Raw genomic sequence first — 115,807 nt, 5'->3', positions numbered from 1 at the left:
GCATAAGCATCACTTTGTTTGGGAAGAAAACTTGATTACTGACCTTGTGTAACTTATGTCAAATGTAGTACCTCACAGAGATCGAGAAGATGGTTGGTTTGGAAAGAAAATAATGTGGGTAAATATAATGTACATTCAGCATACAGAGTTATTCAGAGGAATAGCGTGGAGCAACAAAATGTTGAGATCTTTGAGTCATTATGGAAGATTGATATTCCACTGAGAGTATCTTTTTTGCTATGGAGATTGTTCTTGGATAAATTATCTACAAAAGCTAATATGAAAAAGAAACATGTGTTGTTAGATTCTAACGATTAGCGGTGCCTGTTCTGCATCTCAGAGGAGGAAACAACAATTCATGTCTTCTTCTCTTGCAAGGTAGTGGATTATGCATGGAAAGTTATTTATTCTTGGGGCAATTATTCCACTGTTCTGCTTTTATCTTCTGAGGCAAATTTCCGGCAAAGCCCTTGGCCATATTGCAAAAAATTGTCTAACCGATTGCTGGTTGGATTATGTTCACTATGTGTATGTGTACCTTTTTGGGTACATCTATTGCTCTTCCTTTTACAATATATATATATATATATATATATATATATATATATATATATATATATATATATATATATATATATATATATATATACACACGATCGATAAAAAAGTATCAATAAGCAAAAGGGTTATTAATGTTGAACAATGATAATAATAATATCAATGAAGTGAGACAAAGTAAAAATGAGAGTCCTAAGAATTTTGGTGAAGACAAAAAAATGTGGAATTCTTTGAAGGAGAAAGGTTGGGACATTAAGTGATGAGATAGAATGCTCTTTTCCTCTTAACCTGCATGTCACATTAACCTTTATAAATCATATAAACTTTTATTTTTTTTTAAAAAGAAATTAATTGGTGGAGACAAAAATAGATTTTGTGGAAGCAAAGCTTTCCAAGTTTATTTTGATGATGTCAAAGACTCAAGTCAAAAATCAAGAGTCAAACAAGTTTCAAGAATCAAAGAGTCGTTCAATCAAGATTCAAGTGAAGTTTCAAGAGAAGACTCAAGATATACAAGAACTTCAAGAACCATTAAGATAAGTATAAAAAGATTTTTTTTCAAAATATTGAATAGCACAATTTTGATCAAGAGAATTTTTCAAAAAGAAAAATCTTTTACAAAAAAGTTTTACTCTCTGGTAACCGATTACTATAAGGCAATAATCGATTATCAGTAGCCAACATTCTTTTCAAACTGATTTACAAAACTATAATCGATTACCATAATCATGTAATCGATTATCAATGTTTTAAAATGTTAAATTTCAAATTTCAAGAGTCACAACTTGTGATAAAACATTTTCAAATCATTTCAAACTTGTGTAATCGATTACACAATGCTTGTAATCGATTATCAGTGATTCTAAACGTTTGATTTTTTAAATTTAAACATGAAGAGTCACATCTGTTGATGTGTAATCGATTACACTATGGTGGTAATCAATTACCAGTGACTTGTTTTGAAAAATAAATTATCAAAAGTCACAATTCTTAAAGTGACTTGTTTCTGAAGATTTTTTCAAAAGTCACAACTTTTAAAGTGACTAGTTTTCAAAAGAGTCACAACTTTTAAAAAGTGACTAGTTTTAAAGAAATTGCCAAGAGTCATAACTTTTAACTTGTTTTTTCAAGAGCCATCAAATGACTATAAATATGTGACCATGACATGGATTTTATAAAGAGAACTTTCAGATTTCTTTCATTCATTCAAAGCATTCTTCTAAGAGTTTTTTGTTCAATACTTTTTTTATTCAAGAAAAGTTCATTGGCCAAAAACTTGTGTTATTCTTTTTCTTCATTCCTTCTCCTTCTTGCCAAAAGATTCAAAGGACTAACTGTATGAGAATTCCTTTGATTCTTCCTCTTCCCTTTAAACAAAAGATTTCAAAAGACTAACCGTATGAGATATCTTTTGTTTCCCCTTACAAAGATTCAAGGGACTAACCGCCTAAGAATTCTTTGTCTTAACACATTGGAGGATACATCCTTTGTGGTACAAGTAGAGCGTACATCTACTTGGGTTGTAATACTGAGAACAAGAGATGGTACATCTTGTGGATCAGTTCAAGTGGAGCGTACATCCACTTGGTTGTTTAAAGAGAACAATGAAGGGTACATCCCTTGTGGATCTTTACTGGTAAAGGATTTTACAAGGTTATTGGAAATCTCAAGAACCAGTGGTTGCTTGGGGACTGAATGTAGGCACGGGTTGTTGCCGAACCAGTATAAAAACTTGTGTTTGTTTTCTTCTTCCCTACACTCTTTACTTTTCCGCTGTGTACTCCTTTATTTCCACTTTACTTTTGTCTAAGTTATTGTTTCTATTTTTTACTTTCTCATAACTTAATAGTAAAGCCTAATCGAATCTAGTAACATTAAGAAGGATAAATTTTTAATTAGTCAAGACACATTCATAATTAATTCAACCCTCCTTCTTAATTATTCCGAGATGACTTGATCCAACAAATTTAAGTAGTGAATGTTCTCATTGAATCAACCTTTAGTCAAGGAGATGATGTAAATGTGGATAAACTTAAATGGTATTTGATTTAAATGATAAAAATAGAGAAAATAAAAGTAAAATATTTTTTAAAATTAAAATAAAGTGTAAAAAACATGAATCTTACTAAAAAAAAGTATAAAAATCCTCTTTAATATTATTTTCATCCTCCCTTCCCAACACTTACGAAAGTTTCATGAATCTAAAGACTAATTTTCTTTGGATATTACTTACTCCATGTTTAAGGTTGTATTTTTTTTTTCTTCATTGGTAACAATGACTAAACTTGTATGCTGTCTTACACAACAATATTGCAAAAATGAGACACTACTTAATCACAATAATAAGATTTATGGTTTGCCTCCCATACATGTAGAATATATATGGTCTATAGATGTTATAAAAGAAATATGGTTTATAGAAAAAAGTGAGTTTATACATACGTGTGTATTAATATAATTATTTTAAAAATTAATAAATTTATCATTATATAATGTGATTGGATAATTGTATTGGTGTATAATTTTTTTTCTTAAATAAATAATACTATTAATTAATATGCACATATATGCAAGAGAAATAAAGCTGTAATAATAAATCCAGTGATATTTACCCATCGAGAGGGTAACACGGTAGGATACAGTGGGTAGTATCCACCCAATCTCGTACTCCAACTACAAAGCCCTCCTCTCTTTTCTGTTCTGTTGACGAACCATTCTTCTTTTTCTTCTTCTCTGTTTGCAACAAACTTGAGTGGTGCACTCGCATCAGTGCAGAGGCACCTGCAGAGTTGAGATTGTGCTCTTTCCAGATCTCGTAGATTCCGCACATGTCTCAGCCACTCGTGAAGAAGGACGATGACCGCGACGACGAAGGTGATTCTTTCGTTCTTCTGTTTTTTTTTTTTTTTTTCTCTTTGGCAATTCGATCTGCTATCTGCTGTGATTCTGCTCCGCGTTTAGCTCTTCCTTTATTGACACTGCTGGATCACTCTCCCTCACTTCCAGATCCAATGTTTAATTTCGCTTTCCAATTGCAAATGCCATAGGATTTGCACAGATCACAATGCTTGGATTGGATTTGAACTATAACTTACCTCTCTCATACATTGTCAGTTTATAAACTTTAATTGATACAGGCGTATAGTTTTTGCAATGCATATCATCAATTATGTGTGCAAATTGCAATTGCTTGTTTAAACAGGTCTATGGTGATGAGTTGATACTTGATGGATAATTTAGATTTTTTTTTATAAGTTTTTTTGGTCCCCAAGTCAGGCTGGTGAATTGTTGTTGTGATGAGTCCAGCTTGTATTATAAATGACTCAATGCTCATATTAATAAATGAATTCTGATTGTTTTGGTTAACAGCTGAGTATTCTCCCTTTTTGGGAATTGAAAAGGGAGCTGTTCTTCAGGAGGCCAGGGTTTTTAATGACCCACAGCTAGATGCTAGGAGATGTTCACAGGTTTTTCTTTTACCTTTTTATTTTTAATTGATCTTATGTTTTCATTGTGTTATTCAATGGTTGAATTTGACATTGCATTTGTTTGTGATCTTTTTCTTTTCCAGGTTATCACAAAACTTTTATACCTATTGAATCAGGGAGAGACATTTACAAAGGTCAAGAGGTTTTCCTTTGTCTTTTCTATTTCATAGAGATTTGTGGTTGTTTATAGAATGGCTTTGCAGAATTATGTTAGAGTTGTTATGAATCTCTTTTCAATAATTTGTTCTTGTTGTAATTTCATAGACCGAAGCCACAGAAGTTTTCTTTTCTGTGACTAAGCTTTTCCAGTCTCGAGATCTTGGGTTAAGGAGAATGGTCTACCTGATCATAAAGGAACTCTCCCCTTCTGCAGATGAGGTTACAAATTCTCATGACCAGTCAGATTCATGAATATGGTCTGTATATTACAAACAGAGATTCTGACTGTTCTATCTCTTTTACTTTACTTTTTTAACAGGTTATCATCGTTACAAGCTCTCTCATGAAGGACATGAATAGTAAGACTGATATGTACAGGGCTAATGCTATTCGTGTCCTTTGTCGTATCACAGATGGAACTCTCCTTACTCAAATTGAGCGATATCTGAAACAAGCTATTGTAGACAAGAATCCAGTCGTTGCAAGTGCAGCCCTGGTTAGCGGCATTCATATACTCCAGGTATTATTAAAATCTATTGGTAATTCCTTATCTCATATTCCACATGTGTTGCCTGCTTATTCTATGTCCCCCCTTATCAGACAAATCCTGAGATTGTAAAAAGGTGGAGCAATGAGGTTCAGGAAGCGGTTCAATCAAGGGCAGCTCTTGTGCAATTTCATGCCCTGGCATTGCTGCACCAGGTATGTTGCGTTGTGTGAATGGTTTGATGTTGTAGTTTCTTGGCAAGCTTATCAAATCACAATCCAAATCATGAATCGATTGGTTAATTTTTGAATCATGAATCATAAATTTATCGAATTCTAAGATTAAAAAAACATCAAAAATAGCTTTTAATATATCATATAAATGATAAATGATGTGTAATACTCAATGTAATAATTTTAAACTAAAAAATCGCCGTAAGTCTCACAAAACGAAATCACAACTCATACTCATACTTGAGTATGTGAAACCTTTAATTTAGAAGATAAAAAGAAAAGCAACGGAACAACCAAATATAGTGCATAAAGAGAGAGTGACAGTGTGAAACCCAATTTCAGAAGAATAAAAATAGATATCTGAATAATCAAGTAGTGTGTGTTAAAAGATGTACCTTCAGTTCCTTTTCATTTAACAGTCTTAGCTTATAAAACATTTCAATTTCTTTTATAAGTAGTAAAATTAAAGTAAAAAAAAAAATGAAAATCAATGAATTGTTGAACTGTGCGGTTCATATCGGTGATACAGAAGCATGCCAATTCATTCATGTATTTCAGATTCGTAGTTATCTGTGATTCATCACATCAATGAATGACTAGTCAAATATTGTGATTCAAATCATGAATTGTAAGATTCCAGTAATTATGTTTCTTGGTGTACTAAAACAAATATTCTACTAAAAAACCAAAAACTCTGTTGACCTCTCAGATCATTTAGTTAATCAGTGCTGCAATATAATTCATCAGCCACTGGGATAAGTGCACCTTTTGCATGGCCAATTTTATTTTTATCACATTTAAAATTCATTGAATATTCAGTATGAACTTGTCTTTTGTTACTCTGTTAAATCTGTTAGATATAAAAGTTTTTCACGCGACTTCAACCAAAAACTTAAGCTTTTGGGGTAGATAGTTCTTGACATGGTCTCAGAGCTTCTATGACCAAGTAGTCCAAAGTTTGGTCCTTATTGCCGCCAATTTTCTGAATAAAATTTTAATTGCAACACAACATAGGCGGGCTTCTGCATTGTTCACATTTTGAGCCCAAAGGGCTCTTGCATAAAGAGTGTATTAGATTCATTTTTGTTGGTATCTACTTGTATCATTTGCTCAAGACACCTGTGACTTTTTATTTTTAATTATGAATGTCATAAATTTTGTGTAATTTTTATCATTTTTGAGAATTTATATGTATATATAATAGATTATATAAACCGTATGAAAAATTTCAGAATAGTGGTCATCCCCTGATCTGCTGTCTTGCTATAGTGTTTTTTGGGTCATCTGCTACATGCTACTATCCGAGATTGATAGCTATGCTTTTTTATCTAAAGGATTTGACTTCTGTATAAGCTCATTAAGTAAGTGATTTTACAAAAAATAAATGAAAGACAACACTTCTTGAAATACAACTGCCGAAGTTGATATTGATTGTTTGGTTTCTTGTCCATCCTATGGTTTTATGCCATCTCCTGTGACTGAAACCTTTAGCAACTCCTATTCACACTCTTTGCTTCAATTACAACAGTATTTTCTAGTGGCTGCATTGTGAAAAGTTTTGCTATTACTTAGTTTTACAAAGGTTTATATGCTTTCAAGCTCTTGTGGTAAATACGTAGAAATTTGTCTGCATTAGTTGTGTATAATTGTCTTATGGAGTTACTGTTTGAGCATGATTATGATGGAAATTTGACATCACACAATTTTGATTTTACCTTCTGAGGATCCTACTTCTATTATGATAAAAATAAAATAAATTATAAAGAGTATTGACACTGACACATGGTGGCCTACAACATTGCAGATACGGCAGAATGACCGACTAGCTGTTAGCAAGCTGGTTACCAGCTTAACCAGGGGAAATGTTCGCTCTCCTTTGGCCCAATGCCTTTTGATCCGTTATACAAGTCAGGTGTGTTTTCCTTTTCTTAAGTAGCTCTCACTGAAACAGTATTTGTTTGCGTAATCTTTAGATAGCATAATATCTGCAGGTAATTCGGGAGTCAGGAAATAATACACAATCAGGGGACCGTCCCTTCTATGATTATCTTGAGAGTTGCCTTCGTCACAAGTCAGAGATGGTGATTTTTGAAGCTGCAAGGGCAATTACAGAGCTCAATGGAGTAACTAGCCGAGAATTAACACCGGCAATTACTGTTCTTCAGCTCTTCTTAAGTTCGTCCAAGCCAGTCTTGAGATTTGCTGCTGTCCGCACCTTGAACAAGGTTAACCTTTTTTAATTACTTAAATTGCAGTGAAAATACTTTTTCATGCTCTTGTAAAATTTGACAGAGGATATATGACAGCCTCCATTCTGAAGTGAGCATTTTGCTTTCTTACCTGCTAGAATTTTGGGGAAATTGATAGAGAATCATAAAATCTTTTCATTTTCCTTAATATAGTATTGTAGCTAATGTCATAAGATGTGTTGAACTTGATCCATACTTTTATTTATAATGGTTGAGTGTGGCTTTGAACCTTGCAGGTGGCAATGACACATCCGATGGCAGTCACTAACTGCAATATTGATATGGAAAGTTTACTCTCTGACCAGAACCGAAGCATTGCCACACTTGCCATTACTACTCTATTGAAGACAGGAAATGAATCAAGTGTGGACCGTCTTATGAAGCAGATTACAAATTTCATGTCTGATATTGCTGATGAGTTCAAAATTGTTGTTGTTGAAGCAATAAGATCATTGTGCTTGAAATTCCCTTTAAAATATAGATCTCTGTGAGTACAAGTCATTCTATAGGTTTCTTTCCCCCCAGAAGTTACATATTTCATTTGAATGTTTTTCCTAGATGAATGGTCTAAATTACTGGTTTCTTTTCTGTTATTATTTTCAGGATGAATTTCCTAAGTAACATTCTTAGGGAAGAAGGTGGCTTTGATTACAAGAAAGCAGTTGTAGATTCAATTGTGATTCTTATTAGAGATATCCCTGATGCTAAGGAAAGTGGGTTGCTTCACCTTTGTGAGTTTATTGAAGATTGTGAATTCACTTATTTGTCCACACAGGTAGTAATTTTGGTTTTGTCCTTTGCCATTTACTTTGTGTGCTTCTGGATTTTTATCTTTTGGTAATTTTTCTCTCTATCCCTTAGATACTGCACTTCCTGGGAGTTGAAGGACCAAAAACTTCTGACCCCAGCAAATATATTCGTTATATTTATAACAGAGTACATCTTGAGAATGCGACTGTTAGGGCTGGTGCTGTGAGCACATTGGCAAAGTTTGGTGCTGCTGTTGATGAATTAAAGGTGCTACTCCCCTCTGTTTATTAATTATTTTCTCTAAATTTCTCCTAGACTTTTATGTTTTTTAAGGGTGATATTTCGACTAATGTAAAATCTCCTAATTACACTTTGCAGCCCCGCATATTCATACTGCTAAGGCGGTGTCTTTTTGATAGTGATGATGAGGTGAATTTCTGTCATATCTTACAAGGCATCTCTAAACTTAATGTGCTTTATGAAATCATACAATTTGCAACTCTAGAAGTGTGTAAACTTTAAAGCTGTTACTTGCTTTGATTTATATCTGAATGATTTTGATTTCTTCACAGGTTCGTGACAGAGCAACGCTTTATCTGAACACACTTGGAGGTGATGGTTCAGTTGTTGAGACAGATAAAGATGTCAAAGATTTCCTCTTTGGGTCATTTGATATCCCACTTGTCAATCTGGAGACTAGTTTGAAAAACTACGTAAGTTCTCCTTATTTTATTTTCTTGCTTTTCATTGGTTAAGGTCTTATGGACATATTGCATGTTTTTAATGTGAATGCAGGAGCCTTCAGAAGAGGCTTTTGACATTGATTCAGTCCCCAGGGAGGTCAAGTCTCAACCTCTTGCAGAGAAGAAAGCCCCTGGTAAAAAGCCTACTGGTTTGGGTGCTCCTCCTAGTGGTCCCCCATCTACCGCAGATGCATATGAAAGGCTGCTTCTATCCATTCCTGAGTTTGCAAACTTTGGGAAGCTTTTTAAGGTTATTTGACTCAATTCTTGTTTCATAATTCTATAATTTATATCTTCTTTCCATATATACTGAAATATGTATTATGTATTCCGATGTTGCTTTTCTTACCAGTCTTCAGAACCTGTGGAGCTTACTGAAGCAGAGACAGAATATGCAGTTAATGTTGTTAAACACATTTTTGATCGGCATGTTGTGTTTCAATACAACTGCACAAACACGATACCAGAGCAATTATTGGAAGATGTAATGACTTGTATCAATACTTTGCAATTTCATACTATAATGCAACTCCAGGTCTTCTGTATAATTTTTCCCTCTATTCCAGGTTATTGTAATTGTGGATGCATCGGAAGCAGAAGAGTTCTCTGAAGTGTTCTCAAAGCCTCTCAGATCTCTTCCTTATGATTCGCCTGGGCAAACATTTGTGGGTTTTGAGAAGCCTGAGGGATTGTCAATTGCTGGAAAATTTTCTAACGTTCTGAAATTTATTGTTAAAGAGGTACTGGTCCCCTTTATCCTTGGGACGCATTGTGGTTTTTCTTTGTGCTAGCCCTAGACCCCGGTATATATCACAAAGCGTATATTTCAAGCATGGAGCTTATTTTATTTTTCTCTGGCAGGGAATTTTTGGAAAATAAAACAATAATATTTTTGTCGAAATCTAATCACTGCTTCATGTATTGGATATTGACCAGGTTGACCCAACCACTGGTGAGACAGAAGATGATGGCGTTGAAGATGAATACCAACTAGAGGATTTAGAGGTTGTCACCGCAGACTACATGTTGAAAGTGGGAGTGTCTAATTTCAGGAGTGCATGGGAAAGCATTGGCCCTGACTGTGAGCGAGTGGATGAATATGGTCTTGGCCCCAGGGAGAGTTTGGCTGAAGCTGTAAATACCGTCATTAATCTTCTTGGGATGCAGCCTTGTGAGGTAAGCTAATGATGTCAATAGCTGCTTTGGTAAATGTTTGTTAGGAGACCAGACCCATTATATTAAAATGGTTGAGTCATTTGTACAATTTTTACTGCAAAACAAGGTATTGTTTTGTTTATTAGATTCATTTTCTGCATGACTTATTTGAGAGCATAGACCAAAAGTTGACATTCTCTTTCCCCCGCACAAAATTGAGGTTTAATATTGCTCATGTGCTTTTGCAGTGGATGTATATAGACTTAGTCAACCTAATTCCTTTGAAAAATTTGAAGTTTAACTTTGTCACATTGCTAAACTCAAGCCACATAGACACAGCATGTAAAATGCTGTTGACATGTGCATGCACACATTCACATAGAGGTTCTCCGCTGACCTGAATTAGAAAATATTCTTAGGTGATTTGGTTTGGGAGTAAGATACCTACTCTTATGGCACACAGATCAAGCCCAAGTGTTGAGAGTTTGATATTAGTTACATATAGCAAATACGTTTGGTGCATATGAAAGATTTTAATGCTCTCACCCAGCCTAGTTCCTTTCAAAGATTTTGAAGTTAAGCTTTGTGACATTGCCAAAATCCAGGCACAAGGACGGTATGAATGCATGTAAATGCTATTGTATGTCCAGAGAACATAAAAAAAGATTATTAGGTGCTCAAAATTTTGTCATATCTGAATCTGATATTTTCTAGACGTTTAGCCTGTAATGGTGCCATTGAGCTGCAAGAGATTTCTCTATCTTCATAACATCCAAGAATTTTTCAAATGAAAAGAATAGAGAATCTTTAACCAGTGCCTGATCATTAGTAATTCAAGGCTATTTTCGGGGAAGCTGATATCATTCTTGTAATTTTTTTGTTCACTATTTGCAGGGAACTGAGGTAGTCCCGCCCAATTCAAGGTCACACACATGCTTGTTGTCAGGTGTATTCATAGGAAATGTGAAGGTTCTTGTGCGGTTGTCTTTTGGACTTGATGGTCCAAAGGATGTTGCGATGAAACTTTCTGTCAGATCCGAGGATGAAACTGTCAGCGATACAATCCATGAGATTGTGGCTAGTGGCTAGTGCACTCGATCAAGAAATGTTGACTCAACTCGGCCTTTCTTTTTGTTACTGAGATTGGAGTTTAGCAGCCTCATAGATAGCCGTGTGTAAAAAGTATTGCAAAACTGTACACTTCTTAATATATGCAATTTATTGGTCACCCATTTTGCATGCTTGTTAGACCGGCAACAATACTTTCCAGTATTACGTTGGGTGTGTTGGAGTAAACTTCAATGGTGATGATTATACTTTTCATTTATTTGTAGCAACTGTAATACGAATTTTGGGGATTTGCATATATTTGTTTTTTTTCAATGATTTGGATATTTGTTAAAAATAACAATTTTTAGTGCAAAAGATGTCACTATTTTGTGCTTTAAATCCTACGTTTTTCTGTATGATTGGGATGCACTATAGTTCAGTGGTGTAGATGTACGTGTGCTGCCCGCAAGAGCTTCACTGTAGATGTTTGGGACAGTTTATAATATAAAATTTCAGCTATTTTTTTATAGAAAATAAGTCGTTTCTAAAATAAGTTGGATGTCTGGAATTCTAAATTAAATTTAGAAAAAAAATTCTTTGAAAATTTGTAGCTTATAAGTATTTTCTAACAGTTTATTTTTCCTTTCAGATATTTTTATACTATTTTACTATATAAAAGGTGATTTTTTTGTTGCATCCAAATGAAATTAATTATTTTCGAGCCAATTTTCAACAAAATTATCCAAACAAAAATTGATTATAATTATAATCAATTATAAGAATAATCAAGTATACATATAATCAATTATTGAAATAATCTAATTTTCCCAGCCCAAACACATTCTTAAACACGATCAAGGTTATCCATTGCATGTTTCAATTTATATAACTAGTACAACTGCATGTATTTTCAAGATGTATATCTCATGTTGAACTTATAACTTATAAGCAAATACTACTACACCCAAATAAAAAGTAAAATAAAAGGCATACAGAATATTGTTTACAAAAGTTTCATCTTATATATGCATGGGGCCTCTTAATTTGCGATCTACATTTAACTCTGGCCACAACAGAAGCGAGTTTGAGTAGGTTTTGGCGGCTGCATTCAACGATAATTGAAGCAAAGGTAGCTACATTATGGATTTATAGAACAAAAATAGCATTTACTAACTCGTTCATTAAAACAGGTGTTAAAGAGGAAAATGAAAATTTTGATTTTATATAGTTCGGAACACTTTCAGGAAGCTCCATAGCTAATCAGTCCTTAGGTCTTTTAAGTAGTATAATATCATAGTTATAAGGAAATGGTATAGTTAGCGAAGTGGGTAGTACAATGGAAAAAGTAGTACTAGATCACACACATGGACAAACGGACATGAGCATAAACAAACTGATGCAATAGTTGCAAGGCTAAAATGAAGAGTTGTACGCAATTCGTCCCCTATTTGGCCTTTCCTTCAATGGCTTTAAGTTGTCCTCCTATGCCCTCCAAACGCCCATATCTGCAAGGGCCAAGTAGTTAGCAAATATATTCAGTGAACAAGAGCTATCTAAATTCAACAAACCACTTTTAGAAATCAACACATAACTCAGATAATACCGTATCCAGTAGAATCGGTGGCATCCACATTGACACTCTGGATACAATTGACATAACGCATAATGGTTATGTGAGGGTAGGATAATCCTAGAACAAAATGTTCTATTGGCATTACTAATTACTAATTAAGATACTTGTATGGCCGTGTTCACTTCTGGAAGTTACAAACACATTAAAATCGATATAGTGTCAGGCCCTTTACATTTCTAAAGGAATCATGTTTTGATGTTCCAACTCTCTGTTGTGCTTGTTAGATTTCTATAACCGTATAAGCAATCTGTCAACATGTAGCTTTATTCTGTGTGTGTGGGCGGGAGGTAATTCCTAATTATTTAAAGTTTAAACCATGGAGGAATTAAGGCTTATAAATTCAGTTGCTTCGATGTTATCTAGTGACTAATAAGACAAATATCAACCAAGTACAAGCTAATTTCAAAACCGGTAACCCAACCGTGTATCACATAACCTAAAGAGTTATTCAATGAGGGCAAAATGCTCACCTTTAAGTTTGTGTCCCAACTTCCTGTACACAAGGCACTTCCATCAGCTGACAAACCTAAACAGCTGATCCTGTCCTCATGAGAGTCTTGGAGAGATCCTATATTCAGTACCACCTGCAAAGAAGCAAACATATGTTCTGTTAAAAAACTAAGCCAACTTCAATCATAGTGCAACCAGAAAAAATGGAACCTGAAGTTGTTGTATGTTTCGCTAGAGCACCAAGTACCTTTGCCAATAAAGTGTCCCAGACATAGCAATCTCCATTTGTGTATCCAGCAAAGAGAAGTCTTCCTGAAGCGGAGAATGCAATGGAAGTCACAGGTGGGATCTCATTGTCACTGTGCTGCTGATAATAAACTTGAAGTTGGTGCCCAGTCCTAATGTCAAATAATCTGCAGGTTCCATCATCTGAACCAGTTCCAAATCTATTTCCATCAGGAAAGAATTTGACTGCATTAACATCTCCCTCATGCCCATGAAATGTCCGCACTGCTCGACTTGCCACGCGAGTATCCCACAATCGAGCAGTTGCATCACAAGAACCAGATACAAACATTCTCGAGTTGGATCCATTAATGGAGATACTGGGAGAGGACAAAGCGATAGTATATTTCTAAGAAAAGATTTATACTAACAAATAATATTGAAAAGAAACACGCGTTGATTACCAACCAGATTTCATAATTTATGTTTGTAGAAAGAAAGTTTTAAATTTATGCAGATGTTTTGCATTATGAAGCTAAAGTGGCCATTCTTTTGCAGATTAATTTTTTCAACAAATCAAAAGCAACAAGAGTAAGTTACTATCGCCTCCCTTTTATTTCGCATTAACTGCACATTTTTTATTTTTGGATAAGCTAAATTATTTGTTAAAAGCTAAGTGAGAGCATAAGAGATGCTCACTTAGCAGAACAGAACAAACTGAAGGTACAATGTGGATTCCCAACCTACCAAAATCCTACTCAAGTCTAAGTGCAAAAGCATCAGCTGCATAGATTGCTAGGAGTTGGAACAGAATGGGAGGGGAAATTTGTTAGCAACAAATACAGCAGTTAGTTCATTAAAGGGCATCAATTACACAAATAGGGGGAAGAAGGAGATGCAGACAATTAGCAAGTTCGTAAGAAAGGGAAAACCCTTGGAGGAGAATTCTTTCTCTTTGTTTCTGTTCAATTTCATTCAATCAACAGAGTTATTCATTGGGTTCCTAACACAGACATCCATTTATTATGAAAGCAGGCAAATACCTCCATTGAATTTACAGCAATGCTGAAACTAAATCCAATAAACTATTATGTCTAACAGATTGTTTAACTAATACATTATCATGAATGTCTCATGATTAAATCCTACCCTTTCCGAGACTTATATAACAAGAAAAAGGGACAAGAGGCATGATTAAACACTAAGAACATTCAAATCTGCTGCACCGCCAGATGAATGTATTCTTACCTTTTTTCCCTCAACTGAAAGGTTGAACAGTGTAGGAATAATATTTGACTATAAAACAAACTTCCTTGATCTGACAAATCTACTAGTCTTGCCAGCATTTTGGAGTTAGTTGTAAAGTTTTGTTTTGCAAATACAGTAAGTTCTTTTTGTAGGTTTGCATAATAGATGGGAGGTAGGCATAGTAACACAAAATACAAAGGAGGAGATAACAATTTACTCAAACAACAAACATTGGTTCAAACTAATTCAGCAAACAACTAACATACCTAAGTACATCTGCAGTATGTCCAGACTGAAACTCTCCTCCAAAGACAGATGTTTTAAGGCCAGTAGTAATATCCCATAAAACACATGTCTGATCACCAGAACCAGTAATTAAATGAGTATCTTCATCTGGAACATACTGACAAGAGGAAACATACCCCTTATGTCCACTAAGCATCCGGGAAACAGGTAGATTCCCATCCTTGTCAGTTGGCGAATTAAGATTGAAAATAGAACAAACACTGTCCAGACCACCACATGCAACAGACTGACCAGTTGGTGAAAAAGCACAGGTCATGACCCATGCACAAGGTAGCTTTATGGCATGAATTTTCTGCCTAGTTAGAGCATTCCACACTATTAATCGCCCATCTTGAGATGCACTAACAATCTGACTTTTTTCAGAAGTCCAATCCAATGAATACACCTGTAAATTTGAAATGAACCCCAAGTCAACCTAAAATATGCAACTTTGACGATTAGAAGAAATCTACAACGATTGCTAAAGTAGTATATCAAAAGCATGATGATTGCTTTGCCGCTGCTATGTAAGACAGAATAAGATGATCTCACAAGTTACGACTAGGGTGGACAAAAAGAAAGCTAGATATCACTTAAGATTTCAAACTGACCAATATTCATGACATTCAAGACATCATTCAGAACTGAAAACACAATGGCAAATGCAAAGGAGTCGTTTCACAAGTTATAGTACTAATTCCTGTTTGGATAAGCTTCTTCATAAACACTTATAGAAGAAGATAAGAAGGAAAAATGAATATCAGCTTCTCCCATAAGCTAATTTGTAGAAGCTCTCTCATTTTAACTTCTCCAGAAGCTAATTTTAAGTTATGCATAAGCTAGTTTTAGCTAATGGGATAAGTTTATTTAATTTCTTCTGCTTATTTTCTTCTCCTATGAAATTTTTTTATCTACACAGGACCTAAGTTTTTTTTAAAATTATTATTATTCATAGGAAGGAATGGAGGGCAGTGTCACAGGATTTATAATAACTCATGCATCCTGCTCAACCAACTGAGCTAGACCCCTTAATGGACCTAAGTTTTTGATTAGGTAATGCCATATTTCCATAATCATTTAACGACCTAAGAACGTATAAGTGATAAGCCTCAGCTATTGTGGTGCTCTTAACCAAGTTTAGAGACCAAAATTGAGAACAAGTAAGGCAAGCAAAACATGTCACAAAAAAGAGGGAACAAGGAAGGGTACCTTTCCCGTGTGACCCTGCAAGGTTCTACAGCAAACCAGATCCGTAGGTCCAAAGGTCACAGGCGTTCTACCCTGAGACCTTGCATACCCAGAAACTGAAACAACGACGACTTCAATCAGCAAGATCTAAGACCAATCATTAGCTATGCTACCTACTACTTCAACCTAAAAAATAATCCCAAAACAATAAAAGAAGAAAAAAGAGAGGTTATATATACTATCTGTGTCGAGCAACGAAAGGCGCTTCTGCTTTAAACGGTGTCTGAGATTGTTGACGGTGTCGGTGGCAGCAGAGTGACGCTCCTTGAGCTCCGTAACAGACATTTGGGCCCCGTAACGTAACAGATTATTATGGTATTATTATTAAGGAAGAAAGGAAGAGCATTGTGATTTGTGAGTGAGATGAATTAAAAGGTGAATGAATTGTGAGATGTTGTTCAAAGAGAGGAAGAAGAACTGAACAACACCAACAACAAGAAGAAGAACAAGTTAAGTTGTTTCTGACTTTCTGACGCTGCCATATGCGAATGCCAACTCTTCTACACACGGCCCCACTTTTCTCCATCTGTCTTTCTCACAATTTTCCACTTTAACTTCTCAAATCCTCTCATTTGATGCCCAAAGCCCATAAATATTCCAATTTCTCTAACTATGCTCCACAAGTGTATTTTTTTAAGGAGAAATTTAAAATTTTGAGAAATTTTAAATTTTAAGAATTTTAAATATTTTAATTTAAATTTTTTTATTTTTAAAATTTTGTGTTTGGATAAAAAAAGTTAAAATTATAAGAGTGAAAAAAATGAATGAAAAAAAAAAGATATGATTGGTATACTATTTATACATGTTCCTCTACGTTCTCATCAAAATTCCAGATTTTTAGTTGTTTAAAATTCTGTTTTAAAATTTCAAAATTTTAAATTCTTCGTAGAAAAACATTCAAACAATGAATTCTTGATTACAAAAACTTAAATTCTCTAATAAATTACTTTTCTCAATTAAAATTCTTTATCCAACCATACTCTAAATTCATTCCAGATCAAAGATATAAAATTTAATTTATAAAAATGTAAAAAGTAAAATAAATTTATTTTACTCATAACTTTCATCTATTAATATTAGAAAAACTACCTGCATGAATAAAAATATTATAAAATATGATTGACATGTGATATTATTAACTAAATTGCCTTAATATAAACTGAATCTATATATGTAAACATAACGATTAAAGTTATTAATAAATATGTTTCCAAATTTAATAAATTATTATTAACATTTTTTTCTTTAAAAATATAACTTAATGATAAATATATCTATTAAATATATAAATCTAGGAATATATTTATTAATAATTCTTTAATCCTTATCTCCACATGAGTATCAATTTCCTGCGTGTGTGTCACATGGGCATGACTTTAAATTTTGTTTTTTAATTTTTCAGAAACAACTTATCATCTCATATAATTTCAAATATCAAATTGACTATTTACTCCTCCCATAAAAAACTCTACTCTTGGACGAAGTCTTTTTTTTTTTTCTTTTCTCTTTTCATATTAATATAAACATAATACTTTTTCGATCCTCTTTTAATCATGATTTAAACCTTGATTGTTGATATTAGACTAGTCCTTACTTTCACTAAATCTAACCTCTTGATTTTACATTATTGTATTTACTAGCAGGACTTCAAACTTTAATTTGCCATAACCTTTTCTAACATTAACATTATAAATAATAATGAATTTTATAACCTTTTCTATAGTAAGAAATTATAGCTTGAAGAATTTAAATTATTATAAATCGTCCACTTTCTTGTGCGAATTTGAGCTGAATCTAATAAATTAAACCAATGTATTAATTCAATGACAGAAATTCATTAACTAAGCCTCATAAGACATGTACTAAGGATGAACTCCAATAAAAATGCAAAGTATTGAATCATGATTATAAAAACCGTTAGAGATAGTGATTTTGATAGTTATTCAACAAGACATTTCTCACATCATATCAAGTAAGAAATATTAAAATGATTAAATCAAGAATAACATACATAGACTTTTTAAGATGTAAGGTAAAGTCTCTTTTTTTTTTTTTGAATCCCTTAAATTTATATTTTGTATATTCTTATTGAGAGTTGAAATCATCATAAATACATCATCAAAGTCGTCATTTTACAAAAAATAAATAATTCCAATATTTCACTTACAAAAATTGGTGCCGGTCAAATATCAAAGAATAGCATGTTCAACTTGGTTCCAAGCCAGTGTTCTTATGAAACCAACTTAACCGAAAAAAAAACAGGAGGTTAGAGTGATATTTCTGTCGTTGACTTTTTTCCTTTTACCCTTTACCCTCCATCCTCCAATTCGAAACACAAATTTTTGTGATATACATGCAATTTTGCCACTTAAGCATGATTTTTCTTTAAAGAAAAATTACTGAATAAACTAAGACGCGAGAAAGGTGATATACTTTAACTTTAATTACCATTGCCTCGTCTCAACTCTCATTCTAAATGCCAAAAAATAAACCTACCGTTTTAGGAGCTGACCTTGGAATTGTCTCCTCCACATTAGTATATTTTATTTATTGTTTTCAACATCAGCAAAAGACAAAATTCCTTGGTGGACAATGAGCTTCATTATTGTTAGCTCAAAGTTTGACCATGTAAAATTTAAGCAATTAATTAAAGATGAAGTGAAGTGGTAGAAGAAGGTATACACATTTGCAAAAATAAAAAACATATTTCCATTGCCGGGAATCGAACCCGGGTCTCCTGGGTGAAAGCCAGATATCCTAACCGCTGGACGACAATGGAACCTAATACTTGACGTAATTAATATATAAACTTAAAGTTTTCAATACATAATTAATATATAGACTTAATTTCACTTTTAATTTTTGACCGTTATTTTCTTTTTTGAATTTTAAAATAATTAATTAACACGGTTAAAATTCCCAAATACTTTATTTCAAGAAAAAACACTAAAAAAACTCATCTTTCCCTGTTCATCTTCTTCTTCAACCACATCCGCAACACCACCAGATCTGAGATTCGTCCCAAAGGAACTCTATTCCTCAGTCCGAAGCATGTTAACCGAGCTCAACAATGGCACCGACAACAACCTCAACGAAATCAAAATGGGTAACAAAAAACAAAAAATTATCACAATAAAGATCTGCAAGTTAAAACCACTGCAAAAAATAAAAAAAATCAACGATCTGGTGGGAGCACGCGGTGGTCGTGGCTTCGCAAGCGATTGGGTTGCTGGCGGCGTACAGTGGTCATGGCGCGGTGCGGCGCGGCGATGGGAGGATGCACTACTATTGCACTTCTTTCTCCCTCTTTTTTCTTCTTCGCTATACCCTTTTTTCATGGGTATTATATGCTTCGCTAAACTTCTGTTTTAGTGTTGTGGGGTTTGATGTGTTGAGTAGGTGAGGATTAGCTGCGCGGGTCACTTCCACCATCCACCATGCTTAAGAATGAGGGTGTTGCTGCCTTCCATAATTGGATGTTGTTTATTTTTCTTCTGAATTTTTTAGTTTGATTATCAGGGATTTGGATATGAGTTGTGTATTTTTTACAAATTATAATTATTACAGTGGCACAGTTAAAAATCGTTATGATATTTAAATCATCTTTATAGTTGAATGATTTTTTATGAAAATATTATAACATATAATGAAGGTTTTTAACTATTTATATTAAATTAATTTTTTCAAAATTTAAATATTAACGAAAGACTAATGAAATAATCATAAAACATAATTGATCAAGAGACATTAATCCTGATATATATGTCTGCATGCAATATCTAACCAACTATTTTAATGTATGTTTTGCTTTGTTTGATAAAGATTGCTGCATTTTTATTTTAGCTTTTGTTTTCAGAGAAGCAACTTTAGGGGGAAAAAATCTTCCCATATAAGCTTTTAGAAGATGTGGTAGATTTAAATGATATTAGTATTGTAGTTTCCTTCAAAAAGAAAATATTGTCGTTGCTTTTAGGTAAACCAGCAAATGATCAAATATGCACTTTGATTCTGTTTCGCTTTTCTCCTTTTTCATTGTGTGATGTTTCCCTGGACTTTCGTAGCATTTACCTCCATGGAAGTTTCCCTTTAAACCTTTGAAAGAAAAATATTCCCTTGATAATACAAGGCTAACTAGAGGCAGAAAAAAGATCAAAAATCTTTGATTGCATTTTCAAAGGTGTTTGGTGATTAATAAAGTGTCAACTGTCAACTCTAAAATTGCTTGAGCGCGAGGATTTTGGACTTGGATTGTCAAGATGTTATTAATTTGTTAATCAGTCTATTAATGTAACTCCAGATTTTGTTTCTAGTGTTCTCGGAACAGATTGAATAATATTCACAATTCAAAAACAACAAAACAAAAATTAAGGGGATATTAAGTTTATACGAGTTTATAAAGGATCTTTTTATATGAATTTTATAAAGGATTTGATTTGCAGAGCAAAAAAAAGATAAAGAATGTGTTTTCAATATAAAAAACGAGATTATTAGTATATGTTTGGATTTTAATTTAGAATGCTCAAAAATAAAACTTTTACTTTCAAAGTAATATTTTTTTTCTCAAAAAAATATATTTTTTTCTTTTTTCGTTTTGTATATTAGTAATCAAAATTTTTCATTAAAATTCGCAAAAACACTTTCTCAACTTCTATCTAAACATAATTTTACTTTACTTTCTAAAATGAATTCGACACTTTAGAAGAGTAAGATAATTTACAACTTCCTTAAATTATTTCTAATATTGATATAATATAATCAAAATAAACTCTTTTTAATGTTTCCAATAAATTTCATTTCAGAGTTAACATAAAAATCCTCATGCGATCATAGATTATTGAATAAACAACACGTGTGTGCCCTTTTGTGCAGAGGCTGGAGAATGGCAGAAACAATACTATTCCACGCACAACATTATAGCCAAAGTCACACACCCATAGGAAACATTCCAGCACAATGACATTTGGTAAGAATAAGATGTAACCAGAGCATTTAATTGAATAAATAGGAGGTTTGGATCACAAGAGAATTGAAGGGAACACGACTGTGAATTGTGACGTTAAAAGTAGCTGATACCATGCACGAATGAACGTGGATTGGCATCCATTTACAATTGATTGATTCGTAAATAAAAGAGGGCATATGAGAGCCTTATCCCTTAATTTAATTCTAGTACAAATGATTTTTTTAGTTGACATCAAGTTGAAGCCTTTTCAGGTGCTCCTACTGGGATAAAAACAAGCATTGTAACCTACAAAGAGAAGGAAAATCAAGTTAGATAGCTAACAGAATAAAACCTGTAAGACAGGAATCTACATGTATACCAACGGTTAGAATCAAGTTGTGTGCATGGCATTTGTAAGTGGGTATATAAGATTATAAATTGCTTCATAGACAAAGATTTCTGAAAAAAAAGGGGGTGTTTAGAAATTAATTAAACTTACTTGGATTTTGGGTTGTAAGCATAGCTGTTTGAGAGAAATCACAGTTCTGTGGATTTCTGCCAACCTTCTGGTAGTAGAGATTCATAGCAAAGGCAGCATGAGATGTTACTGTGTTAGGTTCATAACAAGCACCTCATTGTTGAATTGGACCACAATCTACAACTTGGCTACCACAAATATAATCAATATTTGCCTGCAATTGAGCCTCGGCCACTTCTACTTTTGGGATGCACCATTGTGCTCCCGTTACAGGAGTAGTTGTTGGATTCTGTGGACAGACAAATTAAGGAAACTAGTTAGGGTATGTTTGAATTTCCGGATGAGAGGGTTCCAAAATTACATTTGAGAGTAAAATGAATTTTCTGTCATATTTGGTTATCCCTCAAAAGTAAGTTTGATGATAAACTTTTGCTTTAAAACTAAGTTTGAAAAAAGTAAAACTTGAGATACTTGAGTTTACAAACTTAAGTTGGTAAACTCTAACCCAAAGATGCACTTAGATGTTACTAAAAATCATTTGAACGAAGTTGTTTCTTAAATATCAACATATTACTATGCATGTGCCTTATCCATGAATAGTAGCAAATTAGCAATTTGTTCACCGTGTAGCTAAAGCTTGACATGTCTAGGCCAACATCATATGCCATGGTGAGATCAGTTTTGAAGAGACCAAATGGTCGCTCAGAAGCTGGACCTTGTTTCAAATCCTCATCATAGAGCGCAAAAATGAACGTGTCCACAGATTTCCCAGGCATCAAAGGAGTGCACCAATGATCTAAGGTGTGCAATGAGGTTCCCGTTAAAAGCCCTGGCATTTTCAACACTTGCTGTCCCCACGAGAGGGCCATCCTGTCTCACCAATCACAATCCCATTACCGCTCAAAGCAGCGTGCACAGCATCCACCCATATATGCTCAAGGAGATATAAGTTGAGTCAGATGATTAAGGGAGAAAATGTCGTAGGATCGATTATAATTACACCATGTTTAATTACTTCTAAATTGTGCTAGTTATACAAGTCATACGATGAGAATTGCAAACCATGTTATAGATATAGCTGCATCTGAGTTTAACATGAGATGATGAATTTTTTTTTAATTAAAGTCCATCTAAAATAGTTAGCATTAGGTTGCAAAAAGTTGTGAATGTAAGTAAGAGTAGTATTAGGAAGAACCACTATAATAACAGAAACAGAAAAGTGAGCAAAAGCATACAGAATAAAAAGATGTGTGACAACGTGAGTGGGAGCTCTCAACCTCTGTTTGTGGTATTATCAAAAGATCCGTCAAAAGGTCGAATGAAATGTGTTAGAAACTATATTTTACATAAATAATGGTTTAAATAAATATTTTTAGTTTGAATAAATAATGGTTTAAATAAATATTTTTAGTTTGACATTAACACAATTTAATAAAATTAATTAGTTTCTAAATAAGCGTAAAACTATTTTTTTTTCTTATAATAGAGATTGGAGGAGTAAAATATAACATTTTTTTTCATAATTAAAATATAATATTTTTAATTATTAACTATTGTTGTTCGCTGATTATAGTATTGGATTATTATAAATTTTTATTTAAAAAAAATTCTTATCTATATAATCCACATATTAAAATATTAATGATGAACAATAGTTAAAACACGTAACAAATCAATAATTAATGTTACTCTTTGTTCTCCACATTACACTGCCACCATTCGCGCCAGCGCCAACGCACACTCCTAAGTTCTAATTAGTATATTCTTTCAAGTTTCTAACACATTTTGTTACTAATGTAAAATATAGTTTATTCGACATAGTATTAATAGTTATTTATAAATTTTTTTATTTCACTTCTATCAATTTTTCTTCTTTTTCTCTCCCTTTCTTTTTATATTCTCTATCTTCTTTCCATCCATACCCGGATACCCCAAAAAAATAAGGAATTAATACGTTAAACACTTTCTTAACTATATGTATCACACCAAAATAATAAATAGTAATAATGATAAGTGAAAAATAATTAAGAAAAAAGGACAGACAGATGCAAGGCAAACGTTAAATTTGGAGTTTCTAAAAAGTAAAAATCACAGATGTCTTTAAATTGACGAGAGATTGTTGAGTATACCTGTATTAATTATTAGATATCCTTAGCGTTAATAGCATGCTATTCTGTACTTAAAATCAAAATTTTAAGTATAGGTATATATGGACATATTTATATAACTATTCCCTTTGAAAGTTACAGTAATTGAGGGTTTAAAATTATGAGCAAAATTTGTACGGTTATATATATATGCGCAGCATGCAAAATGTTAAAATTTAAAAAACTTAAAATTGTGTATATTTTTTAAAATTATAAATACTAGTAGTATTCAGGGGAACGTGAAACGGAGAAAATGTGAAATTCTGCAGACAGAATGACAAGGACTAGAAGCGGTGAGGACTTTATTTTCCAAAGGTGATAAAAAAAAGATATTTGGAATTGGTGAGTTTTCATTTTTTTTCGTTGGTTTCGCAGAAGTTATAACTTTTGGTCCCCAAAAGAAAAAATAAACAAAAGAAGATAAACTGTAATGTTCATAAAGACAATTTTCTTAGCAAATAACAAGAGTAAAAAGAGTCCTGAAATAAAAATAAGAAAAAAGTGCCAAGATACAGATACAAATATGTTTTAGCCGCATCTAAATAAGTGACATGGATCTTACGTTTTTAGTTTTAATATGTGAGAAGAATTTTCAAGCAACTTTTACGTTTAAATGTTAGAACAATAATTCACAGCTAGTTAACATCATAAAAACTAAATAACATGAATGAAGAATGGATTCTAAAAATATCTAAATCATAAAATATTTTAAGATTCATTAATTAATTATGTCAAAAAGTAATCCCTCAATACTCAATTATAAGCAAAATTAATTAATTTTTGTGCTAATTAAAATTTTTTAGTTAATAATAGTATCATTTAATTTTACTAATCACATAAAAAATAATTTTTTTACCTTCTTTGAAAATAGAAAAATAAAATTTTTCCCTAAAGTATCATTTAAATGGAACTTGATATAAAAAAATTTACCTCAGCAAAAACTTACTTATTTATTCATTTAATGAATAATAATATGAGCAAAAAAATATAGTGAGAAACTTACCTCAGCTAGCAAGTTGCTCGAATCAAAGGGAATAAGGGATGCTGAAAGCCACTTTATTCTTATTCCCCTGCTTACCAGTACAAATAATACATAATGTCATTACTCTATTTTAACTAAATAGTTTACAATATATAAGTTTTAAGCATGTATCATCAATGTAAAAATTGTTCATTAATACAAATTTATTTTTCATATAACTTTTTAAATAGTTATCATAAATACCAACAAATTTAAAATATAGGATATTTTATAATTAAATAATAGTGTAAAAAAGCTTTATGTTATAAATAGATGTATTATTTATTCTTATACTATATTGTATCCTATACAGTATCGCCATTTAATTATAACTATCTCATGAATACTAATGATGCATTCACTTTGACATTTTATAAATTAGCACATCGAATATTTGTAGATCTCTGTTAAAGCTATAATATTAAAATACGTCTCTTTCTTATTGTTCTAATTAAAGGTTTTGTTTTTGAATCTGCTGTAACCCTCCCCAGCTCAAAAAAAAAGAAAAAAAAAGAAACATTACTTCTTGAATTACAATTTATTTTTATTTTTATTTTTAATTAGATCGAATAATTATTGATAATTAAAAAAAAAACTCAACAATTAGATATAGGACCGAGTTTTTTGTTTTTCTTCTTCAATAAGTTTATAGTTCAATCAGACCATCTTATTCTTTAAGATTTAGACACAATGTTAATATTATAAATTCATAGCCACTGCTATCCAATGCCTGCATTTTCAATATAATCGAGAGGAAAACTCTAGCCATAGTGATAGTTAATTGTACTAAAATAAGGGAAAATAACAAACATGAGTATTGATATATTTTTAGCAACAAATATTGCTATCATAACACAGACAACGACTATATATGTGGTTCTGTTCTTCATGGAATCATAGAAATATGTTAGTTCTGGAGCAGCAGGTCACCGAATAACTAATTATCAGTCATACAAATATGTTATAACTAATTATGTCAGATTCTATAATTGTTTTTAATGTGGATCAGTTACATGGAGTCTTCCCCTCTCAGTCTCTCATTTTCTTTCCTTCTACTCCCCTTGGTTTTCGATCTCTACACTAATTACTTAGTATTAGGCTTGGAATTACGTTGAGCTGAATCAAATTAGGCTTAAATATCAAGCTCAACCCTAAAAAAATAAATAACTATGGTTCATTACGAAAGTGAACTCGTTCTCCCGATCGACTTGACTTAGCTGGTGAATATATATATATAATCCCACGCATCACACGCACGTCTTTACACAAATAGAGAGGAAGAATAGAAAATTCGTTAACAACAAGTGTAAGTATTGTACACTGAAAGTAGTCATTTCTTTTTATAAAACGTGGTATTTAATTTTATAAGTATTGTAAATAATATATTACACTAAACACTAAAATAAACTAAATATGCTGAAATATTAATTAATTTAAATTGTATAAAATTTAATAAAATTGATATATTTTGGATATTTTTTTTAATTTTATTGTTAAATCCATAAAACTACCATTTATGAAAATTTATTGTATGGTATAATAAGAATGAAAAGCTTAAATTTAGTTTGAATCTTAATTTACCTTTTGGTCCTATTTCTTATTTTAGAGTTTCTCTTTTCTGCAAAAAAGAAATCAGGTTAAACATAATTTCAAAAGAGTTCTCAAAAGTAAAAATAACTTGTCGAACAAAACTACAATAAAATAAAGATTAAAGGTAATTAAAGAACTTTGTACTTTTAATTAATACAAGAAAAGCTAAAAATAAAACAAGTCTAAACACCATCTTATTTATTTATCTTATCAACCCTATATCTTGTATTATAAATTATAGGATTCAGCTCCTCTAAAATCAACAATTCACTTTAAAAGGTAAAAGTAAATTATCTCAGTTGTTTGATGAGAATATCAATGGTTAATACTATGTACACATACATAATAAATCATAGATGTCTTCAAATATTGTCTTTTTTATGCAAAAAAATCATATTATGTACACATACATAATAAATTATAAATGGCTTAAAATATTATCCTTTAATTTTCTAATAATAACTAAGATGAAGATCACTTACTTTATTTATTCTTATTTTAGAAAAATCAAATCTTAAATTATAATTAAATTTCTCACACAAATATCTTCCTCAAGCTAAATAAATTTACGTAACCCTCCTTTTAAATATTTAACATAATTATATATTTAACACTTGAATTCAAAATCATTAATTAAAGTTAAATAATTCCACAAGTTGATTAACGAACTTGAGGATGCCAAATCTCTTATTATTTGAAAGTACATTTCACATTCTACTTTCTCAAATAGAAAAAGAAAAACTCTCAACATCAAAATACTTTCTTTTTTATTTTTATCTATATACATAATAATAGTCTTAACTGACTATTTATTTTCATTTAAAATAACCTTATAATATTATTTGAACTGTTTATTATAAATTTAATATATGTTACTAATTATATAAAATAAATATTTATCTTATATAATAGTCGTACTAAAATACTAATATATCTTAAATTATTGAATTGAGAGATATTCAGCCATGATTAGCTTTCAAGTTAGCCGAATTTTTTTTTCAGATAAATACTATAATTAAATTTGAGTTTTGTCATCATATTACATGTATAAGATATTGATCAACATCTCTTCAAGAGAGAGAGATTGACCAACATGTAAGCAGAAGCCAAAAAAGTCCACAACTCGTTTCATTTTCTCATTACAGACTGGGAGGACTAATCGATTCAAAAAACAGATACACAAATATCTTTCCGAATGCACCGAGTACATCATCATTGCTCTATCCTCAAATATGCAAAAGCACCAGAATCAAACCAGCATGTTCAGACAAATGTAAGGGTCCTCTGAAAGCTAAAAAAACCAATTGCATAATGCAACTTAGGACAAAAAGACGCTCAACCAGAAGCAAACTACTAAAAAAAATCGTATGGATGATTCCAATGGTTCAATAAACCCATGGAAAAATCACAAGCATAAGCAGCAAGTATACGGTAAACCTATATATGACTGTGTTTGTAAATGAATTAACGAAACAACATACTGAAGCCACTCCCACGGTATTCCAAAATGATTTAAAGATGAATAGAAACTCCAAATTGGCAATCAATTTAACCTCCAGAATGAGCAGCAGGTGTCGTTTCAAAGTGCCCATTCTTGAACAAATGAATGTATTGTTGTGGCAAAGAATGCTCCACCTGAAACAGAATTGGTTAAAATTTGGAATTTTTATCACTTGACTTGGTCCACTAATAATATCTAACCAAAGATCATGCATCCAATTTTACATTTTTAGGAATACTAAGCCAGTAAGCCACGTATAATTTTACAATGTTTTAAATAAGATTCTAAATATAGATGGATTTCATCCACTGCTGTATGAGACATGGAGATAAGAAAACACATTCAGATTGCACACGGTACTTAGGTGGGAAGCAAAACATCTTCTGAAAGTAGTCAATCCCGTGCTATTATGGTGGTCCTTTCTTATTTCTTCACACTTTACAGGTCTGCATTCCTTTTTTCTGTGTACCATTTCTGTTCTTATAGTGGGAAAAGGCTTCATTGTTGTGGTCTGTTCTTTCTACTTCCTTCATACCTCACAGTTCACATTCTCCTAATTTTTATCTAATGCATTCTGATTTTTTATATTAATTTCACCATCATCTTTCATTTTAACTTCATTCCTATGTTCCTCATTACTCCTAGATTGATGGTGATTGTGTGAATAAACTATGACCAATTATTTATCATGAATTTCTTTGATATTATTTTTTTGGAGTAAATATGTGGGGTATTGATTATTCAGTTTGTATTATAATATTTAACCAAGCAGAGATCCTACTTTCTGCTATCCCATAATAGCATTTTTGGGCTGGCCGCTACACTCTGTTACTCTAAGTTGTACTAAACAACATCAATGTCAATAGTGATAACAAAAACATACTCTAATATTCAATTTTCACTGGTTAAAATATCAAAATTATCTACAAGAAATTAGGGGGAAATAAGAGAAGGAAGGCTCTTTAAATGAATTTTTGTTTAGATGACGAGGAACCAAACTTTTCAGTATAAAAAAATAGAAAAGGAAGTAAGACCAAAAAAACATACCCAATCACCATCCGGATCAGCACCAGGAACCATTACATTGATCTCGCTTGACTTTGCTGTAGTTATGGATGCTTCTAAGGAGTCTTTACTCAGATATAGCTGGCAGCCAGAAGTGTTGTCCACTGAAATTGTAGGAGCTGCACCCTGTGATTAGTAAAAGCAAGCATGAGTTCAACAAAATCAGATTTGACATATCAAGTATTCATTGAGTATTAATATTAAACTTTTATCCTATGCATCTCACCAGTTATATCATTAGTAAGATCAGTAAAGCTATTAATATATTTCTTGGGCAGAATAATATCATATTCATCCCAACAGCATTGGAAGTTGTTGTGGAGTAAGGGGAAAAAATGGAGGATGGAGTCTAGGTACCTGGCATTGAACCTCAACCCCATTACTGTTTACAATCTCACATGCTGCAACAACATCCTACATTTTAAAGCAGAAATGAATTTGAATCTTAGTAAGAATTGATTTCATCATCTAATCTAGTATTATTAAATATCAAATTCTCATGTCTCACAAACCTTAAATACAACTCCCATCTTTGTGCATTTGTCAATAGTTATATTGTTGACCTTGCCTGCAAATTGTTTAGAAGTGATTTAGCCAATTGTAGCCTTTTGACCAAGTGAAAAGTTGGATGGCAAATAGGAGAAGAAAAGAAAGAACTACCTGAAATTTGCAAAACAGAGTTTTTGCATCCATAAATATATACAGACTGCTTTGAATCACAATCTTCAATCACCAAGTCTTTCTTCTCAATTTGATTCTCAACAACCCATCTGCAGTGGTAGAGATTAGGTTAGGGAGATGGAATAGTGAAATCACTGGCATTGACTTATATATATATAGTAACTGCAACTCAAACACACATATAAACATACTTGCGACCCATTTGAAGTTCAAATTTTGGAGGTCCTGCTTTAGAAAACACGCGTGAACTTGCCGGAGTTTCTTTTTCAATAGCACCAACAACTCCAGTTCTATCGGTGCGATTCTTAGTCTTCATATCATTCGTAACCTTTTTCAAACCTATTAGATAAAGTTTATAATTCATAAATGCTGAACATTTCCTGAACTGATTTATAAAGTTTATAATCAAGAACGTAAGAGTAAGAATAATCTACCTGAAGTGACATTTCCAGAACTGATTTGTTGAAAAACAGCAGACATCCCCTCTTTAGGCTTAGAAGATGAAGCCTGAGATGATTCAGAACTAAAGAGAGAAGCAGATGGAGGGGGAGGTGCAGCAGGAGCAGAAGCTTTTGATGGAGCAAATATTTTTCCTGTTGGACTCCAAACAGGGCCTAAAGGATGAAAGCTCTTGACATAATCTCTCAATCCAGGGAGATACAACTCTTTAAGAGCTTTGGCCCACTCAACATGATTTGGATCTTTGTTTCTGTACTCTACAAGCACCTAAGCATTATTACAATAAAAGTAAGGAAAATTCATTATCCTTTACTAATGAAATAGCAGGCAATATGAGATAGGGAAGTGCAACAAAAAGTCTAGGAGGCTAGTGCAAGATCAATACACAGCATTCCATATGTAAATGTTGATCCATTTAAAATCAAATTACTTAGCCTAAGCACATAAGCATTAAGGTTGTTAATCATAATTCATTTCCTTTCTCATCCATTAAGTTGATGGAACTCAATAAACCTATGCATTTTAAAAATGAAAAATGCAAGGATATACTACAAATTGATAAAATTATCAACGAAGATCACTTGTGGGGACTCCTTTATATTTTCCTCCTAAATGTGAAGGGGAGAGGACCATCATGAAAGTTATCCAAGAAAAATTAACAAGATTCTGGCAGGTGTCAAGAATACCTTGTTGCTGTAAAACTCAGCCATTTGCCAACTTTCTTCCACATGCGCAATTGGCATGCTCATACCTTGAAAAAACAGAAGAAACATAAGACACTGAATGATAAAGATTCATCCAATAAAAGAGTCATTCATCACTTACCACAATCCTTCCCTGTATATGCAATCCATGCTAAAGCCGAGAGACTATCAGCAGCAGCCTTTAAGTGATTAAAAAAATCAGATCTCCTTCCTTCTGTCAATTTGGTAGCTTTTGTGATCACTTCGTTCAATGGTTTCAGAAATTCAGACAACCCAGCAAGGTTAGGCTTCTGCACAAAGAAGGATGACAAGACATATTAACACAGCATTTACAAACACTAGGGAATAGTCCACAACAACAACAACAACGCCTTATCCCACTAGGTGGGGTCGGCTACATGGATCAACTTCCGCCATAATGTTCTATCAAGTACCATACTTCTATCCAAATCATTAAGTTCGAGATCCTTTTTGATAACCTCTCTTATAGTCTTTTTGGGTCTTCCTCTGCCTCGAATTGTTTGCCTTCTCTCCATCACACTAGGGAATAGTCCAAAAAAAATAAAACCTTAGAGCATGAGCAACTATATGTCCTCTCTTTTCTAACTAAATTTGATTTGTCTAAGCCATAAACAGTCTAGCCATTCTTTTATAGCAATCCAGACTAGTCCTACAAGGCAACATCATGCATTTTTCAAAAATTGATTATCACAACTGATTATCACAAGTTTTGAGACTCTAGAATTGATTCTCCTGGCTGAGAAAGTTCTGTTGCTTTCCTGATACTTGAAGCTGTGTCAATTAGTTTAACATAGATACCCCTAACATCAATTTCAGCAGCAGTGACATCAACATTTTACAATGCCCACACAATCCCAATTTTGAAATCAAAATTTCCAACATTGTTTCTCTTATCATTACTTTATTTTTTCTACAATTTAACACAAATAGACATGTTGTTCATCCATTAAGAGCAACACAAAATTAACGGCAAAATTACACAAGCATGAAAGAATAAAAGGATTACTTCCAAAAAGACAGCAACTTTAACTGCATAAAAAAACTATGCTCAGTTAGTCTATTTTGGATTCTACCTAGCAACTGACATGGCCATTTCTTTAACTCCTCTTTCATTCATCTGAGCAAGCAACTGATTCCCAATTTGGCTTCACAAGTTATGTTATATCCAAAACCAAAAACCAGCGATACATGGAACCTCCACCTTTTGTCAAAAACATGCATCGAATCCACACAATCCACAACAACAACCACAGATTTAAGTTTAAATACATATAAAAAATTCCGAAAAAAATAAATAAATAAATCAGACCAAGCATGCCATGCCACGACATTCTATTCAATCGGTAACAGACTCTATTCCAGAACCATTACCAAAGTAGCTAGTAGCCTAGTACACGCACTACAATATCATTACTATTTTTTTTTACACAGCAATATCATCATCATATTCATATGCAATGCAACAATTCAAATCCGTTAATCCCGCAGCAAAACGAACATTCCTCGCGACACGGAAACCGAGAATGGGAGCAATGACGAACCTGAGTCTGTCTGAGCTTAATCAGAAGCTCTTTCTGAACATTGAAAGCTTCCTGCACCAGTTTGGTGACATCCAAGACTTGACCACCGATAACCTCGGCAGCGCCGGAAACCCTACCGACGTACTGGTCGATCAGATCGGCGAAGGCGACGATGGAGGGATCGAGCGCCGCATCGGGAGCGTCGGCGCCGCCGGATTGTGTGGCGGAGGGGTGGAATCCGGCGGATAGCGACTCCAAGCGCGACACCGCAGATTCTAAGCGCTGTATGAGCTTCTCGTCCATGGCTAGAAGAAGAAATGAATGACACAGATCTGATACCAGATATGAGATGATGGAACCGTTAACCCTTTTAAAAAAGAAAAATGATAAAATAATGCGAAAAGAGAGGGGAATGAAATTAAAAGGAGGGAATTTATGGCCCCCACGTGTCATTTTCTTTAGCCCAATCTTTTTGAGATAAGTGATGAATAATCATAAACCGAAAAGGGTAATAACACTTTCTATTTCTATTAGTATAACTACTCATTGCTAATTATTAATTATTAATCTCAGGTGTCACTTTTAATTAATGGATGTGGTATATAATTTTGTAATTTTTAATAAATTTTAATTTGATAATTATATTGGAAAATATGTTGATAATACTCTTCTATTAAATAAGTATTAACATTTGATAACACGTTTTTTAATTTATCTTATTTAATACACTTTATTTTGGATTAAATTTTATTGAAAATCATAAAATTATGAGTGAGCTGAATAAGAAATAATAATCACAAAATTTATAATTCTTAAAGAATTTTAACTACTACTAATAAAAAAAAGTATGTTGATTAAAAAATACTCCTATCGTCCTATGTTACTAAAATTTCTTTCTCTTATAATGCATGTGCTCTATTAAGATTAGGCAATTGGGCTCTTGTACTGGGTGTGAGTAATTGACTTGAACATTAGAAGCTATCAATGTAAGTTTTTTTTTTCAACTTGACATTACGTGATTTTGGAAGAAAATGAAAGCATGCAAGTAAACACGAATCCTATGCACATTTTACGAACAAAAAAAAATAAAATGGATGAATAATATATTATCTATTATTAATATATACCACATCACAAAAAAAATAACATTTAAAAAATATATAATTAATTACAGTTCTGCTATTATCTTTTGATCTTGTGCTCCTAAACTGAAAAGAGTATGCATAAGAGAATGTTTGAATTTTCTTGACGTGGGTTATTAGTTTATTAATTGTGAATGTTTTCTTTGTGTAAACAAGAGGCTGATTGCTTCACTATTTTACTTGAGTTTTGAAGAACATGCTTAAAATTGTCAGTGAGCTGTTGAGTACAAATTGGGCTTGTAAAGTGGTAATGCCTGAGCTGGAGGCACTAATGTAGGTCTTGATCGGACAATGACAAATCATAAATGGGCTCTACGTTAGTAATTAAGCTACACAAATGAGAGTGTAATTTACTGTTAATTTAAATTAAAATGTCGTATGAATTTCACTCGTGTACTTCAAGAGTTTTTTTAAAAAATTATTTTCACTTTAGAAATGTCTTAATCACATGATGAAGTTCATTGGAAGTTATTTTAATTTGGAAACGAATCCTAACTTCTTGGTTACGAGATTAAGCTTTTCAAATTGCTCAATTGAAATATAACTTGCAAGTTACAATACTTGAAGTGGTCAAGTGGGTGTTTGATTTTGTCAGAAATGATTTGCAACACTTGAAATTAGACGAAGTAATTTCATTCCGTGTATTTTTAACTCATCTAAAGTGAAATTATAATAGATAGGGGTAGAAAAAATACAAAAGCAAACAATCACGAAATGAATGTGTTTACATTAGGTGTTCACTTGAGCATATTTTTATTTCTACTTAAGGAGCATATTTCTTCTTCTATCAAAATTCACAATATGTACGGATTAAATGACAAAGTACTTGTTTGGTTTTGCATTTTAACCTATGTTTGGTTACACGCTGATTATGTACGTTTATGCTAAATTTTCATGTCAAAAACACATAAGCTGTGCTTATAGGCTTATACCTAGCTTCAGCAGAGACACGTGAGGTGGCATGAGACAGAAAATCAAACACAACACATAAGTAAACAATAAGACATAACTCAAACTGAAGCTACAATTGTACGTGGCTTCTGTCTCATCTCTCTTATATGAAGTGGTTTAGGCAATGAGACGTGCATGAGGAACTTGAAAACAAGCACAAACTAAGATAAGTGTACTTTCTCTTTGATGGCGTTATGCAAATTATGTATTTCTAAGAGCCGTACTACAATATCACATTACAAACTAGTCATACTCGGTACTTGAAAGAAGATCAATACCTGCCCCGACAACTCATGCATTATGCAAGGGTAATAATTACTACGAACCAGAAACGCAATTCTTTTCCTCACATGAGCAACCTGCGACATGAATCATGCTAGCTGTGGCAGGGACACCGTGGAAGTTAAGGAATACCTCTGATTCGTAAATTGGGTTCAATATCAAACATAGCAGAGTCTCTCGTGTTGGAACTATCATAACATGTTGATATTTAAAAATAATTAAACAAGTCTCGTGTTTATGAGAAGAATCTTGAAGAAGTATGCAAGTTAATTAAAAATTGTTTTTAAGGCAGTGTGAGAATATAGGACTCGTGGCTGAAGGTTTAAATATGATAGATAATGGGGTTTTGCAAGATCTTGAACATGCCATCTTGGAGAATATTTGGTGGGAAGATTAATTCGCCAACAGGATGCTGTAATGATACCAACTTCCAAGCATGAAACAACGTAACCTTCAACATTTTTTTCTCAGGCCAATGGGGCACTATATTCGTTGTGAAGATGTGCAAAGTTTCACATTTTGTGTATTCTGTCAATGGGGGGCTGGAGAAATTAAGTAGTCCAAGACTACAACTTTTTCGTAGTTCCAATTAATCTTTATCCATTATGTGATATGTATTCAAGTAACCAAGTTTATAAATTTAAAAGAGAGAATAACAAAAAGAGAGAGAGCGAGCGAGAATAACACTGAACTGTGTTATATAGAAAAAATTAGTAGAGACCATGATTGGGACCGTGATATAGTCCAACCTCTTAATATTATTTTCAAATGGATTGAGGGATTGAATGCATGAGGAAACTGATACTCATATCCCTCCCAGACAATCAGAAAGTATAATCAATAACTGAATAAAGTATGTTTGAGTGAACATTCACAAAATTGATTTTAAATTAAATTAATTTTGAAATAAATAATTTATATTTAAATGTTCTTATCCTAAAAACAAGTTAATATAAAATTTTGAATCAAATACAAAGTTAACTAAAGTTGTTTCAACTAAAAATCAATTTTGAACCTATGTGATTTTCTACCTAAAATCATAATATTTCAGCCTGATTTTAAATGATCCTACATGAATACAAACATGCACTTAAGTTCCTTGAATGTATCCACAAGCAGACAAAAATTGACAAATAGTGAGGTGCGTATTTACAAGCCATGCTCTTCTCGGTTCCAAGATAATGCAATACAACAAAATGGTGTTGAAACCTGAAGGAAAAAGCTACAACGTATAAGATATGCACAGAGACTCAAAACTCGTTCATAACATCACGAAAATCCTTATACAAATAGATTGATCCCCAAAGTTGCATGACCAACATTACAAACAATTATCTCCATCTTGATTTTTCTACGGTTTCTGCATGCTTTGGTGGTGGATAAGGAACTTTAATGGAAACGTCCGCATGAGAAGGCACAGGATCTTTCTCTCTAACTGAACGTAGCTCCTGTTTAACAACTTAAAGTCAGTCATTTAAGGAAGATGAAATGGTATTTTGTGAGAAACTGAGAAGGAGTGGATGAAGTGTAGTACTTACAGAACGAAAGGGGAAATCATCTGTCTCAAGCATATGAATAATTTGACCCATCTTTGGTCGCTTTACGACATCCATGTCTATACAGCGCAGACAAATCAATAAAACTCTCTTCAAAGATCTTGGAGGGGGAGGAATCTCAATTAAAGGATCAACTAGCTCCTCACTGCGACGACTTGCTACCATTGCCTTAAACCAATCTACCAAATTCATCTGAGGCACATCAACAAAAACATAGTTAAGACTTCATGATGGTGTTTCTTATGGAATGAACTAATGAAAACATTGACAAAACCCAGAATCACCTCTCCAGGTGGTCTTGAATAATCAATGGGGCTTCTTCCTGTGATTATCTCCATGAGAAGAACTCCAAAGCTATATACATCACTGCGCTCATTAAGCATACCCGAGCTTGCATACTCAGGTGCAACGTATCTGCAGAAAAATAGTGGTAGGAAATCAGAAGATAATTATCATCCATAGAAGATGAAAAGTAGTAATGACATAGATACTTGAGAAAGAACAAATTACCCAAATGTTCCCATTACACGCGTAGTCACGTGTGTTTTCTCAGATCCTAAGAGCTTGGCTAGTCCAAAATCTGATACTTTGGCATTCCAGTTTTTATCCAAAAGAATGTTACTGGATTTTATATCCCGGTGCACAACTTTGGGTTCTAAACCTTCATGCAGATAGGCTAGCCTGTTTCATAATGTAGAAACATTAATTGTTGAGATAGAATCATTAAGATAACATAAACTGGAACAATCATGGATACAGTCTACAGAGCATGATAACATTAGTCAGAGAAAGACAAAGACATAGCACATAAACATCTCACTTGACGAGCATTATAAATATAAGAAAAATATTAACATCAACCTCTATGGTTGAATCTATGCATTAAAAATGGTATGCTTTTATTGAAAGAGAGAAGTTTTTCAATAAAAAAAATTATCATTTTTAAATACTTAAAACTAAATCAGTCCTAAACTGGTGTTAACAAAACAGTAAATATAATATAATACGAAATATAAATATAAATACAAATATATAATACATTTAGAGCAAATTGATGTGATCCTTTGCAGGGACAGGTATCCCAATAAATATAAGTAAATCACAGTAAAAGGAGAAAGGAAACTTAATGAACTACACACCCTTTTGCAGTCCCAATAGCAATTCTCATTCGAATATCCCATGTCAAGGGGCTAACTGGTCCTACATCACCATGCAGCCATTGTTCCAAGTTTCCGTTGTCAACATACTCATAAACAAGCATCCTGAATGAAAATAAAAGTGTCATTAAAAAAAAAATTACAGGAATTCTGAACTTTTATCGTCTGAAAAACATTTATGTCAAAAGAATAACGGCCATGTAAACAGAACAACCATACCTTCGAGCACCTTCTGCACAATATCCTACCAAACGAACCAAATTCTTATGCCTTACTTTTCCAATAGCTTCAACCTCCACCTTAAACTCCTTCTCAGCTTGACCCCTAGTTAATTATGTACAATAATGCGCATGAATTTTCAATAAGATGGGGATATGACAGAAAGGTTTTACACTAAATTAGCATACTAAAGATGCAGCAGCATTGCATTCTTGAGAGAAATTTAATTGAATCGAGAAACAAGCCTCTAGCACAATGTTGTTCGAATGGAGTAATTTATTATGGAAAAGTCAAATATTTAGATAGAGACAACTTTAATTTTAAGTGACAATGTTAAGAAATTGTTGAATGAATGGAGTAGTATGAAGTTGCCGTTAGTTCTCTATGAATTTGCATAGCACGTCACAAATCCCGAAACGCATAATGTGATTGGTTCATGTAACTTATACGAAGTCAAAGTAATTATTTTTCCCTGCTTAAATTAAAGTTTTTGGGGGATTAAGCTACTATCTTAAGTAAAGAAAAAGAACACAGTAATTATATAGGAACAACATAATAAATAAAGCAAAAAGTAAAAGTAGAGAGAAAAGTGGCATACTAACATTATTACCCAACCTAAAATAAAATAAAATAAAAATAATAAACAAAAGTAGAAGAGAAGCAAATGATCATTATTATAGAGGTTTAGAACGCCTAAATGATGAGGAATCATTATTAGTAGTATTTTTAAACTCTCTTAAATAACGTTAAAAAGTAAACAGTTGTTTCTCAAAAGCAAAATAATCCGCCACCAAACACGCATCACTTTTCTTGAGACAATTCAAAACAAACTCAATGCACATTTCCCCGGTAAAGGCTATGTTTGGATATTTTGCGAATTGAATTGCACATTTTTTAATTCTTAGGGGGGGAAAATGAAGAATGTGTTAGTATTTTAGAAATAAAAGTGTTTTTGAACTTCTCAAACTTGCATCCAAACATGTACTAATTCATTTAGATTAGAAACAAGTTTGAGGAAACAGGAGTGGGGTTGCAAAAAGTGCAGCTCATTCATAGGCATAGAAAACGAAGAAAGAAACAAGAGTTTCTCAAAACATTGTCGCCGTACATACATATTTTAAAATAAACAAATAGAATAAAATAACAAATCATCATCCCCAGACTCCAGTATAGGCATTGCTTTTTCACTTACAAAATCCCTAATCTAATAAAATTTATATAAGTAATATTTCCAAGTGTTGAATACTTACTCCTGAATATTTAAGTTCAGAGACTAATCGCAAAGATTCTTCAATTTTTGAAGAACTTCTGAACACGATTTATAATATATTAAGAACCATTTACAAATTTTTATTTATATTTTTACTTTAAGATTCAGTTAAAAGAATAAGTAATACTTCAAAATTGGAGTACTTTATGCCATATAAAAAAAAAAAAAAAAGTAATACTTTTGAGTTTTGAGGGATGAAATTAGAGGTTTATGCCAAAGGAATATATTTGCAGAAATAGAAGGGTGGTCCAAAATTGTTCCAGGAATCCTAGGAGAGTAAAAAATTCAAGAAGAAAAAAAGATGCTAATTAAGAAGTCAAATTGAGATATAAAAAAATTAAAGAGAATAGAGAAAGTTTGGATTGGAGTTTTGGAATGTGACATACTTGTTGTTGAGAAGATTCTTGACAGCCACGACGGAAGCATCGTGCAGAACACCTCTGTAGACAACGCCATAGCCTCCTTCCCCAATAACATTCCCTTCCGAGAACCCGCGCGTGGCGAGCTCCACTTCCCTAATACTGTACCAGCGGCCCCACCCTATATCAGGATCCTCCACCGACACTTGGTTGCTGCGCTGGTGGCCCCCACCACCAATTTCAACCTTGATCTCCGACTCCTTCTTCTTCGGATCATCACCGTCCACGTCAACGGCAATGGCCGTGGTGGCAGGGGTGAGATCCGAGGCCCTGACCATGGTGATCTCCTTCGAAACCAGAGGGATGCTACCTGAGCTGTGCTTGGTGGCCAGGTTCCGCTTCTTGCAGCTACGGCTACCTCGGAAGCAGAGGAAGAAGATCAGAAGCAGAATCACCAGCGAGAAGACGACTAGAATAGCTACTAAAGCAAGAAGCTTCAAACTCACACTTGGCCCTGACTCTGTCATTGCTGTGGGCATGTGATGACTACTTGTTTTTCTGTTAGAGGCTATGTTACTAACAGCGATTGCTTACTGGGATGACATGGTTGAAAAAATAGGACAAGTTATTATTATAGGCATTGAAAAGAAGGGGAACAGAGGCCAGCGTTGGCGTTGAGAAGAGTGGAAAGTGGGGTTTCAACGGATACACACAAACGAAAGTTGTTTTCTGGGATGGGACTGGGGCCATATTTACCAGAATGCCATTTGCTCTCTCTCTCTCTCTCTCTCTCTTTCACTGCCTCTGTCTGTGTGCTGGATCCTCTTACTTACGCTCACCAGAGATTGTGTTGGGTAATTAGGAGGCTTCATTATTACGTGATTTCAAATTAATTACTGTTATTATGACATACACACACGCTTTATTATTTTTTTAATTTGGCGTTTTATGAAACAACTTAATCATGTCAACAACTGCGAATTACTAGCTTATCTCTTGTATTAATAGTAGTAATTAATAATAGAATAGAATATTGTACAATCAACGTGATTTTAATGTATGAGTATTTAATTTAATACTTCTTCCCTTCCCATTCCTATTGATAATAGATAAAAAAAAAATAAACGAGAAAAAATAATATTTAAATTGTTAATTTGTTTTTTTCAAAAAGAATGTTTCATGGACTTGCGAGTTTCTTAAAGAGGTTACATGTCCTATTGATAATAAATAAAAAACAAGAAAAACATTGATAAAACAAATAGTATTTAAATTGTTAATTTGTTTTTTATTTTCAATACGAGTGTTTAATGGACTTGCAAGTTTCTTAAAGGGGTTAGATGACAAACCTAGAGAGAAAGAGATTCAAAGGGAGACAAACCAAGAGGTTGAAGTTGGAATTCAAGAGCTAACCCTATTACGTCTCCGTAATTTAATTTATTCCGTGCTTTAATATTTCGGACTTTGAATTGTAGCTAATGAACTACTTGCTTGGAGCATAATCACCCCCATTATTATCAATAGCTCGCAATTGGATTTATGTATGTGTCAAATTGACTAGATCGTGATTCCCCGTGAATGTGATTATCAAACGTAACCTAACTCACCACCAAACGATTTTTTAATTGGATGCAATATTCTCTTGCTTGACAATTAATTTCACCAACATATAATAAACTCCACCCCATCATGAAAATAAACACGAAATTTTCGGATTTTGCCCATTTAACTATTAGTGTAAGATTTTTTGTATGGTAATATGACATTTATAAGAATTAATGGATCTCGTTTTAAACATAAAAAATACTCAGGTTGTTGGAGTGTTATTAATCAATCCCATCAAAATTTAACGGATTGGGTTTGTCTAATTTTTCTTAGACATTTAATTCAATCTGATTATAAACGAATCTTGGTTAAGCAGATTTAAATATTTAAAAATGATTTTATATTTTGTAGAAATTAAATTTTTAGAACAATAATTTTTTTTACTTAGAATTTTGTGAATATATAATAACTAAATATACTCAAAATAAATTGAATTGTAATAATATTTGACTAATATAATTAATGATTTCAATAGTAATGTGTTATTTTTATTTTAGATAAAAATAAAATATTGATTAGCATAAAAAACATAAACAAAATCAAGATATGAATAAAAAAACATAAATTATTTTTTTAATAATTTAATAAAATATATGAGCTAAAAAATAATATTTATTTGTATTTAATAATTAATGTATATATAATAATAAAATTAATTATATGATTTGAGTTGGATTAAAAAAAAGTAAAACCAATTATTTAATTTAAATATGATCAGGTCTTAATGGAATTGAATCTCCAAATCCAAACACTTAAAAGACTTAATTTAATATTATTAGATTTAGTTGAACGAAACTCATAAATAGTCCTAAGTGTTGTACGTTTTTATCAGTTTTAATTGTGGGGGTGGAGGAGTTGCAAATTTAGACTATTTGAAGGAGTTATTTATTTTCTGAGAGATAAAAATAGTAATGAATAAATAGATGATATGATTGTAGATTGTATAGTGTATAGTACACTTGTAGTGCAACCAAGCTAGCTAAGGCAGCCGTGTAGGTTGGGCAAGCAATTGCGTGTGACTCCAAATGAGATATAATAGCTTTTAAGTACGTGAAATATAAGACACTGATGCTGATTATTCAATGTATTTTTAAAACAAATTAAAATTTTAAATGCCAAGATCTATACTAGTCACTAGTATATACAGTATCAATTCGTCTATTGAGATAAAACAAAATTATCCCTCGTCTACTAATTCAAGATGGATCAACTTTCTTATTTTCCGGTGTCTCTTTTATACGCAAAAACAACTTTTAAAAGAAAATGTGCTAAAAAAAATGAGATTTTAGCATTTCTCAATATAACACGTTTGAAAAAGTGATCCACTTCTTTCGTGTAAAAGCTTACATGAAATTTATTTTGAACCATTTAAAAAATCTAATAAAGTTAAAATGTTGTTTTATACTACTACTAAACAATTATAAATAGGAAAGATCAAATTAAATAAGTTACAGTAATTCTTGCTCTATTCAATGAAATATTTGTTATATTGAAAGTTCTTAATATAAAAAATGTTGATGAATTAATATAGAATTGTTTCAGTTTGATTAATGATATATTGAGTTTAGCTAGAATTTGAATATGCAATTGTTGTAAGTACTAAATGATACATATAATTTGCGAAAAAAAAAATGAAAGTTTCTCTCTTATAAATTATCTATTGCAATATAAAAAATTTCCAGTCCTCGTTAGGTGCTAGTTCGTTAAGTGTCAACAAGATTTTGTGTACATTGCATGAAATGTTCTCTAGTCTCAATATATATAAAAATTATCTGGCCATATGTCACGTGTTGACTGAACAGTACTATTATTAATATTTTTTTTTTTTACTCTTTCTCTTTCTGTTTTTTTTTACTGTGTGTTTTTGTTGTTTTTTTTTTACTGCATGCTAGTATATATAAAATCTTGTATTAATTCATGATGATTTCATACGAATTTAATATATATTAAAATTAACATAATATAAACGTGTATATATATTCTTTAGAGAAGATAATATATATTTAAAACATATAAAAAAGAAGAATCCTTTAATTATTTATATTCTTATTATGAATAGTTATTTAATTTTGATAAAATTTATCACAAACAACAAATGTGGTATTATGATAATAAAATCATATTTTTTTTTATAAAATTATTAATAATAAAAAAATTGATACTATAAGTCAATCACTTATCATTTAAGAGATAATTTAAATTCTTTTTAAAAAGTGAGTTCTAAATAAATTTGTCCGAAAGTACATGGTTGAATGTGTAATTTTTTCTAGAAAAATCTTAAACTATTATTTTTTATCATTAAATATTAGTTTATTAGTTTTTTTTTATAAATATAGTGAAAAATTTAGACTTATGAACCCTCATTTTTCCTTCACCATTAAGTTTGTATTTTCAACCACCAAATCAATCTTATGTTTTCTGTTAAGTTATTATTATTGACAGTAAAATTATTATTTTCTTGAATTTGCCTTTGAGGGTAAAATAAATAATTATAATTATGAATGAGAAAATAAATAGTTATTATTATATATATAATAAATTTTTTAAAAAATAGTAAACATGTACTAATAAACAATTTTAATTTTTTTAAAAAAAGTATATTAAAAAAACTGTGTTTTTATATAATAAAATTTTATTAGAAAATTTTTGTTTTTATTTTCTTAACCAATATGTTAAGAACATTGCTTGACAATCATCTATTTTTTTATCAATTATAACTACATTAATCAATTAAATGAATTAGTTAATTCATCACCTCATAGTTCAATTAATAGCATTTTAACTGTCGTGATTATGATTGCTTATGTTTCTCATGCATTAGTTAACCGTGATTATTACTTATATTTTACTCTTCAAAAAAATGCAGTTAGATCTAACAAACCTTAAGTAAATGTTGTCCTTTTCAGTTTTAATTTCACGGACAATTAAAATTGGAACCATGTATCATCGTTACAACTATAATTTGCAGCATTTTAGACACTTTATAGGAACATATGATTTAACTATTGACTTCGAATATTTTTCGAAGTTGACTATTGAGTGTGATCGGAGACGGTGACTGAATGAGAAGTTGAGAACAAGATTCTCGCAGTTGCCCACTGTGGCATATATGCACCCGCATCCCAGGGTAGGGGACAAATAAAATTTAAAATCAGTGATATATATATATATATATATATATATATATATATATATATATATATATATATATATATATATATAGTAACATGAATTTGAATTAAGAATGCTATTCTTTCTGTCCAAGCATATATATCTGGTTTTTCTCTGGTGCAATTTCCTTTTCTTTTTAAACAATTGAAAGAAATTCACCAAACAGAGAGATGTTTAAGTTACAAAACATGAACTAAAGACAATAACTAATCCGATATGCATTTTAAAGTTGTTATAATCTTAATATTAACGTTATAACATTTGAATGTTTTGACACATATGCCAAATGCAATGATTCACAGCTTCTTCAGTGCATCGTGCATGTTTTCACTGTGTTGTTTTCCGATTATGGCGCATGTCGAGTACCATGTGCCAAATTGCCAATATTGTGATGGAAATTATTATCATTTTGACTATAGAAAGTTGAAACAATACAATTACGGTCCACCCAAACACACTGGCCGATCGAGGAAAATTTGAAGAGGAGCAAACCAAAAATTACGGGTCAACAAGATGAGTTTCATTTTTCCCCCAAATGTCGCCAGTGAAGCACATGTTTAGTTTAGTTTACGATTGGTTATTTTTTAAAAGTTTTCTTAATAAGAAGCTACCAAAAAAAATACTTAATAAAAACCAAACCAATCCAAACTCGTAAATACACTCAAATGAAAATAAATTATCTATAGCCTGAGTACGGTTTCTCGTTTTCTTGTGCATATGTTTCATTTTTTTTTTCCTTAGCAATTAAGTTAGTTTGGGGAAAGTAAAAACAAAACCTTGATGCTTATGGTTCTTAGATGAGAAGAAAGCATGACACTGACAACCTAATGGAGATTGAAACCTCGCAATCATGCTATCTCCGATCATTTCCTTCTATATTTTGTTGAGACAATATCTTGCGAAGATCTCAATCTTTAATTATTATTTTTTATAGAAAATCTCAATCTTTAATAAGTCATTGCACAATAATTGAATTATCTGTTTGTATGCTATTATAAATATTACAGTAAATCACCTACGTTTGAAAATCTAACAACCAATAGAAAAAGAATGAAAAGGTCTAGTAAAATTTGAAGAGTTTGAATGAGATTGTTCAATAGATATTTTATACTAAAAGATTTGATGGAATCCAACAAACTCCTTCTTAAAAACAAATCATTAAAATTTATATATTTTTGAATAACAAAATACTTTTTTCATAAGTTATAAAAAATATTAATTGAATATCACTGAATTTTGTTATTTTTCTTAAAAAAATCTTAAAAGTGTTAAGTTGAATACCACAACATTTATTTATATTATTTAAAAAATTTAATTGGATACCACCATTTTTTATATATAAAAAGAGTCTTTTAAAATCCTTTGAAATTTTAATCCAATACACCCTTCTAAGTTTGCCTTAGGGATTAAAATAAATAAATATAAATTATTTTTTAAAGGATTAATGTTAAAAGAAACCCTACAAACATTAAAAAAATATAATTAGCACGAATTATGCCGAAAACTAAGATCATCAGTTATTAATACTTGTTTATGTTTTGTTAATTTTTTTTAAAACTAAATGGAAAATTATTCCCATTATGTATGAATATACAATAGAAATAAGTTTCCTTCAAACAGGCGAGAATTGAAAAAAATGATGAAGGGAAGGAGACGATTCATTAGAGCATGGTGGGGGAGACAGTTTGGTGAAGAATAAGCAAACCATGAATAAGGGAATGTGCTTGTGAAAGAAGAGAAAAGGAGACAAATGGAGAGAAGAGAGACGCAGAAAAAAGGGGGTGTCATGATTCATGAAAGGAGGTGTGTGATGAAGGATAGAGAAAAAGAAAGACAAATGAAGAGAAGAGAGAAGAAGAAAAGGAGGTGTGTGGTTTAGGAAAGAGAATAATGTGGGAATGGGGTGAGAAGCAAAATAAAAGAGAATGGGGGAAAGGGGTGTGAAGGAAGAAATAGAATAAGAATTTTTATAGAAACAAAAACAAAATTGGGAGTGAGAAAATAAGAATGCATCGTGTGAAAATCAGGGCCCAAATTAGAAAGCTACGAACAGATCCACCAAGAAAACTGCAATATTTATGTTGCTATTAATTCACCAAGTTAGTGTGGACGCCTGGAGAAAGAACAAGGGACCCACTATCTGGGATATCGTTTTCTAGTTTTAGACGTGGCAGCACGTGATTGTTCCATTTGTTTATTTATAGAAAACAAGTGATGATGAGACACCATCCAGTGGATAAGATTTTTCTGATAGATAAAAACAAAAGACAGGTCCATTTCATCTTGATGAATAAATATTCATTAACTTCATCCTCATCCTAACTCACTCCTTCAAATTTTACTTTTTATTTTAGAGTGCCATAGTCACCGTGTCTCTCAGCTCATCAACAACAAGGTACATTTTATTCTACTTATTTTCACCCAATTTCTTACTCGGGTCTTAATATAAAAAAAAACTAACTTATTTTATTTCATATTATTATCTTTAAAATATTTTTCATTTAAGTAAACTTTTAATTTCAATAATTCTTTGTTATTCTTAATACCAAATTTCAATAATTTGGAAGTTATAAATTCTAGCATGCATTTACGTTTTACACAAGGATTTTTTGCTTTTGAATTTTTGGGGATTAATATTATACTTTAAATTAAATATTGTACGCACAAAAAATTTAAAATTAAAACATTCTTAGTTTCTTACACATATTTTTAACAGATAAACTTAATCTTTGTAAGACGAGGACAATCAAAGTGCCTTAATATGATAACAATCAGGATTGGGAAAATAATATAAATAATTTAAGAGTTCAATTAATTCGAATCGAGCATAGTATATTTATTTTTCACTAATAACATTTAAACTTGATTTTTTATATATCTAAAATAGAGCAAATTCTTATTAGTTTTTTTTTATGAAGTAGTAAATTCTTAGTTAGTTAGTTAAATCAAATGATAAAGATAAAGATAATCCGTTTTTAGAAGAATGATAAAAACGAAGAAAGAAAAATCTAAGACTATTTGAAGAAAGAAACGCTTCTCTCTCGAGCGTGATCGTGATCCGTTCCCTTCCAATTTTACCAAAATATTAAAGAAAAAACAAAATATACTATTTCATTTCCGTCCCCTTTCATTCTAATACATTCCAATGTTTCCCAGTGCCGGCGTTCCCAAGAAGCGGCAACGCACCACCGCCGCCAACCGTTCCTCCTCCACAGTTGGCACCATCTCCTCCCTCTCCGACGTAACCCTAATCGAAATCTCCCAAAACCCTCGACCTTCCTCTCCCATGACCGACGACCGCCCCTCTCCCGCGGCGGAAGACGCTCTCCATTATAACGACGCTTCCACCGCCGACGTCGTCCTCCGCCTCTTCATCGACGCTCCCTCTCCGCTCGATTCCGTTTCCAACTCCGACCACCACGTCTACCTCCACTCCGACGTCCTCCGCCGCTCCAAATACTTCTCCGCGCTCCTCTCCGACCGGTGGATCGGCCACGTCGCGCCGGAGCTCTCGTCCTCCTCCTCCTGCAACCGCGACCGCGACCTCGACCTCTTCCGCCTCAACCTCGGTGTGGCTCCCACCGGCGGCTCGATCCAATCGCATCTCACCGTCCTGGAGCTTCTCTACACGAACGACTTCGCCGCGGCGGTGGACTGCGCGTCGACGGCGCTGGATCTGTTACCGGTGGCGCTGGAGCTCCTTTTCGAAGATTGCGTGCGCTGGTGCGTGGATTTCCTCGAGGCGGTGCCGTGGACGGAGGAGGAAGAGAAGCGAGTGGTGAGATTAATCCCTTTCCTTAGAGAGGAAGAGTCGAAGGAACTCGTGGCTAGGGTTTGGCCTTCGGGAGAGGACTCATGCGAAGCGATGCTGCAAGGATTGATTTCCTCGGCGATGAACAGTTACGGCAACACGGCGTTCGTGAAGGCTTTCGTAGGGAAGATTCTTCGGGATCTGTCGTCGAGGGAGACGGCGAAGAGAGTGTTAGAGAAGGCGTTCGCGATGAGCTTGAAGACGGTGAAGGAGTCGTTGGAGGATTACTCGAGTCCGGTGTTCAGAGGGGATCACAATGAGACGGAGGCTATTCAGAGGCTGAATCTGCATAAGGCTTCCACCAATGGGAAGCATCTTCTGTGGCTTGTGGAGAGGATGATTGAGCTTAGGGTTGCCGATGTCGCCGTCAGGGAATGGAGCGAGCAAGCTGGCTTCACTGCTGATTTGCAGAGGGCGTTTCGTGATGATGCGTGGAGGAACATTGTGCCTGGCCTTCCTGCTGTTATTCTCAGGTGTACGTGTAGGCTCGCCAACGCTGTCTCTGCTGGCACCATTCTCGCTTCTAGACAGGTAATGCTTCATCTTCATTTTGAAAACTGAACTTTATTATTGAACCCTCTGGAACTCTTTAGCTGATCCAAATTTATTAGGCTTGAGGCTGGAAGGAAGTCTGTGTACCCTCCCAAACACTATTTAGTATTTACTGCATGCATGTTTGCGTTTGAAATGAATTGAACTGCCTCTGCCTGATGCTATAATATGTAGCTTCTGTGTTTTTTTCTTCCTTTGGCGCGGAAAACACCAAAGCAAAACATGCTTAGCCGATGTAGAGTTCAGTCTTTGGCCGAGGAAGTTCTACAAGGTCAGGTGGCCACCAAGCTCGATTAGTAACAGACGACTATATTGGTAGTTGTCGTAAGCTTTGACGGTCGAGGGCTAAGGGGAAGGAAAGGATCACACTAAGACATCCCCCCCAACCCCCACACCACCCACACGATGACAAGTAAATGCTTGGTAGGCATGGCACAAACACTCGAAACTGCAGGGACCCGCTCATACCTGCCCCAATTTTGAAGGAAAAAATCCCTTTGTCTGGGTCCATGCTCAGGTTTTCCCTGTTTTCTCGAACTAGGATCGGGGATATTGATATACCCACCCCGAACCCGACCCGATAGCTTAAAATTATTAAATCACCCTTACTAAACAAAATACCTTATTGTATTGCCATTGGGTTTAGGGTTACTAAATCATATTACTGTAATACGCCTATCCCCCAATCTGCCCCAAGTCTCACTGTAGCAGCTGCTGCACTATCTCTCTGAGTGCATCACTCTCATTTCATTGTCAGTGCCACTGCTGGTCTCTCATCTCATTGTCTCTCTTGCCGCCATGCACTCTTTAGGTTATCACAAGGTCTCCAATGCATTCACTAGGGTCTGCATCTTTCACTGTGAATCTCATCCTTTCTCTAACTCAATCCCTCTGCATTCATCTCTTCCTTTACCTCATATTTCATTTTTTCCCCCATTCAGCACGATGAATGGTGTCTTTAGATGTCATACTCATAAATGTTGGCGTGGTGTGGTACATGCATTAAATTTGACCATCTTTTCTTTTTCTATACAAATTTATTCGTTGTTACATGGTTTATTGTATTAAGATGCACAAGTTGATCAATTCGGTAACCAGCATCTCCCCAGAGCAGTATCCTTTACTTTTCCTGTGTAAACAATCTTGATTCACTGTCCCAAGTTGTTGCTGATGTGAATATGCCGCAATCAGGGGGTGGATCAAGAATGGGGTGGTATGTGGAAACCCAATCCCATCCGAATGGGGTCAGGGTGTGGCATCAAATTTCAGTTCCATTGGGGATTGAGGGCATTTTGGTGTTGGGGAGTTGGGGGCAGGAAGGAAAACCCATCCCTGCCCTGCCCCGCCCTGCCCCATTGATGTTACAAACAATTTGCTTTCTTGAGTGTCATTCTCCATCAAAAATTAGAATTTCACTTTGGTAACTAGCACAGATCTTAAATGCCAACCTTTATTGGGTAAGTTAATGAGATGAAACTTTAATCAGAGAATTATTTTTAAGGAACTGCACTTAAGGTTTGTCCAAAATCCAAATACCGCAGCACCGTGCCTCTGCATTTGTTATTTTGAATAAAAGGTTTTAATTGCGATAATAAATTTGATGTTTCCTTTCCATTTAGATTGATTTTAATCACATTGCATATACCTTTTCCTCAGATATTCTTGTTAAATTTCCTAATATTACATGTTCTAATTTGATATGGTATTATATGGGTACCTTTTTCTAATTCTATTTGTCTATTTGAACGCCTTCATACCTATAATACTGCATATTCATGCCTTTTTCGTTGCTCTGTTCAGGTGAGAAGGAAGCTTGTAGAAGATTGGTTGCCGGTTTTGGTTGTATGCAAAGATAATGTTTCACCAATATCACCCAGCAACAAATCGTTGTATCTGGAACTGGAAGAAACATTCTTGCGAATCATCTCCACATTGCCTATGTCAGATGCTCAAGAATTGTTGCAGCAGTGCCTCAGCTTTTCAACCCGAAATGTTGAAGATTGTCCTCATTTGGTTACTGCATTCAACACCTGGTTCCGCCGAGCAGCCCGACCCCTCAAACCAGATTCTCTCTTTGATCAATGAGATGTCTGTTCGTTCTGTTGCGCCTTTCTTGGGTCGCATATTGTCAAATATTGTGCATATGTAAATACTATGTTCAGAAAGTTTAAGTTTAACATTGTACATATAAATCGAAACTAAGTCTTGTCTTCTAGGACAAACCAGCCAAAATACAGTCCTTGTCTTGAGGCCTATAATGGGTTCCTTGGAATGCAAGATTTTCAGTTCTAAGTTTTAGTTCGTCGTTGCATAATTTCCTGTGGGTGAAACGGTGCTTAAGAAATTTTTGGTCAAAATAAAGATACCAGCCTTGATTTGACCTGTTGCAAAAAAATAAATAAATAAATTCGTGACTTAAAATACAATTACAATGTTCCAAATTTACGAACTTAATATGGATTTGATATTTAACATAAAAATTAACTACATTCCAAAAATTTCTTAGCTGAATTATTATTATTATTGCAGAACTTATTTATGATTCAGGATATTCATAAAGGAATTGGCAGCGGTGTGTGGACTGTGGATGCAAGTCCTTATGAAGCTTATCAATTTCAGGCATCTCAGTCACACAGTCAGTTTAAGATATTTGAGTTTCCTCTTGACTTTTAATTTAGTGCCTTAATGGCAGATACTTTATTTATTTTCTTAGAGGATTTTAGTGTTGTTTTGTTTTGTTTATGGCGTAGCCCTTCCCTTCAACAAATAATAATATAAAGTATCCGAAAGTATTAGCGTAATTGATTAACAAGTAATATTTGACCTTGAAGTTTAAATTAAAGAAAGAGATAGAGAAAATATAATACTTGATTCAATGTTATATAATATTTAGTCCTGCATTTTTTAGCACTCCATTAACTTTATAGCTCAACAAAACAGAATGAAAGTTTTAATAACATGAGTTCATTTGGAAAAAAAAAAAAAAAAAACTCGAAGGCAAAAGTAGAATTCAGATGTCCAAAGCTAAATGGACGAGGGTTTTTTTTTCTTTGTTGGAATGCTCGAAGAAATTGTCAATAAAATGATATGTTTGGAGGTTTTATAGTTAACACATGAAGAAAATATGGTGACCTCTTAGATAGCCGATCCTAGGCAAAATATACGCATGCATACATCTTGTTTTTCTATCATTAGGGCCAAAATTTATAAAATAGGAAATCAAGGTAGTCATTTTTCTTTAGTTGGAACAATGTACTAAATTACACACATTCTTTTTTTTAATATTCTTTGCAAATACTCTTTGAAATCATGTTCAACTTTCATTTCAGAGACTCTCATTAGTCTTTATTTTTTAGGTCGAATTACTGTATTGAATTGATTTTCAATGCTTTGCTTGAAAATTTAAACAACAAAGTGAGGATTGCTATTTAATATTATCGTCAAAAATCTAGTTTAATATTTTGCACACCAACTAGAGTTTTGATCACATTAAAATTGAAGCTTTAACTTATCTCATACCTCAATTAAAATCCATAGCATTGCTAGTTCCAACAAAAAGAACTCACTAGTGATTTTGATTTAAGTCTCCACGAACATCAAATTTATGTCAGCTGCTTAAAATCATGACGGAAAGTCGCCTATTCGAAAAATTCCACCGTCAACCGTTTATTAAATAATACAAGGTTGGCACCGAGTTCACTTTTGAAGTATCATTAGCATCTAATTTTGAAGTACTACTACTGATGCTAATCACAATTTTGAAGTATCATTAACATCTAACTAATTACTTTGTGGCTCTGCCAAAGCATTCTTAAGATCCTTTCTTAGGCTGCACCTAATTTCATTCATATGTTTAACCTAGGAATACAATTATAACTCGGTCACATGCTGTTTTGAAACCCAATTCAACTTTCACAACAAAAAAAAAGTTCCCAACAACAGAAATCAGTTAGGAGATGAGGTTGAATGTTTGATCCGCATAGCCAATCAACATGCATGCCTACCGCATGAAGAGTGGTCACTTTTTTGCGTCAACCTCACTATGCTTAGATTGTAAGGTACCAACTAATTTGGCCCGGGAATAAGGAAAAGATCACAATTCCATGAAGTACCTTATACAACAAACCAGCCAGCCAGGCAGACCAGTAAACTCCTCTTGTACTTGCACCATTTAACCAATAAATGAATATGAAACACAATTGTCATAAAAGAAAATACATTTTTTTAATACCATAGATACATTTTGGGACTAGTTTCTTATTACTTTGTTGAAGGAGGATTATTACGATCAATAGGAAAGTCAAAACTAAACTAATCATGCTTTCACCAGTTCAACACCTTAATAAGTAGGGCAAATAATTCAAAAACTTCTTAGTTCTTGCTGTTTTACTTAAGAAGTTAAGATCATACCTCGCATAGAATGGCACTAAAAATAAACTATATTACATACAGCAAAAAAAAAAAACCCTCCACTCAGATGGACAAGATATTTAACCTGTTGTCTTTGGATCAAGACTCAAGAGGGAGATGGACAAAAATAAGGTTAGCTGTCTTTGGATTAAGAGGGAGATGAACAAAAAGCAGAGAGTTTTAAGCTTAAATAGAAGCCCCGATCAGAACAGCCGTCTTCTAAAGTGGCTAGTGGTGCCTTGGTAGGTTTTAACAAGCAGGCCAACTCCAATGCCAATGCCAAGACAAACACTAAGTCCAATACCAACACCGACCCTAACACCGGCATTGAACCATGAAAGTTCTCCATCTTCGCCATCGGCATATGCTGTTCCTGGGTAGAGGCTATTATAATCTTCATCTTCATGTTTGTCGTAAAGGTAATCTGGGGCCTGCAGGATTGGCATGTAAATATTAAGAATGATGGTCTATAATTTGTGAAAAAAAGGGTATGTAATGCTGATTAGCAAATTACAAGTGCTCAAGGGGGGGACCAAACTTAAATGAAGAACTGGACATTAATTGTATCCTTTTCTTGACAGCTAGCTATCCATAAAAAACAATACACAAGTGAACAAAATAATTTTAGGACAGAAAGTAAAACGTCGGACACAGATCAAAGGTTATTCAGTTGTACTTGTATCATAGTTATATTATGTATGTCCCATCTGCTAGTCTGAGAGGTCCCGATATCCATCAGATACAAATGCTTATGTCTGTTAAACAATCTCAATTTTCAAATGACTCAACTGCAAGTGCATTAAGGCAGTAAAAGCAAAGTCAGACATCGCAAAAACAGGCCTAAAAGGCATGAAGTTAACTCGACCGATGAACTGACATAGCAAAAGAGGATAATATAAGAAGCACACCAAAAACATTGCTGAACAAGCACTAATTACCTGCAAAGCATGGGCTGAAGAAATATCTTTCCCATTTTCACTGGCCTCATGCTCTGGAATTGCATCCAATACTCCCTTCTTTGTATGCTTTTTCTGAGAAAGCTGCAAGGTTTTTGTCAAGATAATTGGAGTACTCGAGAAGGAGCCGGCAATGTAGACCTCAATTGTTGGGAGACTTGAGTCTGGCAACAGCAATTGTTTCCCCTTAAAGAAGCTGGTGCCTGGAATTATATATGACTCACAGTTCATGTTCCACCTTTGTCCATTATAACTTGATTCCCCAACAACACCATTGGTATTACACAATTCTAAAGCACCGGAAAGCAGCAGAACATCTTTATCAAACACCTCGAACTTGACACTACCACTCATCCTTATGCTATCAGTGCTTACAAATGTCACTTCTTCTGATTTTCTATCTACCCTGTCTCTCTTGAGAAGGGTTGACATCCCATCAGAATATATACTAGTACGAACGCCATTAATTTCAAGAAGAGTGTCAGGATTCAAAGGAACATGATTCAGTGTAAGAGATCCAGGAGTGGAATCATCAAGCTCACACTTGCACACTCTTACATAAAACACCTTTATGTCCAGCCAAGGTAATGACCCCTTCAAGGAGGGTTGATAAGAATGCCTTGCAACAGAGTAACCATTCTCAGTTGGTCCATTTCCATTTGCCTTATAAGAATTCTCCATGGCCAGACCACACAGTCTAAGTCTCCTTTTCACTCAAACTCTTTCATTTCAATTGGACCAATAACTTGTGCCAACAAAACAGCAAGCACCGAAGCCAGAAGCAACGACTCGAATTCAATTCACAGAAGAAAATCTGGACATATGGGGGACAAAAAAAGGCAACCATTTATACATCAGCATGACAAAGGGGAAGGTGATTGAATCTAACATAAAGGACATAACTCCCTCACTAACCTTAGGCCTCATCTAGATTCGTAAATGAAACAAAATACAAAAATATAAAATTAGCAATCAAATACTAAAATGAAACAAGCCTAGTTCCACTTAAAAGAAGACGCAGAATCCAGTTGAGGAAGATACAGAAGATGGCACTCAATAAGATAAGATAACCGTAGAGAGAGAATGAATTCAGGAAACCAAAAGATAATAGATGAATCGAAGAAACAAAGAATAATAAAAATAATAATAATAATAAAGGTCCGAACCTGAAGAAAGAAGAGACAAAAAGAGGATAAGAGGGAGTGAAGGAGATAAATTTAGAAAGTCCTCGAATATATCAAAAGTCTGTGGCTAAATCTGCAGAAAAAGCCGTGTCTCTTTCTGTAATCCGATTGATACCCCCATTTTTCTTAATTGAACAGTAAATTACACCATACCGAAGACAATCCACCAATTTGCCGAAGAAAAACAAGAAATTTAAGTGTTTAAACACACACATGCAGTGAAGCAAATGGATCAAGCAACATAACTAATCACCGGAGAAAACAAAGAAAAAAAAACGCAAAGCAAAATGAATGAATCTGCTATGTAGAGAGTTTAAGACAAAATAGCCGGCTAAAAAAGACAGGAAGAGGACAAAAGCATCACTAGCAGGAACCATGCATTGATGCAAACACATCACCGAAACCGGAAACGCATTATTTATTTAACGCCCAACCCAACCACCACACCGCACTCACCACAAATATCTTCTACTTTGCCGAAAAGAAAAATAGAGGAAACAAAAGAAAGCTTTTTTGGCTCACACCCAGAATCGGTGCCAATCTATCAGAGCTGAGAGACCAGACCAAAGCAGGAACAACCCCAGATTCTGCAGAGAATCAAATGGGTTCTTCTCAGTTTATGGAATTGAGAAGTGTTGGATATTGTTATTTTAATGGAGGAAGTGGGGTCCATCTGTATGTGATATTCTCAAGATCTTATCCACAGAGAGAGAGAGAGAGAGAGAATGTATTAACCAATTATGGAGATTTAGGGGGTTGGTCTGTGAATTGTTGAATTGAAAAGGACGTAAAATGTGATCTGTTTCATAGGTTCGTTGGTTCGCTGGCATGCTCTCTCTCCCTGTCTTCGCTGTAGGGAGATGGATTGGAATGGGTGGATTTCTTGCCAAGTTAGAATTAGAAGCACACACTTGTTTTATTTATTTATTTTCATTTTCATTAAAGAGGTCCAAGTACGCTAAATTACAGACAGGTGTCCAGTGGAGATTTTTTCAAAGGAAATATGAAATCAATATATTGAGCTACACGCGGTGTCATTGACAAATAACAATTACAATATCTCAAAAGCTTCCACAAAGATCCAAATAATCTTCGGACAACACTTTAAAACAAAAAGTAGTAAAGTAATTTATTCGTTGGAGATCTAGACCTAACGGCTGCTTGCATAATTGGACCACGGTGAAGAATGAATTTATTCACTAAACGGATTTAGATTTAGGTGTAGTTACTCAAGCAAATTTATGGAGAAAACTGTACGTTCGGATAATTTAATCCCTCCTCATGCCTAGTATAATAAATAGTTTTTAATACAATGTTAACAGTTATGACCGCTAATTTAGCAAAATTAGTCAAAAGTAAATCATTTGTCAAACAAAAACACACAAAAAATTAATTTTATTTATGTTAAAATTTAAAACGTCAATAAATAAGAAGTTTAATCGATATCTTGCAAGTATGTACTTATAGTTTTAGCAATGTTTTGGAGTATTATTATCATATTTTCTCATTAAAGTAATAAAAATGAATATATGTGTCAACGAGTGTCACAGTGCAATACCAATTAAATTAATAGCTGACAATTAAATTAAATTAATAGCTGGCATTTGTCATCCATTTTCTTCAATTGTAGACTAGTGTACTGTGGCCAATGCCAAAAACTATTAACTTATGAGCTAAACATTAACCAACAGAAGAGGAGGCGTGTTTGACTTCAATTTACGTAAATTGGCAGTGGACGTTGCTGACAATATGTGGTAACGGATGCTAATTATAATGCGACCTATTTGCTCCTCTTGAATTTATTTTCTTCACTATTCCCTTATTAGAAAGTTCAAAGCTGGAAGGACAAATCTCTGACTCTAATAAATATCTACTAATTTGATATTTTTTAAATAAAAGAAATAGAATAGCTGATTAATAAAAAATATAAGCATTGGTTTTGTTCTTAACTTTATTTATAATCATCATACAACTCTTAATTTAAAAATAAAACATTTATCATCCATTTTCTTCAACTTCAAAACTTCTCTCAAAAAGTTTTTTTTTTTTAATTTGTTCTTACTTTAGTCCCAAGTCCTTACCATAATAAGCAGAATAGTGCATGTTCCGGTTGAAGTTAGCAAACTTAATTTTGGAATAGTTTTCATTTTGCAAATTAAATTTAAAAAAGAAACCTTAGTTTTGCTTTTATGAAAACTTAGTTTAAAAATAATATAAAATGTACTTTTAATCAAACATGTCACGCAATTAAATTTACTACCCAAATTGACTTTAGAACACCCCCAAACAAAAATCCAAACATGTTAGTCTCTCACCTAGCTAGAAAAACAAAAAAAGAAATGATCCAACCAAATTTTTGGTAATCCCCCACTTAATAGCATACAACTAATAAGAACTTGGGAGACATGTGGATGTGGGCAAAGGTCGACCCTACAATCTGCAATACCACCTCCCCCATCCTGCAACCCCATTCCCTTACCCTGGACCGAAAAACTGAAGGGAAAAAAAATGGGAGGGGGAATGCAATATTTACTCACTTAAAGCCTATCAGGAGGCTTAACCAATTGGATATTATAAAAAATAGTGTCAAATATCATTTTAAAAAATGTTACAGATAATCATTTCTGGACCAATGGGATTGGTGGGCACTTTTCTGAAAGCATAATTCAAAAGGAAAGCGAAATATAATTCATCAAATTTTAGAACCGTTGCCTTGTATCACAATCTTGTGATCAAATACGAGGTTTACATCATTAAAAGAATAATATTATTTTTCAGACTGGACTGTGATGCTCCAAGGTATGCCATAAAGGAAATAGACCAGGAGTAAGATGTGAACCAACATTAACTCTAATGCAACCCAACTAGGATTTGATATGACGGTATCCTTTAGTCTTTGACTCTTTGTCACCGAGGAACTGCAAAGTCTATAGGACAAATCAAGGAAAAATATGGATTACAATGGGCAGGAGGGAGTAAAAATAAGTTTCAAGGAATTTTCATTTTCCTCCCGGCAACATGATGAAGAAAGAAGTTTCAACCAGGGAAATATCAGGTGGGACACATCTGAATCAAGGGGAAAATGACCATAATACATTATGTCCTCACTCAGAAGCACAAACCATGGCACATGTTGACATCTTCAACTTTAAAATTTAAATCAACAAATTTAAAATGATCACGATATATTTTATTTAAATATTAGCAGTCCTAGACCAATTACTAGACAATTTTCCGTTCTCAAATTAGTTTCACTTCCAATTGTGGGCTAAATCGATGGTTGAATACAATGCCATTATACTTAAAGTAGCATGCATAAAAAGAGGAAAAAGTGGACAGAATATGACGTTTTAACAAGGATCCATCGAAAAATAGTGAGTAAATACACTTTTTTATCCCTAAAAGATTTACCTGAAACATCATTTTAAAATCCTTAAGGAAGCTTGCATCTTATTGTGAATCCTTCCAAATCCATTCAAGAAGATTTTGGGAAAGTGTAATTGGGAGCATGTTGGTCATCCATTCTCAGTCAATGAGGAAATCCAATTATACAAGTCTGCAGTTGGAGGGAATCATAGTGCAACTGACCACAATTTAAATGTTTGAAGATCTTTTCCCATCCTAGGGTGAGACAAAAGAAAAGTTACGATTCTCTCTTTTTCATTTTTTCTTTCATCTTGAATGGATCCAGCAGGCCTGTCACAATGTTTTTTTAAGTCCTATACAACAAAGTAAAAGTTGTCAGGATGTGCATAAAGAAGACAGGTAATTACCACACTGGGCACTCGTCTGATAGTATGATACCTACCACTAAGGAGGTATTTGGTATGTGCTTATTTTTACACCAGTATGTAAAATAACATGGAATCTTGAATCCCTACATTTACGATGTCAACCAATATTTTAGCTTAGGTTATTCTGATAGCAAAGAACTCCTTATTGCTAGTGCTAGGTGTTACCCTAAATGCTTTGAATAATCCTTATTTTCATACAAACATAGTAATTTTAAATTTCACAGAATCTTACACATGGTGTTGGAACTTGGAATGCAAACAACCCAAATGCTCCCCTGATCACTAAAGTTAAACTAGTACCAGAATTGACATCTTATTTTATGTACATGGAACTAGTTTTGTGGAGAAACACTAACGAGAAATTAATAATACTAGCCTGTATAATGGATTCTAACTATCCATTAGATTTCCTCTTGTATATTTTTAACTTTGTTAGAGGTAGGTAGGTGCAAGGAACATTGGAGCGAAACAAGTTTATAAATGCTAAAGAAGGAATTAATATGAAAAAAATAAAACAAAACTAAAATATTACATTGAGAGGGGTGGAATTGTTGCTAATTTCAAAGTTTTGGTCTCTTTATTTTAGTGCAACTCTAGCTTTTACTTCATTATATCAAAAAGACTAAGTCTCTCATCTTACATTATCACTTTACAAAAAGTTAATGTCAGAAACAGGTCTCTTAGCCATCTGGTAAACAAAGTTAATGTCTATCAGCACACCTTAAGGATAGAAGAATACATAACTTTGCTAACTAAACAAAATGGATCAACACAACAACCATCATAGAAACTTTTAAAAAGACTTTAATGGTTTAACCTAAGCATGGACAATAGTGGAAGAACATCTCATTGGGGTCTGAACATATAGACTGATCGAATGTAATACCTATTCTTTACTTCATGCGAACATTTGCAAGCCTATGAGTAGGGGTGGGAATAGGCTAGGCCGGCCTACAGGGGCCTACGACCTGGCCTACATAAAGCCTGGTCTGGCCTGACCTATTTAATTAAAAGGCTAGGCTCAGGCTTTTTAAAAGCCTATTAAATTAAATAGACCAGGCTTAGGCTTATTAAAAAGCCTTATAAGCCTGATAGGCCGACCTATATATATATATATATATATATATATTATTTTTTGGGTACAATTAATATTATTTTTTTTAAAACTAACAGATCTCATTCCTATAATTAAGTAAAACTTTAATGACAAGGTGTGAGTCATGTGTTCCTTTATATTTCTCATTGTTTTTATTAGTTTTCCTATTTCTGTTAACGGTTCCTTTTTCTATTCCTATTTGGTTTCCTTTTTTATATTACGTTCCTGTATTCTAGAGCAAATAAAAATCATATCCTATCATATCCTATTACATTCCTATACAAAAATCATATCATATCCTATTACGTTCCTATACAAAAATCATATCCTTTTTCTATCAGGTTTCCTTTTTTTTTAACTTTCCTATTACGTTCCTAAGCAAACAAAAATCATATCTTTTTCACTTCAAGCTTTTTGATAGAGGTAATTAACATTCTGTGTAGTCTACCGAGGTAATGCTCTAATTTTCTCTCATTTCCTTATAACGTTTTCTTTTCCTATTCCTTTTAACGTTTCCTTTTCCTATTACGTTTCTCTCTGTTGAAGTAAAATAGAGAACACAACAAACAAAAACTACATAGCAAACAAGAATCGTATCCTTTTCACTTCAAGCTTTGATAAAGGTAAAACTTCAAAATCTTGCCATTTTTTCTTTCATCTTGTTATTTTTTTTTTTTGTAAAAACAAATAGGAATATTGAAGATTTAATGTGAAGAAGACTTTTAAATAGGCTACCAGGTCAGGCCGAGCCAAAATAAAAGCCTTTGATAGACTATAGGCCAGGCTCAGGCCTCAAAAATTAATCGTAGGCTAGACTCAGGCCTTTTAAAGCCTGGCCTGACCTATTCCCACCCCTACCTATGAGCCTCATACGTACTAAACAGAATGGTGATTTAATTCCAACTCAGATTTCATTTCCTTTCTGCAAAACTTGATTTCCCACACAAAACTTGCTCTTATTATACGTTTGATATGCAGAATGGTGATTCCATAGAATGGGCAATCCCATGTTTGATAGCAAAAACATATTCCCTTGAAACTAGGAATCACCATAACTTGCAAAAGTGGTTGGAATGGTGATTCCAAATTCCGTGCAATGAGATTTAATTTCTTTTTCACTGACATTCATTTATTTTTTCAGAATTACAATTATTACATTCAACAATTCTCTTTCATAAAAAATACCAATTATATTATGTATCTGTCCTTCGCGAATTAAATCTATTTTAAATATCTAATTATTTTTTATTAAAAAAAAGAAGCAATTACGCAAGCATGCGTGTGTGTGTTCTAGAACATAATCATCATCCAAAAGATCATTGTTAATTGCGATTATTGCGCAAAAAGATAACTCAAAACGAGTAAAATAACAAGGAGAGAAGTAGTACCTCGAGAAAGCGAGCTCCAGCAGGTGGAATCGAAGGCGATATTGGAGGTGAGCCTAGCATTAGCGACAGCACTGTGAAGAGGCATCAACGAATCAACGCTTATCATAACCGACAAAACCCTATCAAACACGAAATCCACAAAGTTAAACCCAAAAACGCAATGCAGATCGATAAGAATAGTTCAAAGTAGAGAAGCTGAATCACACTGTACCTCGAAGCACGAGAGATGCACGATGCGGAAGACGAAGTGAACACAAACGGCGTGGTTGAGCTCTTGACGAAGCTTCTAGAACGATTACCGAAGGATCTCAAAGCCACCCTCACTGCGGAAGCCATTGTGATTGAACCCCCGCTCTCGCTAAACTGATAGTACTAAAACCCTACACTATAAAACTCACTAACTAACTAACTGTTATTTTGTTATTGGGCCGGCCCAACCCGGCTTATGTGGCCCAATTTAAGCGAACCTATCTATCTTATTCCAAGTTGTTTCTAAACGCTGCGTGTTGTGCTTTGCGGCGAAGCAATGGCGGAAGAAGCAATTCTGGGATTCTTAGAGAAGAACGACGAGATTAGAGACTCGGGTGAGTTCGCAGCTGAACGTGGCATTGAGCACAACGAGATCGTGAATGTGATAAAGAGCTTGCACGGGTTCAGATACGTTGACGCACAAGACATTAAGAGGGAAACGTGGGTCCTCACTGATGAGGGGGAAACGTATGCTACTGTTGGATCCCCTGAAGTTCAACTCTTTTTGGCTATACCGCAAGAGGGTATCTCTAAGGAAGAGCTTCAGGTTGTTTACATGTGTTAACTGCTACACGCACCCTTCTTTTACAACTTATTCATGTGTTGTGTTGTTGTTATTATTATTATTATTATTATTATAAATTTGATCGTTTTTTTGGTGGTTGTAGAAAAAGCTGGATCCTTCTCTCTTCAAGATAGGTTGTGCTCAGGCTGCGAAGAACAAATGGGTGGAGATGGGGAAACAGTTGATATCTAGAAAGGTACATGTTGGATTTTAGATTTTCAGTACTTTGGTTGAGGTGGCATTTTGTGTGTAAATTATAATGGAAATGATTTACAGAGTATTTTTAACTAGCTCGTTTTTCTTGCTGCAGGTCCAACATGTGGATGATAAGGTCAAAGATCTTCTTCTTCAAATACAACAGGGGCTGGTACGTGTACTAATAATTAATAATTAATATGAATGTTTTTGTCAGTAAACTTCTTGGGTACATTGAGAGGAAGCAATTTGAAGAAAAAACAGAGATTTTTTTTCTTTCTCGGGTGGGGGAGAGGGTTATCACTTATGTTCTATTCATTTAGGAAAAGTAGGAACTTTTATGAAAATTGAAGTGGTGAATTCTTGAGATATACCAAGCTATGTAAAATTATTAATTGGGTAGACAACAGGGTAGTCTCGTTAGTTGGTATCATCCATTTTTTAAATGGAGTGCTTTGGCTATTTGCACATGAGGTAGCACTTGAGTTTGAAATAATACTTGTGGGAAAATGGCAAGGTTTTATATAGATTATCAGACTCAACTCAAACTTATGAGACTGTTACAGGAAGTGGGAAGGGGGGATTTGATTTGAGATCTATGAGGTGTACCTGGATTCTACTACAAATTATGTGAAAGTGAAAACCATCCTTCATTTGTTTGGAGGGGTTATTGTTGTTGGCCTTTCCTCCTTTCTTATTTTTTTATGGGTTGCTTATCGTTTTCTGTCTCATTAGAAATTTTACCATATTGTTGTAAATGCAGAACATTGGTTCAGACGAAATCAAAGCACTCAAAGTGAGAAAGCTCATAATTCCACAGTAATAATAATTTATCTTGGTTGTGTTGAACAGTTTTTCAGATATACTGAATGTGCTATTATTGACTTGATTATTCTTTCATTATTGAAATTCGTTTTGGTATCTTGTGATTTAGGACGTGGAAGGGTTACTCATTGAAAAGGGGTCCTAATTATGCACCCAAAAGAAAGAAGGTTGTCACTGATCTGACTCGTGATAATTTTCAGAGGTATTTTTTGCATAAACTGAATGTGAATGGAATTATAACCTCTGTATAAAAGAAATTTCTTTGTGCACAACACCTTTTGTGGATTTGCATATCTTATGAACTTACTTTATTTTTTATGTTAGTGGTGAGTGGAAGGAACTAGAGTTCAAGGAGTACAATTATAGTGCTAAAGGTGCTCCTCTTGAGGGTGGCAATCTTCATCCGTTGCTGAAGGCAAGGACATATACCTTCCTCCTTTTTTCCCAAACCCCATTGTAGCAGTAAATAGCATTTGATTTTTAGATTAAATGAATATTAAAATTTTATATACTATTAGAACAAAGTGTGCATTTACATATTTAAATTCGCAGTTTGATATGAAGAGCTTTTAAGACACACCCCCTATTTATGTTAATTAAAGCATATTTAAATTGTTCATTTACCTGTGTTTATTTAATAGTACATTTATGTACCTTTGTGCATTATGATTTTAAGATGGTGCTTTTATTCATAAGAAATAATCTCTGCCTATGTCGTACTTTGTTGCCAAATTTTACATTGTCGATCCCTAGTCCTAAAAGATGAGGAAGATTGTGCTTGGCTGTTATCTGGCAACATAAACCTTTGTTAAATCTGTATGATGTAGACTGCCAATTTATTTATGTCATTCCAAAAAAAAATTGGTAGAGCACAATGACAAGTTTGATCAATTTAGCTGACCTCACCTAATGAGAGGAGGCATTTCTTATTAATAATGATGCTTCTATCCCTAAAAAAATTGACAATGCATCATGTGTTTAATACTTCTGAAATTTATCTACTTTCAGGTACGTGCTCAGCTGAAACAGATTTTCCTCTGCATGGGGTGAGTCTTATCTTTGCTATTTGGAATGATGATATCTTTGTGGTAAATATTCATTTCAAATTTCAAGTTTAACATTTTTTATGTTAATTTCTGGTGCTGCAGGTTTGAGGAGATGCCAACAAATAATTTCGTTGAGAGCAGGTTATTATTGTTTGGATCATGTTCCTTTTTGTCATCAAGTTCTCCATTCACATGTGGGTGTTCTTCCCAATAACGATTAACTTCCAATCCATTAAATGTGTTGCAAAATTTTAAATAAATATCCACATATCATCTTTTAATTGAAGATGTTGATGGCAATGATGTAAGTAACTTGATCTTATTTTTGTCTTGTCGTTTTTATATCAATGGCTTCCTAGTGTCTCTGATTGAGATTTAGATAGGTCATGTTGCTTTCCTGTCCTCTCAAAGATGTTAAATGATGTGTGGAATATATTTTCTTTCTAAGAAAAAGTTATAGCTTTGAATTTTTTTGTGAGTATTCATTGTCTTCTATAAGTTGTTTCATTGGGCCTTTGAATGATATTGAAGTAACTAATGGAACTATGTTCTTGTTATGATAGATAAATCCTCTTGGAAAGGTTCTTTCTGTAGTTGCTTGAGGCCTTGAAAAGAAACTGTTGTTCTAAATTCTGAACAATGCATTGCAACATCACAAATGAAGTGACATTTAAAAAATATATATTTTTTAAATCTCATATCATATATTTTCTTGCTTGTATGTGCTATTTAATTGGCAGCTTCTGGAACTTTGATGCCTTGTTCCAGCCCCAACAACACCCAGCCCGTGATTCACATGATACATTCTTTTTGGAAAGTTAGTAAAACCTTAATTTTCATCGTGCTAATCTTGTATTATATATTTGTATTCTGAGAACATGTGACACATATATCTGCAGCTCCTTCAACAACAAAGATATTGCCAGAGGACTATGTTCAGAGAGTGAAGCATGTTCATGAATCTGGTGGTTATGGGTCTAGAGGGTATGATCTTGAGTAAACTTAACACTTTAGCATAGGCTATTTACTATTGATAGATGGATGATTTCCAAAAAACATTCTGAAAAAGCCTTGCAATTTCTTTCTTGGTAGGTATGCATATGACTGGAAGAGAGAGGAAGCAAATAAAAACCTTCTGCGAACCCATACAACTGCTGTTTCCTCCAGGATGCTTTACCAATTAGCACAGGTATCTGTCTGAATTTGCTGGTATCATGTTCTTGTGGGTGCATACTATTACATGGTGTTTAGTGCCACTTAAGCCTACTAATATTCTTATTCTTCCTGATGATTTTTTATTGAAATTTCTATATAATGTATATTATTTATTTAGTTCAGCTGGACCAAGTTATGACACAGATAATATGCGATTGTGCTTTCAAAGTTATAGCTCTGAATTATAACTTAACATCATTCTTTATTTTCCCCTGCATTTGGATGTCTATGCAGAAACCATTTGCCCCCAAAAAATATTTCTCTATAGATCGTGTATTCAGAAATGAAGCAGTTGATCGGACACATCTTGCTGAGTTCCACCAAATAGAAGGTATGTGAGAGCTAACAAGTTACTGGCCCTGTGATTTTAATTCTTTTCAAATTGTTCATCTTGCAAATGAAAACAGTTCTTCCTTGATAGTCCTATTTCAAATCATATTAAATAAGGGGTGGGGGAATTACTGCAATAGAATACGTATGGTTATTCAGCTTCTGTTGTGGTTTGACCCACCAGATGTTTATTTTTCGCATCAAAATGTATCAATAAATTTTCTGGAATTTTGTGATTGTCACATTTTTATGTTTCAATTCAGGCCTTGTATGTGATCGAGGACTCACTCTCTGTGACTTAATAGGAATCCTACATGATTTCTTCTCACGCTTAGGTAATGTTCTCTTGTACTGAAAAAGATTTAAATGTTGAATGTAAGTTGGAGACTTCAAGGAATATGATCCACAGCCAAGTTATTAAGGACAGGCTTTAGTAGTATATGATTAATCTTTTATTGATTTTAACTAAAAGAAATGATTTCATTACCAAGTTCAGGCATGACCAAGCTGAAGTTCAAACCAGCTTACAATCCATACACTGAACCTAGCATGGAGATTTTTAGGTGAGTCTTTCTATAATGATTATCTACCATGTCCTGATGTTGATTATGGATATGCTGAGATTATGTCATATTACTTTAACAGTTATCATGAAGGCTTTAAAAAATGGGTAGAGATAGGAAACTCTGGCATGTTCAGACCTGAAATGTTGCAGCCGATGGGACTTCCTGAAGATGTCCAAGTTATTGCTTGGGGTCTTTCCCTTGAAAGGTTAGAAAAAAATCAGAACACTTTAATCATAACTGAGAATAAAATGAATTCACTTGTAAAATTTAAATTCTTGTTATAATCTTTCTGTACAAATCTAATGAAACTATAGATGGGTGGAAATTGGTTTTAACTTGTTATTTTATCTGGAAACAGGCCAACGATGATACTATACGGGATAGATAACATCAGAGATCTCTTTGGACACAAGGTATTTTTAGGGGATAACTATGAAGACGGACTCATCTCGATTTTGAACTGAATACCACCATCTGGTTATTTTGGTCCTTTATTGATGTGTTTTTTTCTCTGTTTTTAAAACATACCTTTGATATTTTTCTTGTTTTCCGCAGGTGGATCTTGGGCTTATAAAGAAAAATCCAGTATGTCGTCTTGGAATTGACTAAAATGATTCATGTTTGTTTCTTGTATTTCTTCTCATTTATAAATTATAATTTATTTTTGTCTCTAAGATCAAACACTACCTGTAGATTGTAAGTTCAGTTTCTATATGAAGAATTTTGATACGGGAGAAAAAAGCTACGCCCTTGTTATTTTGGATATGTTCTGAAAAAAATATTAATGGGAAGTTACCAAATTTCAATTTCTTGTGGTCTGGAAAATTTTATGTATCACATTACAAGGACAGGACGTATCATTGGCCTCAGCTATTTGCTATTTGCTGCCAAGCTTGCGAGTGATTTGTTTTCGTCTTTTATCAATTGAACACATCGTTGTTAACATTGGTATTTCAATGCGTCTGCTTTCTGCTTGGTTCTGTTAGTAGGCTACATTTTATTCCCAGAAGTGGGCAAGTTTCATATGGACGGGCATAGATCTAACAAGGGCATCACAATAATTGGTTCAAGAGCCTCAAAAGTTGACCAAATGAATATAACATGGATGACCAATTTATCATGATAACGACAATAGTAAAAAAAAAAAAAAAAAAACTTTACGCGGGAACAGTTCTTGAACATGCCTCAATCTATTTGGCTATTAAATAATTTGTTGGCAGTGGATCAAAGGCTCTACTGTACTGGGTATTTACTAATAATGCATCTTTTTTGCAAGGGAAAATGAGGAACTTCTCGTTTTCATAGTTAATCCATTAGATTCCTACAGAACTTAGAATAATCCATGATTACTAAAATAACTTTACTAACCGACAACTTAATTATATATGGATCAAAATTAAGATCTGAAGGATGTTTTTACAAGCTATCTTAAAGGTCAGCATAAATTTGTGATGCCTAGGGTATAATCTTACAACGTTGGGACCATGATCATCTGTAAATAATTTTATATACGGATCACGGTTTTTCATATAAAAAAAACGAGATGAAAATTGTGTCATCAAAGAGCTTGCTACAAAGTTGCTGGTTACAGAAATACCGGAGCTAGATTTAAATGGGTTTCAAATATCAATTTGAGCTTTGACCTTCTGAAGAAGGCTCAAGTTTAGCGTTCTTCCGGTAAAGAGGACCCAACTCTAGAATTTTGGAACACAAGCATATCAGATTACCGTGATTAACAAGGTCAGACAGATTATTCAGTTGCACAGCAATCAATTGTTCCCTTGCTCCTGTTAGGGAAATAAACCGAAGTCTCAAAAATCAGAGGAAAACCTAAGATCAAATGAAGAACAAAGCAGACATGTAACAAAAATTTATCACAATAAGTCAACATGTACATTACTTCATTTACAGTATGCATGAGCATATACCTCAAACCATCCTACTGAATAATTGCAAAGAGTACACTGGTCAGGTCTCCACAACTCCAACATAGTCCCTTCCAGTGGTAGTGTAATTGGCTCAGTCTGCAGCAATTTTATCTTTACAAGGGAGGCAGTGCAGCCAGTGCCAAATTGCAGGCGTTTTTTGTTTTTTAAGACATAAGAACTCCTTTTCCTCCACTAACTCATTAAGGTGTTTCTGCACCATACCAGCTGCTATTAAGTCATTTAGCACCTCCATCTTTGTGAAGAACAATTATGGTTCTATGACAATCACTTATCACAGCCACCAATTTTTTTTATGGCTGGGGTGTCGTAAAATCTCCAGTAATAACAGATTGGGGCTAAGTAGTATCCTCATTTGTGACAGCAGATTCAAATCTGAGGCGCTTTCTAATTATGCCCTTGACCATTTTGTTGAATTCTTCGTCAGTGCTAGTCAACATGATGTATCTTAGCTTAATATTAATCTGATTCTCCACTAGAACCTTATGTCTTGGGATAATTCGACCCTCAAGAGAATAGCTGAAAAACGTGATAATGGCAAGGGGCATGGATAATTGAAGACAGCCAAGCAATGGGATAAAAAATCATTAAGAATCAAACAAGGTTTTTGCAAAGGCCAGACCATTGTTTTCCACAAATAAATATACTTGGGACGAAGGACATCTGGATTGTATCTGAGCAGCATTGGGAAATCAGCAATCATCTCACCCAATTGCCGAAGACGTATGCCAAGACACAAAAAGTATTTTACATTTACGTCAAGCTTATGTGCTATATTGCATCCCAACAGCTCAGGTCCAAGAGCTACAACCTTGGCAATATCTTTCTCACTGACTCCAGCTTTGGTCATCAAGAAAATGACCTATACATACAAATATTCAAATTTCAGCAAAAGAGTCAATTGATGCCTCTAGATGAGCCAGTTTATTGACATATAATTATTGTGATTATTATGTCTATGCATCAATTACTTCTACATGAAGGACAACTTAGTAGCACTTGATGCATAAATTCCCATTCATAACTCATGCTTTCTGGGTGTGGTTTTAAGTGTATGAAGGTATGATGCCTCTAGATGGGTTGGTTGCTGATAAATATAATTTTATCACTGCACAAGATTATATTCAAATTGATATAATGCCCCAATCTTTTTTCTGTTATTCCTAAATTAATATGAAGACTCATTTCTTTTTCTTTTTCAGTTATTAACAAAAAGGACTATCATGGCAGCGGTAAGGCAGTGGAATTTGGAAAAACCACTTTATGGTGGCAACTTCCATAGTTGCATAAGAAAAGGACAAACCACTGGTCTAATCTTCTTGTTCAGACGTTAAGTGAGTAGAGGAGGAAACTTCACAAGCATGTTGTCAATTGCATCATTGCGAACCCCTATATCCTCAAAAAACCGCACCTTCACAATAAAATTGTCAGCATTACCTTCGGGAAACAATACAGTAATCATTGGGAATTTTATTTCTGAATCTACTACACTTCAAATCAAATACATAAGAAAACAATAACATCTAGATCTCATGAGCTGGAGGAATAAATAATGATAACAAAAATGAAGTACCACTAAAAAATTGTACCAGCTGCCACCTTAATTACTAGCATCACTCAACTGATAAAAGAAACAAATAAATCAGTGTTTGCATACCTTTGGCACAATAGTCATCTGCAAGTCAGCACAAAAGACCATTGGTTTAATGGTAAGCATTCTCCTCATACCATCTCAAGTGATCCCATAATAATACAAATACTTAACAAGAGGCTTCCATCGTTCATCAATGCTACACGCCATCAATTGTGGTCTAAATGCAATCAATCTGACAACATCCTTACTTTGAAGCCCAAATTCTTTTAAGTAATTAACCTGAAATTAAAACTGCAGCATCAGACATTATGTATATCCATATATCAAACAATATCAGCATACACATCAAAGTAAACTGTAGGACTTCAAATGTTTTGATTTGGATGATACTAAAACTGAATAAACTAGTGTATGAGAGAAGACAATGACGATATATTGAAAGATGACTGTATTACTGTACATTATGTGAAAATCTAGTGTACCTTTGCATTCATTTCTTCCATAGAATAGTAACCAAGAACTTTAGGAAAATCAAAAACCATTGTGCCAAAATCCTTCTCATTTAAGCCCATATCATGGTAGATCTGTGCACGAGTCTTCACTTCATCTAAGCTATAAGACAATAACTGAGGACAACGACTAATGACATATTCCATCCAATCCCTCCTGACTCCATTGGACTCCAAGTACAGAACAATCTCATCCAGCTCCGCATGGCTGCGCTGGAAAATATTATCTCCAGCATTCACCATTACAACACCGAGAAACTCTCCTTTCACATATACCGATTTCAACCACTCAACAAAACTCCTTACGGCCTCAAGGTTTCCTCTCGACATCAAAATAAGCTTTGCTATCCGAGGAAATGATATTGCATTGTGCTTCAACCATCTAGAGAATCGAAGACAGACAATCAAACACAAGCATTCGAAAATGAAATCATACATAGACAACACATTAAGAAACAAGTAACAACCAATGAGGATGGAGTTATAGGGTTGGTTTGGTGGTAAAAGGAGAAGAAAAGGAGGGAGGGAAAGGTCGTGAGTTTGATTCTCCCGCTAACAAAAAAAACTAAAAATTAACAATTAATATTTGCCAATAAAAAAAATGAGGATGATCATCCCCAAGGTTTTAAAAAACGGTCTGCAACTGCAAGTTATCAACAATTTTCCACAACATCCCCATTTGATTTCACACAAACAACATAACAAACAGCATACCAACAACTTGAAAAAGCAACAATCATAATAACCTCAGTCCATACCTAATAAGTGGCACAACTTTAGAGTCATCAATGACAATTTTGGCGCGTAAGTTGAAGGTGGAGTTTGAAAATTCGGGCAATCTTTTCAAGTTAGCAGCTTCAATCATGATGTAATCAATGAAACCGGATAACCTGGTAACCAAATTGGTAGTGTAAGTGATTCCAAACTTCCCCTTTCGCACGGCTTCTTTAAAAACCTCTTCAGTAACCTTCCTTCGAATCTCAAGAGCGCGCATTATCATCTCCTCTTCCTCCTCCTCGTTGTCTTTACCATCACTTGATTGAAACAGAGTGCGGAGAGGGGGCAGAGAAGAACCCACATCGGAGTCACTGGGAGATTGAGCGTAGATGGAGCCAGGGAACTGAGGGCTCCTTTTTCTGACGAGGGAAAGCTCCAAAACCTTGACTTTTTCTTCGTGGGGCATCGGGTCTTGAAGCTCGCTGGGTTTGGGAATGGGAATGGGGATGGGTGCCCCATCATCCTTGTGGGAGAGGTGGTGAAGAAGATATGCTGTGGATTTGGAATTGGGTTGGCGGAGAATGGAGTGATGCTCGTTTGGGTTTTGACAATTGAAAATGCTGCATGTTGTTGAATTGCGCAGGGGAACAGAGGAGCAAAGAAGGTAGAGGTTGTATTTTTGACATGAAATAAACATCTATTCTTTTTCTTGTTTACTCGTTAAGCGCTGAAGGCTGAAGGCGAAGAATGAAGATATATGGTGGTGGGAATTGGCAAAGATAAGAGTTTTAACAGTTGCCACTCTTCAGTTTCGACATTTTTCGTTAGAAGCACTGGTTAACGAAGAGCACGCACTTGCGATTTTGTTTGGATATACACTGAGGCGTTAAATGACGTCGAGTTAGGCTAATTTTTTCATCTATATCGGTTTCACTTTATTATTTTTTCTGTTTTTTTTGTATCGTTCTTTTTTCTCATCCAAAATAGGATCAACATATATCATTACTCAATCTATATATGATTATAGAACACATCTACGGAAAATTTTTCTAGGCGTTATTCTCTGATTGCTACTCTGAAAAGTTAAAAAAAAGAACACTTTGAAATAAGAAGACGCCTTTCTCTAATTCTGAAATCTTTGCTTTTGATTAATGATACATAGATATTTTTTATTTTATTAATATTCCATTAACAATTTGTCCTTAGTATTTATGTCGAACTCTCTCAGTTAATTTATTTTAATAGTGATGAAAAATTATCTTGTCTCTAATCTTGATATCTTGATAAGTAGAAATTCGTATTTAATTTCTGGTAAGGATTTGTATTGAGTTCTAACTTCTATGTCTTGACTCTTTATTGTGAGTAGAGATTATTCACTATTCACTTTGTACCCTCTTGCAGATATCAACTTTAACCTTTTGATTGTGTTGTTAGGAATTTTGACAGCATTCTATTGGGTGCTTAAGAAACACCACCTGCGAATCAGTACATAAATCGTTATATGTTCAAAGAGTCACCAGGACACATGTTAAGGTCGTCCTTCCCTAATGACTTAAATAAAGAAAACCTTGTTCTAATGTAAGATGTTATAGTCAAGAATTACGTCTAATTAACGGTTTATGTTTTTGGGAGGATGGCTCATTCATATCAAATTATCAATCTGTCATCAATAAATTGATATACAATAATGACAATTAAGCCTTTTTACACTACTTGCGGTCTGTTACATGAATAATATTTTTGGTGAGTGAAAGTACTCTCAATCATATCATAAGTTTATACATGTATTTGTCTTGTATACAATACAAATTATACAATGGTGTTTTTGTATAAATTTGTGAAGCTTGTAATTTCTCTGCTGAAAAAGGAGGTTATATTTTAATATCATTTGAAGTTATGGTTGAGTTTGAATTTTTTTGGCGAAAAATGTCAACTGTTAGTTAATTTTTGTTAAAAAAAAGAATTAAATATGCGATTTTTTTTATATATTTATTTTTAATCACTCAATCAATTTTGTATCTCTTTTGATTGAGTTTGTCTTGACTTATCAAGAAGTGTTTTAATCTATTAATTTGTGATAAACTTTGTTTACTTAAAACCAGATGCATCAATATCAGTTTGAGCCTGTGATATGTCCTGTTTCTGTGAAAGTGTTACTTGAGCTGGTGAATCCAGTGAGGCAGATGTGAAGCAATGGTTGGAGCAGTTGTTACCTTACATCAATCTTTATTACAAGGATCTTGTAACAAAAACAATGGATCTGTCTCTGATTGTTGATGAGGATTTCTTAGAGGAAGTGTGGGCAATTGCCCTTGTTGCCAGGTATTTCCTACATTCCAAACCTTCAAAAAGAACCCCTTGTGAGATATGTTCTCAAGGCTTTGGAAACCCCTTTCAAAGTGGTAGAGGAGTAGAAAGAGGGAGTAGTTTAAACCATACAGGCAATGCTAGCTGGATGTCTTCCATAATTCCATTCCTTAATCTTACTATAGTTTATTCTTCTTGGGAAATTCTTTAATAATTATAAACATAAAATAAAACATACGTAAATTAAGTACTAACCGGTTTGAACTTATTTTAATTATTTAATTAAATATTGCAGGCCATATTCACCAAAACAATGTTGCAGGCCAGAGTTCTCTTCTTCTATGTTCTCACATCGCAGTCACCAAATTCAGATTGGCAGTAAGCGTCGTGAACATACATTTCAAAAGATAAAATAAATAAAAATATCAAGATTAAGGTCCCACCGAGATTTGAACTCGGGTTACTGGATTCAGAGTCCAATGTCCTGACCACTAGACCATGGGACCTCATTATATATTTATTTTGTATAAAATATATATTTCATCTTATTTTTAAAACATCAATTATATATCTTCACAGATTCAATCGTGATACTAATCCTACCACGATTTAAAGATTAAGATTAAATCTTGCAAATAAAGTTTTGCTAAAAAATTGAAAGATTTTCATTGATCCACCTTTTATGTTTCCACTAGTAAAATAGAGAAATTATTTTTGAGAAACAAAAATTGACATCAAACAATTCATCCTTCGATTTTCTTTTAGAGTATTTTTAAGACGTATATTATATATGATAAAAGACTATATATTAGTTGAGAACAATGTACTAATTTTATTATTATTTATTTAAATTTTGAAATATGAAAACTAATATTTCTTTAATTACTTTGAATTTTTCTGATATTACCATTAATATTTATGATTTATTCATCCTTCTTAAAATTTTAATATTTAATTATAAAATTTAATGTTACTTTAAGTAATCTGATTTTTATATTATCATCAATGCTAATTATTTATTTATTTATTTTAATTTTCTCCTAATTATTATATATTTTTCTTATCATCATTATATTTTGTCCAATTAAATCTTCATCTCCTTCTGAATTTTTCAAATTCTCCCTTTTCTATACTTTTCGAATTTTCTCTTAGAAATATGCGAAAGCTAAGCTTCTATCATATTAAGACAGTCCTACTCTCTAACCATCAAGTAGGATACAAAATTATATATTTTTTAAAATATACTTCTTATTTTTTGGTTCTTGTATCTTTTTTAAAATTCCTGAAACATGTTTTTTTCCATGTTATAATATATACAATGAAAGTTGCTTACCTACATTGCTCATTAATAAAAATATTATTTTTGTGTCACATATTTTTGGGTTACTTAAAATTACTTAATGAGTTATTGAGCATTTGTATTAAAAATAAACAAATAATATAAAATGTTGAAGAAAAACAAATAATAGTTATGAGTTAAACAACTTGTTTATAACAATTTTCATTGAAGATAAAATTAATTAAATTTACTTAAATTGAAGTGAGAAGACGTGATTGGTATATATAAAAAGCATTAAAGAAGCTTCACACGCAAATTTTTTATCATTTGCTCCACACACACAATTTACAGTGATTAAAAAAATGACATATTTACTTGGATGAAAAAAGATATTTAAATCATTGTGATTTTGTTAAACTTATCCTATCCTAATGGAAATGTTTGGGTTTGATTGTTGTGGTGTAGGTGTACGTAAATGATGATATCCGATACCAAAGCATGGTAGTGTGAGGTGAAATCTAGTCTTGAATTGTGAATTTTTAGTTGTTAATGGCAGGTGATGCTGCTGGTTTGTTAAAGGTGACATCATGGGTTAGTTTAAGGTGAAAATTTGTAGAAAGAAAAAAAAATCATAATGATAATATCATAAAAATATTCAAATAGGTTAGGTCATATATTCAAATTAAGTTAAGTTTTTTTTTTATCAAAACATACCAAACCTTTAAAATTAAGTTGTCACATGCAAACAAAGCAAACTCAACTTTATAATTATGAAATAAGACAAATTTAAGCTTATCAAAGTTTGGCCTATTTTCAATAGGAACTCAACTTTCATATCAAATTTTGCAAAAAGCTTTATTTTATATCTAATATTTATATCATATTCAAATTTAAACATATTTTTTTTCTATTTTACAAATATGTTACTCTTTTATTTTATTTCCTAAAAATTATACTTTTTGTTTTTAGCCTCCAATGATATGGTATTATCAGTCTTGGTACTTTTTTATGACATAACATTTTATGATGTCATCATTTATTGATAAAATATTTGTGCATATATACAAGCCAATGTTAACCATGACAACAAACGTTGGCAACTTCTCACAACAATAATCAATGACATACTCATGCCAAAAAAAAAAATCTAAGAACGTTGGTAAAAGAAATAAATTATAAGGAAGAAAATAAAAGAGTAAGTAAACTTTAAGCACTATAAATATATTTAAGTTTTTATTTTTTAATAGATCTTTCCACCCTTTTGGTGTAATGGTGTTAACATTTTTGTGAATGGTTCACATCTTTTTTAGACTTTACTTTCTTCCATTCACCATTTTTTTTAAAAATTGTCTCTACTTATTTGATATGAAGAAAAAAAATATATAGCATTACAAAATGGTCCCATGGTCATGAACTAATTATAGTGCTTTGAAAATATTATTATTTGCTTGTGGTAACACACCAAGAAGCATAGCATCTGATACTTTTTTAATAAATTTCAATCAATAAAAAATATGCTATAGGAGTATCATTTTAGAATATTGACTTTTGTGAAAAATATACTATATAAAGTTTTTTATCAAATATTTTAAAAAGTATATATGAAAACCTTTTATTTAGAAAAGAAAAAATGAACTTTAAAATAATTAGAAAAATTATTGTTCAGTTTCTTTTGTTTTTTAAATTTTATTTTATTTTCTTTACCTGCATTTAAATACAATGTAAGTTTATGTGTAAGTATTGTTGCAATATTCTAAAATAAATTAATTCAACTATATGTTTATTTTATAGTGTTTAAATTTTATAAAATGGTCTGTTTATTCATAATATTGCAACAATACTTACACATAAACTTACATTATATTTAAATGCAGATAAACAACAACATAAAAAATGGAGATAAAGAAAATAAAATAAAATTTAAAAAACAAAAAGAAACTAAACAATAATTTTTCTAATTATTTCAAAGTTCATTTATTCTTTTCTAGATAAAAGGTTTTCATATAATTGAATTAATTTATTTTAGAATTATTATTAGTTTTTAAATTAAAAAAAATTATTGTATGGAAACATAGCCGCCGACAAGAGATATTTTTAATTTTAGTTAAATTGTTGGCATCTTGATTTTGATCTTTTTAGATTTTAATTATACCATTTATTCCTTTTAATTTTATAAATGAATGATTTTAGTCATTCTAATTGGTTATTATCAAATAATTATGATTAATTGAGTTATTAAGTTAATTATAAATTAATCAAAAATATTAATTATTTAAAAAATTAAATAAAAAGTTATTAATCCTATTTTTTATAACAATATATTCTTCCTCTAAATACATATTTTATCTTCAGCGTCACATAACTCCAATAATAATAATACTATATTATAATTAATAATTTTTTATTAAAAAATTTAAATTTAATGATTAATATTTTTTTATTTAATTTATAACTAATTTAAAATCTCCAATAATTGTAATTTTTAATTAATAATTTTTTAAAATAGATTAAAATCACAAATTTATAAAACTAAATAAACAAATTAGACAATTAAAAATCAACTGCACAGTAAATTATGGATTTGAAAACTAACGAAATCAAAATTACATTTTTGCTTTATTTTTTGGTTGAAAGCTGAGGAGGGGTAAAAACGTAATTGCAAGCACCAGATATTTTGATGGTAGGAGCGTCAGATATTTTGATCTGTCTCGGAAACTGCACGTTATCACGTGATGTTGGGTCCCACAATGACAATCTTTTACAGCACACGTCATGCTCATGCCTGCAACTTTTTTCCAATTTACACCTCTTTCTTTGTCTGGACCTGTAAATTAGCTGTATGGTTGCGAATGTGCGATTTCTCTATTTCCCATTTAGGATTTAGGATATTTAATATATTTTAAATTTTATAAAAATTAACGTTTATATTTTTATATTAATTAAAATCATGTAATTTTTAATTCCTACTTTAAAAATTATATAATTTTAGTTCTTTATCAAATAAAAAATAATTATTTTTCTTACACCAAAACTAAGCCATAAACTAAAAATGTGTCAAGATTTATAAAAACATTAAAAATTGAAACAAATTTCAAAATAGTTTAAAAGACTAAAATAAATTTTCTCCTTTTGTTTATTATCTTATTTTTCTTTTAGTTTTAACATAAAATCTTAATTTAATCTTTTACAAATACTTTTCAGTCAAACTTAGATTTTTTAAATAAATTATCAGTTTAATTTTTAAAAAAATAACGTTTGAAGGTGGTCGTTATTTAAAAAAATAATATTGACGAAAGTACTATTTCCTGTTTAAGTTTAATTTTCAATTTTATTCTTAAAATATTATAAATTTTAAGTTTCTATAAAATGAATAAATTTAATTTTGAGTCTTTATAATTTTTTTCATCACACTAAATATGACCAGATTCCTTTTTTGACAAAAAAATATGACCAGATTTCTAAAACAAGTGTATAAATAAATTTAGTAGATAAAGAGCTATGAAAGAAAAAAAAAAAACTTCTAAAATAATAGAGGAAATATTTCAATTTCAAGACTGAGAATGGAGGAGGGTAGAAGCGAAATTATACGTAGAACTTGTAACCAAGCACGGGTGTTAATTTAACCGTGGTTAACAAATCACCTGCTATAAAAGGATCCCGCGGGTATTCCCTTTTTCTTCGTGCTAATCTTATCTTATCCCTCTAATCACTCTAGCTGTTGCAAATTTCTACTATTTTTCAATGGCTTCTGCAGATGTTGAGTTCCGTTGCTTTGTTGGTGGGCTTGCTTGGGTCACCGGCAACGATGCCCTCGAGAAAGCCTTTTCAATCTACGGCGACATCGTTGAATCGAAGGTCCGTTTGATGCAGGCACCGCAACTGATCTCACACGATTCGGATTCGGATTTTTTCTCGATCCTCTTCTGATCTGTGATCTCTGATCTATTTGCGTTACTTGATCTATGATATGATACTTGTGTTACTATATGATTCTTTTATTACTCACGCCAATAGGTACGTTCATCTTCTTCCTTTCACCAAAGGCGAAGATCGATCGGTTTCTATTCGGTTCTGTCGTTAGTTTTCGTGTTTTTTCTTTTGCTTTGGATCTGATGCATCGTGTTTTTGTGTGCAGGTTATCAACGACCGTGAGACTGGAAGGTCCAGAGGATTCGGATTTGTGACCTTCGCCTCAGAGCAGTCAATGAAAGATGCGATCGCAGGAATGAACGGCCAGGACCTTGACGGCCGTAACATCACTGTCAACGAAGCTCAGACCCGCGCCAGCCGTGGTGGTGGTGGAGGCGGTGGTTTCGGAAGTGGTGGTGGATACAACCGCGGTAGCGGTGGATATGGTGGTGGTGGTGGCGGCGGCGGATACGGTGGTCGTCGTGAAGGTGGATACAACCGTAATGGTGGGGGTGGAGGTGGAGGATACGGCGGTGGTAGAGACCGTGGTTACGGTGGTGATGGTGGTTCTCGCTACTCTCGCGGTGGGGAAGGCGGTGGATCCGATGGAAACTGGAGAAATTAGGCATATGACCCTGTAAATTAGGGTTTATGATTAAGTTCAATTATTTTAAGGTGTTGTCTGTGTGTGGTTTAAGTTTCGGTATCTGTGTTGGTTTCGTTTCGTGTTCCTGTGGTTTTCGTTTTTGACCTACAATTCTAGTTGTGTTTATAGTCGATCGAATGAAATGATAGTAAGAAATTATCGCATCAAATTTCTATGGATTTTGCTATCTGTTTGCTGGACGTGGAAATCGAATTGGATTAATGGTGATGGTTCTTAGTTTACCGGATTCGGTAAATTGTATACTCAAAACGATAAAAATAACTAATTTATTTTTTAAAATTTGCATAAACAACCCTTTGGTACTAAAATTAATTTAGTTGATCTGCAGTCTGCACCAAAAAAAAAACAACATGGAGGGCAGAATAGAGGCATAAAAAGCACGTGATTCAACATGAGGGATTGTGAAATTCTTAATCTATGAAACATAAATCTAATTACCAATTATTTAAAGTTAAAGATTTGGTATGACAATTCTCTCAACTCTTAAAACATGGGGTTTTAAGGCAGAAATACAATTTTCTTCACCTTAATTAAAATTTTGCAATTTTAGTCTCTTCAGTTTTTAATAGAGTAATTTGTTCCTTCTTATTAGTAATTAAATATTTTAACGTGATAAATCCAGCAGACTTAACTAACTATCCGTCCGTTTAATCTATCTAATCTAAATGTACAAGGATTACAGTATTAATTTGTCATATTACTATTTTGATCTAAATTATTATTAATTTGTTATATTTAAAATGATGATATATTTTATTGTGATAGATTTTAGTTTAAAATAATAAAGTCAAATTTTTTATTTTAATTTATTCAGTTTTTTAACATTTTAAAATATGTTTTAAAATTAATATTTGGATTCACCGATCAGTTCTTATCGGTTACTACCCGTAGTCAACGTTAATGAATAACAAATATTCACATTTGAAATTGTTGTCCATAGGAATTAAAATTATAATTTTTTTAAAAGTGTGGATGAAATTTTTTAATTAAAAATGTGAGACTAAAATTTTAATTTTTCTAAAAGTATGAGAGAAAATGTCTTAAATAAAAATAAATTCAGACGAAAATTATATTTTAGTTAAAATTTTAATTATATTTTCATAGATGTTTTTTTTTCTTAATTTTTTATCTTTTTAATTTCAAATTAAATAATATTAGTTTTTATGTCTACCAAAAAAGTATTCATTTTAATATTTTTCATTTTTAATTCTAATTTAAAAATTATATCTTAAATTTGCTAATGTTACAATTTATTTTTTATTTTAATTTTACATGCAATTTATATATCAGTAATAATTTATTGTAAAATTTCATTTTAATATAATTATAGATTATTTCTTTATATTTTTTTGCTTAATGGGCGTTTTTAGCTATCATTCGTCAAAGATAACACTTCTAACTATTTTTCATCTACAAAAGTGTTTTTTTAATTTTTTTTTTCTTAGCGTTTAATCTTTGCGATTTTAATATTTTATTTTAGAAACAATGATTAATATTTAAAAACAGTATTGTTTCACAATACAAATTATTAATCATGAATATGAAATATAATTTATATGCTAAAAAAATACTTAACTACAAATTATAAATATATAAAATAAATATTTTTATGTACAATTCACAAGTTAAAAGACTACTTATATAATATTATCTTAGGTTCTGTTTATAAGAAATAAATTATACTTTACTTTAATTCTAATTATAAGAAACAATTATTATTTTTAAAACTTATTTAGGATTAAATTTTTTATATCATTTTTTCTTGTTAATTCTATTTATTAGATATTCATTCATTGGATTGATAGTATTGACATTAAATATGATTGTCACTTACAATATTAAACATAAGGTGATAGTTGGAATAAAACTTTAATTTATGACAATATTAATTAAAATAACTCATCGATTTTAATTTTTAAAAAATAACTAATTCAATTGATGATTTGACGTTTCTTATACCTAAGAAAATATATACTTATGCTTAACAAGGTCATATTGATATAATTTTAATAAATTAAAAAGTTCATAATAAACAAAATCTTACTCGTTAGTGCATCTCTAGTATTGAATATTAACACAATTGGATTTTTTAATAGCCTAATAAAGTATATTGTATTTGGATGAAGGATTTAAAATTTTTTAAGAAATTTAAATACACAATATTTCCATTGAATTGCCTATTTATGGTTTCTTTAGATCTACAATAACTAAATTGCACTACCATATACTTTAGGTTGTGAGCAAGGATATATAAAAACATATCTACTACTTCAATTGTCTTGTTCTTACTAATCCATCCCTCTCTTGTAAAATTTTACAAAGGTTAAAAAATGCACTTTTACTAAGCCTTAGTTGTTTAATGTAATATTTCTCTGTCCCTCTACTCTATAAATACGATTAAGGAAGCTAAATGTTCCTATTTCCAATTACAGGTTGGTTCCTTAACAAAATAATTATTATGATACCATGTCACTACATCAATAACTATATGAACAACACAAGTAACAACTAATAAGATTATATTCTTATACTCTTCTCTTTTACGTTTTTTTAAAGTAATTGCAGTGTCAACTATGATACGATCCATTTCTTTTCAATCCAAACTGTACGATAATGATATAAGATAATTTGTGTATATACTATTTTGAGATTTAAAACAAATATCTTCTTACAAAATACACATACCAATACTAACATTGCATGTGAATAAGTATGTCACATACTTTTGGAGACTAGACACAATTACAAAGGGAACTTCATAAAAAGCAATGCTATTATAATTAATTTTGGCATATTCAGTAAGATAGTGGAATGCAACTGATCACTTCAAATCCTTCATCTAAACACAAGGCAAGGAATGTAAAACATTCAATTGCATTTTCCACTATTATATTATAATTCTGGATAGATAGATCCAGCAATAGTATTCTATATTAAACAATCTAATGCTGTCATATGATAAAAAAAAATTAAAAGACAATAATAGTTTATGTTGGGGTGAAGGAACTTTTCAAATGCTAAAAAAATCTTTAAATAAAATATTGTCTCAATATTAGGAGTTTCAAAAATCAAAGTTAAGTCAAACAAGCTGTCAGCCAAAAGCAATATGTAAAACCAGATCCGAATTTTCTCATCTCACGAGAAGCTGTCAGCCAGAAGCAATATGCAAACTAAAGATGAGAATCATGTTTATCTCCCTTTGCCCTAAGTGCCATTCGGTGTCAATGACAAGTAAAGTTCTAGGAGACTAACCAACCAACCTATCTAAGCAATCATTGACTAGGTAAAGGCTTTTGAAAACTACAACACTGTAAAGTAAAAGGATGTAACATTTCAATAGCCAAATACACTGACCAAGTTTCAGAACTGTGGTTGACATATAACTATTAGTTATATTATAGTAGTATACACTAGAATCAAAATTTAAAACCCAGTTGTACCAACACGCAACTGGTTTCAAGATAAGATCATCTGACATAAAGGATTAATAACATATACCTCCCTTAAGGTTAGCACTAAATACACTTGCACCTTGCTTGTATGAACAACTACCTCCCTTATTTTATATATGATCCTTACTCATCAACACTCATTATTTTTAAAAAATTACACACATCTAGCTCACTTTTATTTACAGAGTATGGACTATACACACAATCCCCTTAAAATAACAAAGCATTGGAGGTTAGCGCAATTTTCTAAATAAGCAGAGTGCAAGTGGAACCCTTAAATAACAAATGCATAAATATAATATTTAACATTATTTTTCAATTTTAATATTTATATATTGATTTCACTATTAAAAATATTTAAAATGAATAATTTTATTTATATACATTTATTTTTCAAAAGATATTATATCACCATTATTACTTAAATGAACCAAAAATTACAATAAATTTTAATATATTTAATTTTTAAGATAAAATTAACTCAATTAAAAATATAATTAATTAAATTTTTCATTGATAATATAATTATGTTTAACATAATACTAAATATTTAAAAATTATTATTTTTATTTATATAAATAAATATAAAATTTTATATATATATATATATAATTTTAAAAAATTAAAGCCCGTGCGTTGCACTTGTTGAAAGTCTAGTTTAACTATAAAGCTTGAACAGTAGAAATAATCTTTGGACTTGTTGCGATCACTTCAAGTTATGTTTACAATCGCATAACTTCCAAGAGAATAGAGTACAGATGTGCAAAATTAGTCGTCAAAGTCTGCTCAAATTAAAGAGAATATTACTACAATTCTACAAACAAGCTTGCATTTTTTTTTTCCGCAATCAGAGTTGCCTATCATTGAAAGGAAGTTACCAAATTTTTAAGACTCATGAATAAACTAATGAAGTAAGCTCTTTTTTTTATTTTTTACAACAGACTCTGAAGTAAGCTCTTGAGAATGCTCAAATGCATAAATCCACAATGCAAGAACGAAAACAATGGACCCCTTCTTGTTGAAGACCAGAGGCAATTAGAAGTGGAACACTTAACTGAAATTTAGCGACAGAAAAGAAGGCAATCTCCACACTCCACTTAAAGATTAGTAATGCCAGAAACCAGCTGATAAAACACAACATGGCCAAACTTTTGTCTAACCCAAGCAAATCAACACAAATTACTCAGGAATTGACCATGTTTGAAATGGTAGGCTCCTTGCACAAAATAAAAGTAATTGAAAGTCCAATTGCTCAAACTATCACTAGCCAATAGAGATGCATTTCATAAATCAGAACTTAACATTTAATACAGTAGGATGCTAAAATGAAAGGCTCTATGTAACGAACATGCTCAAAATCCAAAACCCCAAGACTTAAGGAAGAGTAAAATCAAAGTTCCACAAACTAAACTAGGGAAATGTTTGGCAACAAGGTGAGCCTAAATAACAAAACCTGGCACCTAGAATCTAAACCCACTCGGCATAAAAAGTACATAGGTAAAGACTTGAGAGAATAGACACAACTTCACCAAGCTGAAAGCCTGAAAATGAAATCAACAAGCAAACCAGAAAAGTTCCAAGATTGAAGCCGAAATATTAAATATTTATCCTCACTGTAAGAGATTCCGAATACACAATCTCGATCTGTTCAATGCATTATATAAAGTTACAGAACCAGAATTTAAACATAAATAATAACTAAAATAGCTAGAAACAAAAAAAATGTGTTCAAAGTTACAAGTCGACGAATCCATTTAGCTCAACAATTACAACAATATCGATTCTTAAGAGCAAATTATTCACACAACCTTCCATTTGCTGAACAGTTCACTAATTAAATTTTTTTAATTAGTGAAGTTGTTTTCTCATCATTGGCATTTTTTTTCCTTCCCCCCAATCGTTTTTGGATGACAATACTTGCTCATGTTGTATTTTCAAATGAAAAATCTGATTTTAATTTTTGTTTTTTGTTTAAAATATATGATATATCCTTTTTATTGCAGATATTGTATTAGGACAAAGTTTTTTTCTTTTTCATCAATTTTTTTTGTACATTTTACTTTTGTGATTTTGAAAGCTTGCAAGTGTCTGATTATTATTTATTTGTGCTTTTGTATCCGGAGATTAGATCCTGTGATCTGCAGTGCACTGGTACTAAGGCTCTGTGAAGACATAATATCATGAGTTGCCTAATGAATAATGTGCAAAAAAGAGTTTTGGGCACCGCTTTGCAGATCTGACTTTCACATGTTCGGATTTTGTTTTATTTTTTTAATAGTTATTAAAGTTATAAATTTAAGTTTGTGTTTGAAAAATCATAAACTTTTTGGGCCTCCAAAAATGTACTAACTCATATTTTGACCCAAATTCTTGTGTTTTTTTACACCCAATAAATTTTTTCTACATTTAACATATTTTAAAAATTTTCAACTTTATCATTTTTTACTTGTTCTTCAATTCTTTCTTTTCTCTTTTTCGTATAGCCTATGGATTGATTATCCGATTGATAATTCGTAAGACACTGCTCATTTGAAATTTTTGTCACCACGACCGTTGATATTCTCTTTCTCTTTTGTGAAACTGGTGTTGGTATTGTTCGTGGTGTGTGTTCCTGTCATGGCTCCTCTCTAGTTTCTCTTCCGGGAGTTTCCTCTCCTCTGTCGTCGTGAGTAGCACTGCATTGTCATTGGTAAGTTTTTTTCTTCTTTCGTTTACTTCATACGGATTGACAATCCGTATCCGTATACGTTCAATACACAAAAAAAAAAATACAGACAACAGAACTCACAACGGCTCACTAAGGCGATAGGGAAATGAAGACAGACACCGCTGATGAGCACACATGAATTGATGAAGACAACCACAGATTGAAGAGAAGAAGATGAAAGAATTTGAGAGAAAAAATGAAAAAACGCGTGAATGAATGGTGCAGACAGACAATTTCTCAATTAATCTGTATTTGACATTTAAGTGTCAATGAAGAAGAGGTAAAATTGATTTTTCACTCAAAACGTTGGGTGTAAAAAAATGGTGTTGGGTGGAGGAAGAAAATCCCCAAATTCTTTATACCAACCTGCCCAACATGGCAACATGTGATCCATTCAACCTCCTGATGAAACGGTAAGCCTGAAAGATTGACTTTTTCAGTTAAATAGCCGAATGTGTAGGTAGTACTTGTAACCAGTTTAACACAGGTCAACAATTCACCTGCTATAAAGCAATTCCTTGGGGGGTTTAGTTTTTCAGCGTGCAATTTTTATCCCTATTTGGATTTTATTTTATACTGTTATGTTATCCATGGCTTCTGCATATGTTGAGTACCGTTGCTTTGTTGGTGGGCTCGCTTGGGCCACAGACGATCATGCCTTGGAGAAAGCCTTCTCTCACTACGGCAACATCGTTGAATCGAAGGTCCGTTTGTTGCAGCCATCGCACACGATCCCGTTCTGATCTCTGATCTTTTTCCGTTACTTGATCTATGATACTTCTTCTTCTTCTTCTTATATAATTCTCTTTTATTACTCACGCCAATAGGTACGTTCATCTTCATCTCTTTACCAAAGGCGAAGATCGATCGGTTTCTATTCGGTTCTGGATTTGGTTTTCGTGCTGTTTTGCTTTCGATTTCAATTTGATGAACCGTTCGTGTTTTTACGTGCAGATTATCAACGATCGTGAGACCGGAAGGTCCAGGGGATTTGGATTTGTTACCTTCGCCTCGGAGAATTCAATGAAGGATGCGATCGAAGGGATGAACGGTCAGAACCTTGACGGACGTAACATAACTGTGAACGAAGCTCAGTCCCGCGGCAGCCGCGGTGGATACGGTGGTCGTCGTGAAGGTGGATATAACCGTGGTGGTGGAGGCTATGGAGGGGGTGGTTATGGTGGTGACAGAGATTGTGGTTACGGTGACGGTGGTTCACGCTACTCTCGTGGTGGCGATGTCAATGGAAGCCGGAGAAACTAGAGCTGGATGAACAAGATTAGGGTTTATGATTAAGTTCAGTAATTTTAGGTGTTGTGTGGTTTGGGTGTCTGTCTTTCTATCTCTTTGTGTACAATCGATTGAATGAAATGATAATCGGAGAAGTATTAAACAGATTTTCATTTGTACGATCTACGATGGACGAAGAAAATATTCTGATTGCATTTTTAATGGAGAATGGCTATTAGTTTACCTGTTTCGGTAAGCTGGATATGAAAAAAGTTGTCATTAACTTGCAATTGTCAAGAACTTTACTAGTAATTGTTAATTTTGTCAATAAATTAAATTGGATTAAAAATGTTTACAGGCAATATGTTAAAGAAAATATATTGAAATTTTCGAGTTGAAAAATACGAGAATTTAATAACTTACGCGTTTGATTGAGAACATAACTCACGTCAATTTATGTGACAAACGTGGAAGTCTGAAAACACACAATTACAGGCGACGTTCTAATTTTGAATGTTATAAATTGTTCATTTAGTTAAAATGTACTATAGAAAAGAATAAAAAAGTATTGTTTCTTAAGTGAAAAATTCATAATCTTTTTAGCAAAAATTCCTGTTAAAATAATATAATTAATACTTTAATCTGACAATTCTTATCTAATTAAAATTATAATGAATAAATATTTTTAAATATTATGATTGTTTTAGATAATTCTAAATAGTTTTTCTTACTAGATAGTGAATATAATCTCTTAATTTGTATCTTATTGTTATTTTTAGTTCTTAAAATTAAAAAATAAAAACTTAAATAAGTTTTTTTTAAAAATCATTGAAGTCTTTGATATTTTTTTTCATTTTGATCCTAGAATTTAATTATTATCTCATATTAAATAGTAAAATTAAAAAATAATTTAAAGAATTATCTATTTAAAATTTTATGAGATTTAAAAAGTAAAAGAACAAACTAATATGATAATAAAATATAAATTCAGGCACTGAATTTAATCATTTATTATAATTTTTTTCTCACCTATTTATCCTTCCAATAAACTTATGCTAGTCTATGCAGTGGCAAAAAGTAATAAATGTTAGAAAAAGAAAAAGAAAAAGTACGATGTGTCTGTGTCAGTTGTGAGTGGTGACAGGAAGAAGATGGCTCTTTCAGTGGCGCCCCCCTCATGCATGCACGACACGTAACAACTCCTTCTGAAAAAACGCCAATAATAGTGGTGCACGTCACGTCAGGTTATCCATTACAGTACCACCGAAAAAATAATAGTACTCCATAAGAGAAAATATTCCCCCCTGTAAAGTCGCTACTAATTTAACCCTGGTTAAGGTCCAACTTGCACGCGGTAACCCTGATTAACAATTCACTTGCTATAAGACTATCACTTGGGGCATGTCAATCTTATTCCTATCCTCTTTTCCAAATTTCCATGGCTTCTGCGGATGTTGAATACCGATGCTTTGTTGGTGGGCTCGCTTGGGCCACTGACAACTACGATCTGGAGAAAGCCTTCTCTCAGTACGGTGACGTCGTTGAATCGAAGGTCCGCATCGCATATGATCTGACACAATTCGGATCCGGAATTTCTCCATCCCGTTCTGATCTGTGATCTCTGATCTATTTGCGTTACTTGTTCTATGATATGATACTTGTGTTACTATATGATTCTTTTATTACTCACGCCAATAGGTACGTTCATCTTCATCTTTTTGCCAAAGAAGAAGATCGATCGGTTTCTATTCGGTTCTGGTTTTTGTTTTCGTGCTGTTTTGCTTTTCATTTCAATTTGATGAACCGTTTGTGGTTTTATGTGTAGATTATCAACGATCGTGAGACTGGAAGATCCAGGGGATTTGGATTTGTTACCTTCGCCTCCGAGGATTCAATGAGGGATGCGATCGAAGGGATGAACGGTCAGAACCTTGATGGACGCAACATCACTGTGAACGAAGCTCAGTCCCGCGGAAGCCGCGGTGGAGGCGGTGGCGGTTACGGAAGTGGCGGTGGATACAACCGCAGTGGTGGTGCTGGAGGATACGGTGGCCGTCGGGAAGGTGCATATAACCGTAACGGTGGTGGTTATGGCGGTGACAGAGACCATCGTTACGGACCTTACGGGGACGGTGGATCACGCTACTCTCGTGGTGGTGGTGATGGAAGCTGGAGAAATTAGGGCTTAATGTTGTAGATTAGTGTTTATTGCTATGTTTGTGTTCCGTAATTTTAGGTGTTACGGTTTGGTAATTTGTCTTGGTTTGGGGCTCCTGGATACGGTTTTTTACCTATATATCTCTGGTTGTGTAGAATCGAATAAATGAAAAGATTGCCAGAAATTAGGGTACTACTATAGTGCTATCACATTTCAACAGATTTTTATTTGGAAAATATTTTAATTGCACCAATGCCGTTTGCTTATTGGTTCTGATAAGCTATATATTTGCAGCTTAATTAAGTAATTTTTTTGTAAGCGTTTTAATTAATTAAATTTAATTATTAATTCAACAATTTATGTTTTAAATTTGATCATGGTTAATAGTTTTGTAGACGGGAGGTTGTTAAACACTTTACACTTCTTTGACAATTAACTCAAATTTCATTTGGAAAGCTTTAAAAAAAGTTATTTTGGCAAGAAAGATATAAATTAGATTCTGACATGATATTTATTTATGTGATAATATCTTCTTGTTTGCGGGGAGGACAACATCTTCTTGTACCCTTGTAATAAATGTTTGCGGAGAGAATCTTTTTGGCAGAATTTCCCTTCATAAATGAACATTTCTAATAAAGCCACACAATAATCAAACAGTAACAATAATTACATCCAGCCATCAACCAGAAAAAATAAGTTTTCTTGGTAAGAAATCAATCAACATATACGCAAGGTTAAAGAAATTTTCTCCACACACTCCCATTCCTCAAAGCCACGAAATTTCTGAAGAAAACAAGAATAGAAGCTTGTCTCCAGGTTCCTTTGATGGTGCAGGTCTGGTGGCTTTGATGGAAGTAATTGATAATCAAGGTCGATCTTGAGATTTGGCCCCTTTTATATAAAAAAATAATAATGTAAGTTTATTAAAAACAATATGTTTTGTTCATTAAACGAATAATTAGGTTTAATAAACCTCAAAATAATATATCACATTTTTTATTTAATTTATTTCTATGTTATCATTTATTATTTAATTTGTTTTTTTAAAAAATTACATAATATTTATTTATAAGATAAATATGATAATGAGATGAGTTGGTGATATATCTTATCTACGGTGGATTTATATTTTTTAAATTTGATCTTCATCTTGAGGAATTTATCACATTTTTTATACTTTAATTTTCTTATATATATAATTTAATTTAATTATATATTTTATCTCTTGAAGAAAATGTTTTAGTTTAATCATTATTGTTTATCATCGATAAAATATAATTTCATATTAAAAATATATATTTTTGTTCTTTATTAATATACCAACATTTAGTTTTATTCATTTATAATTTTATTTTTATCTGTGTTTCTTATTTTGTTTTAAAAAAATAAATATGTCATCATAAATCAATTACATACTTATGTATCACAATAAGTTAAAAATTAATTCAATATGAATTTATGAAGGTAATATATAAAAAAATAAATTAATAATCAACATAAATACTTTTTAGTCGCATGTCACATCTTAATTTAAACAAACAAAGATATAAAAAATTAATTTAGTTATACAAAAATAATATAAAATTATTAAATTATTTTTTTATAAAAAAATTGAGCTTCTTTTAGTGTTGAATCTTATGTTATCACATCTCCAAAGAAACCTAAAGTCAACTCTTTGGATAATGATGAATTGTGGTGTAAGGTATTTGATGGACCTTCATTGCTATAGGGAGCTTCACAAATGGATCCATAATGTTGAGTAAAAAAAAAATACATTGCTAATTTAATTAAATATAATGCAAATGGACCCACTCTACAATAAGTGAGTTGACAACTCTTTGAAATGGGGCCTACCAAGTTATAGCTCTCCAATGGAAAAAAAAATCATACAAAATTCCTACCATTGTTTTTGTCAAAAAAAAAACTCTCATTAAAATTACTCTTATGAGATTGGATGATGAGGTCATGAATGATGTCATAATTGATAAAGAAAAAAGAAAGAAAGAAATGACTCATCACCTTGGTCATTGGACAAATGTTGTCTTTGTCATGCAAGGTGACAACTGTCTCTTGTCATGTCAGGTGTAAATGATCACATGGATTCCATTATTATCGTCTTTGTGAAAAAAGATTGACCGAGGATTGTTTCACGCGTTATCGTCTTTTGAGTTTGTATAATATTAAAAAAAAAATTTTGTTATCAATAAATTTATTTTAAATGAAACTTTTCAATGTGATTCACAGAGTTATAAAAGATAGTATGATATTTTTTCTTACAACGTTCTCAATGTGATTCATAGTATAAATAATTTTTGTGTTGAAAATTGAGTAACTATCAATTTGGGCCTAAACAAAAATTTCACATGGGTCCAAGTTTGAGCCCAATATTTATAATGACCTAATTTTGAACCATGATTCATTTAGCTGTAACCCTAGTCTAGGTCAAACACACGCGCCGTAACCCTGGTTAAAATTTCAGCAGCTATAAAACAATCGCTTGGGGTTTCCGTCTTCTTCGTGCCAGTCTTACCCCTCTTAATACCAATTTTCTAGGGTTTATACAATTTTCGATGGCTTCTTCAGATGTTGAGTACCGTTGCTTTGTCGGTGGGCTCGCTTGGGCCACTGACGACCAAGCTCTCGAGAGAGCCTTCTCTCAGTACGGCGAAATCGTTGAAACGAAGGTCTGTTTGTTGCAGGCATCACATCTGATCTCACACGATTCGGATTCGGAATTTTCTCGATCCCTTTCTGATCTGTGATCTCTGATCTGTTTGCGTTACTTGATCTTATGATACTTGTGTTACTATATGATTCTTTTATTACTCTCACGCCAATAGGTACGTTCATCTTCTTCCTTTCACCAAAGGCGAAGATCGATCGGTTACTATTCGGTTCTGGTTTTTTGTTTTCGTGCTGTTTTTGTTTCAGATCTGATGGTTTTTCGTGTTTTATGTTCAGATTATCAACGATCGTGAGACTGGAAGATCCAGGGGTTTTGGATTTGTGACCTTCGCCTCGGAGCAGTCCATGAAAGACGCCATCGAAGGGATGAACGGCCAAAACCTTGACGGCCGTAACATCACTGTTAACGAAGCTCAGTCCCGTGGTGGCGGTGGCGGCGGAGGCGGTGGAGGTGGTGGATATGGTGGTGGTCGCGGTGGTGGATATGGTGGTGGTGGTCGCGGTGGTGGAGGGGGATACAACCGTAGCGGTGGCGGTGGAGGCTATGGCGGCGGCGGTGGATATGGCGGTGGCGGTGGCGGTGGCTATGGCGGTGGCAGAGACCGTGGTTATGGTGGTGGTGGTGACCGTGGTTACTCTCGTGGTGGTGACGGTGGTGATGGAGGCTGGAGAAACTAGGGCTTGATGTCGTTGATTAGGGTTTATGATTATGCTCAGTAATTTTAGTTGTGTTTGAGTTTGAGTATCTTTATGGTTTTGTGTCACCGTGGTTCTTGTTTTTGACCAATATATCTGGTTGTTTATAGTCGATTTAATGAAATGATAATCAGAAATTGGAGTATCGAAGTTCTAATGATTTTTACTATTTGTGCGCTGGATGTGGAAAATCTTCTGTTTCACGAATGCGTGTCTTGTTATTCTTCTTCAGAACACAACAGGCTAAGCAGCCTTCAAAACAATAAAGGAACTTAATTAACAAAACCTCGACGGAAATTTACCTACAGTTTTTGCCTGTGAAAGATAAAACCACAATTTTCACGCCCAATGTTCTCAAAGGATTGGGGTCTCAAGTGTGCAGATTGGTGAGAAAAATAGATACAACGAGCATTTTTTGTTCTGAGAACATGAAATGGTATTCATCCTTTAAGTCCGTGTGTGTGTTTATCTCTGTTCAGACAGTCAGACCTATGAATTCATGAAACATGTCCAGAAACATGTCCATCCTCTTGACTTGGTTTTAATTTGATGGAAAGCCTGCTGATATCGAGATGAACATTATTAAAAGTCCAATTGTTTCTACAGAACTAATTGCAATCCTACGAGATCGCAAGCACCATGTCATGGCTTACTATATTATTTGAAGAAAAAAAATCATAGGCTCAGTGCTTTTCGACAAATAGAGCATTGTTGATTGTTAAGTCAATCGTGTTTTGGGTATAGGGTGGTCTCATAACATTTGTAGGCAGGATTATTCTAGCAAATTTTCAAAGTACTTTATAATCCGAATTTTGCCTGATTGCTTTGTTGTTCCACAGAAGATACACATAATTGTATTTCCATGAACTCCTAAATAGTTCTCAAGGTAGGCAAGGTAAAAGCGATACCATTTTTGATTGATATCCCTATCAAAAACTTTATTTCTTATTTTAAAGGGAATTCTTTATAACTAATGATTTGCGGTATAGTATTTATTATTGTAATTTGTATAGAATCAATTCTAAATTGACAAATTGATCTCTAAAATTATAAAGCATAAGTTTTTGGAATTGTATCTATAATTAGAATTTTTTTGAGTGTGACAGAATCTATGAGGAGAGATAATCCAGAGAGCTTTGAAAACATTTAACTTTTGACCGGTAGTTTGACTAGTCATACTCACAGACATTTGTCTGTTTTCGTGAAGTTCAGCATTTTCCAAAGAAAAGTGAACAAACACATGGTTGGGATTTCAACCTAAAGTTTGTAAAAGGGTTGGTTGCAAAGGTTGGCCATGTGCTTTTTCATTCAGGATTTAAATTGCATTTGAGGGCAGCAATAAGAAGCTTTAGTACTTTCTGTAGCAGCTTGTTGCCTTTTCATACGCTTAACAGGAGAAAGATATCGATGCTTCAACAAATTGGCACTAATAGATTATATACTCTCATATCAGCACAATGCTCAGCTTTATGCATTAAATTTCCAACAAAACTCTACTTTTGCAAGCAAGTTAATTATTAAGGAAGCTAAAAGCCTAAAACCAAACTAAAATAATTTGGATTGCTTTTTATTTTTTAATCACTTGGAACAGATCATGTGCTGATTTTATGCACAATATGTTTCAATGAAGCAACACTCAAATCATATTAAAACTTCGCTTTAACTATATTATAATGAATTCTATAATAATGATCCAATGCAACGGTTATAACAAGTAGTAATAAAGGTTGCAGTAGACACTATACTGATAACCAAGTAACTCTGCCTTCCACACTGCATTGTTACACTTGAACCCACTCCCAAACGCAATCTGCCACATACGGTTTTCCTTCTTAACCTTACACTTTGCCTCAATGTAAGCCAACTCATACCAAATTGAGCCAGAGGAAGTGTTCCGAAATCTGTGCAGAGCCATTCTAGAAGCCTCGATCCACGTCACCTGGCAGAAGCTGCAGGTTCTTCCCAACCTCACAAGTCACTGTCTTGCTACCAGCAGGAATGCAAAACTGATCAAAAGCAAGCTTGAAATTTGGGACCAAAAATAGTTTATTGGCCAATAAACTATAAAGGAAGAGAAGCTTCTCCCTCATGGGAAGCCCAAGGGGACCCAAAGTTGTGATGTTGGTATTGCACCTGCTGAACACACTTGAATGATTTGTCATCTGCACCTTTGTGTGTCCTCACAACATGAACAAGCTCGAATACAATGGTGGCGTCAAAATGATGCAGATGACAGACATTTTGGATGCTTGAATCATGATGATGATGATGATGCCAATGAATGGAATAATCAAACACAGTGGAAACAGGTTGGTGATCAAGTAATTAATGGTAACCCATTTTTTCACGTAATTGAGATTCATCGTATTGGTCACTTTAGAAAAAACTGTTTTTGCATGAGGGTAATTGCTGGTATGTGAATGAATGAATTGTGATGATGCCTCTGCATCTAGCACAGGTTTTATATAGGGAAGGAAAAAGGTGCATGGCGCCAAAGAATATATAGGTAGGTAACTCAACGTGACTGGCTTCAACTTCTTCACTTTATAATAACTGCATGTCACAAACTAATTAAGTGCTAAAGTTAACTGTGTCATGTGTTTGGGGCTGAGTTTTTCCTACTTTAATATTGATCATGGCACACATGAATCAGCAATTGACTCGGACATACAAGCCCTTAGTTTCAGAACAGAGCAAGACAAACTTTTCCTGGTTCCTCCTCATTGCATTGGTGGCTGAACTTGAATATTTGCAACTCCCAACAAGGCCAAACAAACAATGGGGTGTGTATATATATATATATATATATATATATATATCAACATGGGATTCATGTTAATTTCTCTTAATTTGGGTGTCAACAACCGTGGCGTAAGTGTTGCTATCAATTAACCTGAGCATAAGTGCTCCTATCAACCTGAAGCATGTTGGCATGGGCGTTTTTCTGTTTCCAAAGCACCTTAATTTGAGCAACATATGATCCTTGGTCTTTGAAGCACGCAATTGACAATGATGAATTATCTAACAACAGAACAAATGTACAACCTTAAGACGCATGATTAACAAGCAGCAAGGTATACCAACAAACTTGAATGGCTTTTTCAAGATAAACAGATAAATACATAAAACAAGAGTAAGCCAGATTTATGGTTCTAATCTTTATTTTTTTTCATTTTTCATTTTAAAAATTAGAAAAATTATAAAGAAAGTATGTCTTAAAAAAAGATTTCGATACTTAAGATTGAATCTAAAAAAAAGGGTCATGATTTGTTCTTTGTTACTTAGCCCCTACTTATATAGAAGGGTCTATTGACATAATTCTTAAGAATTTAAAAATTAATTAAGATGGAAAAAAAAAGTGTTTATACACTGGTATGCATTTGTTGTCACGCCAAAATCATTTTCATATAAAAGTATATTCAACCTATTAATTTGATTAACAAAAAAGTAAAGGGTATTTTGCACAAAAAGTTATTTAAATAGACATAGAGGCAAATTGAGAGATAAAATAGACAATCCTATTTTTACTTTATACTTGTAATTTATCAGATATTATTACTTACATTTAGTCATGTCTAATTTGAGTTAAATTTTAAATTATGACATACTTTAACGAATTATATATATATATATATATATAATATCTGATTCAAATAACCAATGAATTTAATTAGAATATATAAATTGTTTAAAGGTTTCTTTACACCGTCACACAATCATGAATTATTATATAATTAAATTATTATTTTTGACAATAATTATTTTAAAAGTAAGTTGTTTTTTGATTTATTGACAGTATAAAAATTCTTATACTAATAATCTACCAAAACTGAACCCATAATTTATTTTCCCAATTTTATTGTAAATTTCCAAAGTCTTATTTCTTTAATTTATTTCGACTTAAAAAATAATATCCTCCATTTTACTCTTTCATTTCTTGAAAAAATAGTTTTACAATTACTTAATATTATTATTATTATTTTATCTTCTATATTTTTAAAATTGAATTAATTTTTAAAATAATTGTGCAATGCACAAAGTTTTTCTGATAACAAATATTATATAAAATATACTCTTGGTGACTGAGGAGAAATAATGAAAAAACATCATACTTGATTTTAAAAACATCGTGTTTCTATATAATATAAATTAATCTAATAAATAAGACTAGAGAGCAGAAGGGAATATCTCATAAAGATGGTTTAAAAAGATCAACAAACTTATAGGGTGATTAGGATCCACAAATTAATTTGGGCTGGGCTCCTTTCAAATTCAAAATGTTCAGTTTGATCTTCGAGGTATATGGTTGTAACTTGTAAGCCTAATCCCTCGTATTTAAAATGTAAGGAAAAAAAAAACTAGAGGTAATTCATACTGACAAAGAATATTAATTAATTATTTATTTTTCTTAATTTTATTTTGAAAACAAACTTTATTTCTTAAGCTAATTTTAATGCTAAATGATGTAAGATTTCAGTTTTATGAAAACTTGTTTTAAATGGAAGTATTATTTTTCTATTTTAAGGTCATGTGATTAATATCAAGAGAATCAATGAGTCACTAAAAATAAAATATGTGTGTTAGTTTTGATATGCCTGTTAGTTTTGCATATCATTGCATGTCTTGTTTTATTTTTTTTTGTCCTTAATTAATCACGACTCACGAGCATTCCTTTGAGTATATTTGCTATATCTTTAGCAACTAGCTAGACTAGACAAGGATAACTTTTGCTTATAAATACTGGTTTATTTTGGTCCTTAAAACAAATTTCTGCCTAAAACTCGTAATTTGCAAGAGTTTAAGGTTATGAAAACGGAAAGAAACTCAGATTCAGGTTGAAGCCATCTACAATCTTGAACAAGAAAAAATGGTTCACGTGAAGATGGGATAGAGTTGCGTTCGTTTGATTTGTACGAGGGAATATTAATGGACTGGGTACTATTGTACTAAGCTGCAAAATCAAACCACTTTTCACTTTTTTCTTTTTATTTTGTTTCTGATAAATATTACAAATTCTGAAGCAGCTTCTTTAATAGGATAAAGTAACCCGTTTATAACATCTCGTTAATCTCAGCATGGGAGAAATTATTTTATGATTCGAGATTACATAATATTTGCATGTGACACGTTATTAATTATCTTTTCTTAAATTAAAAAAAAAAGATTAGGTATATATGAAAATTGGTCTAGACCATGTAATAACTTTTCTGGTGTTTACTGCTAACCTAATACTATAGGCAAGTCTACCTCTTTTTTTTTACTTAAATTTTAATGTGCGTTTTCACCCAAGACATTTGTTAATCCTTTTTAAAGGGTGTGGAGAGAGGTTGGATGGGGAGAATATCCTTATCCTGGTTAATTAAGAACCTGATACTGTTTCTAGAATAGGATAATTCATTGAAAATTTGAAACAATCTAAATTACAATGGCAGGAAATAGAACAGAGACACACAAGATAGAGAGAGACAGCGGGGAGGATATTTCTGCAGATTCAAGGAACACCACATAAATGCTGCCAATAGCTCAGGATAACATAAACGTTGCTTCCATCAATTCAGTTTAAGATACTTCAGAAGCCTGGCACAACCAAATAATTAATTAAAATAAAATCAAACATGCGTTTATATGAAAATATCAAACTAACAATAACAGCAAATTGTGACAAAAATGTGTACTAGAGAAGACGTTTGGCATGACTGAGCCAATTTGTTGTCACAAAATGATCACGTGATTTATCCAAGTGAGAGGGACTTATCCGTCTGATTGTGATAGAAGTTTTAGGTCCTTGTTTTTGTTCTGGTCATTAGGCTAGAATAAGTTAGTTTTTGTTTATGGTAAGTGATTCATTAGGTCCCAGTTAAGATCATATGTTTTGTCATGCTCCGGATCATTTGGATTGCTATTGCAATGTGACATAATATTCTCCAGCTAAAGAAAAGCAACATTATTGCTACAGAATCTTGAGTTATAACTTTCAACTAATACTGAAAGACTGTTGAAATTTTTGAACTTCCATGCATAGTCAATATATTCCTCTTATGCAGTGCAACAAGATTCTTGTTACATGACTTCAATCAGTGTAATTAACAGTCTTTGCCACAAATTCAAAAAATAGTTTGACATAAAGAAAGGTTTTAAGTGAAAGCAGTTATACCAAATTTTGCCTTTGCTAAGCTGTCAAATTGAACAGGTGACTAAATAATTGAGTGTAGAATTTTGAAACTGAAATTTGTGGCGCATAACAAGTAATTTTTATGTCGTATTGGTGCAAGAAAATGGTGCTTCGGGAACAAAGTTAAGTGACGTGTAAAAACATTCAAAAATTGAAAATAGGTGTCAATGGTTTTAGTTAGAGTAATGATACATAAACATCTCACTATTTTATACACTCCTCTAACACCTTTTACTTCTCTTTGTGTCTCTTTTCCTATCATATTATAATCTCTATCATACCTATATTTTTCTCCCTCTCTTTAGGTGTCAAATAGCATATTAGGTGTTCATGTAATATTTTTCTTTAGTTATTGGTCTCTTCTTTTTCTTCCTATCTAGTGACCCAGTTGCAGGGCAATGCTACCGAAGTCATCAGCTGCAGCTCCTTTTTTTACATTAGGATTAATTGTTTTGCATCAAATATGGTTTTGCAACTATATTGTAATAATCTTTATCTGTGTGATGGACTACAACGTAAGTCAACCCCCTCTATCTCACATTTTGTAAAAAATGACAGAATGGAAGAATGCATGCATGAGATGTATTAGAATTTAGAAGAAAGGTAGTTAGTTAATGGTATTGGTATAATATTTAGTGTATTAAAAAAGATGGAAATAGAGTTATTGTTAGGATGCATTAATTACCTCTCTTCTTCATCAACATTGGTGCTGCTTCCTGTGGACTTGTACTTGGGAAGAGGAACACGGCCAGACTCTATGTGTCTGAGATCCTCCAAGAGGATTTCATAGTGTCTCTTAACTTCATCTGCAGATTTTCCACCTACTGCTTTGGCTACATTCTGCCAGCGCTCAGGGGTATCCTTGTCATATTTTGCAAGTGCTTTTTCAAACAGCTTGTTCTGTTTTGGCGTCCAAGAGGAGTCAGAAGCCTTTTGTTTGCTGAGAGAGCTTGAGGCCATGAATGATTGATAAAAAATGATAATTTAGGTTCTTCTCTTCTCTCAACTAAGAGCCTAAGAGGGATTGTAATGTTGCACTTTGCTAGCTAGAACTAGAAAAGGAAGAGAAAGATTAATGATAAGGGGAAAAAAGAACAAGGAGTGTTTTATTTCTTAAATTGAAGGGAAAGGTTGTGTAAGAATATGCAAGTGAAGCTATGCTTATATATTGCTCAGGGTAGTGGGTTGTAGCTAATTAGGGAATCTGAATTGCCAAAAGTTGGAAGGTCTTGTGACCACGAAATGAAGTAGTACGAGAAGATTTTATTAGCCAAAGCTTACATTCAGAGAGGGGAATCAGTTTAAAATAACGAATCTGGTTCCAAAAAAAGATTTGATTAGAAGCTTGATAGTAGCATATTTTCATATTTTTTGAAGCTTATTAATGCTTAGGAATTTTCCAAAGTTTTCTTCTATTAGTTTTCGTGTTTTGTATATATTCATTAATCAACTTGTTAGGATCAAAATGATTGAAATCAGGTGCGTGTCAGGTACATAAAGGCTGATTAGAGATATGGGGGAACGAATAATCTTGTTATATTTAAAGCTTGACATTGATTGATTTAAGCATCAAATAAGGAATAATTAAGGAGGACCATTCGTAAAAAATAAAGTACAATAAAATCTTAAATATCGGAAATTAAGCTACATAGGACTAAGACAAGAAAAGAATCATATGACAGAAGGCAATGAGATTATTAACATTCACAAAACGACCTGTTTCAAAACTTGAGCCTCAATTTTTGTTTAACTGGTGTTGCTCACAATATCACACATGGAGAAAGTATATTAGTATGTGTATGGCAAGTATTTCTTAGAAGAAATTAATATAACAGAATCAAAGTATATTTTGATTGGTCAATTCACTAGCTGAACTGTCATGCAAATTTAATCTTCATTTTACTTTAATGGGTGCATCTAATTGAAAGCGATGTAACATATAACATTGCTAAATTTATCAAAACTTGAAGTTCCCAAATTAGGTTAGCCGGGGTGAACATTATGGAATCCTTTCTGTCATTTAGTGTTTGTTTGGATTGCATGAACTTGTTGATCTCTTGCTGGTCAGTGAGCGTTTGCATTTATGTCGTTTATATTGTTTTGATAGTAATTATAAAAATCATTTTTGGACGTGTAACTAAAGAAGGGGTGTTTGGTTTAGTATGATTGGTTTAAATAGTGTTTTTGTAAAATATACGCCAAAACATAATTGTCTAGAAGAACAACATTTGAAACATAGAACGTTGAGTGGTTAAACTTTATGAATTTTTTTGACTTTTCTGTTTAGTGTACATGAATCTCCAACAATAATATATGTTTTGGTATTGGCGATATGACAAGTACGGGTCCTTTATCTCAACTGTAAATTTAAATCAGCAAAGTTTGAAATTCCCGCCACGATTTCATTGTAATCCTTAAAATTACAAGAGAGTGAAAAAAAACTGGGCATGAATTGTACTGAATAACAACACTTGGATGAATAATTAGAGAAATTTTATAATAAAATAGATTTATTTTGACTAAAACCAATTTTGTAAAATTTGATTTTAGTTAAAAAGTAAATAAATTTATATTTGGATACTTTTATTTATTTAAAAGCAAGTTTGCTATAAAATTTGGGGTAAATTTTTTGAGCTAATGCAAAAGCTACTTTTAATTACTTCTAGTCAAACTGATTTTTGAAGCAAAATTAATTTTATCTAGTTATAACCAAACATTTATAATTTTATAAAATCAAATTTGATTGCAACCAAAATCAATTCTCATTATTCCCACTATGAAATCTAACATACTCTTGCAACATGCTTGGATACATGGTGGAGTGGCAAAAATTGCATAAAAAACATGAAAAAGTATAAGTGATACAATGTAGAAAGATAATTAATTTGCTTTTTATGCACTCCCACTCCAAAGACACACTTAAAAGTTAAAACCTTAGAGATCAGATGATCCTTTATCTCAATTCTCAACTATCAGTTCCCCACTCTCCCAAATGCATGACAAGAAGTAAGCCAAAGTGGCAGCAAAAAACTTAATTTTAACTTGGCAATTCATGTCAGTGTGCATCAAAGTAAACTTGATTGGATGAAGCTCTTTGGTATTCCATCCAAGTTAGACTCAAATTTTTGGCATGAGAGATAAGTGTTCATCAGGTATCTTAAAAAGTCGTGGTCATCACTCATCACTGACGTAATCTGTAAGACTGAGAAGAATCTGGCAAGAGGGGGTGAAAGAGTTAAATATTTTATTATATATATTGAGTTCTGTTTTGTGATATATTTGGAATTGGGTTTCCCAATCTTTGCTCAGAGCAACATTCCAAAAGGGTTGTATCTGGCTACCAGAAACCCGTACTATGATATCACCATATCACATTGTTTGTTTCTCCATGTTTTAACAGGTCCTACTGTTTTTATCTTTTCTCTCTGGTTAGTGGTTGGGTACTTGAAGGATCGTGTGCCAGCTGATTGGTGGAACAGTGAAGTACCATTTTCATTAGTCCATCACAAAGATAAGCTGATAGGCTAGCTAGCTCTTTCACTTTGTTTTTCATTATAAATCACATTCTGCGAATAACCTATATATATTCATTAATCATTAATCAATAGAGTTAATGTAGTAATATGAAGAGCAATTGTGCAGTACGTCGTTTCCTATTGCCGTGATGTTAGCCATGATTTGTTCAAGTCTTATGTACGGTTAGATGCAAAATCATTCATATCTCTTCAACCTTTTGGATTAATTGATTCATGACTTGAATTCATGCACATGGCATATTAAATAAGATTGTGTGGTCACTTCTAAGAAAAAAATTCAATTGAATAGTGTATCTTAGTCCCATTTATTTCTTTCAAAACAAAAAAAAAATCATTCTTTAAAATATGATTATATTTTTAAATGTTAAGAGAAAAATAAAAGCAAAGCAAGAGATAAAACAAAAAAGACGACCTGATCTGGCCTTGGGAATGATATTCTACTGATATCAATACATGTAAGTATAGAAATATTCAGGTTTTACCTTTCCTCAGCAACAACTGATATAACAATATTTATAGTATCAATAATTAATACAAGGGGAAGTGGATGTTTAACAATTATATATTGTAATTGATTCCTTCGAAGTTATTACAATACATTCAATTTCACCTTCCTTTTGAGTACAAATAAAATGGAAGCAAAAAAATAGAGATAAAAAATTAGAAAAGAAAATGGAAGCAAAAAAATAGAGATAAAAAATTAGAAAAGAAAGAAGTTATGTTCATAGAACTCATTAGAAATACACATATATTTCTCAAATTGGCATGAAATGAGAGAGAAATTATACATTTTTTCATTTTTTAATTTCCTAAAAAATCAAATATTTTTTTAACATATTTTATTTTTAAAATAATAAAAATTTTACATCTAAGAAAAATAATGAAGTAAAAGGTTAAATTTTTAATTAATATAATAATATTTTCATATAATTTGTTTATTTTTTTATTCTTCTTTTCACTCATCCAAATAGTAGAATTTTCTTTTACTTATCTTTATGCATTAAAACAACATTTTTATTACTATATTTCTCTTCTTGTTTATATTATAAATATTTTTTATTATTTCTTGACTTCTTATTTTGTCCATCTCTAATTCACTCCTAATAAAAAAAATATATAATATTGACTCTGCAGTCTGCAATGCATAATGTGGAGTAAATCATTTGTTGACGTTCAAATTGTTGGGTCGGGTAGGCAAAAAATACTGAAAAAAAAAAAAAAAAACTCCAGTGTGTAAAACACATGCAAGAGAAATATGGATTCAATGGACTAGTAAGAAATCATACAGTAGCTTTCAGAACACCTAGAGCTGAGTCATTAGGTCTGTGTTTTGCTCTTGCTTTGTCTATTTGTTTTCAACATGAAACTTATTCATCATATAGCAATCATGTGTGATTAAGTTATGTAAATTGCTATTGTATCGGAATATGGGGAGAGTTTTCTCTCATTTTTATATATTTTATATTAGTCAAATGTGATATGATTAGTAGATGCAAGATTTTTACACATACATTCATGCAAGATTAGATATATTATCTTAAAATTTAAGAATTGTCTCGCACTTATGTGAGAAAATTACATGTAAATATTTTTATTTTATATATTTTGTCTCATCTAATTTTGTATATTAATTTAAACCTCTTATTTTTAATTTTTGACACATCTTTATATGTAATATATATATTTAAATAGACTATCCCCTCCTTCGAATCTTGATTCTTGAATCCGCCAGTGTCACTGGTACACTTGGGATCTCCAACAATGTAAGAAATTCTCTATATTTTTTTTATTAATTCAAAAAATAATAAGGTTTCCTCTTTCCTGTTCTTAGCCATAGCACGAGTGCACGACCAGAAAGTACTTCAGAAAGATACCATTCTGCCTATGGTTCATGGTTAAGAGTTGTCCACATTTTTGCAAAGGCAATTAGAGTTTTAGTCTTTAAGCAAACATCGATTCAAACACAAGTTGATGATGTAGCTAGATAATTTACTCTTTTTAATTCTGAAGGAGTGAAAAGGGTTGATTCACTCAACCTTTTCTTTTTTCGTGTTTTCTAAATCCTCTAATCATCGCCACCTCACCTGGCACTTTTTGTGACATAAACGTTGGAAAAGTTCTATTCATGAATTATTAATCTTTCCCTTTAATGGAACTATATAATACGGTGGAGTGGTCCTGACTCTCAAGGTCTAAAATTTGTATAATATGTAGGTTAAGTGAATCGTGAGTGTGTACATTACTCACCAAAAACTAAGGTCCCAGATTCTTGGGGGGTATTAATTATTAAACGTCACAAAAAGGGACTTAGTAATTCACCACTCATACCTGATCCCTGCAATCTCTTGCAAAATTTTCAAAGAGAATCTTAAAGAGATATATAGAGTAAATGCAAAGTAGAGACAATGTTCTTTATACCAAGAGGGCGTAATGGTGATAAGTAGATAAAGGTTCCAATTTTGGGAACCAACCAATTAGAATCATATATATCGACTCACATAGCTCTTGCTTAATAGGTGAAAAATATTTTTCTATGCTAAAAGGGTAGTGGGAAAAGAGGAGCGAGGGAGGTAGTTGTCAAATAAAAAGGTATATAAAGGTGTGTAGGCGTTGATAATGTATTTGGGGCTCAAATTGATTCCTCAAGATATGGTGCTTTTCCACAAGATGCGAGGGTTGAGACATGAAAGTTCAGTCATGCCACTTCATTTGGATGCAAGCACTAGGTGTTGACATTTCAATGCAAGGGCCGGGACTAACGCTACAGTAAAAACTAAAAAGCTCACTATCTTTCCTTTTTTAAAAATATATATATATGATAATGTTTTTTTTTACCTAGATTAAGAAAATTAATTATTCTAAAATAATATATTTATTAGGGACCAATTTTACTAAAACATTTTACTCTATTTTTTAATTTTTATAAATATATTATTAAGTATTTCAAGACAATATTATTTGTTAGGGAGTAAAATTGGAATATAATTTTAATAATCTATTCAAATCTTAAAACATCAATCAATATGATTTTTTTGGTCAATTTGAAATGGGAGGAGGGATATTTTATTTTTTTGTTTTGTTTTGAAAGAAGGATAATTATATTAAATCAAACAGGATCAAAGAGTCCATACATGTAAGACTCTGATCAACTGCGGACAAACAAAAGATCTTGATGTCCTGATTTGTTAATGAACAACTTGATTGTCTTATATATCTGCTCACAAACTGAGCATAACAGTTTTGAAAACAAGATAATTTAGCAACACATCTCCTAATAATGTCTCCACCTTCGTTATTCCTGAACTTTCTTGCAGTGATGGTGTCCACGAGATACTTGCTATGCTGCTGTGATCTCCAGATGATAACCAGTTCAAGGCAAGATGGAGAGTGCTCTGGGCTCTATCTAGCTTCTGCTTCCAAAGGAGATGGGATACCATCGAAACAAGATGGAGAGGAGGGATATTTTTAAGAGATTAATTTAACAATAGTTTTTTAGAAAAAAATTCTTATTATCTCTTTAAGCTATAATTTTATCTTTATTTTTAAATTAAATTTTAATATTTTAAAGATGAATTATCAATAATTTAAAGTAATTTTGTATCATAATATAGATTATTTATTATAAATCTAAAAGCTAATTTATATTTTCAAAAATATTTATTTATTATAAATTATAGTTATATAAATTAAATATTTATTTTGTGTATTGCTGAAACTAAAATACTATAATAGTAGTACTAGTTAATAAAATTGGTATTTAAGGATACTACCAAGTCTAGTCGTGAACTGGTGGATCTTCAAAGAGTAGTATCAAGAAGTCAACTTTAACCAAACCATTATGACAAGTACACTTTCATAATAGGATCCAATGATTTTGTTTGGCCTAATATCGAAAAAAAAGAAGAAAAAAAAAGGTTTTGTTTAGCCCCAATGTAGAAATACTCTCATGCATGAAAAGGATCTCAGTTGCAGCTTGTTTTGTTTTAGTGGGACAAGCATGGGTTCCATTCTTGAGTTGAACTAAGATCTGTCTCAAACCTATCTAAAATGGGCTTTTACTTTAACTTCTTTAGTCCATTAACAACTTTTCTACCACACAATTGTGGCAATTACTTCCTGCACCTCCGTAAATTTTAATTTTTCTTACAAAATCCCGAAACTACCTTTCAGCACATAATATAACTATTATTTAGTTGTTTTTTGGAATAATACAGAATGCTTAAAAATTGTGAAAATTAATTTTTGATAATTATTAATTAAGCAATTCAAAAAACAATATTTTAGTACTAACTGTTGGAGTACAAGGATGAGATGAAGCTCTATATCGAGTAGAAGTGAAAAGGTTGAATATAAGTGAGGAAAAGATCCATAAACATAAGCATTAAGATTTTGGATTAAAGTGTGGTATTAAGTTCTCTTATGTGGTTGCTCATGGCTCATATATTCAATCTTTTTTAAGGTTTTTTTTTTTTTTCTGCTTCACGTAGCTAAGCCATTAAATTAATTAGTGGGAGTAACTTGAAACGTATAGACTCACCAAAGCTCAATTTCTTGACATTCCTCCTAATTTATCAGCTCCTTTGGTTTTGATTTGTCAATAGTAGTGTTACATACAAAGATTATAAAATAACCTTATTAATGTTTCAGAGACAATGAATGATGAACAATAAAGTTGAGTTATCAACAATAAAACACAATTGAAAATATTGAAATTGAAGATAAGATTTTTCTGCTAAAACAACATGAACTTTGAAACTGAGATATTAGTGTAATAAGCAATGATTTAGAGTTTATATTTTATAAATCCTGATCTTCGACTAAGCATATTTTAAATTAATTATAAATTATTTAATATATTATGGGTATTCACAATTTAGATTATGTTGGGTTTGACTAAATTCCTTATCTAACTTGATAAAAAAAAATTGAGTTGGCCTTATGTAAATTTTTTTTACATACCCGATCCAATAGAATCTGATCATAAATAAGTTTGGTTGATCAAATCTCAATATTTAAAAATTATTTTTTATTTTAAAAAATTAAATGTTTTTAGAATATTAATTGATGTTCGTCTAAAGTTTTGTAAGTATATAATGACTAAATGTCTTTAAAAGAGATCAAATTATGATAATATTTGATTAAAAAATTAATGATTTCAATATTAATATGATATTTTATTTTATATAAAAATAAAGTATTATATTAGCATGAGAAAACATAGATAAAATCAAGAAAGAGATAAAAATAACAACTTAAAAAAGAAATAAAAATCATGGGTGATTTAATTTAATAAATTATGTAAACTAAAAATTCATGTATTTTATATTTAATAATTAATTTATATATAATAATAAATTTAATTATATGATATGGGATGAGTCGAGTTGGATTTGATTAAAAAGAATAAAAGCTATTACTTAACCAACATATGATCAAGTCTTAATTGGGTTGGATCAAATTTGATCTAGACACTTAAAAAATTCAATTCAATATAATTGTGTTGGATTGGATCACGGATTGACTTAGATCTATAGACACTCCTAATTTATATGAATATTTTAAATTTAAATAAAATTTATAAATAAAAATGAATAGTAATTTTTTTCATTATTAATAGTTAATATTTTATTTTTATTAAAAATGAATAAATCAAATATATAAAATTTAATATTAAATTATGAAAATAAATCATTTGAATCAGGGTACATCATCTTTATTAAGAATTAAGAATTAAAGACGTCAATTTTAAAAGAATATAAAACTGTCTAATTTAATATACAAAAAAATGCAATCCATAATGTTGCATCTTAAGATAATTTAAGTTAGAATTTCCTTATTTGAACATAAAAATTGATATTATGTATAATGCTATATACAATTATCTCTATTTCTTATTTATTTATTTATGCGTACGCTCTAAAATAAAAGGAGGACATCATTTCGTTGTCATTGTTCACGAAACATTTACCTTTAAGTTATCGTTTTCTGAAATGCTCTAGGTAATGTTTTTATACGTCTTTGTATTACTTCAATTTAAACTCAAAATAGTAGTTTATAATAATATAAAGGAATTGGGAGCGTTCCTTTAAAAAAAAATATTCTTCAAAACGAAACAAACAATAGGACAGAGATAGAGTGACCCCTGCAAGAAGTATCTGATTATTGCACTAGTTCAGTCTGCTGCAATACTGGGCAAATGGAAGATGTCAAAGTAGAAATCTAGTCATGTTAGATTCACTTTGATGCCTAGCTTAGCTAATAGCTAGTGTGAACCAGAGAGGATGGGAGATAGGATATATACCTTTCTATGCCTTAATCATTTCATGCTCCTCAAAAAATTCATTAAAGCCTTCTGGACTCTGATATCCAATGTACACATGACCTTTCCATCGTCTTTTCTAACAATCACTTCAAAAATGAATAAGCATCTAATATCTAATATTGAGAACAATTCCAACATTGGGAGTGGTGTACAGACCCTATCTATCTATTCCCATATGTTACAATATTAATATACTTGATAAAATTAAATGTTCAACACCAAAGTACAGCTGGCCCTCGGAAAATCATATTGCCTTTGCTTACAGCTAACCAGGCGTAATCATATTATTGAATGACTTTATTTATTCCCCCACCATCTTTTACTCTCAAGTACACATATTTCAATAGTTCCTTCCCACATCCTCAATAATGTGTCCTAGAGGGTTCTCGGCAGCAGAATTCTACATAACCTTAAAAATTTTGGGGGGTACTACTATTGTGTCATGAACGTGAATTTTGCATTTTCAATTTCAATTTATCATATCAATCCAAGTCATCATTTAATTGTAACTCAAGGGGAGGATGTCGTTTCTCTTACACGGTAACACCTACACTGTGTGGACCCCACACACACACATACACATATATATGGATATCGATCATATCACTGATTTATTTATTTATCTATCCTTGGCTCTGAGGACTATCAACTTAATTACTTGTTGTCGTCCAATTACTCAAGGTACATAGTTGAGACAACGGTTTTGGAAGGGAAATGGAACATTACATGTGTGTTTGTTGGAGATGGGGTCCAATAGAAGGAAGGGAGTTGCGATCTAACAACAGCAAAAGTAAAAAAAATTGAGGAAATCGATTAATGAATGACTTGAAGGGAGACATGCTTAACAATCATAAGTCAATTAACCATTCGGGTTTGATTATGATGGCTGGCCAGCTTACATGTGCATCTTCGTGACGTTTTCGATAGGGGGTGATTGGTCTCAGCATGATGTTCTTTTTCAAACATTAGAATATGGAACAAAAAGAAGTTCGATAAAGTAGCTCGCTCGATCACTTCGAACTGCTACTTGTCCATTTATTTAATCCACACGGAACATTTGCTAACATAGTAGATAACAATAATATATAACAACAATAACTGGTCATCATTTATGTTAGTGCATTTATATTGAGAGAAACAAAGTCTCATATAGCTTGGAACCTATTAACATATCCCTTTAGTAGGTAGACTAGGGGTTTTGAGAGAAACAAACGCATAATGAGTTGGTTCGCATATAAAAACTAGTCGAAATACAACGAAACGGGCAAAGTTTTGTGCCTACAAGAGATGGGAACAAGCCCATATGCCATGTTAATTTAATGTAGCAAAGATACTGTATACACATCCTTGAGATCTCATGGTCCCTCCAGTCCCAGTCACAATTGTTGCTATTTGGTCCATTATCTTCTCAAGAGTCCCTCCCTCATTTTCCTGACTAAAAAACTCTATCTTTTCAAACATATGGCATACTCCTCGGACTTTCATGTCTTTGTTCTCAATGATTCATCCAAAACCTTCATGTGGTATTGTCTCTATTCCTCCATTCATATATCCGTATATTTCTCCAGTTGTGTTCTCAAGCTATATGGGTTTCCTTCTTCCATGTATCTGATTTTGGAAGCATTAATACATTAAAGTAGTATATATATGATAAGAGTGTCACTCTAGAATATGTGAATTTGAAAGAGGTTGATATGAGAAATGTCATTGTTAATTAATATGGAAACATCTTTTGAGATAATAAAAAATTGGGATATGAGTGTCTTTTTCAAGGTTCCACGTATCAACTAAGCCACTTTAAGTGATGTTAATTAACTGGGAGGTCAACTCCCTGGCTAGCTAGAATAATTGGAATCTAAGGATGAATTATGCATTCTATGATAAAAGCCAAAGCAATTTCTTTATTGCAAGTCGATATACCAATGCATCTTAGAGATGTTAAGATTTGAATAATGAAGATATACTATATGCAAAGGCAAAACTGAAAATATCTGACGGTCGTCAAATCTTGTCACCATCATGCCTTGAACTGTTAATGTATATGTTCTGAAACTGTTTATTTATTGAATCCAGCATGCATTCATTATACACAAAGCTTAATTTACTGCTTTGCAGTGACCCTTTTCAGTTTGGTTCAGCCTCCTCCCTCAGATAGCAGACATTGTGCCAGGTATATCACGTTGAAGCTGCAGCAACACTGCTATAGCAATTGATTGTTTGGGATTTCTCCACTTGAAAATTGTAAATTGAATTAGTCTCTAAAATAGTTATAACATAGGAATGCCCAATTAGCATTACAGTTAAAAAGACTATCGAAAGGGACAACAATATAACTAAGTTGTCGGAACTTGGCTTGGTGATTCGGCTAGGATCTGCATTCAGCACATTGAACAGTTTAAATGTGGTCCAATACTGAACCTCGTTGAAACATTTTTGCCAGTATTCTACCAACAGATTCTCTGATATACTATTTATTAGTAGAATAAATTTGTATAAATTTGCTAAATAATAAATGAAACTCGTTAAATAAAAATGAGACAAGTTATTGAATAGTAGGTGTTACTAAAATTTTATTCAATATATTGTTGAAAAAAGTGTACTAAAAAATGTGTGTGTGAGGATATATCTATGAAATGACATGGTGAATCCATGTAGCGTCCTTATAGGATTATGCCCTGCAGGTGGAACTGAACTCCTGGACAGAACTAGATTTATAAGGTACCATAACAAATCCAATGGGCCCTGTTGAAGCACAGGTTGATGATCTTTCTTGCAGAGTAATTCAAATGTTAGTTAATTCTATTAGCCAGGTAGTTAATTCTGTTAGAGTTCTTAGCGAGAGATGTATCTGTTTTTGTTTTATTATTCATAGGAATCAAACTGTATATTTATAATAATCTTGCATATTATTTAACCTGAGTTAGACCTTTTTATAGTGGATTGTTGCATATATGACAGAGTTGGGGGGAAGGGGTGTATGAATGACTTCGAATTGCAAGGCATGACATGAGGTGGTGGTTAAGAGTGTCAATTGATGCGACAGGAGTTTCTTCCCTACATTTAATTTTTTTGTAATTATGTTTCTTTGGGCTTAGGCCCCTTTGAATAAAAAAGAAGAAGAAGAAGCACTTGGTGGATGGCAGTTTACTACTTTATAATTATTCGACAAGTTAGGCATTTTTAATTTGCATGCACCAACTTGGGAAGAGGGTAATGAAATAATTATGGTCACAAGCCATATCAGTTCACATTATCCACATTTAAGTTATAGCATCAATGAGATAAGAGAAATTTTAGTAATATACTTTTTGACAAACTTTTTGTATATTATTTTTATTGGTTAATATTTATTAAAGTTTAAAAAATTATGAGTAAAATTCATTAAATAAGAAATAAAATCCACAAAAATTTAATTATAATTTATAATAATTTCAGTCAATAATAAAGAGTCTAATAAAAAAATGTTACATGCTGTGTTGCTATCATTTCTTTCTCGTGAGATAATTACCATATTTGTCCATATCAGTCCAAATTTTCAAAAATAATTTCAACTTGATTATATCTGCACAAATATACTTTGATTATTTTATATAATTTTTAAGCACATTTGTAAAAACATTTTATGAGTTAATTGGTGGAACCTTTATATATTTTAATGCAACATAAATTTTCACATGTGTATTAATTTTTATATGAATCAATTAGTAAAAATGGTAAGGACAATATCAGGGTAGTGTATATGAATTTTGGGACCCTAGGCACCATTTTTAAAGAGACTTAATATTACATAAATATATTAACTTTCTACTTTTTTAATTTTAAAATTATTTATTAAAATTTTATAATCTAGTAATTCTATTATTTTATTCTCAATAGATACAATAACTAATTCATTCAATTTTATCTTATAATATTATCAATTTTAGATAAGAGTTAAATAATTTCAAAAAAAATCATTTAATTAATTTTTTTGCCGTGGTAACAATGGTTACAGGTGAAAAAAGTTTTCAAGTCTATAAGAAATTATTTTAAACATTATTGTTACTATTTATACATTTACTTGCATGTGAAACAAAATGGCACGCACAAAATCACAACATTAAACACAGACAATAGGAAGATAAATTAGGTTAGTTTTTTTATTCTATCATTTTTTATTAATGAATAACTTTCATCATGTAAAAAATTAAATTGATATTGGATATTTTTAACAATATAAATAAATTAACAAAATTTCCAATATAACTTTTTATGTATGAAAAAGTTTATTATCTAATTATATATAAAACAAACAATTAAAAAATTTGAAACCTGCAGCCACCTAGATGGCCTAACCTTGTACACGGTCTAGACAATAACGGTCAAATTTAAATTTACACGCAAGGCAGCAACACCAACACAGAAAGCTTTAAAAATATCTATGAATCCAAAACTGACTGTTGTACAAGTTACTTTTGGTGAAATTATGGTTTTTTAATTGGTGGGTGTTTTTATATATTCCATGTGTAATGGGTCAAAAGGAAAAAAAGATGGAAATATATAATAGAATGGCTTCCAAACGCGTGTGAGATATATTGTGTTCGAATGCTTTGCTATCACAAAGAAAGATACCTTTCCATCATTTTCATTGCTCCTACTAGCTGGGGACACTGATTGTGCCTACTTCAACTTCTCACATCAGAAATAAATAAAGGGATTGAGACCCTCTTCACCATGCATAACACATTATGTATGTCTTAATTTAATTAACTCCCTTCTAGTCTCCACTGGTAATTAAATTGGACTCCAAATAAGCATACCTGTTATCTTATTTTCTTTTTAATTATGACTTACAAGTCTTATTACACTTCTATTTTGAGTATAGTATAATGGGGTGAAATGAAAGCTAAAAATAAGCAATTCCAGTAATTAAGGAAATCATGCTATACATAATAGATAGGACTATCAATATTTAAACATTATATGCAGTAAAAAAATTAAACATTATCTTAAATATCTAACTAAATTGAGTCGAGATGAGTAAAACAACTATGAGAACTAAAGTTTTTCTTTTAATTTTTTTATTACAAATGTGATTGAAACTCAAAAACCTTAATTAAACTAAAACAATCTCCCGTTCATTAGTCTATGTGCTTGGTGGTCCACGTGATGTACATACATAAAGGTGACAAAAATTAACGAAGCAAAAAGTTTAATTCTATCCTTAAAATATTTCATAATTTTCTTTTATTGCAAACTAAAAGGAGGACTCAAGACGCACGAGTTTGGAATTGAGGAAGAGTCAATTTTTTTTCATTTTTATTACTGATTTATTTATTCAGTGGAGATAATAAAATTATAACTTCCAAGTCAAGGATATTATTTTCACTCACGCAGATGAGATATTACTCTTTTTTTTTATATAAGGCTTGAAATTTAGTTAATTAACCTTTAATTATCGTCATTGAATAAATACAATGACACTGACACAAGTGATGATTTTATAATAGTTTTTGCAATTCATTTAAATCCATCTAATAATGTAAACATTTCATCTAAAAAATGAAGATATTTTATGAAAATAACGTGTAACTATTCTATATACTTATTGAATTAAATGCTTATGATAGAAGTTATTATATTATATTTTTTATCAAATAAAAACTTAATTAAAGTAATTTACCAAACGCACTTTAAAGAACTTGCTGGTTTTATTACAAGGTCCCAATGTCCAACCATTTCAGATGTCAAGCTAGAAACACTTTAACTAATAAATTTGAATTACTTACACAATCTTAAATCCATAACTTTTAATTTTTTTTCTTATATAAAATTGAATTATGGTTCGTATCATTGTCAGATATTTATGATAAAAAGTAAGATCAAGTCATTTTAATGAGTAGAGAGGGATTGTTTGGTGAAGGCGTTGAGCATGTTTGTGCATTAAATAAGAGAAGGAAGCCCATAGCACCCATCTGTATGATGATTATTTCAAGCTTGCAAGTGGACTAATGGAGTACTAAAACATAAAAATACTTATTTTTTTTCATCTAAAAAATAAAAAGATATTTTAAAAAAATTAAATTATTGTATATTTAATAGGGAGGAGGGGCCTGCATGCAAGAACTAGGATTCCCTGTACATTGGATCTGCTGCTCTCTTCCATTGCTTCCTCCCTCAATTATTAATTTGATTCGTATAGTATATACATACATATCAGCTGGATAAGATAAGAAGCTATCCTTTCCAATTATTTTCCCAATATATTAGCAGGTGCCAGGTGAGACATTTTATGAATATTTTTAAATATGCGTGAGCCATGAAAGGGGCAAAAACAATAAAAGATGCATATAGAGATACTTATTATTCTACAGTAGAAAACGAAATGAGTAGAAAAACAACTTCTACATTAATATACCTCAAACTGTCATGCTGTATTGTTATATTGTTGCATGAAATTACACAACTTAAGGCAGTGATATCTTCATCATTTGCATAACAACTTCTTACACTAAAATACTAATGAATTGTAGTTAAACTAAAATTTTAAGTTAAAATAAAAGTAGAATTATGCAAAATTTTAGAGATTAATGATGAATGACATTTTGAGGGGAAAAAAGCGGGAGAAAGAATCAGTCCAAGAATAAAGCAATTAAAATTTAACCTTAGGCCCATCAATAAAAAAAATATTTTTTTTATTAATTTTTATAAAGTAAAAAACCAATAAGGCCTCATATCTAGACAAAAAGTTTATGTATGTTGGCAAAAAAAGACCTATTTTATATATAATAATCTCATTTAAAGTAAAATATTTTTAAAAAAAATTATTTTAGGTTACACTGTCATGCATGAAGAATATGGCATTTGCCAAATTGACTATAAAGTTTAGACAGGGTGTAAGGTACTACTACATGCCTTGATGATAAATGCACTCAGTCTATAGTGTGTACAGAGAGTTAGTCAAAGAGAATATAGGATGGAAAGCACTTGAGAAACCAAAAAGAAAGACTCACTAGAAAAACAGAGGGAGGGGGGGACATAGTTTTTGTGTTGATGTATACCACAAAGAAAGTGATAGAGGAAATGAGATCGAGAAAGGAGGGCCCATTTTGCCTTTAGCTATGGTATTGGGTCATTTTGAAGTGTATATATGCAACTGGGTAGATAGGAAGAGGGGACCTAGAGAGAGATAGAGTTGAAAGTGACTTGAACTAAAAATAAAGTTAGAGAGAGAGAGAGATTGGGAAGTCTAGTGAGGGCCCATTTTGGTGATAATGGAAGTTGCCTTCATCCTCTCTGGACTTGTTCCTACCAATCTCAAAATTATATATATTTGGTCACCTTTTACCTTCCGATATTGCTTCAAGCTTCAAATCGCAGCACAATTTTGCAAGCAAAGCATGATTTAGACAACAGTGTTAATGTCAAGTGGCTGCTGCATCGTGGAAATTATGACACTCTTGCTAAGCCTTGTCCTAATACTTGGGATTTTACCCAACAACAAAATTGTATCATTAAGATTGCATCAACATATTATTATAGCATAAGGTGTGGTTTCTTGACTGCTTAATTTGTCCCATTACAATAACTAATTAATATCCCTGATAAGTCACTAAAACCAAAAAATCTGTTTTGTTTAGCAACTAAGTAGAAGGTCAATTATGTTATGTAGACAGGCTATTCTTTGTAACCTTGTTAATCCATCAATCCCTTTCTTTAAAGTCTAACCTCAAATGTATATGTAGACTTCGTGGTTGCTTAATCAAACATGAGTAACTTGTTGGAATAGACCTTTATATTCATAATTCAACATTAGTATGTCCTAGAACTTTCTCATCTGTTGGAATGAAAAACAAGCACATCATTTAGGTGTTTCTATAGCTAATTTCACTTGAGTTATGCTATTCATATAATAATTTTTGTAATATTATTTTTCTCAATCACATCAATTATTTTATCAT

At 32.4% G+C, this 115,807-nt stretch overlaps 13 protein-coding genes, 2 non-coding genes and 2 pseudogenes across 21 annotated transcripts; 7 read left to right on the top strand and 10 right to left on the bottom strand.

Moving 5' to 3' along the window:
- Window positions 1-3,188: 3,188 nt before the first annotated feature.
- LOC100791801 (coatomer subunit gamma-2) lies at window positions 3,189-11,247 on the top strand. Its single transcript, XM_003537824.5, has 18 exons — window positions 3,189-3,432; window positions 3,928-4,025; window positions 4,130-4,180; window positions 4,311-4,424; window positions 4,525-4,725; window positions 4,806-4,907; window positions 6,730-6,837; window positions 6,917-7,150; window positions 7,411-7,661; window positions 7,778-7,949; window positions 8,036-8,191; window positions 8,303-8,353; window positions 8,497-8,637; window positions 8,720-8,917; window positions 9,020-9,151; window positions 9,234-9,407; window positions 9,604-9,843; window positions 10,717-11,247. The coding sequence occupies exons 1-18, from the start codon at window positions 3,387-3,389 to the stop codon at window positions 10,909-10,911; spliced, it is 2,664 nt and encodes an 887-aa protein (XP_003537872.1). The 5' UTR covers window positions 3,189-3,386; the 3' UTR covers window positions 10,912-11,247.
- Window positions 11,248-12,065: 818 nt separating this feature from the next.
- Window positions 12,066-16,491, bottom strand: LOC100794776 (guanine nucleotide-binding protein subunit beta-1). Its single transcript, XM_003537830.4, has 6 exons — window positions 16,141-16,491; window positions 15,923-16,017; window positions 14,695-15,119; window positions 13,203-13,560; window positions 12,976-13,089; window positions 12,066-12,377 (listed from the first exon to the last, which is right to left on the bottom strand). The coding sequence occupies exons 1-6, from the start codon at window positions 16,244-16,246 to the stop codon at window positions 12,342-12,344; spliced, it is 1,134 nt and encodes a 377-aa protein (XP_003537878.1). The 5' UTR covers window positions 16,247-16,491; the 3' UTR covers window positions 12,066-12,341.
- Window positions 16,492-18,668: 2,177 nt separating this feature from the next.
- Window positions 18,669-18,740, bottom strand: TRNAE-UUC (transfer RNA glutamic acid (anticodon UUC)). Its single transcript has one exon. It is a non-coding gene; the product is annotated as a tRNA-Glu (tRNA).
- A 2,431-nt stretch (window positions 18,741-21,171) lies between these two features.
- On the bottom strand, window positions 21,172-24,871 carry LOC106795020 (glucan endo-1,3-beta-glucosidase 7-like; annotated as a pseudogene).
- A 2,381-nt stretch (window positions 24,872-27,252) lies between these two features.
- On the bottom strand, window positions 27,253-32,478 carry LOC100793194 (cyclase-associated protein 1). Its single transcript, XM_003537827.5, has 10 exons — window positions 32,112-32,478; window positions 30,671-30,839; window positions 30,532-30,596; window positions 29,821-30,112; window positions 29,578-29,725; window positions 29,366-29,475; window positions 29,218-29,273; window positions 29,063-29,119; window positions 28,688-28,831; window positions 27,253-27,774 (listed from the first exon to the last, which is right to left on the bottom strand). The coding sequence occupies exons 1-10, from the start codon at window positions 32,391-32,393 to the stop codon at window positions 27,688-27,690; spliced, it is 1,410 nt and encodes a 469-aa protein (XP_003537875.1). The 5' UTR covers window positions 32,394-32,478; the 3' UTR covers window positions 27,253-27,687.
- Window positions 32,479-35,538: 3,060 nt separating this feature from the next.
- LOC100305442 (protein kinase family protein) lies at window positions 35,539-39,861 on the bottom strand. Its single transcript, NM_001349645.1, has 7 exons — window positions 39,054-39,861; window positions 37,398-37,502; window positions 37,161-37,283; window positions 36,532-36,702; window positions 36,306-36,435; window positions 36,004-36,213; window positions 35,539-35,913 (listed from the first exon to the last, which is right to left on the bottom strand). Exons 1-7 carry the CDS (start codon window positions 39,563-39,565, stop codon window positions 35,797-35,799), a joined length of 1,368 nt encoding a protein of 455 aa, NP_001336574.1. The 5' UTR covers window positions 39,566-39,861; the 3' UTR covers window positions 35,539-35,796.
- A 6,914-nt stretch (window positions 39,862-46,775) lies between these two features.
- Window positions 46,776-50,460, top strand: LOC100793732 (BTB/POZ domain-containing protein At3g05675). The gene is made up of 2 exons (XM_003537828.5): window positions 46,776-48,141; window positions 49,963-50,460. The coding sequence occupies exons 1-2, from the start codon at window positions 46,945-46,947 to the stop codon at window positions 50,245-50,247; spliced, it is 1,482 nt and encodes a 493-aa protein (XP_003537876.1). The 5' UTR covers window positions 46,776-46,944; the 3' UTR covers window positions 50,248-50,460.
- A 1,921-nt stretch (window positions 50,461-52,381) lies between these two features.
- Window positions 52,382-55,600, bottom strand: LOC100796176 (uncharacterized). 4 transcript variants are annotated; one of them, NM_001255013.2, is made up of 4 exons: window positions 55,169-55,333; window positions 54,695-54,785; window positions 53,511-54,342; window positions 52,382-53,003 (listed from the first exon to the last, which is right to left on the bottom strand). In NM_001255013.2, exons 3-4 carry the CDS (start codon window positions 54,207-54,209, stop codon window positions 52,776-52,778), a joined length of 927 nt encoding a protein of 308 aa, NP_001241942.2. In that variant the 5' UTR covers window positions 54,210-54,342; window positions 54,695-54,785; window positions 55,169-55,333; the 3' UTR covers window positions 52,382-52,775. The 4 variants fall into 4 exon arrangements, with proteins under 4 accessions (NP_001241942.2, NP_001349123.1, XP_006590321.1 ...); NM_001362194.1 differs by lacking the exon at window positions 54,695-54,785; XM_006590258.4 differs by having other exon boundaries at window positions 52,510-53,003; window positions 54,695-55,600.
- A 1,777-nt stretch (window positions 55,601-57,377) lies between these two features.
- Window positions 57,378-61,338, bottom strand: LOC100500527 (uncharacterized). Of its 4 annotated transcripts, XR_416708.4 has the most exons (4): window positions 61,202-61,338; window positions 60,991-61,109; window positions 58,124-58,431; window positions 57,442-57,639 (listed from the first exon to the last, which is right to left on the bottom strand). XR_416708.4 is itself a non-coding variant. In XM_006590834.4 (3 exons), exons 1-3 carry the CDS (start codon window positions 61,324-61,326, stop codon window positions 57,620-57,622), a joined length of 264 nt encoding a protein of 87 aa, XP_006590897.1. In that variant the 5' UTR covers window positions 61,327-61,338; the 3' UTR covers window positions 57,378-57,619. The 4 variants fall into 4 exon arrangements, 3 of the variants coding, with proteins under 3 accessions (XP_006590897.1, XP_003537884.1, XP_014619481.1); XM_006590834.4 differs by lacking the exon at window positions 58,124-58,431 and having other exon boundaries at window positions 57,378-57,639; XM_003537836.5 differs by lacking the exon at window positions 57,442-57,639 and having other exon boundaries at window positions 58,008-58,431.
- Window positions 61,339-61,352: 14 nt separating this feature from the next.
- LOC100792325 (phenylalanine--tRNA ligase alpha subunit, cytoplasmic) lies at window positions 61,353-66,787 on the top strand. Its single transcript, XM_003537825.4, has 17 exons — window positions 61,353-61,786; window positions 61,908-62,000; window positions 62,115-62,171; window positions 62,763-62,818; window positions 62,934-63,026; window positions 63,149-63,239; window positions 63,833-63,870; window positions 63,973-64,011; window positions 64,611-64,687; window positions 64,770-64,854; window positions 64,963-65,059; window positions 65,320-65,416; window positions 65,679-65,750; window positions 65,912-65,978; window positions 66,061-66,186; window positions 66,340-66,394; window positions 66,537-66,787. Exons 1-17 carry the CDS (start codon window positions 61,517-61,519, stop codon window positions 66,588-66,590), a joined length of 1,467 nt encoding a protein of 488 aa, XP_003537873.1. The 5' UTR covers window positions 61,353-61,516; the 3' UTR covers window positions 66,591-66,787.
- A 365-nt stretch (window positions 66,788-67,152) lies between these two features.
- Window positions 67,153-71,950, bottom strand: LOC100797076 (transcription termination factor MTERF2, chloroplastic-like; annotated as a pseudogene).
- A 1,538-nt stretch (window positions 71,951-73,488) lies between these two features.
- On the bottom strand, window positions 73,489-73,560 carry TRNAQ-CUG (transfer RNA glutamine (anticodon CUG)). Its single transcript has one exon. It is a non-coding gene; the product is annotated as a tRNA-Gln (tRNA).
- Window positions 73,561-78,004: 4,444 nt separating this feature from the next.
- LOC100796704 (RNA recognition motif-containing protein) lies at window positions 78,005-79,067 on the top strand. Its single transcript, NM_001354923.1, has 2 exons — window positions 78,005-78,188; window positions 78,469-79,067. The coding sequence occupies exons 1-2, from the start codon at window positions 78,075-78,077 to the stop codon at window positions 78,865-78,867; spliced, it is 513 nt and encodes a 170-aa protein (NP_001341852.1). The 5' UTR covers window positions 78,005-78,074; the 3' UTR covers window positions 78,868-79,067.
- A 6,435-nt stretch (window positions 79,068-85,502) lies between these two features.
- Window positions 85,503-86,463, top strand: LOC112998378 (glycine-rich RNA-binding protein GRP1A-like). The gene is made up of 2 exons (XM_026124392.2): window positions 85,503-85,772; window positions 86,023-86,463. Exons 1-2 carry the CDS (start codon window positions 85,650-85,652, stop codon window positions 86,329-86,331), a joined length of 432 nt encoding a protein of 143 aa, XP_025980177.1. The 5' UTR covers window positions 85,503-85,649; the 3' UTR covers window positions 86,332-86,463.
- A 1,247-nt stretch (window positions 86,464-87,710) lies between these two features.
- LOC100305467 (putative glycine-rich RNA binding protein) lies at window positions 87,711-88,761 on the top strand. The gene is made up of 2 exons (NM_001248872.3): window positions 87,711-87,850; window positions 88,124-88,761. The coding sequence occupies exons 1-2, from the start codon at window positions 87,737-87,739 to the stop codon at window positions 88,478-88,480; spliced, it is 471 nt and encodes a 156-aa protein (NP_001235801.2). The 5' UTR covers window positions 87,711-87,736; the 3' UTR covers window positions 88,481-88,761.
- A 2,195-nt stretch (window positions 88,762-90,956) lies between these two features.
- LOC100796543 (glycine-rich RNA-binding protein GRP1A) lies at window positions 90,957-91,982 on the top strand. Its single transcript, XM_006590833.4, has 2 exons — window positions 90,957-91,140; window positions 91,418-91,982. The coding sequence occupies exons 1-2, from the start codon at window positions 91,027-91,029 to the stop codon at window positions 91,817-91,819; spliced, it is 516 nt and encodes a 171-aa protein (XP_006590896.1). The 5' UTR covers window positions 90,957-91,026; the 3' UTR covers window positions 91,820-91,982.
- Window positions 91,983-97,182: 5,200 nt separating this feature from the next.
- On the bottom strand, window positions 97,183-99,326 carry LOC100798314 (protein RADIALIS-like 4). The gene is made up of 2 exons (XM_003537837.5): window positions 98,695-99,326; window positions 97,183-97,414 (listed from the first exon to the last, which is right to left on the bottom strand). The coding sequence occupies exons 1-2, from the start codon at window positions 98,967-98,969 to the stop codon at window positions 97,387-97,389; spliced, it is 303 nt and encodes a 100-aa protein (XP_003537885.2). The 5' UTR covers window positions 98,970-99,326; the 3' UTR covers window positions 97,183-97,386.
- Window positions 99,327-115,807: the final 16,481 nt, after the last annotated feature.

Source organism: Glycine max, chromosome 11 (genome assembly GCF_000004515.6).
Source record: "Glycine max cultivar Williams 82 chromosome 11, Glycine_max_v4.0, whole genome shotgun sequence".
NCBI lineage: Eukaryota > Viridiplantae > Streptophyta > Magnoliopsida > Fabales > Fabaceae > Glycine > Glycine max.
This window is presented reverse-complemented; position numbering and strand designations above follow the sequence as displayed.

Excerpts from the sequence above, each read along its gene's own strand:
- LOC100791801 (XM_003537824.5), top strand. The coding sequence starts at position 3,387 with ATGTCTCAGCCACTCGTGAAGAAGGACGATGACCGCGACGACGAAG. Across the intron at positions 8,354-8,496 it reads TTTTTGATAGTGATGATGAG|GTTCGTGACAGAGCAACGCT; the intron begins GTGAATTTCTGT and ends ATTTCTTCACAG. Across the intron at positions 9,844-10,716 it reads TTGGGATGCAGCCTTGTGAG|GGAACTGAGGTAGTCCCGCC; the intron begins GTAAGCTAATGA and ends CACTATTTGCAG.
- LOC100794776 (XM_003537830.4), bottom strand. The coding sequence starts at position 16,246 with ATGTCTGTTACGGAGCTCAAGGAGCGTCACTCTGCTGCCACCGACACC. Across the intron at positions 15,120-15,922 it reads TGCAGGGTCACACGGGAAAG|GTGTATTCATTGGATTGGAC; the intron begins GTACCCTTCCTT and ends TCAAATTTACAG. Across the intron at positions 13,561-14,694 it reads CATACTGCAGATGTACTTAG|TATCTCCATTAATGGATCCA; the intron begins GTATGTTAGTTG and ends GTCCTCTCCCAG.
- LOC100793194 (XM_003537827.5), bottom strand. The coding sequence starts at position 32,393 with ATGGACGAGAAGCTCATACAGCGCTTAGAATCTGCGGTGTCGCGCTTG. Across the intron at positions 30,840-32,111 it reads TTAAGCTCAGACAGACTCAG|AAGCCTAACCTTGCTGGGTT; the intron begins GTTCGTCATTGC and ends TTCTTTGTGCAG. Across the intron at positions 29,274-29,365 it reads CTCTGTTTTGCAAATTTCAG|GCAAGGTCAACAATATAACT; the intron begins GTAGTTCTTTCT and ends AACAATTTGCAG.
- LOC100305442 (NM_001349645.1), bottom strand. The coding sequence starts at position 39,565 with ATGCCCACAGCAATGACAGAGTCAGGGCCAAGTGTGAGTTTGAAGCTT. Across the intron at positions 37,284-37,397 it reads TGTGCAGAAGGTGCTCGAAG|GATGCTTGTTTATGAGTATG; the intron begins GTATGGTTGTTC and ends ATTTTCATTCAG. Across the intron at positions 36,436-36,531 it reads CGTGTAATGGGAACATTTGG|ATACGTTGCACCTGAGTATG; the intron begins GTAATTTGTTCT and ends ATTTTTCTGCAG.
- LOC100793732 (XM_003537828.5), top strand. The coding sequence starts at position 46,945 with ATGTTTCCCAGTGCCGGCGTTCCCAAGAAGCGGCAACGCACCACCGCC. Across the intron at positions 48,142-49,962 it reads CCATTCTCGCTTCTAGACAG|GTGAGAAGGAAGCTTGTAGA; the intron begins GTAATGCTTCAT and ends TGCTCTGTTCAG.
- LOC100796176 (XM_006590258.4), bottom strand. The coding sequence starts at position 54,209 with ATGGAGAATTCTTATAAGGCAAATGGAAATGGACCAACTGAGAATGGT. Across the intron at positions 53,004-53,510 it reads CTTCAGCCCATGCTTTGCAG|GCCCCAGATTACCTTTACGA; the intron begins GTAATTAGTGCT and ends CCAATCCTGCAG.
- LOC100500527 (XM_014763995.3), bottom strand. The coding sequence starts at position 61,326 with ATGGCTTCCGCAGTGAGGGTGGCTTTGAGATCCTTCGGTAATCGTTCT. Across the intron at positions 61,110-61,201 it reads TGCATCTCTCGTGCTTCGAG|GGTTTTGTCGGTTATGATAA; the intron begins GTACAGTGTGAT and ends CGTGTTTGATAG. Across the intron at positions 58,590-60,990 it reads CTGGAGCTCGCTTTCTCGAG|GGATTCAAGATTCCATGTTA; the intron begins GTACTACTTCTC and ends TCGTAAATGTAG.
- LOC100792325 (XM_003537825.4), top strand. The coding sequence starts at position 61,517 with ATGGCGGAAGAAGCAATTCTGGGATTCTTAGAGAAGAACGACGAGATT. Across the intron at positions 63,027-63,148 it reads ACTCGTGATAATTTTCAGAG|TGGTGAGTGGAAGGAACTAG; the intron begins GTATTTTTTGCA and ends TTTTTATGTTAG. Across the intron at positions 66,187-66,339 it reads TGGGGTCTTTCCCTTGAAAG|GCCAACGATGATACTATACG; the intron begins GTTAGAAAAAAA and ends ATCTGGAAACAG.
- LOC100796704 (NM_001354923.1), top strand. The coding sequence starts at position 78,075 with ATGGCTTCTGCAGATGTTGAGTTCCGTTGCTTTGTTGGTGGGCTTGCT. Across the intron at positions 78,189-78,468 it reads GCGACATCGTTGAATCGAAG|GTTATCAACGACCGTGAGAC; the intron begins GTCCGTTTGATG and ends TTTTGTGTGCAG.
- LOC112998378 (XM_026124392.2), top strand. The coding sequence starts at position 85,650 with ATGTTATCCATGGCTTCTGCATATGTTGAGTACCGTTGCTTTGTTGGT. Across the intron at positions 85,773-86,022 it reads GCAACATCGTTGAATCGAAG|ATTATCAACGATCGTGAGAC; the intron begins GTCCGTTTGTTG and ends TTTTACGTGCAG.
- LOC100305467 (NM_001248872.3), top strand. The coding sequence starts at position 87,737 with ATGGCTTCTGCGGATGTTGAATACCGATGCTTTGTTGGTGGGCTCGCT. Across the intron at positions 87,851-88,123 it reads GTGACGTCGTTGAATCGAAG|ATTATCAACGATCGTGAGAC; the intron begins GTCCGCATCGCA and ends TTTTATGTGTAG.
- LOC100796543 (XM_006590833.4), top strand. The coding sequence starts at position 91,027 with ATGGCTTCTTCAGATGTTGAGTACCGTTGCTTTGTCGGTGGGCTCGCT. Across the intron at positions 91,141-91,417 it reads GCGAAATCGTTGAAACGAAG|ATTATCAACGATCGTGAGAC; the intron begins GTCTGTTTGTTG and ends TTTTATGTTCAG.
- LOC100798314 (XM_003537837.5), bottom strand. The coding sequence starts at position 98,969 with ATGGCCTCAAGCTCTCTCAGCAAACAAAAGGCTTCTGACTCCTCTTGG. Across the intron at positions 97,415-98,694 it reads AATGTTGATGAAGAAGAGAG|GCTTCTGAAGTATCTTAAAC; the intron begins GTAATTAATGCA and ends TGGTTGTGCCAG.